This window comes from Schistocerca serialis, chromosome 6 (assembly GCF_023864345.2).
Source record: "Schistocerca serialis cubense isolate TAMUIC-IGC-003099 chromosome 6, iqSchSeri2.2, whole genome shotgun sequence".
In the NCBI taxonomy this organism is placed as follows: domain Eukaryota; kingdom Metazoa; phylum Arthropoda; class Insecta; order Orthoptera; family Acrididae; genus Schistocerca; species Schistocerca serialis.
Genome location: NC_064643.1, coordinates 134,184,338 through 134,293,084, shown reverse-complemented (window position 1 = coordinate 134,293,084; position 108,747 = coordinate 134,184,338). Strand labels below are relative to the sequence as shown.

Here is a 108,747-nt window from a genome sequence, read left to right as displayed (position 1 = left end):
TTCCGAGAGTGAAGTTTTTACACAGAAAACTTATTCTTCACGAAAACAAAGATATTGTTCAGCTGCATAGAACAGCACGATCAACTGCACATTAAAAACAAAGCTTTTTCCAACCCGACAAACGTAAAATATGATATTACATTGGTATTACGTAATGAGAAGTGTATCAGTTGGTTTGTAACGTCATTATGCAATCGTTTTATTCATTAGAATTTCATTGGGGTCTATTTACTGGAGGAAGCACTAACATTTCTAATTTGATGGAGAAAAAAAAGCAGCAAACGTTTTATCTATTTTCACAGAGTTCCTTGTGTCCTTAAATCCATTTGTAATTACTCTGAAGGCTCACAAATTAGATAATTCGAGGGAAAATGTTGCTTTTAGGTAACCGTTTTCAAAGCTTTGTGGCAGAAAAGATTTCATATACCACACATTCTAAATCAGGATAATCAACAGGCAAAATCCAGAATCAGATAACAATAGTTCAAAGCGTGAAATTACTTTGATATAGGTTTCCAGCACAAATAAAACATCACTATGTAACTAAATTTTTATTTTCCTTGAAATACATGAAGCTTCCTGTTACTTTTGTTTGCAACTATGGTATCATTTTTTCGTTTTGCATTATTATTATGCAGAATATTGGAAACAGATCTGTATTTGCTATATCTTCATACATGCCATATCACTACAAATGTCTCATACTACACATCACCACACACACATGTATCATGAAGAAACTGGTGCTTGACAACACTATTATTTTCAAAATCAAATTTAGAACCTGTTTCTGCCTACATGTTTTTAAAAGGTTTGATTCATAGGAATCTGATATCAGTACACACAATACTCATAGCCAGGTGGCATAATTTTATAACTGTTGAGGATGGCAAAGTTAAGCCACCGTGTTTAGGTATGTCAGAATAGAGGCTGCTGCAATTACTTGATTTTAGAACTGTAACACAAGCTTCAAATGATCCTTCTTTTTATAAAGCCTTCTGTGCTACATACCCACAAACATAAACAAAAGCAGGATTATTATTGGCAATATAATTTCTGGCTATATATACACATGAACCTTCAAATACTGTGCTTTCTAGAAAAATGCAGTGATCCATATCAGCACAGTCAGACTGGAACATTCCAAAATCATTATTCAGACCATAAACGAACTAAACTCTTGACACAATTTCTTTTTTTCCAGATTCTCAAATCTTGGTGTATGACATGTGATAATTTGCTCCAGATAGTTGTCTGTGCAATCCAAATCTTGCTCCTAAACTATCAGTCTGAAAGTTTCCAATCAGAAAATTCTGCATTTTGAAATTATTGGAACATAACTGAATAAATCAAAGAACTTCATTAGTGTGGCACAAAGCTTTGTGTGATCCTCTTGAAAATGATGAGCACTTTACATTTAATGACTGCCACCTGCTTAATCAAAATTTGAAGCTTTCTGAAAACTGTGGCATAGAGTCATTGCAAGCAACTGTACTGAGTTTCTCACATCCACTGTCTTCCACCAATCCATAATTATTCATACAAATTGTGTTGTACATTCACTCTGCACTTCAAAACACTCAAAGCAGTAACAGTTGTGTCATGAAAAACATTATTTGACAAGCTCACATTTTGATGTTTAATGTCATTGGGACATACATTTTTGTAATTGAGCTTTGGAGCTGCTTTTATAGCTTAGCTTCCAAAACTTGATCACATTTCTGTTCAAATAAGGGGAAGATAAATATCTTGTCTGCACCTGCTATGTTTATCCAATTTTTTCTTGTGTTCTTAAATAGATGCACAGTGTCATGCATGACTTATACCAGCATATTATCTTTACTGTCAAAAGAAAAATGGAAGTAATAATTGCTTTCATAGTTTTCTGTTATTCCATGAACAAGTTTTTATTTAAAGTATTGTTATTACATTGTTATGACTTTAAGTCCACAAGACATTACAGATTGTAAAATTGCTAGTGTTTTTCATATAATTCATGCCCAGACATGTTTTCCATTGGATGCAATGAAACAATCTCCCTCATACTGCCAAATGCAGATGACACTAGAAAAGCTAGAAGTGTTGTAGCTTCAGTTCTTACAAATTCTCAGGAGCACCAGTTATAACACCTCCCTTGAACTGAACTTCAGATTAATATAAATTCATCCAACTGTAAAAAATGTATTCTTTCCTCTTCAGTCAATATGACTGCTGAAATCTTAAGAAAATGACAATCACTTGACTTACTTTCTGCCGAAATGTTTAAGCAGTAAATTTCTCCATTTGCTGTTCAAATGTTAAGAAATAGTAAAGCAATGTATTTACAGAGTAGTTATCTTTTCTTTTTCTTGCCACGTAACATAATTTGTTCACACAAGAAATTGACACAAAGGCTGCTTCCTTTGTCTTCACTCAAATTTTGCTCTAAATATGCAACCCAGTTTTTTAGTTTTGTGACACAATCATGCTCACAACTTTCTCTGGATGTTTCAATAGCTACATACTTCTGCAGATTGTTGTCTAGGCATGACCACCGAGTTATTTTCAAGTTTTGAGGCACTATCCATTGCAGATTATGGGCACTTCTTACAATATTATTCCCAACACATACTTGAACCCACATACAACTGCCAATTATTTACAGTAAATTGAATTTTTGGGATAATTGCAGTATGGCACCACTTGTCACCTGGCACAATTCTACTTAGTTTTCACACGGGTCTGTAAAACCTTTGATAACTTTTCGCCACTCTTATGTAGATCTCTCTCTCACTTTCATCGTCTTTCATTTGAATCTTTTATAGAATCAGACTTTGATGGTTTGCTTAAACAATGCGGTAGGCTGGTGAAAATTCTTGGTATTTGAGCCATCTGTTAATTTTAGTCAAGCTCCTGAGTACTTATGCTCATTTCCTAGCATATCGTTAAACATATCAAAGTTTATTACGTCCTCTTCTTTGAAATGCTTAGTGCAGACCGCATATCTCTTGGGGGTAACCAGTCTTTTCTTGGGATGGCTTTTAATCATTCATGGTGTGCATCCTTGTCTGTTTGGAACCGGAATACTGTCATATAGTTTTTATCGCCACTGGAACGGTAATTGCTTGAGCATCCTGGGATACAACACTTGTCTGTCATCTGAAGGAATATCATTAAATTAATGGTAATACACACTTACTGTAGATAACAAACTACGCATCAGTAAGATGCTCACCATGTGGCTTCACACTCTACATTATATTTACGTTTTGCTTCTATATATAAAAAAAAAGAAAAGAAAAAAACAGAAACATATCAGTCAGAAAACTCACTCTTGTAGACAGACCAGTGACCTTTAGACGTCATGGCAAAAAGTTTAACAAAAGTAGCAGACCTCAGAGCAAACAAAGATGAACATACACAGTCTGTACATCTCATAACAGAGAACTGCATAAGTTCAATAGGCGGTCTTCACAGCATTGCCACTTTTCATGACTCCAGCTTGAGTAATGTAGGCTATGCCAGTGACCTAGTTGTTTACATTTACCACACGCAAATTTTTGTTTTTCCCACTCTTTCAGCATCTTCTTTTTCCATGTGTTAGAAATGACAAAACAGTTACGTCTGTTGTATTTTGTCCATGCAATTCAGTGGCACAAAATTTTTCAATAAATAAGTTCAAACTGTGCTTCTTGACTGGTATTGTGTCCCAGAGATTTTTAAAATTATATTTCTTTCCCAGCATAGATAAAATTTGACCATTTAATGTTATCTCATACAATGCATTCTCTTCATGTCTCATTAATTCCTCATTTAGATCTACAAATAACTCTTGCAACTTAGTTACATATTAGCTAATATCTTTTGTTTTATCACATTTGACCCAAAAAAAGGTTCCAGTTAACATATTTAAACATCACATGCTTCAACATTCAAATTGCACACAGAGTTTTTGCTGTATTTCTTTAGCACTGCACATCATCACAAGTTCAGCAACTGGTTTGCTTAGTAGACTTTCTATTGAACTTACTACTATCACATAATTGTTTTGCCATTGTGTGTATGCTGCCTTCTATTCACTTGTTAATGCCCGAGAGAACACTACAGATTTTCATGTACTGATCAAATTATAGGGATCATGCGAATGTTTTGATGCGAGCTTTTCCCAGTTCTCGTGATTTTTGACTGGGCAAAAGCTATTCGAGCGACTTTCAGTGGATGGTTGCAACCAGTTTCAACTGACCAGGAGTTTTTCTACTGGTGACTCAAATGTGTTTAATAACCTTACTCCAAAGAGGTATGCCCACACATGAGCAAAGCTTTTTCTGTTCAGTCTTGTAACCTTCTGATTGAAGAAAATAAGTAGGGGAACATGGGGCAGAGTGAAACAAATAATATAAATTGAGTTATAAATTCACTTTTATTTATGACAATAACATTGTAAGACACAGGAGAAATAGATACTTGTTGGCATATTGTAGAATACAACTGTCAGAGTCAAGAAATTTTTCTGCTATCTGTAATTATAATTTTAAATCAACCTTATATTTGTTTCACTGTGCCCCATGTATAGGGAACACTCAAATGGTTGATGGGGCACAGTGATAAAACATTTTTAATATTTCAACCTGTATCATTTATCTGGTTTTACCCAAAAACACATTAGCATGAAAATTATTGGACATTATCACTCAAAAAACTGTACTCTTAACCCTGAAATGATACAGGCTACTTAGGCTTAAATATAAGAACTTGAATGATTCATAATAGTGGAATAAAAATATCTGCACCTACCAAATAAACACAAAATTTTAATAACTTTGAGGAACTACTCAGTGAGATTTATCCCATATTTATAGAAGAAAAGTCAGCTCCAATTGACAAGATACACTTGAGTCTTTTTGTTTGCCTATACTGAATAGGTTTCAAGAGAATCATTTTTATTTGGCTATGGTGCAACTTTGGTTTTGGAAATGAATTTTCCTTTTTGTGCAGGAACTAAAAAAGCTTACTTCATAGATTTTTTTTCTTTGGTTGCAACACCAATGCAAAATTTCTTCCTGCTGAAAGTTTCAAATTGCACCATAAACAATCATTTGCTTATGCATCCTTCCCCAGATCCTCAAACTCATCTGGCTTTAATGATGACATTAGTTCTTCAAGCATTTCTTTATTTTTGTCAGAATCATCTAAGATAATATCATCAGTGTTGTCATTGTTAGATTCTGAGTCATCCCATTTTCTCTTTGCAAAAAGTGACGTCTTCATTTACGATATTACCTTTTTCTGCATTAAATTTTCTTACCATGCTTTCATTTCTGGTGTGCTGGAAGCAATGACCCTTTTACCCTTCCTGTGACCATGTCTTTCATTTTTCCTGTTACTGGCTTTGGGGTAACCACAGATGTTTCCAAGGGCATATTTGAAGACTTGTGAATTTTCCTTTGATGAGTGGAATTCATTTGTGCATGAAGCCTCTTGTTGGAGATCATTTTCCATCAACAATGACTCCTTTTCCACTGAAGCTTCAAAATGGTGGTCAGTGATGTAACGACCTACAAAGTCTACTTCTGTGAAGACATGTTCTTCGCTATTTCTAACACTTCATGTGATAAAACACTTTTGTTGTTATCACAGAGAATTGAAGTTGGTTTCTGTTTCAGACATCTAGAATGTTTAATAAAGAGCTTCATCATCTGTATGAAAAGTTCGGCTGTCATCCAGCCAGAACTGTTAGCTGGCCCTAGAGTTCAGGAAGGAGCACGATCAGTTATGTGGGGTTTGAAGTAAACCCTAGGGAAAATCACCACAGGTGGAATTGTGTTGCCACTAGCATGAACAATGCAACATGTTGAGACAGATGTTCCTTCTTCTGTGCCCGAGCACTTACTATCTTGTTTTACACATTTTTCTGCAACTACTTTTGGAGGGTTTTGGTTTGTGCTAGTGCAAGTTTCATTTAAATTAGGTACACACAATCCAGTTGCAAACTCAGGCAATCTTTATAAGGTGACTACATATTAGTGAAAAAGTCTTAAGATTTGATTTTTTTAAATTAAGCAGCCCTATACAGAATACGTACAGTGTCACCTAAACAGCGACACCTCACAGCTCAACTGTGACATCATGCATTCCAGGCAAGGTACCCTTATGAGGCAAACTGAGTAGCTCCTTGATTGAGAAGCAGTGGCTCCGGCCTCGTAAACTGACATACAGCCGGGAGAATGGTGTTTTGACCATATGCCCCTCCATCTCCACATCCAGTGACTGCCTGTGGGCTGAGGATGACATGGTGGCTGGTCGGTCCCATTGGGCCTTCCAAGGCCTGTTCAGATGGAATGCGTTGTTATATCCAGTGGAGAATAACAGATATGATACTGAAGGAGATGTCGGAAGCAAGTGCTAACTAACAAGAGCATATTTTGAGTTATTGTTTGCTATATTTTTCCTTAAATTTAAAGACAAGAACATAAATTGAGAAAGATAGAAGAATTTGTATAGCAGGCTCCCAGTACATGGTCTATCCATAAACAACAGATAATGTTTTCAGTCTAATCCTTACTAAATTGAGGGCTAGCATTTTCTTCTGCCAACTCTGTCAATTATATCAAAGTTTTTGTTTATGCTGATACAGCTGTATTGTCATAACACTGCCACAAATAAAATGGTAGAACATACTGTTTGTACTTCTAAATAATGGCGAAAATTCAACTAAAAACTTAGAAAAAGTATTACATTGTGGCAGTATGAGGCTGCATAATTACACAATTATAAAAGCTGCATACATGTATGTCCAAACTGAAAACCTGTGGCATAATAATAGACAACCATTACATATTTCAAACATGTGATGTGAAGTAAATTATAAACAATAAAAGTGAGAAAAGATTACCAATAACTCTCTTACTAAACCTATGAGCACAATCAAAATATACACAAGGGTCAGTGCATGAAACAGCCCAGCATTACTCTGACAATGAAAGCATTCATTCTGTATTATGCTTGTGGAAACATTGCACAGAGTTACACAGTAGCAATACTCACAAAAAACGTGTATATCTAAAATGAAGAAATCTCATTTTCGTTTTCTATGTTTATTTCACAGACGTAATGACTGATCCCAAAGCATCTTAATAGTTACTGTATGAATAGAAAATAGTAATTACTGAGACTGTATCACACATGTGGGAAAGGTAGCAAAGTTTCTTCTACAACTTGTCTTAAACATTAACAGTGTGGTACTAAATTGTGCTAATGGACAAACCACAATATGTAGAGAAAATGATAGATTTCATTTGTCAAAGGTGAAATCACATCCAACTACCAGATTTCAAACACTCAATGAAATACATAAAAATAACTTTTTCAGACAAATGCATGACATGACAACAAAACCATAAACATGACATCTTTGTCAGACCACAAGTTACTTTCAAAGAAGCATCTTCATGGTACCTGGCCGAAGACATGCAAATACATCTCACCCAACACTACAAGATGACAATGTGGGAAAGAATGCCACACAGATAATAAGCCACATGAATGAGAATCATCTTAGACACAATAAAATTGATATCATTTCATGTTGAATGTGTACACTTATCTTCTTGGAAACAAAACTTTAGCCAGCTCATGTGGACAAACTACCAGCATATTATTGGAAGGACAAAACACATTTATTTTTGTTCAGTATACTTATTTAGAAAAAAATAAATATGAATACATCTGTCTTTACACGGGAATACATTCATGGCATAGAAGTAACTGGCTAACTATCGTGCAGTAAAAATATAGTAGTCATTGTTGAGATCCCTGTTGATGCAGTCAGTACTATTGATATAAATGTAGCACATTCCAACACACTTTCTTACATTTATATTGCAATCAAATTACATTAGGCATTTCTCAAAATTTTACAAATTTATCCTTACTCAAAGATCTGTTAAATTGTCTGCTATATTGCTTTCTGAATCTGCTATACAGATGTCTATAATTCCCTTCATAAAGCATTCATTCCCAAAATGGTATTGTACTTCAATATACCTAGCACTTTTAATTGAGTTGCAGTATCTAGCAATATTGACTGCCCTGAGCTGTCTTCATATACTTTAACAAGCTTGTCAGATTTGCACCAAAAATATTCCAAATATCTAGAATTAACTTAATGTCAGTGACATCAGCTTCTGACAATGCTACATACTCAACAAAAGTAGAAGATTCCTTGTGTCTTAGATTTCCAAAGAATTACATTTCCAAATAATCTAATTACATAGCCTGATGTGAACTTTTGATCTACAGAATCACCTGCCGAATCTGCATCTATAAAACAATCTAAGAAATCAATATATTCAGCCCTTTCATATGTTAACTTTGAATCTTTTGTTTGATACAAATATTTCAGTACTTGCAAAGCACACTTAAAGTGAGTATCATTGTAGCAATTTTGAAATCTACTCAAATAGTTTACACTGTAACTTACATCTGGCTGTGTTCCTGAGCTAATGTACAGGAGAACACCTATCAAGTTCCTGTACTTAACATCAGGACTTTCATCTTGTGTCATCGGGCACTGATGACTGCGCAGTTGAGTGCCCCACAAACCAAACATCACCACCTTGTGCCACTTCTAACTTCAAATTTACTTCCATTGGAATACTGTACAACTTTGAATTTACAATCTAATATTTCTTAGCTGGATGTTCAAAATAACTTTCCTGACTCAGAGTCATTACAGTCTTTGCATAATTATAATTGACACTTATCCCAAGATAATTCTTTACTTCGCCTAAGTCATTCATCTGAAATGGCCTTGGATAACAGATTTTCTTGTATTTCCCCTCTACTTTTACAACAAATTAACAAATCATCAAAAAGCCGTTACACAGTTCACTTAATTTCTAGTCGTCAGTACATATAGGCAGTAATCATATTTACTTCTTTTAAAATCTTGGCCTTTTAAAAACTTATCCAAACAACCATATCACACTTTAGGGCTGTCCCTCAAGCCATATAATGTCTTAACTAACTTACGAACTCTGTATGTTCCATCCTTGTATGTAGGAGGTTGAATCACATGAATTTCTGAGAAACATTTATCATTAAGAAATTCAGTCTGTAGATCCATTTGTTCTACAATTAAAACCTTTTGACAACAGAATGACAACAAAAATTTTAATGTTTGCATCACAGCAAATGGCAAATAGAAATCATCTACAATTTCTTTTTGTTGAAAGCTCCTTACAACAAATCTTGCTTTACAAGTAATATCTAATTTTCTTGTAAAAACCCACTTTACATCAAGAACATTTATGTTCACTGGTATAGTTACTAGTTTCCAGGTTTTCTTTTTATTTAAACTCTAAACCTCCTTATCCACAGCTCATTCCAAATTTCTGACTCATTACTATTCATTTCCTCCTCAAAATTTTCTAGAGTATCAACACCACAGAAGTTTACATAAATGAAGTTACTCATGACATGATCATTAAATCTATCAGGCATTCTACATTCTCTAGTTGACCTTTCTCAGCTCTTGTTCTCATTTTTGTGTATGATTGCTTGGCCACCCTTCAATACCCCTTTCTTCCATTTGCTCATTTACCAATTCATTATCTATGCTTTGCTCTCAAAATAACTAAAACATTCACTCCCTGAATCAGCATCCTTAATATCATTACATCTGATGTCATCTTCCACAATATCAACCTGTCTGGCAATGATAACTTTGTTGTTAATCAATAGTCTTTATCCAACTTCACTGTATCCTATTAAAATTGGACACAAGTCTTCTTTACAGTCCCACTCAGACTTTCTCAGTTGTTATGGCACACACACAGAAACCCTACTTCCATACAACCTTAAATATTTAACATTAGATTTATTCCCAAACAATATCTCACAAGGAGTTTTCCTTTCAATAGTATTAGCTAAAGTTCTGTTTTTAAGGTATGGAACTGCACAAACTGCTTCAGGTCAAAATCTCCTATCTATTCTTTCTTCAGCAAACAGGAGTTGACATATCTGTCAACTCTGACCTGTTGTATCTGTAACTGACCTGTTGTATCTTTCAGCTGTACCACTTAATTCACGTACATGGGGAGGACATGCATTTTAAATGATTCCTGCCTCTATTATAAATTGATATACATCTGAATTTAAATATTATATCCCAGTATCACATCTCAATTTCTTAACAGTTTTACTAGATACTTTCAATTTCATTAACATGTTTCACTAAACAATCATAAACTGGATTTTTATATTTTAATTGTAGACTCTAGCTGCTTTACTATAATCATCAAAAAAAGTGACAAAATATCTCTCTCCATGGCAACCATAAATTGAGTGAGCCCATTCATATCAATATCAATAATCACTCACGTTTCTTTCCCTTTGCTTCTATTGTTTTCAAAAGGTAAACTGTGCATTTTGTTTTTAGTACAAGCTTTACACTTTATAAATTCTGATTCTAAATTTGCTGGCATTCCATCTGCTAACTTAAGTTTGCACAATGTATCCAAATTGTTTAAATTTACATGTCCAGATGTACAGTGCCATTTCTCCTTTATTGACACTGACTGACACTACTTACAACAATGTCTTTCTTGTAAATTTTGCCAGTCATTTTATATCAAGTCCTTGATATAGCTCAAGGATTCTAGCAAGATTCTCAACATACAGTTTAGTTTCTCCTTTTCCATCACTTTCACACCTGCTAATTTTAATTCATTCACTGTTTTTTTTCCAAAAATACTGAAGAACAATGCCATATAACTATAGTATTTCAATGTCACTTGTTTCTGCACACAATTTATTAAACTTTGGTTCATAGGAATAAATTTTCGAAATTTTTCACTATATCAAATGCAATTTCCTTATCACTCATATATTCTAAGTGCTTGTTTGAGATTCATTGTAGTTCATTGAAGTCAGATTTTCTTCATCCCAAGTATCCACCATGTCCATGCTTGTTTTTACTTTTGAAGCCTCTGTATAGCACTCCTTCATTTTCAGATACAGTTCCATTCTCCATTTCCAGTTACAATGGTCTTCTCCATCAAAAACTGGTGTCTTAATTTTAGCTGTTTCCAATTTCACAAAGTACACTTCTTGAATAACAACCTTCTTTTTATTTCATAACTGATCAGTACTTCTCCAAATAACACTTTTCTTTTTTAGTTTACAACTGCAGACTGCTACCATATTAAGAATATTTATTTAAGAAAAGGTACATATAAATACACCTATTTTTACAAAGTGAACCCATTCATTGCATGGAATTAACTGACTGTTGTTCAGTAAAAATATAATACTCATTGTTGAGATCCCTGTTGACACAGTCTATGCTGTCAACATAAATTTACCACATTTCAGTCATTTTGAATTTAATGAATGATTTTATATAGCAGATAAGCACCACAACTAAGAAAAAGTGCCTATTAAACATTAGGAATCCAAGACATTACTAGTTTAGATATCAGTGCCAAAAGTGGTGCATATGACCAGAAGAATATTTAACAAAAATCTAAGTAACATGTCAGGACACAAGTGTGAAACAACTCCTTTGACATTTGCATAGTATCTACAACCATAATATCTCACATCAGGGAAAATAGTCACAGGTATGGGAATAACAGGTGTCAGCAGTAGTATACACTTCATCCTTCTGGAAAGCAACATCCAAAGAGTGATAATACAAAATATACGTCTCTTCAATGACCTGTGTATATTAGAAACCAAATACATTTGAAACACTGTGAGAATAATAGGAGGAACAAGGCAAACAGTTACGACTAAACAGACTTACTTGCCCTTCGTCTTACCACCTAACAGGTCACTCACACCCTCCCACATCCATATTAAGTCAGATGTGTGATAGTAATAGAGCAGACAAGAAGTATATGTATGTTATCTGCACTGGAAATACTAAAATCTTTGTGACATCAGCTCTGAGGAAATAAATGTTTAAACCTCTTGTAATTATCAGCAAAGGCTTACACTTTCTGTAGTTGGCAGCAAAAGCTTGCTTAATACAGTTAGTAAAAACAGATAAATTGTTATGAAAATTGGGTAGACTTCTTTTTAGTTTCTTTGTTTTAAATATGTCCTTCTGCAAGAGTTTACAGTTTTCTTTTGTTTAATAACCTACGCATCTTGCCATTTTCCATTCTACAATAATTATTAAGCAAAATATTAACATTTGTCTGTACAACGGATTTCCACAGTTCCAGTGCTGAATGTCTGTCACAGATATCTACTGCAAAATCATCATTGGCCATGATGCAGTCAAGAATGAATTTACCTGCTGGTTACTGCTGGTTTTAAAGCCTAGTGAAGGACTCACAGTGCTCATCAGGTAATAGTTGCTGCACCCAACAGAAAGAATCCATTATGATCAGCAATAGCATTTTCTGTCGATATCATAGGCCACTTCTGTCAAGGTCTTAATGAGCTTATGCTCAGCATCACACACCAACTGCTTATCTACTGTTAGAAATTGAGTGCAGTTGCCACACTTTAACTTCTTCATTCTACTATAAAGAACTATCCAGCAATGAATGCAAGCACTGGTAACTCTGGATTGATAAGTTCCAAATTGCATTCACTGACACTTGATGCTGAGGTGTCCAAGACTACATAGGTACAGATTACAACTTTGTAGAGATCTAATTTTTTAACTGAATCACAGTGTAATGAGAGCTCTAACAAAGCTGATAATCTCAGCTCTTTCTTTGCCTTATTGACACATGGTACTGAGATCCAGACAGCCATTGATCCAGTCCAAATCTGGCTTCCAAGGCATCAGTCTGAAAATTTCCATGTCACATGTATGACACTTTAATTTTTACATCTAAAAAGAAAGATGATGAAACTTACCAAACAAAAGCGCTGGCAGGTCGATAGACACACAAACAAACACAAACATACACACAAAATTCTAGCTTTCGCAACCAATGGTTGCCTCGTCAGGAAAGAGGGAAGGAGAAGGAAAGACAAAAGGATATGGGTTTTAAGGGAGAGGGTAAGGAGTCATTCCAATCCCGGGAGCGGAAAGACTTACCTTAGGGGGAAAAAAGGACAGGTATACACTCGCACACACACACATATCCATCCACACATGTCTGTGTATGTGTGGATGGATATGTGTGTGTGTGCGAGTGTATACCTGTCCTTTTTTCCCCCTAAGGTAAGTCTTTCCGCTCCCGGGATTGGAATGACTCCTTACCCTCTCCCTTAAAACCCATATCCTTTTGTCTTTCCTTCTCCTTCCCTCTTTCCTGACGAGGCAACCATTGGTTGCGAAAGCTAGAATTTTGTGTGTATGTTTGTGTTTGTTTGTGTGTCTATCGACCTGCCAGCGCTTTTGTTTGGTAAGTTTCATCATCTTTCTTTTTAGATGTATTTTTCCCACGTGGAATGTTTCCCTCTATTATATTCACAACACTTTAATTTTTGACAGACAATAAGTTCTCAGTTCTATTAATGTGTTTGTTATATTCTCAAGTGCATGGTTTTGGTTCTTTACTGAGCTTACCAGTTTAAAAAATCCTGGAGCTCCAATTGTCAAGCCAACAGAAACTTTTCTAGAAATTTACACTTTTAATCAACCTTCTGACTTGTTACAGGCCTTTGCATTTCCATCCTATGTCCAAGACCTTCCAAAGGGGAATTCACATTCAAAGTGTTCCACCATGTGCTTATTATTTTAATAAAATCAATGGTTGCTTCATAATTTTCAATTTACTTATAGGTCCTGATTCCAGTAAAATACACCTGATGTTGTCATTCAGAATTTGATAAACAAACTTTACATTTTGTTTTCCTTCAGATGAGGGCCATAGGGATTTCATACTTAAACCATACGAAATTTAATAATTTGTTGCCTTCAACATCAAATATGGACCTGACTGCATAAAATGAAGCTTGGTTCCTTACAGATGTCTTGTCAAAGCTGGCAAAGTAAAATATCAGAGATCCATCTTTCAAATTCAGACAGTTATTTCTGATGTACTTAAAATATGCATAGTGTTTGTAACATAAAACAAGGGTCTGGAATTATCTGAAGGATGTGAGTAAACAATATTAAGTTGTGATGGAACTGCAAAATTACAGCTTTCCTATTGATTGAGTTATTGTCAGAAGAAATACAAATAACTTTTAAACCTAAGTCTTCAGTCCAATCCATACTTTTTTATTACACTGAACAACTGGTCAGCTGTTATTGTATTGACAGGCACTTACTTAATGTCCTCAGATCATACAAAATGTTTTGCATAAGTAACAAGCCAACAAGACAGCTGTCATGTCTGGACAATGTTATAACAAACGTGGAAAGAAATATGTATGAAACAGCACTTTTTAATACCATGTATCTCTTAGGTCATTAAGGGATATGGTTAAAATCCCTGAGAAAAAATCCCACAGAGCAATGTTAACAATCCAAGTATGTTAGAATTGTTATTGAGGCTCTTATGAATGCTTTTAGATCACAGGGGTGTGTATGATAGAACATTCCAACTTCCTGTCTCAGTTTACAAATGTTGATGAAGATTATGACAATGTTGTCAATGTTGTTTCCAATTTATTTAGTAAGCACTGCACTAAGGTATTAAAAAGATGCAAGGGGAAACCAAGTAAAAGTAATCAGAAGTTTACATCGATGATTCACATCTGACCTCAAAAAATTAAGAACATAGATTATCAGTCTCTATGACATACCAAAGAACAGTGAAGAAGATAAACTTCAGTACCTCCAACTAAAGAAAAGGTATAGATCAGAAATTATAAAACATAAATGAATGGCAAATGATAACTGTATCCAGTAATCACAAAACAAATGCAAGGCTGCTTGGAAAATCATCAAAGCAGAACTGGGTAATCCTAATAAAGCCACTTGTGATACTGCCAATATCACACCCAATGAAATGAACAACTTCTTCACTAATTCTGGTAACAAAGGACATCCAGCTCAACAAAATGACAACTGTAAATCAGGAATTAATAAAAATTCAGAAAAAACAAAGTTCTTCATAACACACATCAAACCTGCAACATTCTCATTCAAGTGGACACAAATTACTGTGACTAATTTTGCAGTATATATAACAAAATTCAGCAGTTCAGAATCAGAAGAATTGTATGATATGTCAAATTTTGTTATTAAAAAGATAGCAGACATGGTAGTACAACCACTCTGTGTACTAATGAACTGGATTTTTATGAGTTGTTCTTTTCCAGCCTGCTCAAAAATTACAGTAGTTATCACTCTACATATAAAAGCAGGCAAGTCATGTGTTGATGGCTACCATCCTATTTCCCTTGTACCAATACTTTTGAAAATAGTAGAACATTGCATGTACCAACAAATTTACAAACATCTCACCTGAAAAGGAACACTGACAAACACTCAGTATGTCTTCAGCAAAAATTCATCTACACTGAAAGCTGTTAAAAATGCTGCTTTGACAATTCAGTATCTTTGAGGTAAAATCATCCATTGATGCTCTAGTGGTTGACCCAAGCAAGGCATTTGACTCTGTAAGTCATCAGAGTCTAATAGATAAACTGAAATGCTATGGCATTTGAGGTGCAGAACTTGGCCTTACAGAATCATATCTTGACAATAGGAAGCAGGAGGTACGCTTTAATGGTATGAGCTCTGGATTCCTAGATGTTTCAAGAGGAATGACTCAAGGTTCTGTACTGGGATCCTTATTGTTTATAACCTATATTAATGATCTACCTAGTATTATGCGATGTAAATCTCTTCTATTTACTGATGATACCACTTTCATCGCAACTCGAAATGACATAGTGGATCCAAAGGATCAAAGCAAAGCCAACCTCAGAATTTGCAGTAACTTATCTAAAGACAATGAATTAACTGTAAATTGAAATAAAACTGAAAATGTAATTTTTAATGTATGCTGTACCAACAATGATTGTATGTCAGTTAAACTTCTTAGTGTACATTTGAATTCCAATTTAACCAGGAACCTCCACACAGATCCAATATGCACTAGCTTATCAAGAGTCACTTAACTATCACATAAAGAAGTTAGAACATGTGTGAGTGAAAACATGATGGTCAGTTCCTACTTTCTATTTTTTCGTAGCCACATAACATACTGCTTTGGTGCAGCTCCACTGGGGCAAAAAGAGAGTTTATGTGGCAGAAAAATGCTATCATAAACATAGCAGGTATTTTCAAAGACAATGTATCTTGTAGGCCACTTTTCAAGAAACTGTGTCTCATGACAGTCCCATCATTATTTATTCTTAGTTGCATAGTCTACACAAAAGAAAATCTAGAGAGCTACAGGTAAGGCAATCATTTTATTGTCATAATACATGCCACAAAGAAAAGATTTACCAGTTCTTTACAAAACTTACAATAGCTATACATAAAAAAGCACTTCGTCTTTAGGCCACGAGTGGTCTACCGGGACCATCCGGCCACCGTGTCATCCTCAGTGGAGGATGCGGATAGGAGGGGTGTGGGGTCAGCAAACCGCTCTCCCAGCCGTTATGATGGTATCCTTGACCGAAGCCGCTACTATTCAGTCGAGCAGCTCCTCAATTGGCATCACAAGGCTGAGTGCACCCCGAAAAATGGCAACAGTGCAAGGCGCCCTGGATGGTCACCCATCCAAGTACCGACCACGCCCGACAGCGCTTAACTTCGGTGATCTCACGGAAACTGGTGTATCCACTGAGGCAAGGCCGTTGCCTAATAGCTATAGATACCTTGGAGTAAAACTGTTCAGTGCACTGCTGCCAAAACCACACACTACCTTGTTAAAAACCTTAAGAACTTTTTACAAAATTGGCTTAAAAAGAAGGATTTCTGTGGCACAGAGGAATTTTTTTGTTGTGGAAGGAAAGATTAAAATTTTAATTTATACTCATCAAATGTCTTTATGCAAATCTACATGGCTTAACTGTTTTCCTTATTATTATATGTATTATTCAATTTGCACAAACTATTTACATCAATAGCATGAAAAATGCTCGAATAGTCCACGGGTATACTGCCGGTTCATAGTGTCCAAAGGGTGCTGTTCGAGCAACAAATACAACGGGAGAAACTGAAGAATCACAGCATGAAAAATGCTCAAAGATGATATAAATAGAAAAAAAAAAAAATAAACATCTTTAAATGATGACATTGCACCTTACGTGTAGTGGTGTCCCAAGAGTAGTGGTGTCATGTGCCACATGAGCTAAGTTTCCTCCTTAGTTGTCTATGACTGGTTTAATGTGTATATCATCTAACATGAGTGTAAAAAGCAATCATGATGATTCAGATTTTATACTTTCCCCCTAACATAAGCCAGAAAGTTTGGACTGTCAGGATTAACATCAACATTTGCACATACGCTTCTAAAAGTATTAGGATCTACATCTACATCTACATGACTACTCTGCAATTCACATTTAAGTGCTTGGCAGAGGGTTCATCGAACCACAATCATACTATCTCTCTACCATTCCACTCCCGAACAGCGCGCGGGAAAAACGAACACCTAAACCTTTCTGTTCGAGCTCTGATTTCTCTTATTTTATTTTGGTGATCATTCTTACCTATGTAGGTTGGGCTCAACAAAATATTTTTGCATTTGGAAGAGAAAGTTGGTGATTGAAATTTCGAAAATAGATCTCGCCGCGATGAAAAACGTCTTTGCTTTAATGACTTCCATCCCAATTTGCATATCATATCTGCCACACTCTCTCCCCTATAACGTGATAATACAAAACGAGCTGCCCTTTTTTGCACCCTTTCGATGTCCTCCGTCAATCCCACCTGGTGAGGATCCCACACCGCGCAGCAATATTCTAACAGAGGACGAACGAGTGTAGTGTAAGCTGTCTCTTTAGTGGACTTGTTGCATCTTCTAAGTGTCCTGCCAATGAAACGCAACCTTTGGCTTGCCTTCCCCACAATATTATCTATGTGGTCTTTCCAATTGAAGTTGTTCGTAATTTTTACACCTAGGTACTTAGTTGAATTGACAGCCTTGAGAATTGTACTATTTATCGAGTAATCGAATTCCAACGGATTTCTTTTGGAACTCATGTGGATCACCTCACACTTTTCATTATTTAGCGTCAACTGCCACCTGCCACACCATACAGCAATCTTTTCTAAATCGCTTTGCAACTGATACTGGTCTTCGGATGACCCTACTAGATGGTAAATTATAGCATCATCTGCGAACAACCTAAGAGAACTGCTCAGATTGTCACCCAGGTCATTTATATTTCTCCCAGTCTTTTAGTACTTATTTTAATCCATGCTGACAGAGTCATATGTAGTACTGTAAATATTATTCTGCATCATTGCAGACATTGCTTGTGTCTGTGTATGTGCAGATGGATATGTGTGTGTGTGTGTGCGAGTGTATACCTGTCCTTTTTTCCCCCTAAGGTAAGTCTTTCTGCTCCCGTGATTGGAATGACTCCTTACCCTTTCCCTTAAAACCCACATCCATTCGTCTTTCCCTCTCCTTCCCTCTTTCCTGATGAAGCAACCGTTGGTTGCGAAAGCTTGAATTTTGTGTGTATGTTTGTGTTTGTTTGTGTGTCTATCAACCTGCCAGCGCTTTCATTTGGTAAGTCACATCATCTGTCCAATGGCCAACTTCACACGTCCGTCCACATCAAACCCACCAACAAGCAACAGTACCTCCATTATGACAGCTGCCACCCATTCCACATCAAACGGTCCCTTCCCTACAGCCTGGGTCTTCGTGGCAAACGAATCTGCTCCAGTCCGGAATCCCTGAATCATTACACCAACAACCTGAAAACAGCTTTCGCATCCCGCAACTACCCTCCCGACCTGGTACAGAAGCAAATAACCAGAGCCACTTCCTCGTCCCCTCAAACCCAGAATCCCCCACAGAAGAACCACAAAAGTGCCCCACTTGTGACAGGATACTTTCCGGGACTGGACCAGACTCTGAATGTGGCCCTCCAGCAGGGATACGACTTCCTCAAATCCTGCCCTGAAATGAGATCCATCCTTCATGAAATCCTCCCCACTCCGCCAAGAGTGTCTTTCCGCCGTCCACCTAACCTTCGTAACCTGTTAGTTCATCCCTATGAAATCCCCAAACCACCTTCCCCACCCTCTGGCTCCTATCCTTGTAACCGCCCCCGATGCAAAACCTGTCCCATGCACCCTCCCACCACCACCTACTCCAGTCCTGTAACCCGGAAGGTGTACACGATCAGAGGCAGAGCCACGTGTGAAAGCACCCACGTGATTTACCAACTGACCTGCCTACACTGTGATGCATTCTATGTGGGAATGACCAGCAACAAACTGTCCATTCGCATGAATGGACACAGGCAGACAGTGTTTGTTGGTAATGAGGATCACCCTGTGGCTAAACATGCCTTGGTGCACAGCCAGCACATCTTGGCACAGTGTTACACCGTCCGGGTTATCTGGATACTTCCCACCAACACCAACCTATCCGAACTCCGGAGATGGGAACTTGCCCTTCAGTATATCCTCTCTTCTCGTCATCCGCCAGGCCTCAATCTCCGCTAATTTCAAGTTGCCGCCACTCATACCTCACCTGTCTTTCAGCAACTTCTTTGCCTCTACACTTCTGCCTCGACTGACATCTCTGCCCAAACTCTTTGTCTTTAAATATGTCTGCTTGTGTCTGTATGTGTGGATGGATATGTGCGTGTGTGCGAGTGTATACCTGTCCTTTTTTCCCCCTAAGGTAAGTCTTTCCGCTCCCGGGATTGGAATGACTCCTTACCCTCTCCCTTAAAACCCACTTCCTTTCGTCTTCCCCACTCCTTCCCTCTTTCCTGATGAGGCAACAGTTTGTTGCGAAAGCTTGAATTTTGTGTGTGTGTTTGTGTTTGTTTGTGTGTCTATCGACCTGCCAGCGCTTTTGTTCGGTAAGTCACCTCATCTTTGTTTTTATATACATCTTTGTTTTTAGATATATAAATAAAAAAAAGAGTATATATGAATATCTCACCACTGTAGGCCACTTTTTACTACAAGTAATACAGTCAAGCTTTTGTCTTAGTCACGAAATGAACTGAAGGAAAGCTTCTTATTATATTCTTCTAGTGATTTAATGTTGCCCCTAATGGTGCTTTCAGTGCAGCAGCTTCCCTCGTCTCCTGTTTTTCAGGAGAAGATTCTCTGATCCTTGGCATCACTTTAGAAATCTACAAAGGGCAGTTAGAAAATTGGCTCAAAGTTGCATTGTCCCTGAATTGTGGCTTGCTTAGCAGTACAATTAATGTAGCTCCAGTTTTCCAGTCTACTGATTGCGTTTCTCACAATGTGTTGTCTTCGCAGAAATGCAAGTGACAGACCTATGAAATGGAAAATAATATACTGTATGCATGTTGCTGAAACTTGTACTGATACTCAGTCTTAAACTGCCGTGTACTTTGGTCAGTACATAAGGATTAAAATATAAACTAATGACCACAGAATACTTACCAGAAATGAATTATCCCTCTAGATCATGGATAACCATTTCTTTTTCACACCGTGCCAACTTTTGCACCTGCACACTCCACACCATGTGCTGCATGCGGCCATCCCCCCACGCAGACCTTGGGTGACGCACCGTCCACCGCTACCGCACTTCCGGTGTTGGAGGTGTCCTGCTCTGCTCACACTGATCTCCATCTGATGGTGCTGCCTCATTATGTGTTACCCAGCAGGTTTCCTAAGCTACCTGCTTTGCAAAAACATAACTCAAAGACTTGATTTGCCTTAGCGGATCATCTCCTGGATATCCATGGCATTTCTGATGATGGTGTTTGTTTTGCCTGTTTGATGAGTCATCTCCACACATATACAGACCTCATCAGTGACTTGTTCCTCTCACTGCCTGCCTTGCACAAATATTCGACGGCCAAATCACTGCTTACCAAGCACCTTTCCTGCTCTCTGGCAGAGGCTATCCATCAAATTATTCATGAGGAGCATCTTGATGACCGCACCCCTTAGCAACTTTGGCAGCACCTGTGTGCATTAATCAATCATCAAGCATTACCTGCAATGCACTTTGGACGTTTTGGATGGTCAAAATGCCTTCAGATCTACAACTTTATGTACTGTCTCATGTTGCTGACCCACTAGAGGTTCTTTTACGCATGGCGGATCAGTCTTACGCTATCATTCATCACCGACACCACCTACCACGAGCAAAATCTATATCACCCTCAGCTGGCACACCTGTGCCTTCGGTTCCATGCCCCACTGCCAGAGGCCAGCATGCTTGCTTCAGTGCCTCAGCTACTAGTCAGGAGCTGCCACCTACCGTCCTGCAGGAGGTACTGTCAGCAGGTTCCCTATAGCCCTGACTTAGCCCGAGTGGCAACCCGATCAGCTACTGGCCCCAACGCAGTCAGCTGCGCCCCCTTCCACACCACATTGACCCACCAACCGGCCTACCCACTGTGTTGGTTCCATGATACCTACGAGGATGCTGCCCAAAACTGCCGTGCTTGTTCCGCCTACCCAAACGAGACCAGCGAGCCACGTTTAGGCACCACTTCCCATCACGTTCCTTCACAGGCCTAGCATCTGACGCTGCACCACTCGCTTCAGCACCATGATACCTCTATGCCACAGGCATATCAATGGGTACCCGCTTTCTTGTCAACACCGGCGCCGACATTAGTGTAATCCTGGCCACGCACGCTGCTGATGCACTATCACCTTCTACCCTCACCTTGACTGCCACCAATCTTTCTCTTATTGCAGTCCATGGCTCCATCAAGATGTCGCTCCACCTATCACCGGTTCACACCTACCCTTGGAACTTCCACATTGCCAAAATGTATGAACCTGTGATCGGGTTGGATTTTCTACACCATTATGAACCTTCACCAGACCTGCAGGCCGCCACACTCTGCCACACATCTGGTTCTAGTGTCCTGACCTCACACAAGTTCAACACGACTCTACTTTCTGCCTCCTTGGCTGCACTTTCCACATGTGGGTCCCTGGTCAAGCAGATTACTACACGACTCTCTGAGCTGTGAGACATACACTCACAAATTGATGAACTCCACACCCAGAACAATGCCTTATGCACCCGCATCACCTCTGCCTCTGCTGAATTGTCACATGCACAGTGTACCATACAGCACTTATCTGCAGACCCGCAACAAGGCAGTCCATCACACACCTCTACAGCGCCTCACCAATCTGTTCCTGTGTCAAGCATTCCACCATCTGCTGCTGTTTTCTCACTGCTGTGAACAAATCTGCAAGATGCATCTGCATGCTCCCCTCCTGCACCGTGTCTCCCGTCGCTGACTTCAGCCGACGCCCCGCCTATGCCGCCCTGGTACACCAAGGTCAATGAACCAACATTGCCTGCAGATAGCTTATGACCCCTATTGCTGACCCTGCTATGCGAGTATCAGCCATCACTAATGGCACTTGTCATAGGATTCACACCACTGCTGGCCCACCTGTTCATTATAAGGCCAGGCACTTTAACGCTTCCAAACTTCTGTGCGCGAAGGAGTTTGTTCAGGATCTGTTGGGTTCAGGTGTCATCTCCCTTCCAATAGCAACTGGTCTTAACCTATTCACCCTGTTCCTAAAAAGGATGGCACATTACGCATGTACAGGGACTACAGGTCCCTTAATACTCGCACCATTATCGATAACTACCCCATTCCACATATCCAGGATTTCACGCAATTATTATATGGTTCTAAGTTTTTCTCTGTTTTAGATTTTTCCAAGGTGTACCATCAAATCCCTATGGATCCACCGGATATTCCGAAGATGGCCATCATCACACCTTTTGGCCTATTTGAATACTGTTACATGCCTTATGAATTGAAAAATTCAGCGCAGACATGGCAGCGGTTCGTTGTTTCCATTTTACTCCCTGTGCCATTTGCTTATGCTTACTTGGATGATATACTGATCTTTTCCTCCTCCACTGAGGAGCATCAAGTTCACCTCAATGCAGTCCGTTTGGCTCTCGCTAAGGACCTTCTGCTGAGACATTTCCGCCTTATGGACTTCATCTGTCAGCACTCTTCTGATGCATGCTATATCTGCAGCGTAAAGAATGTTGTGGCAGACTATCTTTTCTGCATCTACATAGTAACTGCATTGCTGATTCTGGAAGAACTCACATGACTTCAGGCCAAAGAAGATGATATACAGCAAAGAATATCGGACAACGAGTCATCTCTCTGTCCGACACCGTATCCTACACAGGTTGACAATCCCTGCCCTTTGCAACATCTCTATGGGCATTCACCACCCCCTGGTTCCTACTGCCCTTTGCTATAGGGTCTTTACTGCTTTGCATGGCTTGGTCCATCCTAGAATGTGAACAACAATGTGGATAGTTGCTGAAGTGCTTGGTCTGGAATGGTGTGAAGCACGACTGCTGCACTTGGACCCGCATGTGCGTCACGCGCCAGTGCAGCAAGGTTGGCAGGCACACTCAACCTCCATTGGGCAAGTCTGACATTCCAAAGGAATGCCTTCAGCATGTCCTCATCGACGTCATTGGCCCTCTCCCCCTTCCAAGGGTTACAGATGCATCATATCAATCATCGATCGCATGATCCGCTGGGTCGAGGCTGTCCTTCTTATTGAAATCGTGGCCGAGACCATTGCTCGTTCTTTTGTCTCAGTGTGGATTGCTTATTTCGGCTGTCCCCGGTCTCTCATGACTGATCAGGGATGACAGTTCAAATCCATCCTTTTTGCATGACTGTGTAAACTCTGCGGTGTTGCCAAATTCCAGTACCACTGCTTACCACCCGCAGACAAACAGCCTGGTCAAACGGTGGCACTGCACTCTCAAGGCTTCCCGTATGTGCCACGGTGGCTTATGGTCTGAGGACCTCCCATGGGTCCTGTTGGGCATTCGCTTGGCCCATAAAGACGACTTGAGCGCATCACTCGCCGAGATTCTATACGGCGAAGCCCTCCTCCTTCCGCAGAATTTGTGGAGGGTTCACCATCGGCCAATACTGTGGATCTTTCTGCTCTGGTTGAATGGGTTCAGGCGCACGTCGCACACCTTAGCAACCCCCGTCCACGCTGCCGCCACTGCCGGTGGCGGCGTAAGTAGCTAAAATCATCTCGTGACTTTTAATTGTTGTTTTGTAAATCTTACATTTAAAAACGTATTCGACTGTTTAGTTTTATATAAAAGGAAGTGGCGGACGTGGCACGATGGCAGTCTGCATTATTGTCTTTCAAAAGCTGTTTGTGTGAGAATCTTTCAGAGGCTATCAGACGCCCAATGTTATTTCACCAATGTACATGTTAATCAGTCACAATATAAGACAAGAAAACTGATATACTCCGTGTTTTATTTAAAAATTGGTACATCAGCAATGCCAAATTCTGGGACTTTCTGAAGCAACAACACCCGAGGATAACAAAGTTGAGTATCTCATCATATGGAGTAGCTAAGTTATTATGTGAACTTTCATTAACTGTGACTGAAATTTTCTAGTTTTCACCATTTTCATACTTGTGAATGGTGGAGGCCCAAACTATTAAGTTGCTCTGTTGCTATGGTTGAGAATGCACTACAGACAGAACTGGAGGAACTGTATATTTTTTATCACTCAGCGTCAGTGTTAATTAAAATGTTTCTTTCCTCTCTCACATTTAATGGTGGCATTTCAATAATCATTAACTTGCACCCTCAGGGGGATGCACACTCTTTGTACATCATTCGTGCAGCAAACACATGGTCCCCAGTGTTGTAAAAATGATCAATGCACAAAAAATAAACTATAACTAAATATGAGACTTATGCTTTGATAATGCTTATGATTGACACATGCTTATTATGTTTTTTTGCTAATATGGATTTATGCTTTACGCACACACAAATATGACTATTGACTATTATGATGCTTATGTTGACAGTCATTACACACTTCTACACTTTCATACAGAATGTCTTACACCTTACACTTATTGGATGATGCTTTGAGAAGGAGGCAATGCACACATCAAAAAAAGTTTTGCATCATCCTGGTTTCCAGAACAATGCCTTGATGAACTTGTGGATAGTATGCTATGATGAATACAGGAATGCATCAATGCAAGACGACGTGCTACTGGGTATTAGAGGTACCGGTGTGAACAGCAGTCTGAACCACCAACTCTGAAGGTCTCGCTGTATGTTGATCTCTCTTACAATTGTCTGCACAGGTTCTGGAACTCTCAGAACCAAGGTGATGCAAAACTTTTTTTGATGTGTGAATTATTCTGTAGGTTCTGACGCAATTGTGGTCTGACTCTATGAAGTCTTATGATGAGGATATGAAGTTAACGGTTTTGTTTCTATGATCAACTCCATCACTCTGCTGAGTGTTTGGTAGTGTGTTCTTTCATTTGGCCTTTATGCTTTTCAGCCTTCTGTATTGTCCTAGGGCGACAACAGAAAAATTTACTTAACTGTTTTCTGTAGGCTCCTAGTGTGGCAACAGAAATTTACCTAAATATTCTCTAACTTGACCTTTATGCTTTGCAGCTTTCTGCTTTGACCTAGTGTGACAACAGATAATTTACCTAAATTGCCTTCTGTTTTGTCCTTGTGTGACAACAGATAATTTGATAATTTACCTAGTTGTATTACGTTTCATTCTTTACTGCTCAATTATATATGATGTTTAACACTATTGAACTGAACACTTATATATACTTGGCTCTTTCTTGTTTTCTTTTATTTGGTGGTATTTTTGTCTTGCTTGAATTTCTCTTTGTTTCGGGAAGCTCTTGAAATTTCAAACACATTGTGTGCGATTGATGAACCTTGAGGTTTGTTCACCAATCCTGTTCTGTATTTAGGTAGACTGGATTTTGAGTTGATGTCTGATGTGACATTCTTCAAATGAACTGATGATGATATCTGGAACTGATTGTTCCGTATACTTATGTATATGCTTTTGTCCTTCTTGATTCCTGGTATCTTGTTTTATAATCTTGACTTTTATGTTTGTTTCTTATGCTATGTATTATGATTGTGATAGTGGTCTGGAACTGGATGTTGCACCTTACCATTTTTTTATGTCTAGAATTTTTGTTTTCTTCTTGTATAAATGTAGACTATTTACGTTTCTTTTCAATTTTCAGTATCATGTTAGGGTTAGTTTGTTTAATCTTCAAGTTGTATTACCTTATCTATCTTATGTTATACAGCCTATTATGCTAGTTTGGTTTTAAGCCATTGTTTGTCGCTGTGTGGCAACACCTACATCTGGGTATCACCTTCATTAATGTGGGGGGTGGTACTCAGGAAAATATACAGGGAATCTGTCTTCTGTTTTTCTGCTTTCATAACATGTCATAAGTTTTCTTCTATCTCTTATACTATGTCCTCCATGTGATGATCACCCAACTGGTTTACCTCTTTTCCATATACATATGTTTCTATCACTCAAACCCTTCTTGTTAACTGTGCCATAAGTTGACTTCAACCTGAGATTTCAGGAATGGTCTGGCAAGATAATCTGCAACTTGATTACCTTTGGATTGGATTCTAAGTAATACATGAAAGTTCGGAATTTAATGTTAAGTTTACTGCTATGAGATACAGCTTTTCTTCTAAAAATATATATATTTTCCAAGAAACTTCAAGATGATGCTGTGATGCAGATTCAAGATGATTATACATACACTGACATTGTACTCATATAACACAAAGATGATAATTATGATCTAAACAATTCATACTCAGTCATTACATATGATTTTTGATCTTACAATTCCATATATTGTTGGCTTACTGTCACACTTGAGAGGTTAGGCAGGTTTCAGGCTGAGCAAGCATTTTGTCTAACAGGAATTACCTGTTCGGACCGTTGTGAGGCTGATGCTGATCTACCTGTTCCTTTCATACTAGACTTATCTGTTGCCTTTAAAATTATGTATATACAGGAGGAGGAAACCTATCCAATTTTAGGACATTAATGTGATTATAATATGATGATTATGCTTATCTAAGTCAATATCTCGATACTATTAGTTATATAGATTTACATTGTTTTATCTTGTCACATGATGTATTTTTCAATGGCATCATCAATAAATACATGTAATAATTTAGTGTTGACATGAAGAAAGTTTACATGCCATATTCTATAATCAACATGTTTCATTGAAACATCTCCAACACCTTGACTGTTCCATCCATACACATAGCCCATTTTAAGTCTACCACTTTCTGTCAAAGGCATGGACAACATACTGCCTCAACTTAAAGACACGAGAGCTCAAGCAGATGATTTTTGTGTAGGTATGTTCATAATTACAACTGAGTAACCATCCAGTCTGCTAATATTTATTCTGCACTTGTCAGTACAGAGTAATTTTTTAATGATGTAGTGCATCTACATGTAAATGACTACTCTGTAGTTCAAACTTAAATGCCTGACAGAGGGTTCTTCAAACTGCTTTCAGCCTATTTCTCTATTGTTCCACCCTCCAACAGCAGATGGGAAAAATAACGAACAATTAAATATCTCCCTGTGAGGTTTGATTTCTCTTATATTATTATCATGATCATTTTTCCGTATTTACAATGGTTGCAATAAAATATTTAAGCATTCAAAGGGGAAAGTTGGTGACTGAAATTTCGTGAAAGCTCTTGTCGCAATGAAAAATGCCTTTGTTTTAATGATTGCCACTGCAACTCACTTATCACATTCATGGCATATCCATTTCATATTACCACTCTGCATTACAGCTGATTAGAAATAATTTAATTCCTGTGATCTGATGAGATCAATAGATTTTTTGATGGAGCTAAGTTTAAATTGAGAAGATAATTAGGTTTTACAGTGAAATAAGAGAGCAGTGACTTTACTTCATTTTTTAAAAATTTTATGTATGTTTTTTGAATGAACAATAGTTGTTATTCTGTGAAAAGCATTCAGTAATTTTGCAATACAATAACTGCAATGTTCAATAAATTTACATTGTTTTATCTTGTCACACAATGTATTTGTCAATGTACATCATCAATAAATACATGTAATAATGTAGTGTTGCCATGAGGAAAGTTTAGATGCCTTATTCTACAATCAACTTTCAGATCAATGGTATAAGAATGGAGTATGGAGAACTGTGAACACACCAGAATATTATACTTCACGAGTTCCATTTTTCAGAAAGATAAATTTAAAAATAATAGTTAATAACATTAACGCTATAAGCTCTTTTTCTGTTATTATTGTTCATTGTTAAGAATTTTCACAGTTTACAAAAATCATTCTTTCAGAGGACATTTTGCTTAGTCAGCTTTTTCATTAGTAACATGCTATGTGCAATCTCACTGACACAAACATTAAGAGTATTATGCAAATTAATGAGCAGAAATGCCAATTCACTTAAGGAAACATGAACAGCAGTCAAATTTAATTGTCTAAGAACTGATTGTGATATTTATTTTTCCAGTTTCGTGACATACAAAAGGGGAGGTTTGTGAACAAGTTATAAGAGTTTTCATTTAATGTTAAAACACTTTTAAAAGAATATTACAATTCCATAACTCATGCTATAACATGCAAATTCCATCAAGATACTGAATCACAAAATTTTCATGATATTTTATCACACATTATTCCCATAATAATTAAAACTGCATGCTTCAATATAGTTTTGCTGACACTAAATGTCTTGTATAAAACTGAATTCAAAAATCACAGAACTGTGTTACATCTTGTATGACATATTTAACAGAAAGAATTAATGGTATGCAAAAAGGTACAAAACACAGAATATTACTCTTTAAATTTTCTACAAAGTAGCAAAGTAGGGAGATCCGGTTAAAATTGCATACACAGTCCACTATCTTTCATATGGTATTCTGATGAGAATACTAATCCAGTTTTTTAAAATTTGACTCTTCACTGCAGTACAGATATGTTCTAACTTCAGTCAATAATAAATGAGAATCTAGTTATCTTAAAAGAATACCTTGTGACAGTTTTTAAATTTGTAAAACAATAATAATTAAAACAGCTCCATAATTAAATGTTCCTCTATTCTTTGGTACGGGAAGAATACTGGAAAACCAAGTACATTTCTTGTTTCTCAGTACCTGAAAGCAAGTGAAATTCTTAAAATGAAGAAATAATCACAAAATGTAAACACACGACACTACAAATTAAGTAGTAATAGTTTCTAAATTTTTACCAGAGATTATGATTGATGTTTACATTTATGTGCTAAGTGTGTCTTTCACAGTTATCTAAGTAAAATGACTTGCAGGTACAGTCAGTGACAGAATTCATGAGATTCTTTGTCTTATCATTACGCCAAACTGCACAGCTTTGCTGACCCTGATACAGCAGCACAAAGCACAAATAGCACATTGTCTACGGGTGTGAAAAGCTATCTGAGCTTTGTCAGACTGTTCTGATAATGTGGGGGCTATACTGCTGCTGATTAATTTCTTGCATATGTTTACTTGCTGTTAACATTTAAGAACTCCAAACTATTTTTTATTAAGAAATGTCTTACAAATTGATGGAATTCACAGTAAATGATGACTCTTCAAGCCCCTTCCGCTGTTTTTTAGTCCTTTATTGGAAACAATACTGGTTTACACCATTATAGGTGTATCCTCATTTGGTGTAATGATTAACTCATAAACAATGAGGAAGTTACGATGTCTCATATTTCTGCTGAACATAAAAAATGTTAATCTATTATATACAGTTGTTAATAGTGAAATTGGCATTAAGCACCAGTAGATGAATGTCTAATTGGACACAAGGGGTGATAATACCATTAAGCAAATGTTAAAACAGCAACTGTTTACTACGCCAATGCTAATAACTGGTCATTGGTGGTGCTGTACTAGAATTTCACATTGACAAACATTCAATGCGAGTTTCATAACATAAATCATGCAAAATTGATATCACATTCCCAATCAAGCATGCCCATTAAAAAGAAAGAGAACTCAGTCACATGCTGTAACCCAAAACTGGATATCAACTTCAGTCACTGGGGATACAGAAAAACTCAAAAAGTATTAGAAATACTACATAGGCCTCTAAATCCTGTAAAACAAACATTTTGAAAGTGCCATTCAAAACTCAAACAATATTTCCAAAACATCATGGTCACTAGTAAATTGAGAAATAGGTAAATCTGGGAAACATACAACTGAAAATCACTTGCTGATGAATGGTAAAATAGAAACTGATCACAATAAGGTAGCAGATCTATTTAACAATTGTTTTGCCTGTGTTGGCTCCAGCATAAACAATCAGCTTAAAAAAAAATGCAAATTCAGAGGAACACCAGTGTCAAAGTATAGTTTTGACATCAACAAGTGAAGAAGAAATAATTAAAATAGTGAGTAGCTTGATGAATTCTCATGCAGCAGTATACAATGGTCTTAGTCTGGACACTCAAGAAATGTATTCATAAAACTGCACCACTTTATGAGCAATTATCATTTTTGGTACAGAAGATGGTCTGTTTCCAGGTGAGTTGAAAATTGCTCAAGTTCTGCCTATTTTTAAAAAAGGAAACAAGAAAACTTTCAACTCATATCTGTTCTTCTAGCAACATCCCAAATCTTTGAGAAAGCAATATACAGGGCTATTACAAATGATTGAAGCGATTTCATAAATTCACTGTAGCTCCATTCATTGACATATGGTCACGACACACTACAGATACGTAGAAAAACTCAAAGTTTTGTTCGGCTGAAGCCGCACTTCAGGTTTCTGCCGTCAGAGCGCTCGAGAGCGCAGTGAGACAAAATGGCAACAGGAGCCAAGAAAGCGTATGTCATGCTTGAAATGCACTCACATCAGTCAGTCATAACAGTGCAACGACACTTCAGGACGAAGTTCAACAAAGATCCACCAACTGCTAACTCTATTCGGCGATGGTATGTGCAGTTTAAAGCTTCTGGATGCCTCTGTAAGGGGAAATCAACGGGTCGGCCTGCAGTGAGTGAAGAAACGGTTGAACGCGTGCGGGCAAGTTTCACGCATAGCCCGCGGAAGTCGACGAGTAAAGCAAGCAGGGAGCTAAACGTACCACAGCCGATGGTTTGGAAAATCTTACAGAAAAGGCTAAAGCAGAAGCCTTACCGTTTACAATTGCTACAAGCCCTGACACCCGATGACAAATGCTTTGAATTTTCGGCGCGGTTGCAACAGCTCATGGAAGAGGATGTGTTCAGTGCGAAACTTGTTTTCAGTGGTGAAGCAACATTTTTCCTTAATGGTGAAGTGAACAGACACAATGTGCGAATCTGGGCGGTAGAGAATCCTCACGCATTCGTGCAGCAAATTCGCAATTCACCAAAAGTTAACGTGTTTTGTGCAATCTCACGGTTCAAAGTTTACGGCCCCTTTTTCTTCTGCGAAAAAAACGTTACAGGACACGTGTATCTGGGCATGCTGGAAAATTGGCTCATGCCACAACTGGAGACTGACTGCGCTGACTTCATCTTTCAACAGGATGGTGCTCCACCGCACTTCCATCATGATGTTCGGAATTTCTTAAACAGGAGATTGGAAAACCGATGGATCGGTCGTGGTGGAGATTATGATCAGCAATTCATGTCATGGCCTCCACACTCTCCCGACTTAACCCCATGCAATTTCTTTCTGTGGGGTTATGTGAAAGATTCAGTGTTTAAACATCCTCTACCAAGAAACGTGCCAGAACTGCGAGCTCGCATCAACGATGCTTTCGAACTCATTGATGGGGACATGCTGCGCCGAGTGTGGGAGGAACTTGATTATCGGCTTGATGTCTGCCGAATCACTAAAGGGGCACATATCGAACATTTGTGAATGCCTAAAAAAACTTTTTGAGTTTTTGTATGTGTGTGCAAAGCGTTGTGAAAATATCTCAAATAATAAAGTTATTGTAGAGCTGTGAAATTGCTTCAATCATTTGTAATAACCCTGTACATAAGAAGCTGGAACTTCCTGGTAACCACAAAAGTGATTTCTAAGGGGCAGTATGGGTTTGTTAAGGAGTCATCCACCATTACAGCAGCATCCAACTTAATCAAAGACATCAAACACGCAATAGACAATAAAGAACATATATGTGGCATCTATCTAGACTTACAAGAAGCACTTGACTGCGTTGATATGACCATACTGCTGAACAAACTGTAGAAATATGGCATTAGAGGCACAGCCCATAATCTGATTAGGTTCTATTTGATAAATAGGAAGCAGTTTGTGTCTATTAGTACTAGAGAGGGAGCATACAAATCAACCACCACTTACATTAATTTTGGTGCTCCACCGGAGTCAATATTAGGACCACTTCTTTTTATTATTTATGTTAATGATATCCAGTCTATAACAAACCCTGGTACAGCTATCTTCTATGCAGATGATACCACATTAAAATGCCATAGTCCTAGCTATTCACAACTTGAAGAGCAATACAAAATTGCAGCAGGCATAATTCCACAGTATTTTAATGAAAACTAAAATTAAATACAAATACATCGTTCTATATTGAAGTTGATCCTAGGAGGCAATAAAACTCTTAAAAAACAATTTTAATGGGTGACAAATACATTAAAAAAGAATACTCGACCAAGTTTCTTGGCTTGGCACTTGATGCAGACTTAAATTGGTCTGATCATGTAAATGGTATTTGCAAAAAGCTATCTACTACCATCTATGCCCCAAGAAAACTGATACCTTTTTGTAACATTACCACTCTGAGGCAAATTATTTTGCACTATGGGATAGAGATATGGGGATCCAGCAGTAAGGGTAATGTGAAAAAAGTATTTATCCGTAGAAGAAGGCACTTAGAATTATGGGAAAGAAATAAGTGTCAAGAATTTAAAATACTAACTGTCCATAACCTGTGTGTACTTAAGACAATCATTATGCCAGTTAACAGCAACAAAACACTCAATAAAGAAATACATGACCACAACACTAGACAGAGACTCCACAATATCTCTCAGAATCATACTTTATAAGAGAAGCCCTCACTATGCAGACTAAAAACTACCAAACAGTTTCCACCTGAATATCTCCAAATTGTCCATCACAGAACTAAAAAAGAAATTAAAATTATGGTTCCTAAACAGTCCTGTGTATTCAATAGGTGAGTTTCTAGATTCAGTACATATGTATGTACTGCATGTAGTGTATTGCAATAGCAAATTGTTTTTATGTGTAGTCCATATATGTAATATTGTTCTCTTGAGTAAATTTGGAAAAAATTGTGTAGATAATAATACCAGGCAATAATATGTAACTCTTGCAAGTAAGGCTCTGACTTATCAAGAAGACTGGAACAAAAATAAATAAATTAATAAATTTGTAATCAGTTGATCTTGGACCAAAATAAATAAATAAAATAAATAAATAAACGTACTTTTTACACAGATGCCATCATAAAAGCATAAAATAACTAAAAACATTCCTATAAGACATGTTTGCTCCAACAGATGTGGGACCAGTGCCTAAAACATTCGCAGCAGAGCTGTGTAGGTTGTATATTGAAAGTTATTGTGTTCATAAACAAATGATAACGTGATATTTATCATGCATTGTACTAATACAAATCAGTTATATCTTATCAAAGTAACATTACAAAAAAAAGTCTTTTTCATGAAATAAAGTATCCCAAATTGTCCCGAATTAGCAGGAAAATACGCATTTACGCCTTCAAAATGGTCGGTGTCTACATTCAGTCCACAGTTGCATTGAAATAGTGTTACAAGAGGGACTACAATGAAAGTATGAAAATGTAACAATAAGTGCAGACAGATAACAAAATCCAGTTAACAAATCATCATTAAGTCAATACATTTGACAGTGCAGAAAAAATAGGTATTAGCAAGTGTGCAATTCTGCAGGTTTTTCACTTTTAGATCTACAGGGTACGGAAATTAAGGTAGGGACAAAACTTATGAGGGATAAGTTGTCTTAAGACTTCTTTACTAATTGCTGATCTGCCTCTTCTCTCCAGCACGATTAGAACCAAAAACTTATGCAGTCTTCGCCTGGAAGGACGAACTCTTTACCACGAAGCTAGCATATAACTATAGCACATATCACTCTCTTGTTGTCACAGTGATGGCTAAGATATAGAATTCACAATGTATATGGTGATGTAGATGGAGACCAAGAGATGAATACACTAAACAGATTCAGAAGGATGTAGGTTGCAGTAGGTACTGGGAGATGAAGAAGCTTGCACAGAATAGAGTAGCATGGAGAGCTGCATCAAACCAGTCTCTGGACTGAAGATCACAACAACAACATGGTGAAGTAAGCTGCAGTTCTTGTTGGAACACGCATTCTGGACTCAAAAATACAAATTTGCTACCTGTGTGTCAGCCCTTAAATGAGTATCATTCAGAATATTTCATCTAAATGACAAGAAATATTGACTTAATTTACTATGATAATTCTGATCCACTCCAGGAAGTAAACTGATGGTCACATAGTTGCCAAAAGCATTCTACAATGTTGCCAATTCTCTATTATACTAGCAACAGGCAGAATACGTTTGCTTAGCCAATGTGTTTCTGGAGCTAGCTAGCACTTGGGAGGCTCATGCTTCAAAGACACAGTAGCACCAGCTGCCACTACATTGATTGGGAACAGAAATACCTAGTGAAGGCCAATGCGTTGTGTTTGCATTTATGTAACTACATTTTGGGTCTAAAGCACGGTTACGAATAATATCCAGATGCACCAACTGTGACTAACATCATAAACAACGAACAGGATAAATTATTTGAGCTGCTGTTCTCTTCAGTAGCTGTCATAACTATTTTCATTTTTCTGCCTTGAGTGAACTGCAAATTAAAAAAACTCACTCACCAGAGGTGACTCACTTATTTATCACCACCAGATACTATTAACATTATGGGTAAATAACATTCACTTTAATATTGTATACCTGTAAACATGTTTCGTTGTAACTGATTTTGCTGGCATCACCTCTAACACACAAAAACATAAATAAAGAGACATTCTAACAAATCACGAACATCCACTAAGAAATTTCGTGAGCTGCGAATAACTTAGGTTTCAAATCAAAAAAGTAAACTGTGAAAGTAAATCTTTCACACTGACCGAAAAATAGGACTCAAAAGCTACAAAGAAAATCAGAGAGATGAATAATTGCAGTGCAAGCTATATTCCACCTTCTGGTAACATGAAAGGAGAAGCACTTGTGATGAGAATGCGAAAAAAGGAACAAAAAATGTCACAGTTATATCTCGAGTATGTCATTTGTGCGGTGAAGGTGAACATGATCATCCAGTGAATAGCACTCTTCACCTGATCTTGTGTGGAACTACTGTAGTAGTGTTCAGCAAATAGCAATATGGACTGAGGGTGAGGCGTGCTTGGGTGGCCCATGCAGTTGTGTGTAACCACTGTTGCAAAGGTGGCGTAGATAGTTGATTCATCTGCCTAGTGAGCAGAAGGCACATGTTCAAATCCCAACTTTATTACAAATTTTCATTTGTTGCCAATGAATTCTTTCAATGACCGAATGCAGCAGAGACTGAAATTTCTCCTTTCTGAACATATTCTATGAAAGGTTTGGCCGCAAGACATCACTCATAAATATTTGTGTGTTAGTTACATCCTTACTGCTGAAATTCTCAATATATTAAAAAAATAAAATAATCACCTTTGAAAATGAGTGCTGCTAACCAAACACTATTTCAAGTTATTGATATAACTGAATGCATAGTGCTCAAGTCTTGTAACTGTAAAATTAAATGTTTGAATCTTTGCTATTAGCAGCATCTCTTTATTTCATTTAAATTCTATATTTATTGAGAAATGGAAATGTTAACATACTGTGAATGGATCTCGGGTTTACTCATGTTTCACGTGCCATCCATTGTGGGTGAATCTCAAGATAATTCATTCTGTTTGTAGATGCCATCTTCTGTGGTAGATTTTAACTACTTCATATTGTTAGGTTTTACACCAGTAGTGAATGTATCAAACTTGATTGCCTTTGCTTTCAAGCAGTTACTATTTTTGTATTGAAGTTTCTCCTACTTTTAGAGATGGCCCTATTTAGAAAACAGAAGGAAATGAACAAATCTGAAATATGTTGGGAGGGTTTTGTCCTGATTATTCAGATGTTTCTCATGAAAATGAAGATCCAGATGAATATGCAACTGAATGTTTTTATGTTCTTAGGGTGACTCCAGTGACAGCGACATGATCGAACATGTAAAGGTGCGTAAGATGTCTGTGTCTTCAACTGACTCTGACAATAACATGAAGGTGATTCTGTTCTTGTGTATGATTCTTTTGCCATAATGTTAATTAATTGACTATTACTGAATCATGTTTTTAAATAAAATATGATCTTTTGATTTTAATTACTGATCAATGCAGAAATTTGAGTGCTCCGGAATTAATTAAATTTTGGTACAAAAATGAGAAACATGAAACAGAAAATAAAGGCCTTTTTTCCTTGTAGATATTTAACAGTATTATTAATATACAGAATCTTTTTTGCTTGACAGTAAGGCGTTTCACTTATCTGAATCAAATTTTAATTTACTTTCATGGAACCATTAATTAAAAATTACTTTATTTAAAATTATGATTTAATATTCAATTTGATAATCAGTTACTAAAATGAGCTGGTAAGGTATTGTACTTAACAGTGCTCAAAAATATTCTATTCTTCAAAAGTATCTTTTTCCATTTTCTGAGAGCTATATCAAACTCTTTTAGGAAATTGATGTTCGGATGCCAACCTCTAAATCCCTTAAATAGGAAGGAAACTGAAGAGGGCCAGTCCTTACAGTCCCACAGTGAGTGTAAATTTTTGTTTATTTGCAGTATGAAAACCTGCCCTTTAAGTCTAAAGTAGTTCATAAGATGTACACTATACTGAAATGCTAACAACAACAACAACAACATTAATATGAATCACAGCTTGTACCTTACCAGTCACTGGTCAGAAGATGAAGGTCTTGAACATTGCCAGGAAGCTAAATTCTGTTGGTCTGATGAATATCCACTTGCAGCTGCCTGCAGCTGAGAATGCATTTGTTCAGCTATATTTTTAACATGTTGTATATCTGGCCGTTCATCAGGATCAGGTCTGATACAAACAGCCACAAGTTCACGCAGCTGATAATGAAACACCAAAACTCACACTGTGTATGGGCAATTCATATTAAAAAAAATGTGCATCTTACTATGATATAGTCTGTAATTACACAAATATTCACACCACATTCTTTATCAGTATTTTCTATTTATTTTGAAAAGCATTTCAACATTTTTTGTAAATGCTAAGGTTCCATATTTAACAAATTCCAAAGAGCAATGTTAGGCCATGGAAAATGTGCAGATACTGACAATATCATGATTCAGAAACTACAAAGAATGTAAAAAAACAAATGTGGTACTTTTTCAAAAGAAAGATTGGGTCATCTATGATCACATGATAAAAAAAGTGTGGATGGTTAAAATTAAGAAAAAGAACAAGAAATTAATGAAAAAAGGGAAAACTGACAAGTTTGGATTATAGTGACCAAAGGGTGATTAATCAATATTACTTCACTTAAATCTCTCTCCTCACTCATATTAAACTATAAAATTAATTCAAATATGTTATTCACAACTGAAATTAAAAACATAATGACAGATAAAATTTTTTCTTCTTTTAAGAACACACACAGTGTTGACTGTACATGAGAAGTTACAACTGTTCTAGACTTTGTCTAGCAAGGAACTACTCTCCTTTCAAAAGCACTGCTTTACCAAATGAACCACACCAGAACACCTTGTTATTTATTTATTACGAGTTCTGTTGGTCCTAATAGCAAAAGAATTGCTAGGATATGGTATGATTCATAGGATATGGCAGACTAATGGCAATACTTGTATCAACTAATGGTGCATCATAATACACAAAATTACACAATAAAGCTACAAACATGCACACTCATTTATGCTAAAAAATTCATTTATTGGGTAAAATAAATTTTTCAACGGGCATTCTTTCAATTTGTTTTTATGCTTTGGCATTTCAAGAGCATGTCTTTTATTTCTTTAGATAGAGCTTTGGATACTTTCACACTTGAGTAATGCAGTCCGTTCTGCTAAAGGCTGAAGTTTTTCTGGTTACTATGTAAGTGCTGTTTTGACCTCACATTGTGGCCCTGATATCCACTACTGGTTTTGGAAAAAAAAGAGTGATTTTTATTAATGAAACACAGAAGGTAGAAGATATATTTAATTTGTTAGCAATGTACCCATCCAAGAATTTAGGGCCCGACTTCCTGTATTTATTATCCATTACATTTTATATTTATATCCTCTTGTTCTGTCTATGTCACTTGAATCTGCACATAATTAGTGCTGAGATCCAGATTTTTACCATCATTTAACTTCTTTGGTATCTGTAGATGTCACCAAGGACATGTTCTTTAAGTTAACTGTTAGTAGCTCTGTGTTATTCTCCATACAATGAGTCATGACTAAAGTTGTTTGCTAATTATGTGTCATACCTGTACTGCCAAACCATGTCCCAATAGGTCATGGGCTCAGGTTACACAAGCAGCAAAAATAAAGTTTTTCATGAGAGAAAACTGAAATTTGTAAGTTAAAAGTGTGGTAACTAACAAGTTTGTTAATACAATGAATACGGCACAAATGCTTGCTGCAAAATTGCGTTCAACTAGAAATGCTGTTGTGCAATAATTGTGACACATGGACAGTACAAGTCAAATCACTACTCCTCAAAAACGACATTTGGGGATATGTATCTGGAGACATATCGTAACTCACGGTGTCTGGTGAATGTGAAGTGCTTGCTGCTGCAGAAGCTGCATACAAAGCACGGCTAGTGGCACGTCGAAAAGCAAAAGCAGGCTTTATTTTATCCATCATCAATTCCATCAAGCTGAAGCAGGTACAGAACTGCACTACATCATGTCAGGTATGGCTTAAACTCTAGTCAATCCACGCATCCAAAGGACCTGCTTTCAGAGCAGTACTGCTAAAACACCTCACACTTCACAAATTGCAACCTACTGATAATGTGACAATGAATTCTTCGATGCTGTGGATAAGTTACAAGCAATAGATATTGACATAAATGGTAATATGATGTCAATAATACTGCTCTACAGTCTTCCAGTTAGCTATGACAGTTTTAGGTGTGCTATCGATTCCTGTGACAATCTACCAGCTGTAGAGGGAGTAACGGTAAAATCTTGGGGGGAAAAAAAGCAAGGATTCAGAAAGACAGTGAAATTGCAAGTGCCACAATGTTTGTTAAACCATGTAAGCATTTCATGAACAAGCCAAAACATACTGCAAGTGGCAGAGACAAAGTGGAATGAAAATCAGAACAAAACCAAAAAACAGAAAAATAAGCACAAAAATGCAGTTTTTGTAAGAAGCGACACAAAGAAGATGAGTATGTTTTCAAGAAGAAGCTAATTGTGCAAGCTGCAAGCAATGTTGACCAATCTCCTTGCTGTTTCTCTATGAATGAGCCTCCTCTGAAGTTTTGCGACTATTCTTTGGTGCATAGGCAGTGGTCGCATATCACATATGTGCAATGATCCAAAAGCATTCACAAATGACAGAAACACGAGAGAATTTAATGATTGCGGACAACAGTGCTACACAAGTAACAGTATAGGTGATGGCAACGACAGCCTGAACCAATCTCATTTCAGTGGTAAAGGTTTTGGACAACAAGCATACAGTGACATTTTAGGAAGCTCATGCAGTTATACAAGATAATAATGGTAAAATCAACATGATTGCAAACAGTTTTGGTAACCTCTCTTATTTACAAGTAAATGGTCCAGAAGCATTAATCGTTGTCAAGTCAGAAGTTACACTATATGATCAAAAGTATCCGGACACCCCCAAAAACACACATTTTTCATATTAGGTGCATTGTGCTGTCACCTCCTGCCAGGTACCCCATATACTGACCTCAGTAGTCATTAGACATCGTGAGATAGTAGAATGGGGTGCTCCACGGAAGTCACAGACTTCAAACCTGGTCAGGTGATTGCGTGAAAACTGTACAGGCCAAACTCATCTGTTGCCTGACAGAGACCACTGACGGTTGAAGAGGGTTGCAATGTGTAATAGGCAAACATCTATCCAGAACATCTTACAGGAATTCCAATCTGCATCAGGTTCCAGTACTATGATAGTTAAGTGGGAAGTGAAAACACTTGGATTTTATGGTCGAGCGGCTGCTCGTAAGCCACACATCACGCCGGTAATTGCCAATCAATTCCTTGCTTGGTGTAAGGAGTGCAAATATTGGACAATTGAACAGTGGAAAAAACATTGTGTGGAGTGATGAATCACGGCACACAATGTGTCGATGTGACAGCAGGGTGTGGGTATGATGAACGCCCGGTGAACGTCATCTGCCAGTGTGTGTAGTGTCAACAGTAAAATTCGGAGACGGTGGTGTTATGGTGTGGTCATGTTTTTCAGGGAGGAGCTTGCACCCCTTGTTGTTTTGGATGGCACTATCACAGCACAGGCCTACATTGATGTTTTAAGCATCATCTTGCTTCCCACTGTTGATTTCATCTTTCAACACGATCAAACATCTGTTCATAAAGCACGGCCTCTGGCAGAGTGGTTACATGACAATAACATCCCTATAATGGACTGGCCTGTACAGAGTCCATACCTAAATCCTACAGAACATCTTTGGGATGTTTTGGAATGCCAACTTCACGCCAGGCCTCACTGACTGACATCAATAGCTCTCCTCAGTGCAGCACTCCACGAAGAACGGACTGCCATTCCCCAAGAAACCTTCCAGCACCTGATTGAATCTATGTTTGAGAGAGTGGAAGCTGTCATCAAGGCCAAGGGTGGGCCAGCACCATACTGAATTCCAGCATTACCGAACTTGTAAGTCATTTTCAGCCAGGTGATCACATAGTGTACAAAAAGTGGTATGTAAATCTGGCACGCTCAATTAGGCCTCTGGAATTCGTGAAATATCACCAAAGTGGTCAAAAATGAAAATGTGACACATCTGCAATTCAGTGATGTTGATATCTCCGCATGAACTATGTGTGTTAAAGAAAGAGACACATCCACTCTCTTCACTAAGTGAGAAGGCAACTCACATTAACCTCTACAGTTGATCCACTCTGATGTCTGTGGAACAATGAAAGAGACATCTCAAGGTGGCACAATATTTTTTGTGATCTCTATGGATGACCACATCAAATGGCATTAAGGCTATTTTCTTCAACATTTGTTGAATTCAAAAACCTGGCTAACAATCAGACTGGTCATAAATTAAATCCTTTCAGTCAGACAAGGTAAGGCATACTGCAACAGAAGAATGGACTCCATCTTCAGAATGACAAGAATACAGCAACTTCTAACAGTTCCATACACACCACAGCAGACTGGTGTTACCGAACAATATAACTGTTCACTGGTCAAAATGGCTCATTGTGTGCAGCTCGAGTTGGGACTACCACCATCATTTTCAGCCGAAACCATCATGACATCTAATTACATTTGAAACTGTTGCTTAACTAAAGAACTGTCTGATGGAACTCCATATGAGAAGTGGTTGAAGAGAAAACTTGTCCTATTTCACCTTGTACATTTGGTCAAAAGGTTGTCATCCTGCATACATCATCAAACAAACGAAAGTTTGATCGTAAGGGGAAAGAAGGGATTTTTGAAGGCTATTCTGACTGTCTGGAAGCCTATTGTGTGTGTGTATCATGAGATCACAGTATTCACCTGTCAAGATTATGAGTATCATGAGATTATGAGTAGCATGAGATCACAGGATTCACATGTCAGGATTATGGAAATTTTGAGCCCAATAGAACTTGTATGAACTTCCGCGAAGATGGACTAGATCATCAGCAAAGAGGGGGCATCATCATGAATTCCACTCGAGGAGATTTCAATGGTGATGCAAACACTGAATCAGAGCCATTGTCTGACAGTGATCTATTTTATGGCTTTGAAGATGAGGGACTTCCAATCACTACAGACCAAGAATTCAATACGGACAATGACTTACCATGTGGCAAGACAATTTTTCAAGTGCCATACCTCCCCAAAAGTTTGTGCCAGGTATAGATTCATCAGATGTTTCAATTAATGATGCTAATTTAATTTCACATTCAACAGAGATCAATCTCAATTGTGTGGTTCAGATCATCAAGAGTGGTTTGAGACTATATGTGATGAAATCAGGTCACTGGTAAAAAAAACTGGGGCATAGCAGACAGGCCAACAAATAAAAGGGTAACAGACTGCAGGTCTGTTTTGAGAAATAAATACACAAGTGATGGACCTTTGCCAAGGAAAAAAGAATGACTATTCAACCAGCAGTCTGAAGTTAACTTTATGGAAACATTCTCTACAGTTGCAAGACTTGGATCGTTTAGACTACTCATGGGTTTGTTAGTCAAATTTGACCTTTGTGTTTCACAGCTGGATATCACCATTTCATTTCTCAATGATGAAACTGACACACTCATATTCACAGAACAGCAGTACTCACTTGTTGAATTCTTATGAAAGATCAAAGATGTGGAGAGTGACAATCATATAGTCAAGAAGGCAAGTGAGATGCCCCAAACATTTAAATCTAGTGATGAAGTGTGTAAAGCCATTTATGGACAGCACCAAACTGGTTGATAGTGGTATGCCAAGTTGAATGCAACCCTAACATCAATTGGACTGTAACCTACACATTCAGAGCCATGCATCTTTGTAGACACTGTAGGAAAATGTCCAGTCTTCCTACTTTTTTATGTAGATAACATTATAATTGCTTTAGTGGTACCAGAAATGATAGAATAAATCAAGAATCAGTTATAAACCAGATTTAATGTCAGGGACCTTGGTGCCATTAAGGTACCATCTGGATGTCTAAGTAAATCAATCTGTTGACAAAACTACATTATGTCAAAGTGGCTGTATCAGGTAAGTTTTACACCAATTCAATATGAGTGACTGCAAGCCAGTAAGTATCCACTGGCAATAGGGAAGATGTAGGATGTGACAGCTATGAATACAGGAGATGGCACTCACTATCAATTCAGAGAATTAGTTGGAGCATTGATGTACATCACTACTGGTACTTGACCTGACATATGCTATGCAGTCAATGCCAGTACAATGACAGCCATGACTTCATTCACTGGCAAGCAGAGGGTGCGTTTCTGGATGAGGTATCGAATATTTTGCTTCCCCCTACTTATACTTCCCGAGGAGATCACGAATGTAAAATTAGAGAGATTAGAGCGCGCACGGAGGCTTTCAGACAGTCGTTCTTCCCGCGAACCATAAGCGACTGGAACAGGAAAGGGAGGTAATGACAGTGGCACGTAAAGTGCCCTCCGCCACACACCGTTGGGTGGCTTGCGGAGTAACAATGTAGATGTAGATGTAGATGTAGAACCGAATCCTTAGATACCTCAAAGGAACCAAATACAAGAAACTGACCTACATCAAGGATAAGGAAGGAACTGTTGGTTTTCTAGATCCTGGTTGGGGAAGTTCCGATGTTGATACAAACTCGTATACTGGCTATAGCTTCAACTTATTCAGGTCAGTAATCTCATGGTGTTCAAGCAAGTAGAGAGAGCAGTTGATCTTTCATCAACAAAAGCTGAATACATGAGCCTCAACAATGCAGCAAAGGAAGTGACTCAATCATCAACATTCATGAAAGACCTAGATTTAGAAAAATTGTTACACAACACCCTGTTCAATGACGGTCGGCCAGCTGGAAAGTTAGCATGTAGCACAGTTCTTCATTCAAAGTTTAAGCATATTCATATAAAATAACACTCCACACATCACACTCTACAAGAGTATCTGCTGAAACTGGAATATCAGCCAACAGAAGGTATGACAGCAAATGTACTGATGAAAGCTCTTTCCTGCACCAAAGCACAAGAAATGTGTTGTACAAATTTGACTTCAATCCTAGAACCACAAACTTAAGACTCAAGTCTTAATTTATAACTGTCTGTAAAAATTGAAGGGACATGTTGAGATTCAGATTCTGCTGTCATGTAATATCTTTGGTGTTTATAGAGTTTAACGGGTAGTAGTTCTATGTTATTCTCCACGCACTGAATATGAATAAAATTGTTTGGTAATTATGTGTTGTGTCTTTGTGAATCAACATCCAAACAATTAGTTTTTTGACATTCAGAGAGTCCACTGCAGCTAAACCAGTGGAGGATACACAGCACAAGTTTTTGCCTGCTGTTTTATCCACTGAGAGGGACGTTTCATCTGCAAAGAGGCTCAAGTTGCTCACTGTAGTAGAACAGAGTGGGATGTCACCATAAATATAAGAAACAATAAGAGCCTCTGCATCAATCCGTGTGGTACTTAACTCTTAACTGTGTGCCACTTAGATGAAGCTGTAATTCTATTACTGACAGTAATGATTACCACCTGCTTCCTATTCTTCGATAAAACTTAAACCACATAAACCATTACTTTGCTTGACCCATAGAATCCCATTTTATTTGGGAGAATTTCATGGTTGGTACATTCAAACGCCTTGGATATGTCATATAGGATTCTGAATGGTGCCAGTTTTTTGTCAACAGATTGCAGAATTTGATCTGTGAAGGAGAAAATAACATTATCTATTGATAGGTCTTGCTATAAACCAAACTGACATTCAAAATGTTGTGGCTTTCAGGTAATGGATATTCTCAAACAACAAGTTGCAAACATTTTTGGTGAAATAATGTTATCTGTTATAATCATTACAGAAATTAATAATGCCACTGACTCATTAAAAAATAAACCTTAATTTGGCTTTGACAATATCTTAAGCAAGAATTATCTGGAATACTGACCCACAGCCTTAACTCATCAATGCACCTAGGTATGTTTGCAGAGAGGATGAAAGGTGTCACAGTAAAACTCTTCCAAAAAAGGTCATGCCTCAAATATGAATAACTATAGAACAGTTTGACTTCTTCTTGTGTTTTCAAAAGTATTTGATAAGTTGTTGTATGCTAAGATTGTTAAACAATTTTAACACTTCAATATTTCAAATAAATGACAATTTGGATTTCAAAAGAAAATATTGACTGATAAGTCAATCTTCACATTTGTGGAAGACATCTTAAGGTCCCTAAACAAGAACAAACTACCAGAGGGTATCTTCTGTGATATGAGTAAAGACACCAAATTTGTTTTGTTGCAGCTGATACAAACATTGCAATAAATAGCAAATGAAGTGTAGTCTTAGAAAGATCAGTTAATGAAATTTTCCTGGACCTTAACAAATGGTTCCTTGCCAATTCTTTGTCATTAAATCTTGACAAAACACACTACACGCAATTCAGAACTTTTAAAAGATTTCGCACAAGAAGATGCCTAAAACAGATAGAAGTAGTGGACAGTATTAAATTCGTGTGCTTACACATTGACAATAAATTCAATTTGGGTAAACCCCAGGGCTGCTGCAGCACCTAAGCAAATCTCTGTTAGCAATGGGAATGTTGTCAGACATAGGGGATATAAAAATGAAAAAACTGACATACCGTGCTTACTTTCATTCCATAATGTCATATGAGATTATTTTATAGGGATAATTCATCAAGCCAAGTGAAAGTTTTTCAGGTACAAAAATGTCTAATTACAATTATTTGTGGTGTGAACACAATACCATCCTGCAGAGGCCTGTTTAGGGAACTAGGGACAATAACTACCATTTCACGATATATTTATTTCTTAATGAAATTTGTTATTAAAATGTATCCCTTATTCAAACCAGTTAGTGAAATCAATACTATAAATAAGAATAATCTTCAAAAGATGTAAAGTAACTTACTTTGGTCCAAAAAGGTTTCCATTAATCAGGAACACACATTTTCAATAACTTGCCGGCAGCCATAAAAAGTTTAACTACCAATTAAAGTTCAGTTTAAGAGGAGCCTAAAGGATTTATTGGTGGCCAACACCTTTTAGCCCTGTGACGAATTTCTTAGTAAAATCAACTGCTCTGTGTGTGTGTGTGTGTGTGTGTGTGTGTGTGTGTGTGTGTGCGCGTGTGTGTAATGGTACATTAGCATATTTGTTTTATATTGTAAATATTTATTGTGTGTTTTGTTCTTCTGTTCTTCTGACATTTTCTACATCCCAGACAATCTCATCATTATGGATCAATTGGAACAAAAACACATCTAATCTAATACAATCTAATCATTGTGAGGATTACCAATTACTACACTATGTTATCAAAAGTATCCGGACACCCCCAAAAACATACGTTTTTCATATTAGGTGCCTTGTGCTGCCACCTACTGCCAGGTACTCCATATCAGTGACCTCAGTAGTCATTAGACATTGTGAGAGAGCAGAATGGGGCACTCTGCGGAACTCATGGACTTCAAACCTGGTCAGGTGGTTGGGTGTCACTTGGGTCATATGTCTGTAAGTGAGATTACCACACTCCTAAACATCCCTAGGTACACTGTTTCCAATGTGATAGAGAAGTAGAAATGTGAAGGGACACGTACAGCACAAAACCGTACAGGCCGACCTCATCTGTTGACTGACAGAGACCACCGACAGTTGAAGAGGGCTGTGACGTGTAATACGCAGACATCTATCCAGATCATCACACAGGAGTTCCAAACTGCATCCGAATCCACTGCAAGTACTATGACAGCAAGGCAGGAGGTGAGAAAACTTGGATTTCATGCTTGAGCGGCTGCTTACAAGCCACACATCATGCCTGTAAATGTCGAACGTCGCCTCGCTTGGTGTAAGGAGCATAAACATTGGACGACTGAACAGTGGAAAAACATTGTGTGGGGTGATAAATCATGGTACACAATGTGGCGATTTGATGGCAGGGTGTGGGTATGGCGAATGCCTGGTGAACATCATCTGCCTGCATGTGTAGAGCAAACAGTAAAATTCGGAGGCAGTGGTGTTATGGTGTGGTCATATTTTTCATGGAGGGGGCTTGCACCCCTTGTTGTTTTGTATGGCATTATCACAGCACAGGCCTACATTAATGTTTTAAGCACCTTCTTGCTCCCTATTGTTGAAGAGCAATAATGGCATGGCAATTGCATCTTTCAACATGATCAAACACCTGTTCATAATGCACGGCCTGTAATGGTCTGGCCTGCACAGAGTCCTGACCTGAGTCCTATAGAACACCTTTGGGATGTTTTGGAATGCCGACTTCATGCCAGGCCTCACTGACTGACATCGATACCTCTCCTCAGTGCAGCACTCTGTGAAGAATGAGCTGTCATTCACCAAGAAACCATCCAACACCTGAATGAACATATGCTTGTGAAAGTGGAAGCTGTCATCAAGGCTAAGGGTTGGCCAACACCATATAGCATTCCAGCATTACCAATGGAGGGTGCCACGAACTTCTAAGTCATTTTCAGCCAGGTGTCCGGATACTTTTGATCACATAGTGTATTAGAGAAAGCCCAGCAGTATGGGATCAGGGGCCCATTACATAACCTACTGAAATCCTATCTTATTAGCAGGAAGAAGGACATAATTTTGCAAGCTGTTGATTGCAAATCGGTATTACATGTTCTGTCAGACTGGGACATTATTCATCGCAGAGTCTTGCAGGTTTCTGTCCTGGATCCTTTATTGTTTTTGATTTATGCCAATGATCTACCTGCAGCTGTGAACAGTGTTGAGTGCAGATTTACCATGTTTGCAGACGACACCAGCATTATAGTTGAAAATCTGTCAAGCACCAAAAACCTTTTATCAAAAAATTTTAACTGGTTTATTCTTCAGTCTCTTTCTGCCAATTTATGCAAGCAAATTTTTGCAGTTTAGATCAAGTGACAAAAACGTAGAGGAGTATGCAATGGCACTCAGTAACAAGCAGTTACAGAGGGCTGATAGCACCAAGTTCGTGGGCATTCACTTAACCTTCAAACTAAACTGGGAACATCACACTCACCAACCTGTGAAGGGAGTGAAGTCAGCAGCTTTTGCATTAAGAATGCTCTCTTGTATTGGAGACCAAACAGTCATGAAGGTAGCTAATTTTGCTTATTTGCAATCTATGAGGTATTATGGAATTATCTTCTGGAGATATTCTCCTCTTGCTCAAAAAATCTTCATTGCCCAAAAGAGAGTGATATGTAGCATAATCCAAAGACCATCCTGAAGTAAATTATTTATCCAGCTAGGAATACGTATCATGGCTTCTGAATTCATTTTTTCCTTCTCTTTGTGTTCAACTCAGCAGTCAACACTAGGCATTAGAATCACATTCACTACCAATTAAAAATCTTTTGTAGGTACAGAGAGACCCTAAGTACACTGGTACAAAAATTTTCAACCTTCTTCCCACTGAACTCAGAAACATAAGAAATAGTGCATCCCTGTTCAAAACAAATCTATGGCAACTTCTCTGAATTGCTCATTCTACTCCGTAGAGGAATTTGTGAAAGAGAGCTAACCTAAAATAAAATATAACTTAACTGTTTCACGTCTGTCAAATGTTAATAAATGTAGTTCATGTAGATTAGCTTATTTCATTCAGTCACTGTGTAATGTGACTGAGTATTTTTATAGTACATGGGTTGTTGAATTGACTGCTCAACAGTATGACAGTATGCCTGCATTACTGTTCAGAACACGTCAGTACTGAAAAGTGAATATAACAAACTGTTCAAATGTTAATATAACTTTTTTATATAGATCTTGTTATTTTCATTCAAGCACTGTTTTTCTTATTGCTGTAACATCTGTTAAGCAGTAAAATGTAATTTAATGTATTGTAATCTTTATCTTGGAATGACTCGCATCCATGGTGAACTACATGGCCAATTACATGGCCAACTACAGCTTATCTCTGTTCACTAAAGAGATTCAATGAAGTAGTAAGGCAATAACTTCTTATTTTTAAGCTCAAACACAAAGAACTGAGAAATCTAAGTCAACACAGAAAACAGTACTAAAAATCAAAGAGTAAAGAAGATTTTCCATGTGCTCATCGCCACAGAATAATGCTGTGCTTCACTGTGCATTCACGGATGATGTTCTGGTGACTCCCATAAACTCATCACTGTAAAGAGTCCATGGAACATGGAATGAATAAACAAACAATTATCCTGAACACCAGCTTCTCTAGGACCTTGGAAAAAATTTTTAGCAGGAAGATTAGGCGGAAGTTTGTGACATCAAGTTTCCTTAACCCTTCTTGAAAAATGCTTTCACACATGCATATTTGAATTGCAATGGGACAGTACCTTAATGTAAGGATTCATTAACTGACACAAAACTGTAGTTATATATTCATGACAATGCCTGATTATCCTTGTGGAAACACTACCAACTAACTTTTTATTTTCATTTGTTTGATTGTCTTCTTTATTTCAGTGTGATGGGAGTTATGTGCATCTGATTGACTCTGCTGCTGCTGCTAGCTTTATGCAGACAAGCTGTCACAGCATTCACTAAGCCACTTCTCTACAGCTGTTGAAAAAATGCATATTGAAGATTTTTAGCAATTTCCTCAACGATTTTACTGTATTTCCAGCATGGCTTATTTCTGTGTATGATATGTACTCTACTTTTTTCCCCATTCTTCCTTTTTATAGCTTGCCAGATGCTTTTTGCTTTGTTGTTGGATTTCAGATGTGATCTACAAAATTTTGTATTTTTATTGACACTTTTTCTAATATTACAGTACTATTAATACACTTATAATTCTCTTTTTTATGGGTCAACAGATACCTACACGATTCATAAAATCTATTTTGTTCTATACAAAATTTTGACCCCTCCGGTAATCCATAGTTTCCTGCAGTCGCTTGAGAATAGTTTTTAGAACTTTTCTTTCTTTTTTTTAAATACAGTTTGAAGCAATGACACAAACTCATGAGAATGTTACATTTGTCATTAACCTTCCTTTCCATATGAACACATACATAGAGCTCCAGTCAATATGTTGCAAATACAGGCTGAGATTTTCTAGGGTGTCATCAGTGGCTAGCCTGCGAGATTTAAAGGAATGTTTGGTTTTATTACACCGGCTGATGTCATTCACTGTAAGTAGTTGTCCACCATGATTTGACAGTCTCTTGACAATTTAACTTACAATGACACAGCTGCTCTAGCCTCTTTCAGTGAATATAGTGTCAATTAGGGTGTTACAGTTATGCTAGTAGGGAAGTTACCTACTGCACCTAGGTTGAGCTACTCCATCAGGTGCTTTAATTCTTCCCTAATGTTATTTTTATCTAAGAAATTCATACTGAAATCACACTTTATAATTAAATCCTTAATTTTGGAATGTGTTTAGCTCAAACACTGTTCCAGTTTGTTTAAAAAATGCCCATTTTTCCTTGAGGAACCCTGTACACTACCATTGACATATGATGTGTGGTAATTTCAGTTCCACAGGCTTCACGTTGGAAATCTACACAGTAAGTACTTGAGTCAACAGATTTAAATATTAAATTAGTTTTGACATAAATTGCAGCTCCATCTTTCTCCTTAATAGTGCTACAATAGCTCGCTGCTAATGTGTTGCCTTAAATTCTAGGCATTTCAGTTCCACCCCTTACAAGACACTTTGTGAGACATATTATTTGGGCACAGCTTATAGATACTGTAGCTTTTGTCTCAAATTTAGAAACTCCAATTGGTTTATGAGACCACTGATACTTTGGTGGAACACATACAGTTTTTTCTTATGCCATTTTTCATCTTGTTGCTATACTTTGTTAACGTAACACCTCCCAGTACACTTCAATTGAGTACAGTACTAGTAAGTATACTGATGTAGGAACTATTTAATCTCGGGATTGCACCATTTAAATACTGCCCACAATCTGTGCTTTCCTCTTTGTTGGATGATGCCAAAAAGAATCACCACTCAAAACAGTTTCTCTTCTTGTCCTAGGGCACTTTCTTTGAGACGTTTCCAAAATCTGGGAATCTCCCATACTGAGTAGCCCATCATATATCATACCAAGTACATTATCTGAATTTTCTCTCTGGATTCTAGTTACATTTGGGACACTTCCTTGTTCTATGAAATCTCCAGCTTGGCTTGGAATGGCGCAGCTTCACTGACAGCAGATTTCATGCTGATTCTCTAAACAACATGTACTTCTTGGCCAACAGAGGTATGACCTCTGTAGCATGACAAAGCACACTTGACATCTTATTAACTAATTCTAAAATATTTGTTATTGTGGTATTTTTCCCTAACCTACTGAGATGGAAAATCATATGTTATGTGGACTCATTTTCGTAAACTGCTTGCAGCGTCTGACTCAAAGCTTCAACTTGCCAGTATTTCCTCTCATTACTTCCAGCCTCTGCATTTATACATTTGTTCATTCACATGTTCTGTAAATCTCATAAACAAGGACAGACTTTGGGTACGTGGACCAAGTCAAGTTACACATCAATAGACAGAAGCAGCCACTGCAAGCTGCTACTGTATAGTGCATTAACAACAAATAATGACTTGCTCTAATTTACTCACACAGATAATTATATCTAAACCACTTTATACATGAAATCAAACAACTGAAACTCCACTTTACACATGTTATGCACAGTAGGGAAAAAAAAATTTACACTGAAAAAGCCACATCACCTCATCTTCTTCTGCTCAGCTGCTTGTTTGATATAATGCTTGAAACAAAGAATATATGTAACATTGTACATTCCACTATCATCTGTCTATATACTCACAGGATCAATAACTGTTTAGCATAAACATTAGAGTTAACATTCCTGAGCTGAAATGTTCTAATAAATTGTAGAAGATGCCTAATAGCAATAGACACAGCTGCAGCAATTACTGGAGAAACAACAAATGTTAACTTAGACAGCACAGAGGATAATCATGCATTTGTGCTTTTCCATAAGAATCTTGTTACAGAAGAAACCCCATACTACAGGAAACTTAAAACCCTAAAGGTATTTCTACAGATGTGCTATACATAACAGAATGTCATTTGGAAATAACAGAAAATGAACAGACGAACCAAAATGGATACATCTCAGTATTGTATTACTCTAAGCCTAATACAAGGAAAAGGAAGTGGCTGTATGCACAAAATGTGAATAAAGTACCAGGCCATAGACGTGAATGAATACTCCATTGAGCAGCTCTTACAGTGCTGTATTTCAATAACAAATTTCAAAACATACCGATAACAGTTCTGCAGAGTGCAGATACAGGACCCCAACAGCAATTTTTTAAAACTTCATTGGAAGTTAGATTTTGTACTTGTAATACTGAGTAGAAATAATATAACTGTATGTGAAAATTTCAATATTAATTTAATTTTGTGTAGTTCTGATAGAGGGCCAACTAGAGGGCCCTCTTTGGTTTGATGCCTGTAGCAAAATTCCCAGCAACAAATGAAGGTCATAGGACATCAAAACATATTTTTCTAGGAAGAGAGATCTTTATTTAACACAAAGAAATAGTTCTAATCAAGACCTAAAATGCGTTATAAGCAGTATTGCAAAATTCCTCAGGGTGTGTTGTGTGTCCTACATACATCAGACAAGAAATTCAAAATTACAAACCAGCTAAGGATAATTTGGAGCATTATTGATATGTAGTCATAAACTCAGAAAGGAAAATGATACTGAACTCTCATATAACTGCAGTAGTCATGCAAGTGATATGGAATTCATGACATTAACTACTAAATTCAATGAAGTGTTTCTAACCGTAGATGAAAACAAGGGTATACAAATGGTCCACAAAAGCAGATCCAATAAACTTGCTTACAAAGGCAATACCTATTCCACAACCAAAAAGCAGGTCTGGTACTCATCTGCTAGAGAGATTACAAATCACTGGGTCATCTTCTGTCTACAATGATATCTCGGCTATAGTACTAAAATTTTTTGCAGACCTGGTAGCACCACCTTTTAATTTAAATACTTAAATATAAATACTTTATTTAGCATCCTTGTATCTCATCATTATAAAAATGATATAGGATTTCTCATACATTATATGCCCATAAATAAAATGTTATTACATATGACATAAAGCCATATGTGTAACAACATTCATAACATGCTAAATTAGAATAATAGATGAATAAAATTTAGTTTCTAATGAGCATTTTGGGTCATTACGATGAAGGAAATAAGCTACTGTATATTGAATGCTGGTGACTTAAGTATTCCTTGACACTATAAAAATTCTTGTTAATTAACATTTTTTTAAAGTTCGTTTTTGAATATGTGGAATTTTGGTACACTTTTAATTTCCTTTGGTGGTGCACTAAATAAGATTTTTGGCAGATAAACAACACTTTTTTGATACATAGCTTTTGTGTGACTTTATCTATGAAAGTCGTCTCTATTTCTTGTTTTGTAGTTATGAACTTGACTGTTTAACAAAGAAAGTTCCTGCTGTGCCTTGATAAAACATATACTTTCATAAATATAGATACATGGTAGAGTCATCATTTGTAGTTCCTTGAAAACTTTTTTTAGATGATTTTCTGTGTGTCATACCTCTGATTATCCTTATTGCCTTCTTTTAAAGTACAAATGAGTGTTTGGCCAAACTGGTATTCCTCCAAAATATGATACCATATCTTAGTGTGCTATGTATGAGTGCAAAGTATGAACACAACACTGCATCAACACTACAGGAATTTTATAGTATTCTAAGAACATAACAATACTGACTAAATTTTTTGTTTAACATTTCTGTGTGTTTCTCCCACATTAAATATCCATCTAGCCATAATCCTAAAAATTTAGTGTGGGGGGGGTTTGCTTTGTCTTACACTGCTCAAGTTTTACAGTTAGGTGAGTTTTTACTTTGTTTGTTATATGTCTGATGTTCATCCAAACTGTTTTTTTGTCATTAACAATTAATTTGTTGTTTGTAAACCACATGTTTGCTTCTTCTGTGGCTACTTTGACTCTCTCCAGTAAGTCAGTTTCATTTTTAGCTTTGACAAATAGACTGGTGTCGTCAGCAAACAATACTGCATCTGCTGTTGATAAATGGCTTGGCAAATCACCATAAATGTTAAGAACAGCAATGGCCCCAGTACAGACCTCTGTGGCACACCATACCTGACTATTTGGTATGCCGATGAGTAGACTTTACCCGCATGCTGTATCTCTACCTTCTGATACCTATTAGAAAGATATGATCTGAACCAATCATGTGCTACTCCACGAACCCCGTAGTAATATAGTTTTCTGAGCAGTAAATTATGGTCAATGACATTGAAAGCCTTAGATAGGTCCAAAAACAGTCCACAGTTTAGTTAATTTTTGTGTACAGAATTTATGAACAGTTTTAAAAAGTTATAAATTGCTGTGTCAGTTGACCAATTTTTCCAAAAACCGTTTTGCCTTTTAACTAGAATTTGATTTTTATTAAGAAAATGAGACAGTCTTTCATGCATTACTCTTTCAATTACTTTTGAAAATCCAGAAAACAATGATATAGGCTGGTAACTGATAACATAAGACTGGTCACCCTTCTTATAAATAGGTTTGACAATCGATTTCTTTAGTTTTTTCTGGGAAGATTCCTGTGCTAAATGACATGTTAATCATGTCAGCAAACGAGGAATCTATGTATCTTTCACTGTTCTTTATTACTTTGTCTGCTAGCATAAGAAGTGGTCGTCTTCAAATCTCATAACATGTATCTATAATATAATCTCAAAATAATTAACATAATTATCAGTTTGAGTACATTAGCACTAGTCAATCAGTTGCTAGGGTACTTCACAGAAGTAGCCAGCCCTGGTGGCTTATGCCTGTTAATATACAACTCGACTCGTTCCACATTCGTTAAGGTTCTCCTTCGTGAAAGGATTTAAAGAACACGATTTGTGAATGAATGAATAAATTCAAAATCACAAGAAGCAGTAAAATCAGATTTGACTCTGTTTAATACCGGTTTTTATTAGTCTCTACATATTTATTTCCTTAATTTTTGTTTCAGTTTTACTGTGCTAGCCACTCATCTCTATTAGACATTAGAACATGCGTGCGCGCGCGCACACACACACACACACACACACACACACACACACACACACACACACACACACACACACTTACCTGTAACGAGTAAATGTCAGATGGTATAGGTGGGACACAGCATTTCTCAATTTTTTTGCACAAGGTATAGAGATTCATTTTTTCACCATAGAATGGTGACTGTAGGGCTGCCAGCTGAAACATGTTTTCATATACTGTTACTGGAAAGCAATTCGACTACAGTCTAATGCATCATGTGGTTATAAACTTCTGCAGCAACTTACCTCATAAAGGAGGCATCCCATGGACCAAATATCACTTTTAAAGTTGTATCCTTGTTCATACATTCTTTCTGGACTCATATAATAAGGAGTACCAACAAGTGAATGAGCAGCTGTTGTTTTGGAACTGAAAAATCTACTGAGGCCCAAGTCACCAAGTTTTACAACACCTTGTGATGTCATGAAAACATTTGCTGGTTTAATATCTGCAAAGGAAGTGTCAGCACTTACAGCTGTTTAAAATTCTCGGTGAAGTTTCTGAAACTTAGGACGAGTCAGCAAGTTATCTCCCAGTTTCATTGTCACTGGTGAAATCTGGACAACAGGGTGAAGTTATGATGTATCAAAGAGAAAAAAGCAGAAGCCATGGTTTGCAGTACCACTGAATGTGAAAGTAAATGTGATGGTATAGGCAAAATTACATTACATCTGGAGTCTGCAGGCATTACCAAACAGGAGGCACCAGGATACATAACTTGGCTGGTACTGATAAAAAGATATATGGCAACTTCATTAAAGTTAGAGATTGTGCAAAAGAAGTAAGAATGAAATCCTTCAGCTATGGTTAAAGGCAGTGAACATGCAATATACAGCGTGTGTCAGGAGGAAAGGTACATGCTTTGACGGGTGGTACTACTGGTGATTCTGAACAAAAAAACTTCTAATAAACATATGCCTTTTTCTTAACCATCTCTGAGTAAACCAACGGTAGACAAGTGTTTTGTCACCGATTGGAGCTCAGTTCTGCATTCCTATACCTGGGCACAAGCATGTGAAATACAACTGAGAAGGTCCTCTCATGTCCACTCTGCACTTGTAGACGTCGCTCTTCAGCCGCCCTCGCAAACAGTAATCCAATGGGGTGACCTCGGTGGCCAAGTAATGACTCCATGGCAACCGATCCAATGACCAGGATATGTTGTGTTGAGATACTGTGTCACTGACCGTGCAGAATGTGTAGGAGCTCCGTCATGGTGAAAGTAGATATGAGCTCGTGTTGCCAAAGGGATATCCGAACATATTCTGGTAACAAATTTTGAAGAAACTCAAGATAGTGTGTCCCAGTAAGATGGTTATCTAAAACAACTGGACTGATGAGTTAGTCACCAATAATACTGCACTACACATTGACTGAGAAACATCACTGAAAATTAATTTCCACAGTAGTGCGCACATTTTCATTTGCCCATACATGAGAGTTATGTGTGTGTTGTTGATTCTGCTGTGGGCAAATGTTGAGTTATCAGTGAATGGAATACGTGGAATTAATTGCTCATTGGCAATGATCTATTGACAGAATTCTTGCCGGGCGGCAGCATCTCTTCGATGCAGATGTTGTACAATCTGCCGATGAAAGGGATACAGACCGTACTCGTGTACTGTGCGTATCACTTGCGTTTGTGGAATACCAGTTGGGCAGCAATTCTTTTAGAGCTAGTGGTACGGTTGTGTTCCACTACTTGAAGAATGTTCTAGACTTCATTAAGAGTTTGTTGTACAAGATGTTCAGAGACAGCATTTATGCTGGGAAGCATACCATACTCAAGCAATCCGTCAAACACCCTGCTAAACACCTTGTTATCTGGCACTCTGCAATTCGGAAATCGTTGTTGGTATTCTCGCACAGCAGCTCTGGAACTCCCATTGGACAAACCATGGACAAACACCATGTCAGTATATCTGTATGTGTGAAGATCCATGGCATTTTCACTACACAAAACTGTATTTGTTGTTCACGTAACAACACTGTAGCACCATGCACTACAACAAGCACTGTCAGACTGATACTTTATGTAAATAACTGTACCGTGTGCAAGTGAACTGCGTACTGACACGGTTAGTAAGGACGACACTATATGTTTCCCATTCCTAGTTGTTTTCATTGGTTTACCCGGAAATTGTTAAAAAAAGGGCATATGTTTATTAGGAGTTTTTTGTTCAGAATCACCCCTAGTATCATCCCTCAAAGCTTGCACCTTTCCTCCTGACTCACCCTTTATATCAGGCAATGAATGTTTCAATTTACTTACATCTTGCACCTGGGAAAAAATTTCAAGTGCAGATTAGTATAATCTTCAGTTACTGTTAGAGAATAATGCAGCTTAGACTTATCCTAATATACTACAACAGATGAAACAAATAAGCATTTTTTAATATTCACAAATTCTTCAAATAAGTGAGACAGTTTATAATATTCAAATGCTTATTTCGACAAATAGGGTAAATTTAATTAATAACAAATGTTAAAATTGGAATGCAGACTTGAATCTCTGTCTATTATCCACAGCTTCTGACCTACTCTTGTGAGTCAAAGATGCTGATAATATTTAATCTCACATTTGTTTTTAATTACAGCTCCAATCTTTCTTTCCTTTGTCTTACATGTCATACTCTAGAAACAAGTAATGCAACAATTTTATTTAAGCAATAGATCTTTGACTTTTGTTCTACCATTTAAACACCTTGCATTGTTTATCATTATTATTTTATATGGTTGTTGCCATAAATGCCTGCACTCGACTTTTCTGCAAATTAAATTATTAAATAGTTATACTAACCCCTGTGCATTATGCGTTTTGAGTGCATATGCTCAACAGCACTACACAACTGAACAAAATATTTCCATATAGTCCTTTCAGGTATGAGGCGTCTGTGTTTACGGAAATGTTTTATCATGCGTGAAAGATCCCCAGCATCTGCAAGCTCTAGAACAATGTTGAGCTCATTGTCTTCAATAAAAGATCCCAGATATTTGATGATATTTGGATGGTCCAATTGCTGAAAACATAATTAAATATTATGAGTTCATACAACGTTTAAGATAAACTCTATGCTTGGTTCCACAGCAACATTAAATTTCTTGAAAGTAATCATTTTCCTGAAGAGAACACTATTTAATTTGGATATTCCCCCATCACCAGCTTCTTTGTACTGCACAAAGCAAAATTGCCTTTTCAGCACACCCTCCATTTTCACAATTGCTGTAGCTTTAAGGTACATTAGTTGTCATCTCATTTCTTTGCTAACACACACACACACTTGTCATTTTTCCATTTGCCATCATTATGTTGTAATCACCTTTCCCCAGATACTTCCTCCCTTCTCCCCCCCCCCCTCTCCAAATCTCCAAAAACATGCAAGTTGCCAACAGATCTACCACATAATCATATTTTCTTCCTCCTCCTCCTCATCGTCATTGTCATCGTCGTCATCTCCATCATACCTCAAAGGGTATTTTAGGTTATTCAGAATATTCTAGCATACTGTTTATTTTAAGTAGTTATTTGAAGAGTAACTGAGTAAACTGAACCTTCCTAACAGATTAAATCTGTGCGCCAGACTGGGTCACAAACTTGCGAGAACTGGCAAGTGAAGCTGTGAGGATGAATTCCTTAAAGTTAGCACATGAAAGTTGGGAAGGAGTATACATAGAAACTAAAGTGAATAGCAAGTTCTCCAATTTTATGTCTGAGTTTAAATTAAAATTTGAAGAAACATTCCCCAAAGCATTAATTCCCACTGGAACACCCACCAACAATAAATGGATTACTAAAGGAATTAGAAAAAATGCTCAAACTTGTAAATACCTAAACTCCATTAAAAAGGACAATAGTGATCCAGTTTTTTTGCACTACTACAAAAGCTACAAAAGAATCTACAGGAAGGTACTCAACACAGCAAAAAATAAAATAAAAAAAAATAAAAAATAAAAAATCAGCCAACGACAGGTTCATAAATTTAGCCAATAATAAAAGTAAAGCTACATGTGCTGTAGTGAAACAAGAAACAGGAACTGTGAAGCAGAGAGGTACAAACACACAAATCAGGAACAAGGAAAACTTGGAAAGTAACCCGAAAGAATTAATAAATTATGTGAATACGTACTTTAGCAGCACTGCAATGAACTTACAGAAAAATTTTCCAAAAGGTGCTAATCAACCAATACAGAAGCATATAGCAAACTCAATGGCATTGCTTCCAACTACTGAGGAGGAAGTATGCAATGTTGTAAGGCAATTAAAGAACAAAAACTCAGCAGGTTTAGATGAAATCCTAATGTGTGTGCTGAAAAAATGTATAAATGGTATCAAAGCTCCACTAACAGAAATCATAAATGAATCCTTCAAAACTGGTTGCTTCCCTGACTATCTGAAGCATACCAAAATTTTACCAGTTCACAAGAAAGATGACGTAGAAAACGTTGAGAACTACAGACCAATAGCCCTATTGTCATGCTTTTCCAAAGTGATAGAAACAATAATGAAAAAACAGGTTTTTGAGCTATCTAAGGAAATTCAACCACCTCTGCATTGACCAGAAAAATTTCAGGCCTGGTAGAGGTACAGAATCTGCAATAGCACAATTTACAAAAACAGTTTTAGAAGCACTAGATGAGAACAGCTATGTAACTGGCCTTTTCCTAGACCTGTCTAAGGTATTTGATACAGTTGACCACCAGAAGCTGTCGCATAAATTAGAGGCACTAGGAGTAAGGGGAGTGGTTTCATTTATATCTAGAAAACAGAGAAACAGAGTACAGTCAGTAGAGATCACACATGTCTCTAGTGGATCAAAGTACATTGAGAAACATATATCTGATCTGGGGAAACAGTGCTCAGAATTTACAAACAGTATTTAAAATGCAAAAGAAAGCAATATGAATTATAACAAAAAGCAGTAAGTGGGCCCAGTGCAGAGAACTTTTCAAAATGTTGGAAATTCTGTTTCTTGTGAATTTATATTCCAAACCATAGTGTACATCAAGAAAAATATAGAAAATTATAGCACAAATAGCAGTTTTCATAACTATAGTACAAGAACAAGTCACTGTCTTCACCTAGACAGGAAGAATAAACATAAGACTCAAAATAGCTTCTTGTATGAAGGTGTAAAACTGTATAAAAAACTGCTGCAGAAAATAAAAGGAGCATATAACATGTACCGCTTTAGGAAGAATCTTAAATTGTTTTTGCAGGAACACTGCTTTTACACTATAAGTGAATTCCTTAGTATAAAAGATTGTAAATAGCTTTTGTTTCACAATATTTTGATAAGGAGCAAAAATGATTGTAAATAACTCATATGTCACAATGTTTAACTACATGTACCAACAAACTGTATAAATATATGAACGTATGCAACTGACAACATCCATACATTTTAAAATGTCCACGGATGGCTAAATAAATAAATAAAAAAATAAATAAATGAGTTGTGCTTGGATAGCTCAGTTAGTAGAGCAGTCTTAATGTACTAGGAAGTTTCAAACTGTCTCTCTCTCTCTCTCTCTCTCTCTCACACACACACACACACACACACACACACACACACACACACAAACCACTGGAGAGTTAAAATTGATTCTGGAACCTAGTTAATTAACACATTCCAGTCGCTACCCATATGTACGTTGTGACCTCCCCAACAGTCTGCACTCAAAGAACCTCTGAGTGCGGCTTTCCCGATTATTACCTCATGATGCGTTATTTCTGACCATTGGTGGGTTAAGTCAGTTGTTCACTCTTTTAGTACTTTGGAGAGCCCCTAAATGGATATTCCTGCTTCCACAAAGTGCTACGTGACTCAAAAAACATATTACACGCACAATCAGTTCCCACACATTTGTTGTCACAAAAGTTTTGTTATAAAATGGGGACAGTTTGACTGATGATGACATTCTGAGGCTGCGTGAAGAATGTTTTTGAAATTGATGTATAATGGTTTTAAATCAATGACACTATTCTGAAACATACAGTAATTCACTTGAATCCTTCATTTTAAGCAGGAGTCATACAATGAAGTTGAAAAAGCTTACGATGTCTGGGGGGGCTGCAGCAGTCACTGTGGCCCAACTGGACTGTGTAGCAGTAAAACCACATCAATACAGGAGTATTGTGACTGTGGGCATGGTGGTTCCTGATGAAATGTTCCTATAAACTATTAATGACAGCCAATCATCACATACGAGAGCACTTATTTTTTGTTGCATTATGTCCATGCTTATCACAATCCAGGGACACTAGACAGGTAGATCACTGTTAGTATATTTGAAGTGTCTGAAGATTTAAATAATTTGAAATGGAGGAGGATGAAATTTTCTTATCTATGACAAACCTAACTTTATGGACAACCAAGTAAATGAATATGTACAGTTATCCAAAGAAATATTATATTTAAATTTAAAGAGAAGCAATATAATATGTTACATTACTCCAGCATCAGTTGTGTTCTACGTCATATTCTACATGTATCCACAATCAATTTCGAACACGATATTAAACAAGTCTGGATGCTAAACACTTAAATGGCTCTCTTGAGTACCGACAGACAAACCTGAATGTAATACATGTACATTATGAAGTGGAGCCCAAGTTATACAAAACACCTCTAAAAATTGCAAGACCACAAATAACACTGTACTGCACAGAAATAATTCAAAAGCCAAGATTGTGTGGGGCTCTGGCCAGCAGGGAGAGGTGAATGTCCGACCTTGATTTCTTTCCCAGCCACCAACTCAACAGTCTACATGCAGCTCATTTTCAACAATACAGCATTTAAGTTGTTTATTTCCAGTGACTGTGTGTTTTTGTGCTATTGTGACTAAGGGGAAAGATGTTGTGATTACTTTCACTGATAAATTAGCTGTTATCAAAGAAGTTGAAGAAGGAAGTTTATTGAAAACTGCTGTAGCTAGTTACAGAGTTGCTGTTTCCTTTGTTCTGAATGGGTGAAGTCTTAATCTACATTTCTAGAACAAGCTGCAAAAATTATCAAATAAAAACACTGAAACCATCTGACTTTGAAAAAAGTGTGTGAAGCTCTTTATTTTTGGTTCATCCAGAAATGAGGAAAAGGCATGCCTCTGATGGGGCTGATAGTGCAAGAAAAAGCTAAGATGTTAGCTGAGTTGTTAGCTGAGAAAGAAAAAGAATTTTTTCCATGCTATTTGTGTTTAGACAGGTTAAAAAATGGATATAGCATTCAGCAACTGAATGTATGAGGAGAAAAGTTATCTGTAGACCCAACTGTGGTTTGTGTTTTCAAAACTGAGTTTTAAGATTACACTCAAGACCAGATTAAGGACCAAATTTACAACGCTGATGAAATGAGTATTAATTTCAAGAGGTTGCCTACAAAATCCATAATTTCCTCAAAAGAAACATCTGCTCCAGGGCACAAAATAAAAAAAGTATTGATAACTGTTCTTTTGGTATTAAATGCCACCGACACACACAGATTGCCAACCCCCACCTCCCACAATGTGTATCAGGATGTCAAAAAATCATGAGCCTTGAAGGATGTTGCCTGAAATGTGCTAACCTTTTTTTATAGGACCCAAAAAAATTCTTGATTTGTCTTACGATCTCAACATGGTTTAGTGATCAGTTTGTACTGAAAGTTTTTAACTGACAAAGGTCTGTCAACAAAAAAAAAAAAAACTTATTAATTGACAATGTGCCAACACATCCCTGTGATTTAAAAAGTGGCACTACTGCTGTATGTTTCCTTCCCCAAGATGTTTTCAGTCTAATTCAACCAATGGATTGGGGCATAATAGCTATATTTAAATTGAAATGCAGTGTGCTATTTTTGAGACTCAACCTGCAAAATAGTATCTTATGAAACAAAAACATGAACAAAGTGCTGAAGGTAGTAAATATGAAGCACGTATTTATTGGTGTGCACAAACCTGGGTTAATGTGAAAGCAGAAACTCTTTAAATGTGCCGGAGGAAACTGTATGAGGGGGCTCGAAAGAGATTGCTTAGATAATTTTAAAAACTGGGCACCAATGGTAAAAAGATTCCCGGATGCGAAGAGGGGTTGTGTGTAAGGTGGATGAATGGGTTGTGGATGTTTTGCTATACCTATGTTGTTATCTTTTAGGGTATCCTAAAATTTATTGAACAATGGAGGGAGTCAATGCCAGCTGGCATCCTTCTACTGAAAAGACAGCAGGCCATGGTTGCTTGGAAATGTTTCGAGGGATGCAAGAAACAAACACAAATTACCGACAAGGAAAGTTGCTACTCACCATATAGTGGAGATGCTGAGTCGTGATATGCACAATAAAACAATACATACAATCATAGCCTTCGGCCATTCAGGCCTTTTGTCAGCAGTAGGCGCGCACACACACACACACACACACACACACACACACACACACACACACACACACACACACACACACACACACCTCTGCAGTCTCAGAGAGCTGAAACTACATTTGTGTGTATCTTTTTATAGTGCCTATCATGACTCAGCATCTCTACTATATGGCGAGTAGCATCTACATCTACATCCATACTCCGCAAGCCATCTGACGGTGTGTGGCGGTGAGTACCTCGAGTACCTCTATCGGTTCTCCCTTCTGTTCCAGTCTCGTATTGTTCGTGGAAAGAAGGATTGTCGGTATGCCTCTGTGTGGGCTCTAATCTCTCTGATTTTATCCTCATGGTCTCTTCGCGAGATATACATAGGAGGGAGCAATATACTGCTTGACTCCTCGGTGAAGGTATGTTCTCGAAACTTCAACAAAAGCCCATACTGAGCTACTGAGCATCTCTCCTGCAGAGTATTCCACTGGAGTTTATCTATCATCTCCATAATGCTTTCGCGATTACTAAATGATCCTGTAGCGAAGCACGCTGCTCTCTGTTGGATCTTCTCTCTCTCTTCTATCAACCCTATCCGGTACAGATCCCACACTGCTGAGCAGTATTCACGCAGTGGGCGAACAAGCGTACTGTAACCTACTTCCTTTGTTTTTGGATTGCATTTCCTTAGGATTCTTCCAATGAATCTCAGTCTGGCATCTGCTTTACTGATGATCAACTTTACATGATCATTCCGTTTTAAATCACTCCTAATGCGTATTCCCAGATAATTTATGGAATTAACTGCTTCCAGTTGCTGACCTGCTATATTGTAGCTAAATGATAAGGGATCTTTCTTTCTATGTATTCGCAGCACATTACACTTGTCTACATTGAGATTCAATTGCCATTCCCTGCACCATGCGTCAATTCGCTGCAGATCCTTCTGCATTTCAGTACAATTTTTCATTGTTACGACCTCTCGATATACCACAGCATCATCCACAAAAAGCCTCAGTAAAGTTCCGATGTCATCCACAAGGTCATTTATGTATATTGTGAATAGCAACGGTCCTACGACACTCCCCTGCAGCACACCTGAAATCACTCTAACTTCGGAAGACTTCTCTCCATTGAGAATGACATGTTATCTAGGAACCCTTCAATCCAATCACACAATTGGTCTGATAGTCCATATGCTCTTACTTTGTTCATTAAACGACTGTGGGAAACTGTATCGAATGCCTTGCGGAAGTCAAGAAACACGACATCTACCTGAGAACCTGTGTCTATGGTCCTCTGAGTCTCGTGGACGAATAGTGCGAGCTGGGTTTCACACAATTGTCTTTTTTGAAACCCATGCTGATTCCTACAGAGTAGATTTCTAGTCTCCAGAAAAGTCATTATACTCGAACATAATACGTGTTCCAAAATTCTACAACTGATCGACGTTAGAGATATAGGTCTACAGTTCTGCACATCTGTTCGACATCCCTTCTTGAAAACGAAAATGACCTGTGCCCTTTTCCAATCCTTTGGAACGCTACGCTCTTCTAGAGACCTATGGTACACCGCTGCAAGAAGGGGGCAAGTTCCTTCACATACTCTGTGTAAAATCGAACTGGAATCCCGTCAGGTCCAGTAGCCTTTCCTCTTTTGAGCGATTTTAATTGTTTCTCTATCCCTCTGTCATCTATTTCGATATCTACCATTTTGTCATTTGTGCAACAATCTAGAGAAGGAACTACAGTGCAGTCTTCCTCTGTGAAACAGCTTTGGAAAAAGACATTTAGTATTTGGCCTTTAGTCTGTCATCCTCTGTTTCAGTACCATTTTGGTCACAGAGTGTCTGGACATTTTGTTTTGATCCACCTACCGCTTTGACATTAAGACCAAAATTTCTTAGGATTTTCTGCCAAGTCAGTACATAGAACTTTAGTTTCGAATTCATTGAACGCCTCTCGCATAGCCCTCCTCACACTACATTTCGCTTCGCATAATTTTTGTTTCTCTGCAAGGCTTTGGCTATATTTATGGTTGCTGTGTAGTTCCCTTTGCTTCCGCAGCAGTTTTCTAACTCGGTTGTTGTACCACAGTGGCTCCTTTCCATCTCTTACAATCTTGCTTGGCACATTCTCATCTAATGCATATTGTACGATGGTTTTGAACTTTGTCCACTGATCCTCAACACTATCTGAACTTGAGACAAAACTTTTGTGTTGAGCCATCAGGTGTTCTGAAATCTGCTTTTTGTCACTTTTGCTCAACAGAAAAATCTTCCTACCTCTTTTAATATTTCTATTTACAGCTGAAATCATCGATGCAGTAAACACTTTATGATTGCTGATTCCCTGGTCTGCATTAACTGTTTCAAATAGTTTGGGTCTGTTTGTCACCAGAAGGTCTAATATGTTATCGCCATGAGTTGGTTCTCTGTTTAACTGCTCAAGGTAGTTTTCAGATAAAGCACCCACCCGTTATGAATGTTTGAGTCTCCCAGTCTATATCCAGCAAATTAAAATCTCCACCCAGAACTATAACATGGTGGGGAAATCTACTCGAAATATTTTCCAAATTATCCTTCAGGTGCTCAGCCACAACAGCTGCTGAGCCAGGGGGCCTATAGAGACATCCAATTACCATGTCTGGCCTGCTTTAACCGTGATCTTCACCCAAATTATTTCACATTTCGAATCTCCATCAATTTCCTTCAATACTATTACACTTCTTGTCGCTATAAACACGCCTCCCCCTTCACTGTCCAGCCTGACTCTGCGGTATACATTCCATCCTGAGTTTAAAGTTTCATTACTGTTTACATCTGGTTTCAGCCAACTTTCTGTCCCTAGGACTATGTGGGCATTGTGACCGTTTATTAATGAGAGCAGTTCTGGGACCTTCCTGTAGACGCTCCTGCAGTTTTCTATTACCGCATTAATATTGTTATTCCCTGTTGCATTTTGCCTGCTCCTACCTTGCCGTGTCTCAGGAGGCATCTTGTCAGGCCTAGGGAGGGAATTCTCTAACCTAAAAAACCCACATGTTCACTCCACACGTACTCCGCTACCCTTGTAGCTGCTTCCTGCCTGTAGTGCACACCTGACCTATTCAGGGGGACCCTACATTTCTCCACCCAATAGCGGAGGTCGAGAAATTTGCACCCCAGATCTCCGCAGAAGCGTCTGAGCCTCTGGTTTAAGCCTTCCACTCGGGTCCAAACCAGAGGACCGCGATCGGTTCTGTGAACGATACTACAAACAGTTAGCTCAGATTCCACCCCGCGAGCGAGACTTTCCTTCTCTGGTATTTTTACATTCCATCATAGATTTCCCATTGCTTGACAGAAATTACAGAGTTTTTTTGAACGAGTAATTTATATGCTACAAACTACTAAGTACAGTATATTGTATACCTACGTAATATGATCCTAAAAATGTAATTTCATCTTTAGTAAAGTAAGTAAGTGTTGCCTACAAAGAGATCCTTTCAAAAATACATACTGTAATTACAATACAAAACGCTACAGTATGTATTTAGGTGTCCATGAAATAACCAGAAAAAACTGTTATCTCAAACAGCTTCCCCCTTTGGTTTGGTTAACAAGGGTTGTACCGTGTTTATATTTTTACATTTATTAATTTCTTAAGTTTTCAGGTAACTTTTGGTCGATAACGTAGCATGAAGGGTTTTAAGAAAAAAAGGCAATGAATTTTAGAAAGCTACAAGCTATGTTTAAATAATGATTCCCGTGGAGGCCCGCGAAAAGAATAGGCCTTCGGTATGTTCTGCCAGTTGTAAAAGGCGACGAAAAGAACAAACCACTAATAGGGCTAAACCCCTTTAAGTGTGATTAGTTGGTTCAGGACAGAACTAAAGAAGCCTCGGACAAGCGCCGTCATGGTCGGGGACGGCGCTTGAACCCTATGCCCGCCCACAATGGTAACAACACTGCTAGCCAACTGGAAAATGATTTAAATCCAAATAGAGGTGTTTTGCAGGATATGCTTCCTGCAACCACCCTAGAAGGAAAACAAAGGCAGAGGATAAGATGGTCAGATGAAGTTAATCGACACCTCATGCTCTGTTATTACCAATCAACAAACCTAGGAACCAACACAACTGGATACAGATCACAAGTATACACAACATTTATCATCAGATACCCAGAATTAAAATTTTTAACAGAACAACGTCTAGCTGATCAGATTCGTGTAATAATAAAAATTAACAGGATACCCCAGTCAGAATTAGAACACATCAAACAACAAGTACAACAAATACTGGAACAAAATGATGTGCAATCAGAAGAAGAAGAAAATACAGTAATGGACTCAAACATCCCAGAGCAAACAAACAAAGAAAGAACAACACGCATCAATTAAACAATCGGAGGAAAACGAAATCTTAAGACAGCCACCAGAACAAGCACAAATAGAACACGAAGTGACACATGTGTTAGATATAGAAGAAAAATTTCAGCTGACATATATAGAATACAAAGACACAAATACAGACATTAAAACATTCTTGCATAGACCGCCAAATAGCCCACAAGTTGAAACAACAATAAAAACTATCAACACAATCATACACAACAAAATAAATGAAAACACAACTATAGAAGAGTTACGACTACTGGTTTATATAAGAGCACTCACTACACTAAATATACACATTATGCAGAGATCAAAACCAACCAACACACAGAAGAAACCCACAAAACCAGCATGGCAACACAGGCTACAGATCAGAACAGAAAAACTGAGAAAAGACATCAGACAGCTAACACAATTTATAGGAAATGAAATGTCAGAAAAAAAACGAAAAAGGTTAGGTAAAATCTCACAACAAGAAGCGATAGAGCAATTAGATGAAAAGAAGCAGAAATTACAAGTGTTATATCCTAGCCAGTAATGCCACCCGAGCCCGCTGCCAAAAGGTTGGCAGCATCAAAGTCCGGACGCCGTCCGCATAAGCAGCGCCAGCGAGACAGGAAATCGCCGCAAGTCTGCACGCGCCACCGCCGGCTTCTGGATTCTTAAGCGCTGGAGTCGCGAGCGCTAGGACAGTTCTGTATTCGCCGCTCAGTTGTATACTCGCCACCGAATTGAGTACTTGCTAGTCAGTTGTGTGTTCATCGCAGCAGAGTTGTTGTTTGTCGTCAGCCGACGCTGACCTAGCCGCTCCGACTCGAACTAGACAGATCTCTGTAGACACGGAGTTCACTACTGTGTTTCTGTATCTTTGTTAATAAAGATAAGTACCGACTTCTATTTAATCAGAGTGTTTGGGTTTTCATCTTTCTGTTCACTGTTCCAGCGGACCGGTCGGCCCGCTATTAAAAGTGTGGCGGTGACTTCGTAAGCCGTTTCTACAGCGAATTGCTTGTCGCTACGAATGCCGCCACAAAAACAAGCATTGGCCAAACGACTTAGAAGATACAAAAAAAGTGAAAATAGAAGGAAACAAAACCAAACATTCAATACAAACCAAAAGAAATTTTACCAGACAATAGATAACACACACATTAAAATAGACAATCCACCAAACATAACAGACATGGAACACTTCTGGAGCAACATATGGTCAAACCCGGTACAACATAACAGGCATGCACGGTGGATACAAGCAGAAACAGATACATACAAGATGATACCACAAATGCCTGAAGTGATAATTTTGCAACATGAAGTCACCCAAGCAATTAATTCTACTCACAATTGGAAAGCCCCTGGAAAAGATAAAATAGCAAATTTCTGGCTAAAGAAGTTCACCTCAACACATTCACATCTAACTAAATTAGTTAACATATCTAAAAACAAAGATGATGTGACTTACCAAACAAAAGCGCTGGCACGTCGGTACACACACAAACAAACACAAACATACACACAAAATTCTAGCTCTCGCAACCAACAGCTGCCCCGCCAGGAAAGAGGGAAGGAGAGGGAAAGACGAAAGGATTCGGGTTCCAAGGGAGAGGGCAAGGAGTCACTCCATTGCAGACCCATACACATTCCCTGATTCACTTACACATGGAATAACTTATCTGAAACCTAAAGATCAAGCAGACACAGCAAACCCAGCTAAATATCGCCCCATAACATGCCTACCAACAATATACAAAATATTAACTTCAGTCATTACACAGAAATTAATGACACATACAACACCGAACAAAATTATAAATGAAGAACAAAAAGGCTGTTGCAAAGGAGCACGAGGATGTAAAGAGCAACTGATAATAGATGCAGAGGTGACATATCAAGCTAAAACTAAACAAAGGTCGCTACACTACGCATACATTGATTACCAAAAAGCTTTTGATGGTGTACCCCACTCATGGTTACTACAAATATTGGAAATATACAAAGTAGATCCTAAATTGATACAGTTCCTAAACATAGTAATGAAAAATTGGAAAACCACACTTAATATCCAAACAAATTCAAATAATATCACATCACGGCCAATACAGATTAAGCGTGGAATACACCAAGGAGACTCATTAAGTCCTTTCTGGTTCTGCCTTGCTCTGAACCCACTATCCAACATGCTAAATAATACAAATTATGGATACAATATTACTGGAACATACCCACACAAAATCACACATTTGCTATACATGGCTGATCTAAAACTACTGGCAGCAACAAATCAACAACTCAATCAATTACTAAAGATAACAGAAGTATTCAGTAATGATATAAATATGGCTTTTGGAACAGACAAATGTAAGAAAAATAGCACAGTCAAGGGAAAACACACTAAACAAGAAGATTATATATTGGATAACCACAGCGACTGCATAGAAGCGATGAAAAAAACAGATGCCTATAAATATCTAGGATACAGACAGAAAATAGGAATAGATAATACAGATATTAAAGAAGAACTAAAAGAAAAATATAGACAAAGACTAACAAAAATACTGAAAACAGAATTGACAGCAAGAAATGAGACAAAAGCTATAAATACTTATGCTATAACAATATTGACCTACTCATTTGGAGTAGTGAAATGGAGTAACACAGACCTAGAAGCACTCAATACACTTACACGATCACAATGCCACGATCACAATGCCACAAATATAGAATACATCACATACATTCAGCAACAGAAAGATTCACATTAAGCAGAAAGGAAGGAGGAAGGGGATTTATCGACATAAAAAACCTACATTATGGACATATCTAAAAAGAAAGATGATGAAACTTACCAAACAAAAGCGCTGGCAGGTCGATAGACACACAAACAAACACAAACATACACACAAAATTCTAGCTTTCGCAACCAATGGTTGCCTCGTCAGGAAAGAGGGAAGGAGAAGGAAAGACAAAAGGATATGGGTTTTAAAACCCATATCCTTTTGTCTTTCCTTCTCCTTCCCTCTTTCCTGACGAGGCAACCATTGGTTGCGAAAGCTAGAATTTTGTGTGTATGTTTGTGTTTGTTTGTGTGTCTATCGACCTGCCAGCGCTTTTGTTTGGTAAGTTTCATCATCTTTCTTTTTAGATATATTTTTCCCACGTGGAATGTTTCCCTCTATTATATTCACTACATTATGGACAGGTAGACAATTTAAGAAAATTCTTTCTAGAACGAGCAGAAACTAGCAAAATACACAAAGCAATCACTCATATAAATACATCAGCTACACCACTGCAATTTCATAACCACTTCTACAACCATCTAGATCACATAACATCAACAGATACGAAGAAAGTAAATTGGAAAAAGAAAACACTACATGGCAAGCACCCGTATCATCTAACACAGCCACACATCGATCAAGATGCATCCAACACATGGCTAAGAAAAGGCAATATATACAGTGAGACGGAAGGATTCATGATTGCAATACAGGATCAAACAATAAACAACAGATACAGCAAGCATATTATTAAAGATCCCAATACCACAACAGATAAATGCAGACTTTGCAAACAACAAATAGAAACAGTAGATCACATCACAAGCGGATGTACAATACTAGCAAATACAGAATACCCCAGAAGACATGACAATGTAGCAAAAATAATACATCAACAGCTTGCCTTACAACATAAACTTATAAAACAACACGTTCCCACATACGAGTATGCACCACAAAATGTACTGGAGAATGATGAGTACAAATTATACTGGAACAGAACCATTATAACAGATAAAACAACACCACATAACAAACCTGACATCATACTCACCAATAAAAAGAAGAAATTAACACAACTAATCGAAATATCCATACCCAATACAACAAATATACAAAAGAAAACAGGAGAAAAAATTGAAAAATACATCCAACTGGCTGAGGAAGTCAAGGACATGTGGCATCAGGATAAAGTTGACATTATACCAATTATACTATCAACTACAGGAGTCATACCACACAATATCCACCAGTACATCAATGCAATACAGCTACATCCAAACTTATATATACAACTACAGAAATCCGTAATTATTGATACATGTTCAATCACCCGAAAGTTCCTAAATGCAATATAACATATACCGTACAGTTAAAAGGAAGTCACGCTTGATCAAGGTCCGCGTCACTTTCCATTTTTGACCAGACATAACGTCTGAGAAAAGAAAGAAATAATAATGATGATGAGGCAATTATGGTAATGCACAATGTGACACACACAATACAATGCAACTGGTAATTTAAAATAACAGTGCACTAGTTGTCAGCATTATAAAATTACGTTACAATTGATAAATTCCTTTATATCATAGACTGAATGAGCAACTAACCAGTCATCTATAGGCTTAGCATACATCCAGGATTAGCCCGGAGATTCCTGATTTTTTAGTGGTGTGCAGGGTTACAAAAATGCCTAGGATTTGAGATTTTATGGCCTGGTGAAGATCTTTTTGACTTTTAAACATATTATGTTCGAGTTTGCCTTTTTAAACATATTCTTACAACCATATACCTCTCTCAGTTGGCCTTTGAGCAAGCACTGATGTCAACGGGGCGACATGGCTACCAATTCCACCACAACTTTTCACTTAGCCATTTGGCAACACAACAGGGGCAATGTGTTTATGTTGTTTTCATGTGCAAAGAAACTCATCTACACACTTTTGATCATTTTACTTCAATTTGTTTTTTATCTTATTGTTTGGCAATGGGCAAAAGAAAGTGTATGTTTAATGTTAACCTGCAACATGAATACAAATTTTTGAGATTTATTATGCGTTGAAAGTAACATTTAATGTGTTTATTGCACACTCTATACTGGAGAATTTTCTGTTGTACACACAGGAAATGGTGATATTAAAGACCATGTGAAAACAGCTAAACATAGGAGTGCTATTAATGCTAGTGCTTCACCAAGAGAAGCCAAATATGGCAATAACAGTGATCTGAAGTGTGCTACTAAAGAGGCTACATTTTCCTACCAAACTACTAGACATGAACTTACAGCCAGTTTCAAAACATCAAACTGCTTATCTAAACTACTTAAAAAGTTATGTGACTGAAAATTTTCCAGCCTGACAGTCTGTGGTATGGAGTATAACACATCTATTGCTTCTTACAGTGTAACAATGTACATTTCAGTATTTTACTTCTGGTACCTCATTTACAAACAGAGGTTTACTGTGTGGACTACGTGAAAAACCAGCAATTGTGCTAATGGCTTTCTTCTTGAGTATTAAGTTGTCATGCTTACAGCTGGACTTAACACTGTAAAATAATACTATTTTTTACAATATAATGCTTTGGAAAAATTTTAAACGCAGGATATTCTAATATATGTATATTTCAGGTACACAATCTGTAAGTCACTATGACAAATAAATTACTCTGAACAACTTAACACTAATATATTTCATATACTGACTCCAACATAATATATCATATTTCATCATCTAGATTTATTTCCAAAAACTTGAAATAACTTGGATCATCTCACAGAAGCTTGTCAGTTAGACTAAAAATGATCTGCTGACTTTCGTTTCCATTCAGCAAGAATCAGTTTGCTTTATGTCAATATTAAGTAACTGTCTTAGCAACAAAAGTTTTGAGGCTACTGAAGTCATCACTACTGCAAAGAAAAACTGTATCACCTATATATCAGATGGTGCATGTAGTTGGTTGGTTGTTTGGGGTTTAAGGGACCAAACAGCAAGGTCATCAGTCCCTTGTTTCAAATGTGGCCCATTCCGCTAGTGTGACATCTCAGGAAAGTCAGAACAATAAAAGGGAAAAGACTAAAAATGTAAAAGGGCAGTCATGTTGTCAACGGTAAAAACAAAATGAGGTCTCAGCGCCCTGCCCCAACACCAGAGAGAGATTAAAAACCTTAAAACTGAGAATAAAAACCACTTTCCCGGAGGAAACCGAGAACCAGAGAGACCATCCAGGAATCGTCAGCCAACATCAAAGGTAAAGTGCGGTAGAGCCTGTACTTAGTATGCAGAGCCAAAAGAAGGGGGCATTCAACCAAAATGTGGGCTACTGACTGGAAGGCTCCACAACCACATAGTGGGGGTGGCTCATTACGCAAAAGAAAACCATGGGTCAGCCTGGTATGGCCAATGCGGAGACGACACAGCGTGATCGAGTCCTTTCGGGAGAGGCGAAAGGAAGATGATGATGATGATGTTTGGTTTGTGGGGCGCTCAACTGCGTGGTTATCAGCGCCCGTACAATTATCCAATCTTTACTCAGTCCAATTTCGCCACTTTCCTGGATGATGATGAAATGATGAGGACAACACAAACACCCAGTCATCTCGAGGCAGGTGAAAATCCCTGACCCCGCCGGGAATCGAACCCGGGACCCCGGGCTCGGGAAGCGAGAACGCTACCGCGAGACCACGAGCGGCGGACGAGGCGAAAGGAAGAACGCCACGGGCCTGGTGTCACCTTAATTGCACAAAGTTTATTAGACAGGGGAGTAGCCTCCCAAGAATTGGCCCATGACTGTGCGAAGTGGGATTTGATGTGAAGCCGTAAATCCGCTGCAGGAGGGGTTACACAAAACGGGGGGTAAGTGACTGCTCCCCCAGCCAAACGATCAGCGAGCTCATTACCCGGGATACCCACATGGCCAGGGACCCAAAGGATGTCAATGGAACAAGCACCATGGTGAATATCAGCGAGATGGTCATGGATGGCAGAGACCAAGGTATGGCGCGAAAAACACCGGTCAACAGCCAGAAGGCCACTCATTGAGTCCGTACATAACAAAATGCGGTTGTGTTGGGACTGTTTAATAAAGATAAGGGCCTGGGAAATGGCCATCAATTCCGCAGTAAACACCCCACATGTAGGTGGCAGCAGATGAACTAAAAACAGTACCAACCCGAACCCTGAATGACTGATGGAACAGGAACTGGTGGATAAAAATCGGGAGTGGGCCCCGAAGACCCCACTGATGAAGGGTAAGTAAGATGTGATGGCGCCAGGCCGTCCCATAGGCCTTGCGAAGGTCAAAAAATACTGTAACCAAATGGCAGCCCTGGGAAAAAGCCTGCCGAACTGCAGATTCCAAGCGAAGTAAATGATCGATTGGAGACCATCCCTCTCGGAAGCCACACTGGTAAGGGAACAATAGATCCCGAGATTCGAGGACCCAATTGAGCCGATGGGCTACCATCCATTGAAGTAACTTACAAACAACATTGGTCAGACTAATTGGCCGATAGCTGTCAACAGATAGGGGGTTCTTACCAGGCTTAAGGACATGAACCACGATGCTATCCCTCCACTGAGAAGGGAAGTCACCCTGGAGCCAGATACGGTTAAATACCCAAAGAAGATGTTGCCGTTGTGGAGCATTGAGATGTTGAAGCAGTTGGTTATGAATGGAGTCTGGGCCAGGGGCCGTATCATGATAAGAAGATAGAGCAGAAAGAAATTCCCATTCAGTAAAAGGTTCATTGTAAGATTCTGACTCACAAGGGGTAAAACATAAGGTGGAAGCTTCGGCAGATTGTTTCTGGTGAAGCAAAGCAGCTGGATAGGAGGCTGATGCTGATGCCACTGCAAAATGGGTCGCAAGATGTTCCGCAAAAGCAGACGGGTCCGTACAAAGGCCATCTGGGAGGTGAAGGCCTGGGAGGGTGGACTGCCGATGGCAACCTTGGAGAGAGCGAAGTTAGCCCATACCCGTGACAGAGGGACAGTAGAACCGAGGGAAGAAACAAATTGTTCCCAACATATCCACTTGCTCTGTTTGATTAAATAACGGGCTTTAGCGCGAAGGCCTTTAAAGTTAGTAAGGCTGGCTACGGAAGGGTGCCTCTTAAAGTGTTGCAAAGCTCAACAGCGATCACAGATGGCAATGAGAATGGCCATACTCCACCACGGGACTTGCCGGCGACGAAATGGTCCAGATGAGCGTGGGACAGCAAGGCTAGCAGCGTGAACAATCGTGTCAGACACGTCACGTAGGACATCATCAATACAACCCGACAAAGAGGGAGAAAACATGACCAGTGCAGTGTATAAAGGCCAATCGGCGCGTTGGAAAGACCAACGAGGCAACCTGTCCATCGGGGAGCAGGAAGGGAGAGAGAAAATCAACGGGAAATGGTCACTATCACAAAGGTGTGGCGACCAGTGTAATGAAGGGAGGAGAGAGGGAGAAGAAAGAGAAAGATCTGGCAGAAAAGGTACCATGACCGGCACTGAAATGAGTAGGGGAGCCATCATTAAGAAGGCACAAGTCGTGGTCTGCAATAAACTGGTCAATGAGAAGACCTCGTCTAGATGGAAAGGCACTGCCCCACAAGGGATGATGAGCATTAAAATCTCCAAGGAGGAGGAAGGGAGGAGAAAGTTGCTAGAGAAGGGCAGTTAAGGCAGCAGGTATAAGATTCCTGTCAGGAGGGAGATAAAGACTGCAAATCATGACCTCAGAGTCCAGGTGGACCCTAACAGCAACCGCTTCCAATGTAGTTTGAAGAGGAATCCACGTGCTAGCAACGTCTGTACGGACCAACGTACAAACGACACCAGAAGCCTGCAGGGCGCCGACCCGATTTCGACAGAAAACACGGAACCCACAGAGGGTTGGTGAGTGATCATCAGTAAAATGAGATTCCTGTAGAACCACACAAGCCGTAGAGTAAGACGAAATAAGGGATTTCAACTCCAGAAGGTGATGGTAATATCCATTACAATTCCATTGGAAAACCACAGAACAATGACTCAAATGGGGGTTGAACAGGCTAAAGCCAGTCATGCTGTCGGGTCACCACCCGTCACCGACAAGGAGGGGGTGACATCCATGAACAACAGGTCAGAATCTGGTTGTGAAGCTGGGGATGGGACCTCTAGTGACACCAGAGGCTCCTTGTCTGGGGACTTATGTTTCTTCTTCTTTTCTGTTTGAGATCGAGGAGGGCTAAGCAGCATAAAAGAGCCAGCTGCAGCAAGATCGGGAACAGAAAGAGATCGGGCGACCTGGGAGCAAATAGACCATGGTTCTCGTGGTCGTCGCGTGGCAGGAGACCTTTGGCCTGGAAGGTGCCAGGAAGGGGTATCCCGAAAGGAGCGCCATTGACTGGCAGACGCCGAAGATGTGGGACACTTCTCCAGCTGGGGAGTGGGATCAGCGCCCGGAGGAGAAGGTGTGGGAGCCGCAGGGAGGGGTGGAGGTGAGGGGTCCGGGACTGGGGTAAGGAAGGGGGAGGAAGGGGTGAAGATGTAACCAAAGCGTAACTAGATTTCATGGACACAGGGTGAAGACATGTATACTTCTTACGGGCCTCTGTGTACGTTAAACGATCGAGTGACTTATACTCCTGTATCTTCTTTTCCTTCTTATATACTGGGCAATCTGGTGAATGTGGAGAATGATTGCCCTGACACTTAACACACACAGGAGGGGGAACACAGGGACTCCCCTCATGGAGTGGACGTCCACAGTCACCACAGAGAGGGGCCTGTGAACAGTGGGAAGACATGTGTCCAAAACGCAAGCGCTTAAAACACCTCATAGGAGGTGGGATGTACGGCTTCACATCACATCGATAAACCATAATCTTTACCTTCTCAGGGAGGGTATCCCCTTCAAAGGCCAGGATAAAGGCACCAGTATCAATGCAATTGTCCTTAGGACCCTTCTGAACACGCGGAACAAAGTGAACACCCCGCCGTGCGAGATTGGCCCGAAGTTCCTCATCAGTTTGAAGGATGAGATCCCCGTGAAATATCACACCTTGAACCACATTTAGAGACTGGTGGGGGGTAATGGACACAGGAATTGTGCCAAGATGGGTACAGGCATGAAGGGCAGCAGACTGGGCAGCTGAAGCAGTTTTTATCAGCAACGAACCCGACCGCATCTTGCTCAGGGAGTCCACTTCGCCAAACTCGTCTTCAATGTGTTCCACAAAGAATAAAGGTTTGGTATTGGTGAAAGTATCCCCATCAGTCCTGGTGCAAACCAGATAACGGGGGAAACGTTTCGCCCCTAGCCAACAGGCCTGACCCTCTTCCTAGGGAGTAGCCACGGAAGGGAAGGCCGAAGGGGCAAGAGAAGCAGCACTCGAAGAATCAGTTCCACGCAGAGAGGCGGCCGCTGAAGAACGGCCAGAGTTCTGGATCCGTATGCGTTTCATTTGCATAGCGTCCGCCCTGATACCACCCACTCCGATCAGGGGCTCTCCTCACGGGCGCCACCCAGCCACAGCAAGGGCCGTCTGGCACGGCGGCCATTGCCAGGAGTTCCGATGCTCCAGGATGACGAGCAACCACTCCAAGGCTTACATGAGGAGGTCACAGCTCAGGTATCAGAAGTGTGATCCCTGTGTGTTCAGGGGGCTCAACCAAAAGGGTACATAGTGACCCAACCACACGGGCTGGCTACCGTCCTGGCTATGCACCCTAGCACCAGACAACGGCGTGAAAGAAAAGGTGGAATGTACTAGGAGGGCACACGTCGGAGACACAAGGTAAGGTGCTCTTCCCCAAATGGCTCACACTATGGAAGAGAAATTTAGTAATGGAGGTCAAACCCCAGAGGGGGACCAGGGAGTGCCAAAAGGAGGAGATGATTACACAACAAAGCCAAATTGTAAAACCAACAGAACCAGGAGGATTGCGAGGCCAACATAAGCAAGGACACCAAGAGAGGGAGAAGAGAGGGCAACGAGAAAGGAGCAAGGAGGGGAAAGGTGGGGAAGGGGAAGGAAATGCAGCCCTGGAAAGAAAGAAGGCTGCAATAGCTCGGGGCCCCGTGATAGCCACGCATGTATCCACAAAAGAGTTGTTGACCCCCTGGGGTGATGGTGCATGTAGGAGGGGTTCATATCTCAGGCACTATTCATCGCAGAGATAAGAGGTCAAATGTTTTGGGTAGCCTAGAGACCATTTGTATACCTATCAGAAGAACAGACAGAGTCTAGCTATCCTACAGCATAGTGTCAAAATTTAAACAATACACACTTCCTCCAGTCCAGGCAAATTGAGTAAATTGGTTGGCTCTTTTGCGTTAGGTGTGGTCTAGGGTGGACCTTAGGCAGCTTATAAAAGCACCACTTGTTCATGGTTGGTTCCTGAGAAAACCCTGATAAACTATGGTTTTTGGGTACTGAAAGTACCAACTGTAAGGATGGCCCCTTCTATAACTTCTGTTCATAGCAGATTGTCAAAATTTTTACCAAATGTTCCTAAGAACATTTTCTTGTGGAATCTTGAAACTTTTTGATATCATTATATGGGTATGTTATCAAGATCCAGAGGTTCAAAGTTACCACACATAAGCATAAAAAATATGAATGTAATACCCAGTCAGAGCCACCACTGTAAATGTAGTTTTAACTGACATATGAACACATAGCGAGGTTTCTTACATCCTTGCAAGGATTCTGGGATCATCAAGCTATGTCTTTAGGCAGCATTTTTTCATCAAAAAAACTTTATGATGTGCTATATCTGTCTAATGGGCACTTCATGCCTACACAAATATGCCCAAAGTGGTACCACAGTAACAGAAAATGGGCTAAAAACAGTATTAACATGCCGGAAAAGAACTTAAAATGACTGCCAAAAATTACATAAAACTGGAAGCAGTGAAAATTCAGTAAAATAATTCTTATTTCATTTTTACTCTTTCAAGATATGAATCGCAAGCTGTGCATTTTCGGTGAACTGAGACAGATGAGGAAAGTATCCAGAATAAATGTAAAGCAAATGACTGTCTTAATCTTCTATTAAACAAATTTTTTGTTGTGTTTGTGTGACAAGATATATAAATATGTTGAAGTATGTAAATGAAATGTCAAAACTTTACTGACCTATAGAATTCATTCTATACAAGTGGCCCCCAGTGGAACAGTGCTCCTGACAGAGCACAAAAAAGGTAAGTATGATCCTCTTTAAAAGACTCTGACAGAGAAGTGGGGAACCAGCTGTCTCAATCCTCATTCTGCTTTCCTCACCAAAAATTTTGGCACGCAAACATATTCACACTTTTTTGTGCTTAAAGAGAGTAGCCAAGAGACAGTGATGGTGGAAGAGAGAGGAGACAATGATGGTAGGAGACAGGAAGTTGCAGTGACAGAAAACAAGGGATGGATGAAGATAATAACAATGCAAGCCAAAGAGATAGGAGATACTGATGGTCAGTGAGAGACGGTGGCAATAAAAGAAAAAGAGAGGTGGATGGAGATACAAGCAGTGTGAACGAATGAGAGGAGAGACAGTAGAAACAAGAAACACACATGAGCGGAGACCAACTTTAAGATGGAGGTATAGGGAAGAATTCATTTTGGACAGACATTTTATACACGAGAGTATAGGAGAAAAAATTACTCAGACTCACTCCAGCAGGTGCAGTTTTTTGCTGGTAGTATCACACTAGATCCAATGAATGATGGCATTATTTACATTATTATTTACATTATTATCTCCATTTTTATGTACTGGAACTATCCTAGAGAATTTAAGCTACATATGAAAATATCCCTCTAATATACAGTTGTTTATATGATATTTGAACAGGTCTTGAATACAATCTATTATTATACGAAACCACATGAGACCTCAAAGAAACAAAACTTACTTGTATTTCCTTATGATCTAACTCTGATGAACTGATACCAGATTTGATAGTAGCACTTCCTACTTCAGCTGATTTAATGAAAAAAAATCACTGAATTCTTGGGGTGAGAGATTAATTTTGTTATTTCTTGTATCTTTAACACCACTATTTATTAGTTTCCATACAGCTTTCCACTTTTCCATTTATTTGGTGAATTCTCAATACTACCTCTTTTTTATTTATTTACAACATGCTCCATTACAAATATTTGCAGTACTGTGTGTGTGTGTGTGTGTGTGTGTGTGTGTGTGTGTGTGTGTGTGTGTGTGTGTTAAGTGTAATGTAGTGTTTGTGTTTGATAATGATAATGATGGTGATGACGGAAGGGAGAGGGTGAAACCTGGTGCTGACCACTGCCTACTGCTCGCAAACAGCACCAAGGGGGCAGTTAAGCTTCACATCCCCATCTGATGGACAGATCACCATTAACAGTCACACTCTCTTATTTCATGAGACACTGTGGAGAGCTTTGGTATTTAAATCAGGACATTGGCATAAAGTCTAGTGATAAGGAACTTTATGCCACCACCTCTCCTCCCCTTGCTGGCCAAATACTGACAATTAAAATTATTTCCACCACCAGGATTCTAACTAGGTTTCCCAGGGTCAAGCACTACTGCACAAGCATGTTATCAATTCCATTGAGGAGGTCATACCAGATTAGTTGGAAGTTTAGCATACCATGGACTTTTCTGTTTGGAACATTAGTTTTAAAACCTTTGTGAATTATTTTGCATTCTTTATAGGATGAAAGACCTGAGTCGAAACAAGGCCCCCGGAGTAGACAACATTCCATTGGAACTACTGACGGCCTTGGGAGAGCCAGTCCTGACAAAACTCTACCATCTGGTGAGCAAGATGTATGAAACAGGCGAAATACCCTCAGACTTCAAGAAGAATATAATAATTCCAATCCCAAAGAAAGCAGGTGTTGACAGATGTGAAAATTACCGAACAATCAGTTTAATAAGCCACAGCTGCAAAATACTAACACGAATTCTTTACAGACGAATGGAAAAACTAGTAGAAGCCAACCTCGGGGAAGATCAGTTTGGCAAGGGAGTAAGACAGGGTTGTAGCCTCTCCCCGATGTTATTCAATCTGTATATTGAGCAAGCAGTAAACGAAACAAAAGAAAAATTCGGAGTAGGTATTAAAATCCATGGAGAAGAAATAAAAACTTTGAGGTTCGCTGATGAATTGTAATTCTGTCAGAGACAGCAAAGGACTTGGAAGAGCAGTTGAACTGAATGGATGGTGTCTTGAAGGGAGGATATAAGATGACCATCAACAAAAGCAAAACGAGGATAATGGAATGTAGTCGAATTAAGTCGGGGTGATGTTGAGGGTATTAGATTAGGAAATGAGACACTTAAAGTAGTAAAGGAGTTTTGCTATTAGGGGAGCAAAATAACTGATGATGGTCGAAGTAGAGAGGATATAAAATGTAGACTGGCAATGGCAAGGAAATCATTTCTGAAGAAGAGAAATTTGTTAACATCAAGTATAGATTTAAGAGTCAGGAAGTCATTTCTGAAAGTATTTGTATGGAGTGTAGCCATGTATGGAAGTGAAACATGGACGATAAATAGTTTGGACAAGAAGAGAATAGAAGCTTTTGAAATGTGGTGCTACAGAAGAATGCTGAAGATTAGATGGGTAGATCACATAACTAATGAGGAAGTATTGAATAGGATTGGGGAGAAGAGAAGTTTGTGGCACAACTTGACCAGAAGAAGGGATCGGTTGGTAGGACATGTTCTGAGGCATCAAGGGATCACCAATTTAGTATTGGAGGGCAGCGTGGAGGGTAAAAATCTTAGGGGAAGACCAAGAGATGAATACACTAAGCAGATTCAGAAGGATGTAGGTTGCAGTAGGTACTGGGAGATGAAGAAGCTTGCACAGGATAGAGTAGCATGGAGAGCTGCATCAAACCAGTCTCAGGACTGAAGACCACAACAACAACATAGGAATAATGTCATTAAATTGTGTCAGAGAGCTCTAAAGCCAATCAAGTATGACCTTTGCTGACAAATCATTACTTATATTATAATGTGTCACCCTCACACTGACCACCTAGTCTGTCTGCAAAGGACTAACTAACTCTAATAGTTGGAACCTACTTGTATAATTTACAGATAGAGACTTATGTGGATGGGCTTGCAGACTGACTGGCTGCAGAAAAGTTTTCAGCCAGAGAAAGGTGCCCATTCACAGGCTGACTGCATCTATTGCTAGCAAAGTTCATGAGTCCACAGGCAGAACATGCACACCACAGGAAGTTGAGTAAAGCAATATAGGAAAAGACCCTCACTGAAATAATAATAATAATAATAATAATTGTGGACATTCCTAAATGTATGGATGAATAACCCTTTAACATAGTTCTTCTGTCTACCTGTTCATAAAGCCACACTCTGTAGACCTTTGTTCACAATCTTATTGCCAAGAGAAATGGTAATGGCACCTGTGAGTGTGATGCCACTATTAATAAGTACTGTATATTCTGATTTTATACATTATAAATTATGACATCAAAAGTTTGAGAGTTTATTGTGTTGTAGTCCTTTCTTCAATTAACTGCTTGGTGTATGTACTTACCAGGTTGTTGGCATAGTGCTTTTCAAATGATGTAATCACCTTAATTGCAGTTTCTTGAAAATTATGCGTAAGTGAGATACAGTACAGATTTAAAATTATACAGTGAAACATTTTATTTACACTCCCGGAAATGGAAAAAAGAACACATTGACACCGGTGTGTCAGACCCACCATACTTGCTCTGGACACTGCGAGAGGGCTGTACAAGCAATGATCACACGCACGGCACAGCGGACACACCAGGAACCGCGGTGTTGGCCGTCGAATGGCGCTAACTGCGCAGCATTTGTGCACTGCCGCCGTCAGTGTCAGCCAGTTTGCCGTGGCATACGGAGCTCCATCGCAGTCTTTAACACTGGTAGCATGCCGCGACAGCGTGGACGTGAACCGTATGCGCAGTTGACGGACTTTGAGCGAGGGCATATAGTGGGCATGCGGGAGGCCGGGTGGACGTACCGCTGAATTGCTCAACACGTGGGGCGTGAGGTCTCCACAGTACATCGATGTTGTCGCCAGTGGTCGGCGGAAGGTGCACGTGCCCGTCGACCTGGGACCGGACCGCAGCGACGCACGGATGCACGCCAAGACCGTAGGATCATACACAGTGCCGTAGGGGACCGCACCGCCACTTCCCAGCAAATTAGGGACACTGTTGCTCCTGGGGTATCGGCGAGGACCATTCGCAACCGTCTCCATGAAGCTGGGCTACGGTCCCGCGCACCGTTAGGCCGTCTTCCGCTCACGCCCCAACATCGTGCAGCCCGCCTCCAGTGGTGTCGCGACAGGCGTGAATGGAGGGACGAATGGAGACGTGTCGTCTTCAGCGATGAGAGTCGCTTCTGCCTTGGTGCCAATGATGGTCGTATGCGTGTTTGGCGCCGTGCAGGTGAGCGCCACAATCAGGACTGCATACGACCGAGGCACACAGGGCCAACACCCGGCATCATGGTGTGGGAAACGATCTCCTACACTGGCCGTACACCACTGGTGATCGTCGAGGGGACACTGAATAGTGCACGGTACATCCAAACCGTCATCGAACCCATCGTTCTACCATTCCTAGACCGGCAAGGGAACTTGCTGTTCCAACAGGACAATGCACGTCCGCATGTATCCCGTGCCACCCAACGTGCTCTAGAAGGTGTAAGTCAACTACCCTGGCCAGCAAGATCTCCGGATCTGTCCCCCATTGAGCATGTTTGGGACTGGATGAAGCGTCGTCTCACGCGGTCTGCACGTCCAGCACGAACACTGGTCCAACTGAGGGGCCAGGTGGAAATGGCATGGCAAGCCGTTCCACAGGACTACATCCAGCATCTCTACGATCGTCTCCATGGGAGAATAGCAGCCTGCATTGCTGCGAAAGGTGGATATACACTGTACTAGTGCCGACATTGTGCATGCTCTGTTGCCTGTGTCTATGTGCCTGTGGTTCTGTCAGTGTGATCATGTGATGTATCTGACCCCAGGAATGTGTCAATAAAGTTTCCCCTTCCTGGGACAATGAATTCACGGTGTTCTTATTTCAATTTCCAGGAGTGTATTTCATCATTATTCTTTCCCCAATGAACCACAGACCTTGCCAAGGTCAGGTGGCTTGCATGTCTCAACAATACAGATAGCTATACTGTAGGTGCGAGCACAACTGATGTATGTCTGTGGGAGATGCCAGACAAATATGTGGTTCCTGAAGAGAGGCAGGAACCTTTTCCATAGCTGCAGGGGCAACAGTCTGGATGATTGACTAATCTGGCCTTGCAACATCAACTAATACGGCCTTGCTATGCTGGTACTGTGAATGGCCGAAAGCAAGGGGAAACTACAGCTGTCACATTTTTTTTAGGCAATGCAGCTCTACTGTACAGTTAAATAATGATGGCATCTACTTGGGTAAAATATTCTAGAGGTAAAATCCAGGTGGGGACTACCCTGGGGAATATCATCACTAAAAAAACTTTATTTCTACAGGCTGGAGCATGGAATGTTAGATCCCTTAATCAGGAAGGTAGGTTAGAAAATTTAAAAAGGGAAATGAATAGGTTGAAGTTAGATGCAGTGGGAACTAGTGCTGTTCAGTAACAGGATGGACAGGAATTCTGGCTAGATGAGTACAGGGTTATAAATACCAAATCAAACAGGGGTAATGCAGGTCTAAATATAATGAATGAAAAATGGGGATGCAGGTTAGCTACTATGAACAGCAGAGTGAAAATTTTATTGTAGCCACGACTGGCTCAAAGGCAACACCTACCACAGCAGTACAAGTTGATAAGCCAACGAGTTCCACAGATTATGAGATTGAAAGGATGAATTATGAGATAAAACAAATTATTCAGGTAGTTAAGTGTGAGGAAAGTTTAGTTGTGATGGGGTCCTGTAATACAACAGTAGGAAAAGGAAGAGAAGGAAAAATAGTAGGAGAATATGTACTCAGGGAAAAAGAATGAAGGAGAAAACCACCTGGTAGAATTTTTCGCAGAGCATAATTTAATCATCAACACTTGGTGTAAGAATCACAAAAGAAGACTGTATATGAGGAAGAGACATGGGGACAAGAAAATTTCATATTGGATATATGATGGTAAGACAGAGATTTGGGAATCAGATTTTAAACTGTTAACATTTCCATGGACAAATGTGGGCTCTGACTGTAATTTATTGGTAGCAAACTGTAAAACTAAAACTGAAGAAATTGCAAAAGGTGGGAAATTAAGGAGATGGAACCTGGATAAGTTCAAGGAACCAAAGTGAGCACTAGCCAATGTTGGACTGAAACAGGGGAAAGGAATACAATAACAGATAACTGGACAGCTTTGCGAGAGGAGATGGGGAAGGAGCAGATGATCAAATAGGTAAAAGAAGGCCCAGTAGAAATCCTTGAAAATCACAGGTGATATTGAATTTGGGGCCTAATTGAGGAAAGGAGAAAATATAAAAATGCAGAAAATGATGAAAGTGAAAGGGAATATGGACATCTAATAAAATTAGATTGACACAAAGTGCAAAATGGCTATGCAGGCATGCCTACATGACAAATGCAAGTCTACAGAGGCATATAGAACCAGGGGAAAGATAAATACTGCCTATAAGAGATTCAAAGAAGCCTTTGCAGAAAAAGAAGTAGTTGCATGAATAGCTCAGACAGCAAACCAGTATTAAGCAAAGAAGGGAAAGATGAAAGATATAAGGCATATATAGAGGGGGCTATACAAGGGACATGACCTTCAAGGAAATACTACGGAAAGGGAAGAGGAAGTAAATGAAGATGAGATGGGAAACATGATACTGTCAGAAGAATATGACAAAGCACTAAAAGACCCAACTGAAACAAGCCCCCAAGAGTAGATGACATTCCTTCAGAACTACTGTCATTCTTGTGACAGCCAGTCATGACAAAACTATTCCACCTGGTGTGCAAGGTGTGTGAGATAGATGAAACACCTTCAGGCTTCAAGAAGAATGTAATAATTGCAATCCCAAAGAAAGCAGGCACTGACAGGTATGATTAATACTGAACTATCACTTTAATATTCTAGTTCAAAATAAAAGACTGGATAAATTGGTAGAAGCGAACTGTGGGGAAGATCAGTTTGGGTTGCGGAGAAATGTAGGAACATGCAAGGCAATAATGGTGCTATGAAACGCTGAGGAAAGGCAAACCTACATTTATATAATTTGTAGATGTAGAGCCATGAGCCATGGACCTTGCCATTGTTGGGGAGGCTTACATGCCTCAGCGATACAGATAGCCATACCATAGGTGCAACCACAATGGTGGGGTTTCTGTTGAAAGGCCAAACATACATGTGGTTCCTGAAGAGGGGCAGCAGCCTTTTCAGTAGTTGCAGGGGCAACAGTCTGGATGATTGATCTGGCCTTGTAACCAAAACGGCCTTGCTGTGCTGGTACTGCAAATGGCCGACAGCCAGGATAGCCCTAATTTTTCCCAACGGCATGCAGCTTTACTGTATGGTTAAATAATGATGGTGCCCTCTTGGGTTGTATTTCAGAAGTAAAATAGTTCCCCATTCGGATCTCTGGGTGGGGACTACTCGGGAGGATGTTGTTATCAGGAGAAACAAAACAGGCGTTCTATGGATCGGATCGTGGAGTGTGAGATCTCTGAATCAGGCAGGTAGGTTAGAAAATTTTAAAAGGTTAAAGTTGAAGTTAGTGCAGTTCGATGGCAGGAGGAATAAGACTTCTGGTCAGGTAAATTCAGGGTTATAAATACAAAATCAAATAGGGGCAATGCAGCAGTTGGTTTAATAATGAATTTTAAAAAAAAGTGTGGATAAGCTACTATGAACAGCACAGTAAATGCATTAGTGTAGCCAAGACAGACATGAAGCCCATACCTACCACAGTAGTACAAGTTTATATGCCAACTAGCTCTGCAGATGATGAAGAGATTGAATAAATTTATGTTGTGATAAAAGAAATTATTCACATAGTTCAGGGAGAGGAAAATTTAATAGTCATGTGGGACTGGAATTCGATAGCGGGAAAAGGAAGAGAAGGAATAGTAGTAGGTGAATATGGACTGGGGATAAGGAATGAAAGAGGAAGCTGCCTGTTAGAACTTTGCACAGAGCATAACCTAATCATAGCTAATACTTTGTTTAAGAATCACGAAAGAAGGTTGTATATGTGGAAGAGGCCTGGAGACACTGGAAGGTTTCACATAGAATATATAATGGTAACACAGAGTTTTAGGAACCAGGTTTTAAATTGTAAGACATTTCCAGGGGCAGATGTGGACTCAGGCCACAATTTATTTATTATGAACAGTAGATTAAAACTGAAGAAATTGCAAAAAGGTGGGAACTTAAGCAGATGGGACCCAGGTAAACTGAAAGAAACAGAGGTTTTAGAGGGTTTCAGAGGGAGCATTAGGGAACAATTGACAAGAACAGGGAAACGGAATATAGAAGGAGAATGAGTAGCTTTGAGAGATGAAATAGTGAAGGCAGCAGAGAATCAAGTAGGTAAAAAGACAAGGGCTAGTAGAAATCCTTGGATAACAGAAGAGATATTGAATTTAACTGATGAATGGAGGAAACATAAAAATGCAGTAAATGAAGTAGGTGAAAAGGAATACAAACATTTCAAAAATGAGATTGACAGGAAGTGCAAAATGGCGATGCAGGGGAGGCCAGAGGACAAATGCAAGGATGTAGAGGCGTATATGACTAGAGGTAAGATAGATACTGCCTACAGGAAAATTAAAGAGACCTTTAGAGGAAAGAGAACCACCTGTACGAATATCAAGAGCTCAGATGGAAAACCAATCCTAAGCAAAGAGGGGAAAACAGAAAGGTGGAAGGAGCGTATAGAGGGTCTATAAAAGGGCAGTGTACTAGAGGGCAATATTATGGAAATGGAAGAGGATGTAGACAAAGATGAAATAGGAGATATGATACTGTTTGAAGAATTTGACATAGCGCTGAAACACCTAAATCGTAACAAGGCCCCGGGTGTAGACAACATTCAATTAGAACTACTGATAGCCTTGGGAGAGCCAGCCCTGACAAAACTCTACCATCTGGTGAGCAAGATGTACGAGACAGGTGAAATACCCTCAGATTTCAAGAAGATTATAATAATTCCAATCCCAAAGAAAGCAAGTGTTGACAGGTGGGAAAATTATCGAACTATCAGTTTAATAAATCACGGCTGCAAAATACTAACACAAATTCTTTACAGACGAACTGAAAAACTGGTAGAAGCTGACCTCGGGGAAGATCAATTTGGATTCCGTAGAAATGCAGAAGCACGTGAGGTAATACTGACCCTATGACTTGCCTTAGAAGATAGATTAAGGAAAGGCAAACCTATGTTTCTAACATTTGTAGACTTACAGAAAGCTTTTGACAGTGTTGACTGGAATACCCTCTTTCAAATTCTGAAGGTGGCAGGGGTCAAATATAGGGAATGAAAGGCTATTTACAATTTGTACAGAAACCAGATGGCAGTTATAAGAGTCGAGGGGCATGAAAGGGAAGCAGTGGTTGAGAATGGAGTGAGACAGGGTTGTAGTCTGTCTCCAATGTTATTCCATCTGTATACTGAGCAAGCAGTAAAGTAAACAAAAGAAAAATTTGGAGTAGGAATTAAAATCAATGGAGAACAAATAAAAACTTTGAGGTTTGCTGACGACATTGTAAGAGCTGTTGAATGGAATGGACAGTGTCTTGAAAGGAGGATATAAGATGAACATAAACAAAAGCAAAACGAGGCTAATGGAATGTAGTCGAATTAAACCAGGTGATGCTGAGGGAATCAGATTAGGAAATGAGACACTTAAAGAACCGTAGTGGATGAGTTCTGCTATTTGGGGAGCAAAATAACTGATCATGGTCGAAGTAGAGAGGATATAAAATGTAGACTGGCAATGGCAAAGAAAGCATTTCTGAAGAAGAGAAATTTGTTAAAGTCAAGTACAGATGTAAGTGCCAGGAAGTCTTTCCTGAAAATATTTGTATGGACTGTAGCCCTGTATGGAAGTTAAAAATGGACAATAAACAGTTTAGACAAGACAAGAATAGACACTTTCAAAATGTGGTACTAAGGAAGAATGTTGAAGATTAGATGGGTAGATCACTTAACTAATGATGAGGTACTGAATAGAAGTGGGGGGAAGAGGAATTTGTGGCACAACTTGACTTTAAGTGGTCAGTTGGTAGGACACGTTCTGAGGCATCAAGGAATCACCAATTTAGTACTGGAGGGAAGTGTGGAAGGTGAAACTTGTAGAGGGAGACCAAGAGACGAGTACACTAAGCAGATTCAGAGGAATGTAGGTTGCAGCAGTTACTCAGAGATGAAGAAGCTTGCAAGGATAGAGTAGCATGGATATCTGCATCAAACTAATCTCTGAACTGAAGACCACAATAACAGATGTAGAGAAAAGTTTTGACTATGTTGACTGGAATAAACATTTTGAGCGTCGAAGGCAGCAGGGATACAATACAGGGAGAGAAAGGTTATATAAACACGTACAGAAACCACACGGCAGTTATAACAATTGAAGGGCATGAAAGGAAAGCAGTAGTTGAGAAGAGAGTGAGACAGGGTTGCTACCTATCCCTGATGTTATTTGTTTTTTAAGCTGAACAGGCAGTACAGGAAATGAAAAAAAGTAGATGTTCAAATGTGTGTGAATTCCTATGGGACCAAACTGCTGAGGTCATCAGTCCCTAGACTTACACACTACTTAAACTAACTTAGGGCCTACGCTAAAGACAACACACACACACCCAAACCCGAGGGAGGACTCGAACCTCCGGCGGGGAGTGGCCGCTCGATTCGTGACATGGTGCCTAAAAATAAGTAGAAAGGGGTAAAGTTCAGGGAGAAGGAATAAAAATTTGATGTTTGCCCATGACATTGTAATTTGCAAGTCACTTGGAAGAGTAGCTGAATGTAGGCCTAATGGTCAATGTGTTGAAAGGAGGATATATGATTAACATCAACAAAAGCGAAACAAAGGTGATGGGATGTAGAGAATTAAATCAGGTAATTCTTAGGTAATTATATTAGGAAATGAGACAGTAAAAGTAGTAGATGAGTTTTGCTATTTTTGTAGTAATATAACTGGTGGTGGTTGAAGTAGAGAAGGTATAGGCTAATATGCAGACTAGGAAGGAAAGCGTTTCTGAAGAAGAGAAATTTGTTAACATAAAATATAAATTTAAGTGTTATGAACTCTTTTCTGAAGATATTTGTGTTCAGTATAGCCTTACAGGGAAGAGAATTGTGGACAACAAGCAGTTCAGACAAGAATATAGAAGCGTCTGAAATATGATAGTACAGAAAATGCTGAAGATTGGTTGCCAGTTTTTTACTTATTACTAATTTATTACCAGTTCTATGGCATCCACCAGCTATATCTAAGCAGACAGCATCAAGGTACAATAATATTACTACAATCAAATGAACGGAATACTGCTATTTAAGCTATTCTACTAATAAGGATACCATAAACATATTGAAGTTAAGAACTAGATGGGTGAGCAGCGTAACCAATGCAGTGCTGAACAGAACTGAGAGGAAAAGAAATGTGTAGCTTAACTTGAATAAAAGAAGGGGTCAGTCACTAGGACACTTCCTGAGACATGAAGGAACCATCAATTTAGCACCTCCCCTCCATCACCAAGACCTAACTCCAGACCCACACCCAGCAGTTCAAATGTACATCCCCATTTGATTTTATAACATTGTGTAGAAAGGAAAACTGTACACTGCTATTTTTGTTGTGTCGACTTTGTTACAACTACAGTGTGGCACCCACCAACACAAGTCCAAGAAACCAGAAACTTTATGTACGATTAAGGGGAGAGTAGAAGGTATGTTACATATTTTAGAGTGATTTAATTAAGTTTTAACTGTATTGTGATAAATTTGTGTAATTTTGTACTGGGATGTACAAATACAATGGAAATTGTGTAAGTTTGTCTACGAATGAATGACGGAACACGTAAATATATAAATGCCAGTGTAGTAAACATAAAGTCTCACAACGCAACACAGTTTATGTCACTATCTAGGGTGAGGGGGTGGAACCAAAACTTTCGATTGACCCAACCAAAGTTCAAGTGGAACTATCTTTTCAAGTTTTCGGAAATTTTTGTTTCGGGCAAATTAACTGCTCATAAAACGAATGAGCGATGAAAGTAGCTAACCGATAGTAATAATCCAGAGTAAGAAACCCTTGTTTCACGCCAGGAGGTATTTTAGAACTTACGAGACGTGTGCTGATAATGCAAACGTAGGGCTTCCGTGTGTTCAACTGACGCTACCATTCTCCCGGATTATGCGACCCGATAAATAAATAAATAGCAAATGCGATGAAAATATTTACCACTATCATCGATTCGTATTTACGTAACATGCACAAGTCGGTCTTTATAATGTTTCACCGATATCTTTCTGAACACCATATGTTCAACAAGATACATCGGCGTGTCGCTGCCGTCAATGGTGAGGAAGCTATTGTTGTACAAAATTAGCCAATACGAATCCCACCAAATGTAACTGCCAGAACTATCTCACAGCTGCGGTAAATAACTCTTCTAACATACTGATTGCACTATTACTGTGAATAATTTACTACAAAACGCTACAACAAACCTGTGGGGAATGAAACTCTCACTAATCAAACAGTGAATGTGTAAGTTTTCATCGTTTGATACGTCCATACGTGCTAGGGGGCTACATATTACGCGAACAATGGTTGCTCACAGCAAGACTTACATGAACTAACCTACGTGCTGTGGGTAAGGGGGGGGGGGGGCAAAAGTGTTTACTATTATTATAATATTATTAGTAATGCTAATACTATTATTATTATTATTATTACTACTACTACTGCTGCTACGATGTTGCTGGGTCAAGCTGCTGGTGCTGCTGCTACCCGTGACAGAATCAGTGTTTTCAAATAGTTGCATTCATGTTTCGTTAAAATATATAAATCCTTTACCTGCAACAGTTTGATTTCTTTCATACAATCAAGGCGAGCCTTTGCGTCCATCATCTCGAAGATTTGCACTTTTTTCAAGGCAACGACTGATCCGTCCACTTTGCTACGTGCTCTATAAACGACGCTAAATTGTCCTTTGCCGATCTGTCGTTCAACGTTAAACTGATTTAAGCTTCCGTAACGCGACTCCCCTAGGTTGGCCGTCAGAGCCAGAATTTCCGCGTCACTCATGTCGCGAAGGGGCTTATGCACACACTTTTCGCGTCAACGTACTTTCTGTTCCGCGCCGTCAATTGGAATGTGGGGCGGCGGCGCGACTTCCCCTACGGAACGACTGCGCAGACGCAAGATTCGACAAGTAACAGGTGACAACCTATGCTCTCCAGCTTTGACTTGCGCTCTCGTAAACATTCTGCTTGATTGAGTGTATGAGGTAGCCGATGTCGCTTCATCATATCAGCGACACAGTTTCTTTTCATCACAGAAACGTCGTATTCCGACTTGTAGCTCTCAACAGCTGCTAATGTGGTATCATTGACGTTGCGATGCGTCATTGCCATTGTTTACGCTTACAGTTGCTAAGTAACGGTGTTATTGCTTTTTACCGTCGGAAGGAGAAAGCTTAGACTAGCTGTATCTGAGATCAGAAAACCGTATAAAAACTCATGGTACTGTAATTTTGATCGTCTTCTTGTCGTATGAATTAACTGTGACTGTGTCGCGACGAATTCAGACACGTGTACATAGTGGTCGTTGTTTTGCTGTCCTGTTACCTAGCAACGCAGTATTTACGTCTACTATTCATCAGCACTTGAAGGTTATCGACCAAAGCACACATGACAAAGAGACACGACAGTCCATTTTCATAGCTTCATTCGTGGCAGTGTTCATAGTTATCATTACTGTTCTCTGTTCGTTGACAGGCGAAGAGGAGCAAGAGACTACAACTATTTTTAGATATTCACGTTTTATGTCATAAGAAAGGCCTACGTAATTTTGAAGAATTAAAGGCAGGAGCTTAGGCAACAAATAAGTATCCACAATATCCGCTTGCCATCTATTAACATGTACAGTAAATGACCTTGTGAAAATGTCTTGGCAAGATTCCCATGTAAGGGATATTGTGACTGCCCTCTACAGCAATAGGACCTACTTTCTTGTCGTCTTTATAATGTACGATACTCATGGTATTCTAAAGTGGTCACTGTTATTTTAATGCTTTTTTGTGATGCATCGTAGTTCAAGGGCGCCCGTATGATAGTTTGTACCGGGGCGGGGACTAGACATGGGGGGTTCGGAGTATTTTTAATATTTTGGAAGCGTAAGATGACTTTTAAGTAGCCAATAAAAAGTTCCAGTTCCGACCCTGTTAACAACCTGCGTAATACCGATTTTTAAACCATTTTCTAACCACTTGACAATGGCTGAGATCTCTGCCGAAAGCTCATGGACAGTAAAACACTTGACGAGGCTGGAAACCCGACAATATTTTAAAAGAAATTTAAGGTTTGCAAAACACACTTATTCCAAACAGCCTGTGACCGCAAGTTTGATTAACACTCCACATCTGGAGAGCACACTAAGCGTTAGAGGGAGCGCGTCGAGACTGTTTTTCCTAGCGTCTGTCTCTCCCCATTGTATTATTGAGAAGTAAGACAACTCCCAAAACAGTTATCACTTCTGAATTAATGGGATGCTAACTTCAACGACACAGCTGACAGTTTCTTTTCTGTTCTTGTCCAGTGTGAACTACGCCCCATATTTATTCATATGGCTCACATGCAGTGTAGAAATACGGGATTAACATTACTATATGAATATAACAAGAATACAGAAAGACGGAACTACATATAAAAATAACTACATGTCAATGTCTAAGATCCTAATCCATATAAGAGCTGTATTGTCAGCTTTCATCAGGTCGCTCCAACTACCCTGATTGGAGCGCAAGGGGCATACATCACTAATATGCTTGATTTGCAAAGTGCGTCTGCGCGTCGACCATGGCCATTGCGAGCTCTGTTCGGTTTGACCCATAGTTTCCCTTCGAGTTCTGTGCGAGCAGTAACACAGTTATGCTCTTGGAACCACTTAACGCTCCTTTTCAGCAAGTTGACAATTCTGATCCCACAGGTCTCTCGCCTCGATGTTACTGGCATCTAGCTGTTCTGTTTGCCATAACGGTGGGTTTGTATTTCGTCGTAGACCGCTACGTACACTATGTGATCAAAAGTATCCGGACACCCCCAAAAACCTACGTTTTTCAAATTAGGTGCATTGTGCTGCCACCTACTGCCAGGTACTTCACATCAGCGACTTCAGCAGTCATTAGAAATCGTGAGAGCAGAGTGGGGCGCTCCGCGGAACTCTTGGACTTCGAACTTCGTCAGGAGATTGGGTGTCACTCGTGTCATACGACTGTATGCGAGATTTCCACACTGCTAAACATTCCTAGATCCACTATTTCTGATGTGATAATGAAGTGGAAACCTGAAGGGACATGTACAGCACAAAAGCGTACGGGCCGACATCGTCTGTTGACTGACAGTGACCGCCGACAGCTGAAGAGGGTCGTAATGTGTAATAGGCAGACATCTGTCCAGACCATCACACAGGAATTCCAAACTGCATCAGGATCCACGGTAAGTACTACGACAGTCAGGCGGGAGGTGAGAAAACTTGGATTTCATGGTCGAGCGGCTGCTCATAAGCCACACATCACGCCGGTAAATGCCAAACGACGCCTCACTTGGTGTACGGAGCGTTAACATTGGACCAATGACCAGTGGAAAAACATTGTGTGGAGTGACGAATCACGGTACACAATGTGGCGATCCGATGGCAGGATGTGGGTATGGCGAATGCCCAGTGAACGTCATCTGCCAGCGTGTTAAGTGCCAACAGTAAAATTCGGAGACGGTGGTGTTATTATGTGGTCGTTTTTTTCATGGAGGGTGCTTGCACCCCTTTTTTCCGTGGCACTATCAGAGCACAGGCCTACATTGATGTTTTAAGCACCTTCTTGCTTCCCACTGTTGAAGAGCAACTCGGGGATGGCGACTGCATCTTTCAAGACGATCGATCACCTGTTCATAATGTACGGCCTGTGGTGGAGTGGTTACACGACAATAACATCCCTGTAATGGTCTGGCCTGCACAGAGTCCTGACTTGAATCCTATAGAACACCTTTGGAATGTTTTGGAACGCCAATTTCGTGCCAGGCCGCACCGACCGACATCGATACCTCTCCTCAGTGCAGCACTCCGTGAAGAATGGGCTGCCATTCCCCAAGAAACCTTCCAGCACCTGATTGAACGTATGCCTGCGAGAGTGGAAGCTGTCATCAAGGCTAAGGGTGGGCCAACACCATACTGAATTCCAGCATTACCGATGGAGGGCGCCACGAACTTGTAAGTCCTTTTCAGCCTGGTGTCCTAGTACTTTTGATCATATAGTGTATGTGTTCTTGTATGGGTAACTCCAGGTTCGCCTGTAGCTTGTGGTATTCCCTAAGCAAGGCCTCGCTTCTATGATTACGGGTCGATGGTTGTTGCTCAACAGAGGAAGCCATCAAATGGGCGTTGGTCGGATTGTCCCAGTTATGAACTGCATAGTGTGGTTTAATTGGATGTCGATCAGGTGGCAGTTGTGAGAGCGGAATCGGCAACACTTACCACAAGAAGCTAAAGTATAGGTGGAGCTGAATGTTTGCCTCAATAGAAAGTGCTCCAATTTTTACAGACATAGAATTTTCGACCTAAATTATAATATTCGCTGAATAAGGAAGTCCCAGAACATCGCAGAAAATAAGAATGCGTCAGTATATTGCTTGAATGAGCGAGGCTATGAAAATCGCAATATTATTGCGCAATATTTATGTCCGGAACGCGTCAGTAAAGAGCTCTTGCGTTCTTAGTGAACATGTCGGCTCTCGGCAATGTGGATGTGTATTGCGATTAAGTTGCTTGACCTGCGATACACAAGCAGAAATTTGCTGAACGGGTAAAGAAACTCACAGTAGTTTTCTGTTAATATTTGATGCAACATGGGCCCCTTCATGGCAGCATAAATTCGTAAATCACTGCAAGAACTAATTAAAAATTAAATAAGTGAACAGGACAATTTATCATGTACAGACGCTAATTTATAATTATTTCACTACTGTAATCACACTTGCAAATGAAATAAAACAATTGTGCCAATTGAAAGCTTACATGATTTCGTGTTTGTGCCGTGACAACTATTGCAAGAAAAATGAATATGTATGCTGAGCCTAAAGCTGATCTGGTGTAATTTCTCAATTATGCGACCTGCTCTAAGTAGAATACACGTTTCTGCTCGCCGTCCTCACGCCATGAACTTCAGTTTCTTCTGCTGCTGAGGATAGCGAGGCATCTAGAGTTAACTGATCAATTAGGAACTTCATTTGTATAACACGGTGCTTTCATACACTGGTTGAAAAAATTCCAACACGTAACGGGACATCCTCCTCTATCATTACTTCTCCTCGACAGTAGTTGTCGATACCAGTATTATTTTTCGAATTTTGGACAAGTCAATATAATCTCAGTTGCTTTTCTGAAAACTGTTATATAATATTATACACAGTATGTTATATTTTAAGCTAAAATTCATGAAAAGCAATTATTTTATTTTATTTTCATCTGTCCCCGTTGACGTATGTCAACGCCTGTAAGCAGCTAAGGATGTTCATTTCATTGTAACGAGCTGCTTGGTCACAGATACCATCTTAGTAAATAAACAAATATTTTAATTTCGATGTTATAATCGATAAGTACAAGTTCTGAATGTACAGTTAAAATTATTATTTTTTTAGAAACATTGGAAATTACGATTTATTTGTACACTTAAAATTTCTATTATTAATTGCGCAATCCTGTACTGTTTATTAAGTTTATTTCTGGGTTCATTTATGAAATAATAATCGAAATTCATAATGCAACGAAATTCATTTGATAAGAAAAATTGTAAACCCTTTTGAATATTGTTATTTTCGCAGAGTGTGGGAGTCGTAAGCTTGCCTCTGACGTGATCGGGCGTATTTTTGTATAATAGGTGCGAACTCTGTAATTTCGGCTTTGTTAATGTGAGAAATCAAAATACTGCATGACATACTAAAATGTGAAAAAATCAGTGGAAAATATATTTACGTAAAAAAATTCTACAACAACAATCTTCCAATTTATTAAGTTCAAACCAACCGTGAGTACTTGAGATTTTCAGCTTCAACAATCAGACCCCTAGACAAGAAGAACTGGAGCCATCTCAACATGACAAGCTAAGTAAGCCTGAAAGTTTATTGTAACCTTCGCTCCTCTCAAATCTTCATAGAAGACTTTGCTTATTAATTACTTGGACTGGGCATTGTTCAATGTGGACAGTGGATGGAAGATGGAAGGAGGGGGACATTACAAACACCAATAAATAGTTAATATAAAGTAATGAAATTTTGAGAAAACAGTTGTGTAGGTAACGTTGCGATATCACTGGTTAATGTAAGCGCAAGAAAAGCCATTGAAAATGTGAAATTATGGTACATTAATAACCGGCGATACAACCAGAATGCTGACTGCAAGCATGCAAAAATGCATACATTATGCAGGTGCACGATGTCAGTTTGCTGGATCTAGTTCCATGCCTGTTGCTCCATATGTGCTCGATTGGGGACAATTCTGATGATCGAGCAGGCCAAGGCAACATGTCTACACTATGTATAACATGTTGGGTTACAACAGCGGCATGTGGGCGAGCGTTATCCTGTTGGAAAACTCCACCTCAAATGCTGCTCATGAACGGCAGCACAACAGCTCGAATCAACAGGCTGACGCGCAGATTTGCAGTCAAAGTGCTACTGTCGTCATACAAAATCGCATCCCAGACTCCAGGTGTAGGTCCAATGTGCCTAGGCTGCTGATAGGTTGGTTGCAGTCGCTCACCTGGCCTCCTCTTAACCAACACACGGCCCTCACTGGCCCGAGGCAGGAACGGCTTTCTTCAAAAAACACGACAGACCTCCACCCTGCCCTCCGATGAGCTCTCGCTTGGCACCACTGGAGTCGCAATATATTGACGGTGGTTTAGGGTCAGTGGGATGCACGCTACAGGGCATCTGGCTCGAAACTGTCCTCGAAGTAACTGCTTTGTAATAGTTCGTTGTGTTACTGAGGTGCGAACTGCTGCTCAGTCGAAGAGCCAGAGTCATATGCCGACCACCATGGTATTCCCTCACCTGAGCACATTCTTCTTGCTACCGTACATTCTCGTGAGCACCACTGCCAGCAGTCATACACAGTGGCTACATTCCTGCCACATCTTTTTGCAGTATCGCAGAAGGAACATCCATCTTCTCGTACCCCATTAAATGACCTCGTTCAAACTAAGTGACTTGTTGATAATTGCATCTTTGTCGCCTGAGAGGCATTCTTGACTAACATTACCTCAACACGTCCAATCTCAAAGATAACTAACGCTCACGACCGTTAAGGCATGCATTTAAGTCAAACGTGATTTGGATCCTCATAGTGGCGCTACTGACGCCACTCTAATGCGACTAACGCGAAATCTGAATAGACATCATCATTCAGATGCAGAAACACGCCTAACAACTTACATTTATCTCGCACAATACCTTCTTGGTGTTGGGATTTTTTTTTCTCTCAGTGTATACAGCTTCCAGCTCACGTCCCGAACTTGTGTCACTTAAGCCTAGTTTATATGACGACACTAGGTTGCAGGCAACTGCGCTACCAAGCACTGCGCATGCGCGCTGCGCGGCTGTGCAGCTCATACGTGTAACTAAACACTTTCGGCGTGTTCCAACTTTGGCGACAGTAGTTGCATGGGTTTTGAGGTTATGTGTGTTCGCAGAGTGTAGACAAACTGAAATATGAAGTGGGGAATGGAGAATTATGTTCGCTTTTTGGATATCTATGCTTTGCATAGGTGTTTGTGGGATTTCAGTGACGCTGATTTACAAAAAAATTCTGCAACAACCATCTTCCAATTGATTACCCTCATGTGTGATCAGAACACAGATGGTTTTGACAATATCTGAGCTGCAGGGCAAAATTTATTGAAGTAGGAATACATATACAACTGAATCAAGAAAAATACAAGCAAATTTAATTCTAGCTGTGGAAATGCTCTCGTCTACAAGGCTAAAATCCCATCGTTCGAGATGGTCGACTCTTTTTTTTTTGTTTGTTGAAAAGGGGTATTGTTGACAGGAGGGAAGGCTACAGAAATTAAGAAGCTGCATTCTTTATTCAATATTTATCTATTTAAAACGTCGCAACAGTGCTCCCCATTGACGTATATTTGAATTTTGAAGTATTGCCACTGAAGTAGTTTGCAAACGATTCTCTTCTAATGCGGCCTGCTTCGAATAGTTACTGCTGTCAATGTTACTAACTGTTACTGTTAATGTTAATAATTATTGATGTAAATGAAAAAGCGCCATCAGCAGCTAAAACCGCTTCTTATAGCATGCTGAGTGTTCTCGATTGTCATGCACGCAATGTGATATGTAATTTCAGTTCTGGCGGCAGTGGTTCATGCGTTACACTATCTTTATGCCTTATCGCATAATTAACTCTATTTAGAAGAAACGTGAACAGTTCTGGTGACATTATAATTAAAAGAACTTCTTAGGTCTTCCATTATAAATTATTTCAGCAAGGATGCTGAGCAACCAAGCTGATGTCTTTTCTTCATCCAGTCACGAATCGATACACGTTTCTTATTTTTTTCTTATGCAGCGATTCCACGCAACAAGCTTTATCTCCAGCACAACTCATGTGACGTGCAGCTGTCAAAACTTTCATTTCTGACACGACTCAGGAACCCAAAAAACGACGAAACTGAAGTGTATACTGGTTTCGCCGTGTCTATAGTCAAATATGAAACCAATTGCGCAACTCATTCCACATAACGAGTGGCGCAACCCAATGTCGTCGTGTAAACTAGGCTTTACTTTTTTCACGTCTTCGCGAAATTTCGTTTGGAGCGAATTGAATTTCTCTCGGCGTCGTCAGGAACTGCCGGGTCTTGCGCAATATCAACGATACACTTTATTTTTTGCAATATATTACACAATATACTGAAGGGGCATGTGCTGTGCAAACTGCCAATAACGATCTCAGACAGTCGATTTTATTGCGCAGTACTCAGTATTGCGCAACAAATATTGGGTGGATGGTAGCCGCTTAAGGGCGGTATTGCGCAAAACACGCCAGTTCTTACCGACACCGACGTAGTTCAGTTCTCTCCGAACGAATTTCAGCAAAGAGCTGAACAAAAGCAAATGACAAAACATGCAGAAGTGAGCTGGAGGATTTGTATGAAAGTACCATCTCGCACTTTGAACAAATGAAGTTTCGGATTGATCAGGTAACTTTTGGTACCCGTTGTCCACAAATGGAGAGGGAACTAGAGATCAGGGTGTCAGGACGGCAAGCAGAAATGTGTACTCCAGTTGTAGCAATTCTCAGTAGTGACAAATAAGATCGGGTCAGCTGTCCAGTATTTATTTTTCTTGCAACAGTTGTCACAGTACAAACACGAGATCATGAAAGCTTTCAATTGGCGTAATTGTTTTATTTCATTTGCAACTGTAGTTACAGTAGATGAATAAATAGAAACTAGCATTTATACAGGATAAATTGTACTGTTCACTTGTTTAACTTATGATTAATTCTTGTTGTGAATCACAGTTGTAGGCTGTCATTGTTTGAAAAGCCCACGGTCCATAGAAATATTCACAGATAACTTCTCGAACTTTATTCTCCTTCTCTGAATAATTTCTGGTTGTATTTTGCAAGCAACACTTCGAGCCCTAATAATTATGTGGTGTCGTGTGTCACAGATAAGACACCATGTTACCGGTTCCACAGACATACGTAATGTTTGTCTGTGGTCGGTCCCTAGCTCGGCAGTGCAGGTAACGGAGCATATAAAGGCCGCTCCACACATGTCAGTGATGCTGCTGCGGTGTTAACCAAGGTGCATATGACGTTCCCGACGTGGTGTCTGGCGGACTTGCCTCTCGCCTGACGTCTAACCAAACTGCTCCTCACCAGTTTCCCACTCTACCCAGGTGTGGCAGCCTCTGGGCTACCATAACGATCACAGGAATCGTCTGCCAGGTCAATACCGAAGAAGAAGCAGCCTTGCTCCTGCCTCTTTCCGACACGGAGGATATCAACATGGATTATTCCGTGACTACGTCCAACAAATTCGCAGGACTCACACTAGATGCCGCTGATGCTCCCCCTTACGGGGCAACACAAAGCAAAAAGCATTCCCCCAATTAAAAGCTACCAAACTGAGGGATATCTAAAGTTCCTTAAAGACATCAAGCCGTCCCTAAAGGGCAAAGTAGTGTGCATTTACAGAGGTGACACAGTGAAATACCAGCTATACAACCCAGAGGACTTTAGATTTGTACTGAAAAGCATGGAAAACAGCAGCATGCAACATCACGCCTATGATCTCGAGGCCAACAAAATCCTCAAGGTAGAGATCAAAAAGCTTCCTCCCGTGGCAAAGAGGCAGACATCCAGCAAGAACCAAAAGAATTAGGATTCAACGTCCAGGTCGTCGTCAAGATGCACGAAGCCGAGGCAGCGGAAAAAGTCAAATCAGAGAACACATTTAGAACACCTGTATTCATCGCAAACATCGTCAAGGACGACAATTTTGCAGATGTCTACAAAGTCACAAACCTCATGTACCATAAGGTAACCGTGGAATCATACAGAAAAAAGAAACTGCCCGACCCAGTGCTTCTGGTGCCAAAGGTTCAACCACAGTTCACGAAACTGCCACTCAGACCCCCGCTGTGTAAAACGCGGCGGCAACCATCTCAACAGCCTTTGCCTGAAAGCGACAGCAGGCCCTCCTAAGTGCGTGAACTGCAAAGGAACGCACACAGCCAGGTACAATGTCGATCCTGGATCGAAATGGCAAAGTCCATGCAGCCAAACAGAGATTGAAAGCGGATGCTGCACCCAGACCAGCCCCTGCTAGTAATGCGCAAAACTATCCACGCTGCAGGAGTTGTTGGGACATCTTGGTTTGCCCACTCTGAAAGATAGAAGTACAAGCCTTGCAGCTACGCCTTCAATAATAACATATATTGGAAATAAAACATTGGCTTTTTGGTGGGCTTATTTTTTTCCTACATTAAAATGATTTCAAGACACTGGCTGGATTTTTTTTCCATTCGCTCACACATTCACACGATATATACAGGGTGTTTCAAAAATGACCGGTATATTTGAAACGGCAATAAAAACTGAACGAGCAGCGATAGAAATACACCGTTCGTTGCAATATGCTTGGGACAACAGTACATTTTCAGGCAGACAAACTTTCGAAATTACAGTAGTTACAATTTTCAACAACAGATGGCGCTGCGGTCTGGGAAACTCTATAGTACGATATTTTCCACATATCCACCATGCGTAGCAATAATATGGCGTAGTCTTTGAATGAAATTACCCGAAACCTTTAACAACGTGTCTGGCGGAATGGCTTCACATGCAGATGAGATGTACTGCTACAGCTGTTCAATTGTTTCTGGATTCTGGCGGTACACCTGGTCTTTCAAGTGTCCCCACAGAAAGAAGTCACAGGGGTTCATGTCTGGCGAATAGGGAGGCCAATCCACGCCGCCTCCTGTACGTTTCGGATAGCCCAAAGCAATCACACGATCATCGAAATATTCATTCAGGAAATTAAAGACGTCGGCCGTGCGATGTGGCCGGGCTCCATCTTGCATAAACCACGAGGTGTTCGCAGTGTCGTCTAAGGCAGTTTGTACCGCCACAGATTGACGAAGAATGTCCAGATAGCGTGATGCAGTAATCGTTTCGGATCTGAAAAATGGGCCAATGATTCGTTTGGAAGAAATGGCGGCCCAGACCAGTACTTTTTGAGGATGCAGGGACGATGGGACTGCAACATGGGGCTTTTCGGTTCCCCATATGCGCCAGTTCTGTTTATTGACGAAGCCGTCCAGGTAAAAATAAGCTGCCCACATGCATATCGCCGTCATCAATCCTGTGCACCATATGGTTAGCGAATGTCTCTCGTGCAGCAATGGTAGCGGCGCTGAGGGGTTGCCGCGTTTGAATTTTGTATGGATAGAGGTGTAAACTCTGGCGCATGAGACGATACGTGGACGTTGGCGTCATTTGGACCGCAGCTGCAACACGGCGAACGGAAACCCGAGGCCGCTGTTGGATCACCTGCTGCACTAGCTGCGCGTTGCCCTCTGTGGTTGCCGTACGCGGTCGCCCTATCTTTCCAGCACGTTCATCTGTCACGTTCCCAGTCCGTTAAAATTGTTCAAACAGATCCTTTATTGTATCGCTTTTCGGTCCTTTGGTTACATTAAACCTCCGTTGAAAACTGCGTCTTGTTGCAACAACACTGTGTTCTAGGCAGTGGAATTCCAACACCAGAAAAATCCTCTGTTCTAAGGAATAAACCATGTTGTCTACAGCACACTTGCACGTTGTGAACAGCACACGCTTAAAGCAGAAAGACGACGTACAGAATGGCGCACCCACAGACTGCGTTGTCTTCTATATCTTTCACATCACTTGCAGCGCCATCTGTTGTTGAAAATTGTAACTACTGTAATTTCGAAAGTTTGTCCGCCTGAAAATGTACTGTTGTCCCAAGCATATTGCAACAAGCGGTGTATTTCTATCGCTGCTCGTTTAGTTTTTATTGCCGTTTCAAATATACTGGTCATTTTTGAAACACCCTGTACATTGCACACATTTATACATCTTACGGTAAACACATTCACACACATTCATACATCTTTTATTTTATTTATTTATTTATTTTTTTATTTTTAAAATATATGTACACGAGGTGTATGGTCTTGTTATTCTCGTAGGTCGCCTGGCCATCTGGTGGGGACCTGGTAGTGGACCCTGTGTCCAAGTTCTCGTACAAGGTTGTTTTCTGAGTTTTGTGTTCTTTTGTAGAAAGCTTCGGCAGTGGTTCTGAATCGGTCCCTCAGGTAGGGAACCCCTGCGAGCTGGTGAAGCTCGTTCGTTGGGAACCGGTGTGGCAGGTGGAGTGCCCTTTTCAGAGCATGGTTTTGAAATCTTTTGTAGTCATTGTATGTGGGTTGGAGCAGCATTGAGCCACACAACAGCAGCGTAATCTAGGATTGGCCGCACCAACGTAAGGTACAATATCACCCCCAGTCTTGATTGTAGGGTCGATGATGGATTTAGTAGTGAGTAAAGCACTACCAATCTTCTCCTGGCTTTCTCTCGGATGTTCTCTGTGTGGGGACGCCATGTCAGACGCCTGTCGAGGGTCACACCCAGGTATTTCGCTGTTTGGGACTGGAGTGCCCCTTATCTCGATGGGCTGGATGTTAGGTGGAAAAGGTCTTCTGCAAATAGCTATTGCCTGCGTCTTCGTGCCATTGAAGGACAATCGCCAATTCGTCGCCGATTCGCTCAGCGTATTACATGCTTGTTGCAGTCTTGCCTGGAGGTGTGCAGCATTCATACGTCGGGAGTAGATGGCCGTGTCATCGGCATGTAGAGACAGGTGTGTTCTGGCAGGTCAGATGTGTACAATGTGTATAACAGTGGTCCCACTGCCCTGAGGTACTCCCGCTATGATGAGTCTGGTGGACGATGTACCATCTTGAGTGCTGACATGAAATGTCCTGTTTTCGAGGTAGCTTTTCAGAAGTGTCGCATGTGACACGGGGACCCCCTATCTAGAAGTTTATACAGGAAGCCCTCGTGCCATACGCAATCAAAGGCGCGTGAGACATCCAGAAATACAGCCCCGAAGAATTCCTTCCTTTCCATGGCGCCGAATGCTTCCTCAACTAGGCGTAATAGCTGCTGGGTGGTGGAGTGGCCTCGGCGAAAGCCGAACTGGACGTCTGGTATCAGGTGTTCTGCTTCCACATGCTGCTGAAGTCTCTTTATGTACAGACGTTCAAAGAGTTTCGATATAGCAGGATATAGCAGGTAAGAGACTGATTGGTCTGTAGCTTGCTGGCGATCGAGGGTCCTTTCCCACCTTCGGTATGGCGACGACTTCAGCATGTTTCCATGTGAGGGGGAAGTCTCCTGTTGCCAAGATCCCATTGAAAGCCGCCGCTATTACTGGTGCTGCGGTGGGTGGTAGTTGCTTCAGCAGCTCATTTGTTAGGAGGTCTGGCCCTCCTGCTTTTTTTCCATTTAGTTCTTCGAGCTGTTTGGTTACTTCTGCTGTGGAAATCGGTTGGATGTGGTCGTCTTCAGCTCGGCCGGCGAGGAATCTTGGAATGCACCCGTTAACTAGGCGAATATGGGCTGCGTCGGAAGGATCGTTTATCGGCGAGAAATTTTTTTCGAATGCATCTGTCAGGGCATTAGCTTTGGCGTCTGGTTCGCTGACAATATTGTTGCGTGTAGTGGGGGTAACTTCTGTCTCTTCCTTAGTAGAGACTTCGTCATCTTTCAGGTTGATTGGTCTTATCTGTAGCAGCGCGATCTTATCCGCCCAAACTTGGTTCTTGTGTTTTTCTACTGCTACCCTTATTTCTCGTTGCAGTCAGTGTACTCGGCGCTTTGTGGCTGGGTTGCGCATAACTATCCGCTGCTGAGAAACAGATATCAGTACAACAAGTGGCATCTGCAGGGCAACCTGCTGCCCAACCCGCCGCCACCATCCCCACCACTGCTCCCCCCCCCCCTCTCCGCCCCCCCCCCCCCCAGCAGACAGAACGCACAATCACGCAACCAGATGGAGCGGCCAAGCTCAACCACTTTCACGACATTGCCCCTCTGCTAGGCAACTCCAACATCAGCAAAATAGTCACCACGGTGAAAACTAGGGTGGAGCAACTACTGACTGCCCCAGACAACCTGTCGAAATTCTCGATTATTGCCTCAGCAGTGATGTCATTCTGTAATGGACCCTAATCTTAAGGACTCCCTTGCCATAATAAACTGGAATGCCGATGGCAAGCCGGCCGAAGTGGCCGCGCGGTTCTGGGCGCTGCAGTTTGGAACCGCGAGACCGCTATGGCGCAGGTTCGAATCCTGCCTCTGCCATGGACGTGTGTGATGTCCTTAGGTTAGTTAGGTTTAAGTAGTTCTAAGTTCTAGGGGACTAATGACCTCAGAAGTTGAGTCCCATAGTGCTCAGAGCCATTTTAACCATTTTTTTTTTGCCGATGGCATCTTACACCAGAAATACTCCCTAGAACTTCCTTAGATGACCATGGGGTTGACATCGGGCTAATAGGAGAGACTCACCTTAAGCCGCGCAACAACCTTAGAATTAGAAACTACATTATGTATACAAACTATAGGGTAAACTGTCCCCAAGGAGGGACGCTAGTACTAGTCAAAAATAGGTTACCCCATGACTTCAATAGAATCGCAGACCAGAGAGCCGTGTCGGCAGCAGTAGTAGTAGTAGTAGCTCGCAGTCGGGCGGTTGGGCCAGGTCGTCCGTAGAGAGCAGTTCATAGACATTCCCCCAGTAGGGAGAATCGAGGCCACTGGGGCAGAAATAGAAGTAAACAGGTCGACTGTCATACTAGTGGCAACCTGCCAATCTCCCTGTGGGACTATTTCCCAAGTAGATGATCCATTTGTTGTGGATACCTTCCCACTCTGGTATCCTCTATAATGATGAAGTTGATGCATTAGCCAAACAAGCGGCAACCTTAGGCACCGTCCTGGATCTGCACCTTACTTATACAGACTACTTACGTGAAGTCAAGGATCACGCAAGACAACAATGGCAGGAAATGTGGAACGTTTCTCAACAGACAAAAGGCTGTTATTACGCAGTGCTACAACCTCGGATTCCTTCACAGCCGTGGTTCATAAGGACACATCTGGACCGATCCACGATTTCAACCATCATAAGACTCCGCTTCAATCACGCCTCTTTCCCACAACATCTACATCAGATCAACGTTTACAGTGCACCAGCATGTGAGTGTGATCCTGAGTCGGAAGCTGATGTCAACCACATCTTATTTATGTGCCCCAAATTTGACCGTGAACGGTTGGTCTTTCTGAAGACATTGCTGAGTATGGGCTACCATTTTCCTCAATCAGCTTCTTTTCTTTTGAATACTAAAGACGTTCGTCTATATAAAGTGATAGTTAACTTCATCAAGAGTAGTGGTTACAATCTGTAGGTTTTAATGGTGTACGTAAATTATAAATATGTCTTGCTGATGAAGATATTTCAGAATTGGTGTGAATTGTAAGCCAAGACACTTTTAATTATTTTCCAATTCAATTCAATTCAATTTTTAAAACATTATGTACAAAACTGTAACAGTTAAGCTTTTTATTCTTGTAAATGTGCATTTCTGTATTTGTTTCTTCAATTATGTGTACATTGTCACTATGTGTTGCCGATGGCTAAATTGAGTACACACTCAAAGGCCAAATAAACAAAAACAAAAAAAAGATGTAGAAGCACTATTAGGTTTAGGTCAGAGAGTGATTATTGGAGGGAACCTAAACTCGAAACACATGGAATGGGGTTGTCGAACGGGAAACGCAAGTGGCAGAATCTTGCACATCCTGATAGAGGCAAGGAACGATGTCACCATCTTAGTAACAGAAGAGGCAACATACTACCACCGCAACCAACATCATCAAAAAATTGTTCAAATGACTGTAAGCACTATGAGACTTAACATCTGAGGTCATCAGTCCCCTAGACTTAGAACTACTTAAACCTAACTAACCCAAGGACATCACACACTTTCATGCTCGAGGCAGGACTCGAACCGGCGACCGTAGCAACAGCGCGGTTCCGGACGGAAGCGTCTAGAACCGCTCGGCCACAGCGGCCGGTCCAACACTATCACCCTGATATACTAGACATATTTCCAGTAAAAAACTTCCCGTGGGCGTATGATCCAAGGACAATAAACGAACTCGGCTAATCGTATTACAGTCTGCCTGGAAATAGCTGGTGCCAACCACATCGGGAAAAGCGCAACCTTCTCGACCGACTGGGAGAGTTATGCACACCTAGTAGGTCTCCACATCGACCATCTTCCAAGCATGAACAACAGAAGGCAAAACGATGAAAAAGTGGAGCACTTCACTAGTGCACTAAATGAATGTTGTAAGAGGTCAACGACGAGGCCGACGCACCACAACAGACGACAACCTTCCC

At 39.6% G+C, this 108,747-nt stretch overlaps 1 protein-coding gene and 1 pseudogene across 1 annotated transcript; both read right to left on the bottom strand.

Moving 5' to 3' along the window:
* Positions 1–16,591: 16,591 nt before the first annotated feature.
* Positions 16,592–16,709, bottom strand: LOC126485799 (5S ribosomal RNA; annotated as a pseudogene).
* An 11,284-nt stretch (positions 16,710–27,993) lies between these two features.
* LOC126483968 (serine/threonine-protein kinase Nek7-like) lies at positions 27,994–92,993 on the bottom strand. Its single transcript, XM_050107268.1, has 6 exons — positions 92,538–92,993; positions 57,839–58,058; positions 55,284–55,486; positions 55,081–55,194; positions 36,931–37,116; positions 27,994–29,078 (listed from the first exon to the last, which is right to left on the bottom strand). Exons 1-5 carry the CDS (start codon positions 92,766–92,768, stop codon positions 36,934–36,936), a joined length of 951 nt encoding a protein of 316 aa, XP_049963225.1. The 5' UTR covers positions 92,769–92,993; the 3' UTR covers positions 27,994–29,078; positions 36,931–36,933.
* Positions 92,994–108,747: the final 15,754 nt, after the last annotated feature.

Excerpts from the sequence above, each read along its gene's own strand:
- LOC126483968 (XM_050107268.1), bottom strand. The coding sequence starts at position 92,768 with ATGAGTGACGCGGAAATTCTGGCTCTGACGGCCAACCTAGGGGAGTCG. Across the intron at positions 55,487-57,838 it reads AAAACGCATAATGCACAGGG|ATATTAAACCAGCAAATGTT; the intron begins GTTAGTATAACT and ends CTTCCTTTGCAG. Across the intron at positions 55,195-55,283 it reads TGGGATGCCTCCTTTATGAG|CTGGCAGCCCTACAGTCACC; the intron begins GTAAGTTGCTGC and ends AACATGTTTCAG.